This window comes from Astatotilapia calliptera, chromosome 7, assembly GCF_900246225.1.
Source record: "Astatotilapia calliptera chromosome 7, fAstCal1.2, whole genome shotgun sequence".
Classification (NCBI taxonomy): domain Eukaryota; kingdom Metazoa; phylum Chordata; class Actinopteri; order Cichliformes; family Cichlidae; genus Astatotilapia; species Astatotilapia calliptera.
Window position 1 is genome coordinate 26,582,337 of NC_039308.1, and position 123,130 is coordinate 26,705,466.

The 123,130-nt window shown below is 39.8% G+C and overlaps 2 protein-coding genes across 3 annotated transcripts; one reads left to right on the forward strand and one right to left on the reverse strand.

The window, feature by feature from the left end:
* Positions 1 to 12,695: 12,695 nt before the first annotated feature.
* Positions 12,696 to 18,680, reverse strand: LOC113027361 (uncharacterized). The gene is made up of 3 exons (XM_026176977.1): positions 18,587 to 18,680; positions 17,168 to 17,446; positions 12,696 to 13,141 (listed from the first exon to the last, which is right to left on the reverse strand). The coding sequence occupies exons 1-3, from the start codon at positions 18,678 to 18,680 to the stop codon at positions 12,696 to 12,698; spliced, it is 819 nt and encodes a 272-aa protein (XP_026032762.1).
* Positions 17,363 to 120,941, forward strand: strbp (spermatid perinuclear RNA binding protein). 2 transcript variants are annotated; one of them, XM_026174137.1, is made up of 19 exons: positions 17,363 to 17,438; positions 55,263 to 55,353; positions 75,338 to 75,517; positions 90,639 to 90,901; positions 92,173 to 92,341; positions 94,529 to 94,787; positions 98,328 to 98,443; positions 99,253 to 99,348; positions 100,748 to 100,859; positions 101,676 to 101,773; positions 104,001 to 104,106; positions 104,803 to 104,886; positions 105,411 to 105,619; positions 107,082 to 107,234; positions 107,490 to 107,624; positions 108,408 to 108,548; positions 109,031 to 109,160; positions 109,881 to 109,934; positions 115,171 to 120,941. In XM_026174137.1, the coding sequence occupies exons 3-19, from the start codon at positions 75,515 to 75,517 to the stop codon at positions 115,263 to 115,265; spliced, it is 2,223 nt and encodes a 740-aa protein (XP_026029922.1). In that variant the 5' UTR covers positions 17,363 to 17,438; positions 55,263 to 55,353; positions 75,338 to 75,514; the 3' UTR covers positions 115,266 to 120,941. The 2 variants fall into 2 exon arrangements, with proteins under 2 accessions (XP_026029922.1, XP_026029921.1); XM_026174136.1 differs by lacking the exon at positions 17,363 to 17,438 and adding an exon at positions 18,707 to 18,961.
* Positions 120,942 to 123,130: the final 2,189 nt, after the last annotated feature.

Here is a 123,130-nt window from a genome sequence, read left to right on the forward strand (position 1 = left end):
TGCTGCAGAAGATGGTTGCACAAGCCGCTGAAGCATGGGTGTGTACTTGGAATACTGCTTCTGTTCTTCGGCATAACTATTGGCAGATTATATTTTGTTAAACAAATAATGACACAGCATAATATTTCACGTTGTTGTTCATCTCAGGTTGTAATTAAATCGTTTTAGAGTCTGCTAAGGACCAGATTTTATTGTATTTTATACATACATAAAACCACAGAACTGGAAAAAAGATGTATGGTATTTTTTATCTGTCTTTGACTGTAAAGAAATGTTATTCTCCATCATTATTCTTACTTAATTTCCCAAAGTCTCTCTGTCTGTTGTTTCTCACACTTTTGAAATCTTCCAGTCTCACTCTTGAGGAATATTAGTATGTGTTATGTCACAGCTAAAACACCCCACAGCCTCTAATACCGAGCAATTTGGCTCCCTCTTCCCTCAAACCTTCTCCTTTATATCAATTGTTGTTTATTGCACTGCGACAACAGTCTTACAAGACAAACCAATGTGAGTACTCAGTGACTGATTGACTGGCCCTACACAGCAGAATGAATGGGAGAAAGAGAGGAGGGGAAATAATTGAGTCAGACTCCAAAACAAAATCAGGATGATTTGAAGGTTTGCACATTGAATTTTCTATGGATTCTGAGGCAACACAAATATAAATACTTCTGCTGTGCAGTTTAGTGCAAATTTTATTATGCTAGATGTGTATTTTTGCATATAAAGAAAAGAAAATATGCAAAGCTGTCAGGGTGAGTATCAATAACCATTACTAAAACATCACATTCAAAGGACACACATGAAAGCAAACAGCCATGCGCGCGCGCGCGCGCACACACACACACACACACACACACACACACACACACACACACACACACACACACACACACACACACACACACACAACCTCCATTTGAGCATAATGAGCAAGCACAAACAAGTTGTTGGCTGTCCTGTTAGTCTCTCGCTTCACACTCCATCAGTGCTTCACTTCACTGTGCCAAAAATAACCAGACATGATCTTTAGGCTGTAAGCTGAGTGACAAATATACCGTTGAGGATGGGAGAAAGGTTTTTAGCAAATTTTATTCTCCTTCCTTGTAGGACAGAGGGAGTGAACATGATAAAGGAGAACAAATGGGACCACAAATATCCAAAATTAAAAGAAACCATTTTCACAACAGATATTTGACTTGTCAAATGACATCAATAAGTGCAGCTTCGCTTCAGTAATTGAATGGAGCAATAGCAAATGCTATTTGGTTTTCCTGCAATAACAAGTCACTGTTTCTGAAGTTAAAAAAACAGAAAAGCTGCATACAGTTTGCTTATTTGGAAATAATACAGAAACAAAAGAGTACTGGTGGTAGTGGCTCTATCCCGATTTAAGATGCAAAGATATTTTTCAAATAAAAGAAAAGACCTCTCGGGAGAAAAACCATGGAGAATTTGATCTTGCTCTTGGGTTCACTGTGAGTTCAGCATGAGAGCTTTGTGTTTAGGCAGTTTAATTTGCACATGTGCCATACCTTTTTTGTGTTTGATATAAAAGCTCCAATTTACAGTAAGAAGGACTCACTGCTCTACACAAATCCAGCTATTAAAAAAAGATTTCTGGAATCAGAACGTGACTTTTTCTTTTAATATTCTACTATGTTACATTGTAGCTACTTGGGCTCCATGTGTGGACAAAAAGCAAGTCCCCATGAGATAAGTCTTCACATTTTAGGGTAAAGTCCTGGTTTAAGGTTAGGCTTTAGGGTGAGACCAAAAGAAATACATATAGGAAAAACATCTGTCTGTGCTGTGGTTTGGTGAACGGTTGCAGGGTGTTGCAGAATTTCTCTGAAATTCACACAGGGAGAGGTTAGGATTCTGGGTATTTGTGTGCATACTTGTGTATTTTCCTTTGAGAGGTTTAAAAATTAGATTTGTGATAATGAGAATACTTCCACAGCCTTCAAAAGATTTGCACATTTCAGGCAAGAATTATGTTAAGAAGAGGAAAAAAGAGCGATTTATACTAAGAACGATACTTGCGATACTTGGCAGTACGGTGGCACGGTGGTTAGCACTGCTGCCGCACAGCAAGAAGGTCCTGAGTTCAATTCCAACATCAGGCCGGGGTCTTTCTGTGTGGAGTTTGCATGTTCTTCCCGTGTTTGCGTGGGTTCCCTCCGGGTACTCTGACTTCCTCCCACGGTCCAAAGACATGCAGCTTGTGGGGATAGGTTAATTGGATAATCCAAGTTGCCACTAGGTGTGCGATTGAATGTGAGTGCGAATGGTTTTCTGTCCCTGTGTGTTGGCCCTGCGACAGACTGGCGACCTGTCCAGGGTGTACCTCGCCTCTCGCCCTATGACAGCTGGGATAGGCTCCAGCACCCCCCGTGACCCTGAAAAGGATAAGCGGAAGCGAATGGATGGATGGATATGCTAAGATTATTTGAAAGAAATTCCCAAATGTATGTCTATTCTTCAAAACATGCGCAAATTTTCTTTATAGTTTCTCATCTTTTAGTCTGCATGCATTTAAACCATAAGTCCATGGGAATATGAAAATTATTAGTATATAGTATGGGCTCATAATAATACAGAATCTATTGTATATTTAGGACAGAAAACTAAGATGTGTAAAGAAAAATCGCTGAGACAAAACAGCATTAACACCTTTGAAAAGTGATCCCACTTGCAGTTTATTTCAGTGTCAAGGTGCCCTAACAGCAAGAGCTCCAAAGGCTTTAGGCTCCAAGAAAAAGCTGTAGGTAAAAGCTTAGTAGAGAGACAGTAATTCAGAAATATGATCTCAGGTTCAGCCATGAAATGATTTATTATAAAAGTAATGAGAAAAATCACAAATCCTAAAACCACCAGCCTATTTAAGTGGATTGCAAAGGCTGTAGTTTGCTACCTTCTGTACAATTTAGACTCTATGAATGTAACTTTGATTTATGATAGTAAGTAGACCATTAAAGTAACCCAACTGCAATGATATGAAAGCAGGTAAGATAGTTCAATACATGGTTATTTCATTGTATGAAATTATTACAAGTATGAAATTGTTCATTGTTGTACTGAAAACAAATTAAGTAATGACTTAAAAACTTTAACTGTTTATCTTATTTCAAGTACATAAAATGCCATAAATGCCTACATATTTTCACCAGGACTTACAGTGTTTCCAGTACAGATCCCTGTTCATAGGAGTGCAGTTTTATGATGTGGGTTTTAGGATATAAAGACATTTTGAGACTGGTATTGTTTAAATAGAGTGGCTCATCTCAAAATTTTAGGATAGTTGAAAATGAGCCTGTTATATAGTTACCAACATGTTTCCACATGGCTAGGCCACTCCATGACCTTAATGTGTTTCTTCTTTTTTTAGCCGCTTCTTTGATGCCATGTCGATATGTTTTGGGTTATTGTCAGCCACAACGCTGAGAACAACCCGGTGCTCTCAGCGTTATGGCTGAAGGAAGATTTTATCGTCCGAGATTTTATGGTATGTGGCACCATCCATTGGCTACAATGGATGGTGAGCACAGCACTTTCTCCCAAACCTCATGAAGATGTTCACTGGCAAAGTGAGTAAGTTAGGCCCGTCTCACCCCATGTGACAAGTTCTCACATGGTGCTCAAGACACTGGCACAGCCAACATGTGGGAGTGAGAAATCTGGTTAGATTGTAGGGGATCAAATACTTATTTCACTCAATGACATGAGTGAAATGTCACTGAAATGCCACTGAGTTACAAAGTTTTAAAGTTGTGAAATTAATTTACAACTTTTATGTAGTGTGTTTCTTTCTGGATTATTGGTTAATATTTTGCCTCTCTCCAATAAAATGAAACCACCATAAATAGTGGAGAGTGTTTATTTCTTTGTAAGAGATTACAAATTCAGCAGAGGATCAAGTAATTATTTCCAACCCTCTACGTGTAATCTACAGGGTGGGCCATTTATATGCATACACCGTAATAAAATGGGAATGGTTGGTGATATTAAAGTCCTGTTTGTGGCACATTAGTATATGTGAGGGGGCAAACTCCTCAAGATGGGTGGTGACCATGGTGGCCATTTAGAAGTCGGCCATCTTGGATACAACTTTTGTTTTTTCAATAGGAAGAGGGCCATGTGACACATCAAACTTATTGGTAATGTCACAAGCAAAACAACGGTGTGCTTGGTTTCAACGTAACTTTATTCTTCCGTGAGTTATTCACAAGTTTCTCTTTGTTCACAGCCATTGACATGTCGAAGAGGTTAACACGTGAGGAGCGGATCGAAATTGTGTTGATATCTGGTGAACGCAGTAACCGGGTCATTGCAGCAGATTTCAATGCAAGACACCCTACGAGACCACCCGTCTCCCATGCTACAGTTAGCAAACTGCTTGCTACGTTTCGTGAAACTGGTTCAGTGTTGGATTTGCCAAAATGTGGACGCAAGAAAACTGTCACTGATGAAGAAACATCAGTGGCTGTCCTAGCTTCATTCAGCAAGAGCCCAAAGCGTAGCAAGAACCTACAGCGTAGCACTCGCCGCATGTCACTGGAGAGTGCCATTAGTCGAACATCCCTTCGGCGGATATTAGCTCCTCGCAAATGGCACCCTTACAAACTCCAGCTACTGCAGCATCTCAGCGAGGATGACCCAGATCGGCGCACAGAATTTGCAGAATGGGCAAAACAAAAATTGGAACAGGACCCTCAGTTCACGCAGAAGATTTTGTTCAGTGATGAGGCAAACTTTTATGTGAAGTTAACTAACAAAACCACCACTATTGGTCTGACACTTACCCACATTGGATGGATCCCTCCAAGACTGCTGGACCAACAAAAGTGATGGTTTGGTGTGGTATATGGGGTACAATGATAGTGGGTCCATTCTTCATCAATGGAAACCTCAAGACCACTGGATATTTGAAATTGCTACATGATGATGTGTTTCCCTCTTTATGCACTGAAGCTGGCTCATTCCCTGAGTTTTTCCAGCAAGATGGCACACCACCACATTATGGGTGCCAGGTCCGATCAGTGTGTGAAGAGTAGGAGAAGCGGGTTGCATTGACAATCCAACACAATGGATTGTCAATGCAATCCATAACACAACATAATCATATAAGCGCTGTAGTTTTGAGACCAAAGACACTGCTAAATTTGTACACACCACCATCTAGGTCTGTCAAACAATCTTGACAAACAACCCCCCCACCCCACATCCTGAGCACAAGCATGATTGAATCTAGTTATTAGGAATAGGCTGGTGTGGACTAAGCTTTCTTTGTTTTTCATTTATATTCCATTAAATGAAATGTTATTTATACATTTTTTCCTAACTCGCAACAACAGCCATCTTATAATGTAAGGTAAAGACTCTTCAGTACTACAGTGAAAACCTCACCAATCACCAATCAGCCTGACTACCAATCCATGTACTCCTTGTCTTGTGACTGAGAGCCTGTTAGCCAATGAGTGTGTAGTGTTACACTATATTTGTAAAGTTGGTATAACCAAAATGTACATAATAGTCACTCATTTATGGTCATATTGAAGGTTTTGTTCAATACGAGCATAAATGAACGATTGACCTCATAATCTCTGCAGAAAATTGTTTGCAGAGGTCAAGACAGAAAGCTGTTCTCCCACAGACTTCAACACAAACGCAACTATGGCCATTTATTGGCCTTCAGATAGAAAGCAGGTTTAAGGCACATCCACACAAGCTCAATCTTTCTGACCAGGAAGCAACAGTTGTGGTCAAAAGCTTATACGCGCTCATTATGGGCTTTCAATGATTTCTTTTAATCTTTTTCTTTGAAAATGCCGGAACACCAGTGTCACTGTCCATAGTGGAGGGAGTTTCATATTCCCATGGACTGAAAGAGTGCTGACCCAAACGGAAGCCCCTGCTCCCCAAATCAACACCTTCAAGCTTTACTGAAATTTCCAGCTGCACACATGGACAAGCCAAATACCTTGTAGACAAAGGTTTTACAGTCAGTTGAGAAAAAGATTGTCATGGTCCTGGGCCATGTGGGCCCAGTATTCTTAGTTTTCGTGTATTTTTGTATTTTGTTCTTTATTTAGGCCATGCTTCCTGGGTTGATCTGTTACGTTGTTCCTTATGTGTTTTCCCTTCGTGACTCTTACCCCCTGTGTGCCCCTCTGTGTATTTATGAGCCCTCGTCTCTCTTTGTGCTTTATTCTATGTTTTCCCCAGCCCGTTATGTCTGCGTTCTCCCCGTGCTCTCTCTCCTCCTGTTTGAACCTCTGTGTACTTCCTGCTTTACTTTGCCCATCTCCCATCAGTGTTACGTTCACTCCTGCCGTGTCTTGTTATGATTATCAGTGTCACCTGTGTTCCCCGTGTGTTCCCACTTTCCTCGTTAACCCTCTGTGTATTTCTGTCTGCGTCTCCCTCTGTTCGGCGTCGCGTTCTCCCTCATGCTGTGTGTGATTCCCCTGTGTTCCTTGGTGAGCTTTATGTTAGTTTTTCCCAGTTTAGTTTTGTATTGTTTCTCGTGGCCAGCAATAAAGCTGTGTTTTTTGAGTTCATCCCCGTGTGTGTGAGTTTTGCGATTGGGTCCTCATCCTGCCTGCCACACAGCAAATCATGACAAAGATTGGGTTATTTGGCCACAAAGACATAAGGGATGTTTGGAAGAGTAAAGATTGGGCTTTCAAATCTAAATGTATCAGCTATCAAGTGTGGGGGTGGTAGCATCCTGAAGTTGTTTTGGTGCTAGTGGTACTGTTAGATATTACGATGTGAATGCAGAAAAAAAAAGAGGACTATCAACAGCTAAATGCTTGAAACTGAGATGCAATTGGATGTTCCAAACTGACATCAAAATTGGTTTAGGAATGGATAAAGCAGACTAGCATTAAGCCTCTGCAATAGGCTTCCCAAAATCCCAACATATTTTATTGATTGATCTAAATTAATAAATAAGTTACCGATCACGGTGAGTTTTTGCGCTGGGTTAAAAAATAAAGGAAATATTTTAGATGAAGGGGGAAACAAATACTTATAAATATTTACATTGAGCTTCTTTTAATGTGTTAATATTTTTTTTCATGGTGTTTCTCTCTAGCACCATGAAGGATTTCAACAACAACTCCAATTATTCTGTAATTGTAATGGGATGTATAAAAGCAGTAGGACAGCAGACAGAGTCACAAGAGAGGCGAGTGTGAGACCGAGGAAGGAAATAATAATGAGAAAGGAACAGCGTGAGAAGAGAGAAAGATCAAAAAGTGTAAGAGGTTATAAAAAGAGAAAGATCACATCTCTGTGGGAAAAGAATCTGCCTTAAAACCCAGTGCAGAAGTGAGAAATAAATTAACATAAAAGTTGGAGAAAGGAAGCAAACCGAGCATAAGGGTGGAAATAGGATCCCTGAAAATCTGACAGCGAGAGAGAGACCAAAATGTGGTGGTGACAGATTTCTGAGTGTCTGGGATGAGAATCTTCAGCAGGTGTGAATCTCGTCTCAGCCTGCAGATCAGAGGTAGACGTCAAAACCCAAGACGCACACGTACATTTGCGCATAATACAGACAAGATTTTTTTTTTCCTGGCAAGCTGTCTTGATTTTCCCCTTCCTCTGTCATCTTTCTATTTTCTATCTCCCACTCTCTGGTGAGCACACTCACGTGGTCATGCACCTTAAAAGAAACTTTACAAACTGACTACATACACCCACGTTACATTTTTATCCTTTTTGCTTTATTACTTTTTTCTTTAGTGTTTCCCTAATGATAACCCACATACATCGACTGATTCTAATGTGACTAATGTGACAGCTACTGCAGTTTAAACGTTAAATTTCAACCTACTGATAATCTATGTTACGGTTATATTAATATAGAGGATATATTGGGCTTTGTTTACTCGGCTAATGAATCAGTTTTTCTGGAGGGGGGGGGGGGGGGGGGGGGTGTAATATGTGATTTGGAGCTTCTGCCTATTTATCTTTTTCCTCTTTGTTTTTTTCTCTGTGGTTATGTCTGACAAAAATCACAAAATAGTTACATTAAAAAGAAGCTGTATCTCTGTAGTTCATAGGAACAATACCTTGATCATACATCTGAAACCTGCTGTGTGTGCTGGTATGTCTGCAGTGTATCACTGAAATCAGAACCACAAAGTAATTTGTTTTAAAACTACCTGCACTTTTTGATCTTTTCTCAGGTCACTGCAGCAATAATGAAAAGTACAGAATTTGGGGGGACCCCCCAAAAGATGGCTTTGACTAAAAAGATAGATATTAAAGGTGGAAGGAATAATTCAGGAAGTGACTATCATAATCCAGCTTAAGAGGAAGCCTGTTCATGCATTGTATGAAAACCACTATGGAGGTTCTTTGTTTTTATAAAGAGCCTCCATATTGGCCATATATTAATCTATACATCTTATCAATCTTTCTTTCCTTCTTCTATTTTTCATGGACCACTACAGATTAAATGTTGCAGTTTCTCTGTCAATCCATGCTAATGAAGGGAACACTTGGATATTTGTACAAAGCTGTGACTAAAACTCATATAAACATGATTTAGATTCAGAACTTCTATTCAAGGCATAATCCCAAAGGTCTGCATTGTGTTTAATCAAAAGACTAAAGTGACAAAAAGTCCATAAGGAAAGGCTTAATTGTAATAAACTGCTCCACAACGGAAATTAAATTCTTTTATCAGTGGCAGGATGATGAAAAGCAGCATGAAAATGTCACTGTGAATGTGTTTGTGTACACACTCTCCTGCATGAATCTAGTTCGTCCCAGTGGCAGATCTGTGCAAAAAAATAATAATATTTGGCACATGATTCTAATTGCACATTTGCAAACACGCACACACATGTCTCTCTGTGCTGTGGGCTCTCTAAGGAGGAGTGGACAGCTGCCTCTCTAAAACTGAACTGTAATTAACACCTTTAAACCCAACATGCCAGATTCGTAAACAAAAGAAGGCTGGGACACATTAAAAGTGGATTAGTCCCAAAGATGCAAATATCCTAGTGTCATTTTCATCATACTACCCAGAATCCATAGGGTGACCCACGAATAGGCAAGTGGGAGGACTGAAATGGATGCTAATGTTTTGAATGAGAGGGCTGGAGACTGACAGAGTGATGTAATGAGTGGAAAATAGAGGGAGATAGCAGAAGTACAATAGATGGTATTACAAACAGAGCAGTGTCAGTCATACATAATTCCTTTGGACCTAAGTCCCAGGGATTTGCTTCACTCTTAATATTCTGCTCTAAACACACCAATACCCACACCATCTATCAGGCATCAGCACTTACACAATTACTGTAACACTTAGCTAGAGGATAATGAGGTTAGGAATAATAATTAATCATAATAATGGGATATTTCAGTGACTTAACATATTGTGTATAGAGGTCTAGTGTTTGGTAGTTCTTACATGACCTCTTAAGGTACAAGGGTATGTACTGTGACATGGCTAGGTGGTTATAAAATACCACAGAATGATGGACTGAGTACTTAGAGCACCCATTCAGTAAAAATACTTTTAAAAAAAAGCTCCCTTACAGTTTTAGGTGTTGTATGAAAACTGTATGTAAACAAGATTTCTAGTATTTAGCCACAGAATGTAACAATATAATAATTACAAAGGTGAGGAGGGTGACAGTAATTGACAACATATGAAACTAATCAGGGAATCTGGAAGGACAGAAAGGAAGTACAAGACACAAAAGAAAGCTAAGTAAGTAAAATGTAAAACAGGAACTAGCCAACAAAGACATTAATAAAAAACAGTTAAGAAGTCAGAGGGAAACACAAACAGGAACACTAGGGAGATTACTACTACGAGTTGCAGCTTTCTCAAACTACTCAAGGGTGACTGGAATCATCTGACACAGGAAATCCAAGAGAAAATATTTTTAAAAGTTAGAATTTCTCGATGGCTCTCTTTTTAACATGCCATCAAACTCCTATTTCACGTATGGTTAAGACTTAATCGTACGTAGGTTAAGGTTTGGAACTCCTTTGGGATTTGTAGGCATAATGGAAACATGCTTTGGAATTCATCATTGCCAGTGCATAAAAGAATACATAATTTTGCTGTCCCCAGCAATAGATCCACCAAATTTCAAGAGGATTGCCCAGGTTGTGGAATAATAACAGGACAGACAGATGGGGCGATGGACAGAGATTTCTCAAATTAGAAAGGTTTCTTTTTAAATGATCAGTTTGTTAGTATTTGTGCCTATATCAAAATAAAAGTACTCAAAATCTAGAACAGTCTGTTTTCAAAGTTTACAGGTATAAATATTGATACTTTAAGATAAGCATCATCTTCGGTTAGACACTTTTTCTGTTCAACTCTTTGTTAATGATTTTAGACATGGTCAAGTTAACTTGCTGAAGTTTAAATTGAGCATCAGAATATGGAAGAAAGCTTGGTTAAGTGGCTTTTAATGGGGCATGGTTATTATTACTGGACAGGCTGGTCTGAGTATTTCAGAAAATGCTAATCTACTGATTTCCCCAGATAAACATCTCTACTCATAGAGTGCAGTTTCATAAAAAATGTTTCACCCTCTCATTCAAGAGAGATCCAAGAATGGGAAGTCCAGCTGGGTCCAAACACTTAGGACTATCTAGACACAAGACTAGGAAAACATGGCCTGATTTTATGAGTTTTGTTCTGCTGTGACATTTGGTTGTTGTAGTGTACATCTGATTGTGGTGTACACAACATGAAAGCATGGGTAAAGATCTCTTAAAAAATTTTCCAGCACCGTGTCCATGCAACAAAGAATTAAGGCAATTCTAGATGCAAAGAAAAGCATCCAACTCAGCACTAGGAAACTGTATCTAATAAAGTGTCCATTGGTCATATAGACTACTAAAACTTTACTTTAAATAGACCACTATCCACAACTGATTTAGACATGATCAAATTAACATACTGTATTCAATTATAGTGCATTATTTCCATATAGTTAGAGACAGATATTAAACTGATTTCAGAGTGTTTCCTCACCTGGATTGGAAGCATCACTAGTATCACCACTATAATTAACTCATGCATTTTTACGTGGCACTGTTTTAAAGAATGCATTATGCTGAGTCCATATGGCACCAACATGTGAATATTTTGCTGAACTATTATCTGATGCAGCTGGCATTACATGTGGCTTGAATTTATAGTAAACATTCATCACTTCTAAGGAAAAACGAATATTCTTACGTCTGAATTAAAACATAAAATACAGTTTATGCTCACTGGGATAAAACAGTGTGTTTGAGATGGCTCAACTTATGAAGCAGACATTGAAAAAACCGTGATGATGCCCCTCACTGACCTTACAATCTTTGACAAGATCAAGATCAAAGCTGCAACCAGAAGTACCAGTAGTCGTTCAGTTTCCTCTCTCGCTGATGGCGGTGGCTTCCTGGCTTTCTTTCGCTGTTGCCGTACTCATTAATGTGTCTACTTCACAGTTTGAATGGAAGTGCAAAGTCATTGAACATTTGATGGGGTGTCTTATAAGCAGCACTTTGCACAGTCAAGCTAAGACACCTTGAGGCTTGTTAATATGAGCCTGATACAACAGTGACTTCTTGGTTTCACTGCTTTGCATCATCTACCCATCAATGTGAAGTCTGTTCATTCAGATTTTGTGTGTTTCCAGCTTTGAAATTTCACCAGCCCCTGTATTTGGGCAGATGTGCATGAGCAGGTGTGTATATTCACGCACCTGTGCATATGTTTGTGTCCTTTCCTAATTTCTGCTAATTGGTCTTAATAACTTTAAAAAGGCAAGTGGACTTCTTTAACTTTGTGATGATGTTTCCCCTCTTATCCAAGAGACTTCTTCAGTTCTAAAAACCAACAACAAATTTAAAAAAGCTTGTCTTTTTTGAAGCTCTTAAGACTAGCATGCCATAAATGAATGAGAATCTGCACAAACATTTCTTCTTTCTAGTTAAAAGCCTAAAGAATTCCTATAGTTTGATAACATGCAAGTATACTTTTCTCAATCTATTTCAAGTTATTTTCCATTCATTTGTGCTCTCTTATTGAAAATGAGATGCCCTAAAATTAAAGTGCTCGACAAATCATCTGTTGTATCAAAAAAAAAATCAAATATCAGTAACATAATATTACAAATTAAAAATTTAATTAGAAGTGTTATCTGGAAACCACTAGCCAGCACACAGCTAAACAATATTGCCAAAATTATTCTTTTACATGAATACTCAAAAAATTCACATGACTTTGAGTGCTATCCCATTCTTAATCCATTGTGTTTGATATGATGTCGACCCACCCTTCTCAGGTAAAACAGCTTCCCAAAGGTGTTGAGGACAGGACTCTGTGCAGGCCAGTCAAGTTCTTCCATACCAAACTTGCTCATCCAGGTCTTTATGGACCTTGCTTTGTGCACTGGTGTGCAGTCATTTTGGAACACGAAGAGGCCATCCCCAAATTATTCCCTGCAATCTTGGGAGCATGATATTGAAGAGCCCAACTCCTGTTCTGTGATTTTACATAGCCTTCCACTTTGTGGCTGATTGCTATCATTCCCAATCACTTCTACTTTGTTATAACACCACATACAGTTGACTGTGTAATATTCAATATCAAGGAAATTTCACAACTGGACTTGTTACCCAAGTGGCATCCTGTCACAGTACTGGGCTGGAATTCACTGAGCTCCTGGGAGCTCAAGGGAACCCAGGGAACTGCACGTGAGATGGACCCAAATGCGAACAGCGACAAGATAACAAACTTTATTGCGTGCACAGAGATACAAGATAACAAGACATGAGAAGGTAGTGGGAGTCTCTAATGTGGATGCACTGAAACAGAGGGACAGCATGATTAGATGCTGAGTGATGAAAGGTGAATACTGGATTTGCGGGTTTGGGCTCTGGGGAAGGTAGCGTCCAAGAAGTTTGTGATCAAGTGAGGTTCCAATCTTGTGTTTCCAGGAATCCAGGAGTGACGGCAGGCAGGAGGACAGGCTGGTGAGTGCAATGAGATGCTTAGTTTCTAACAGGCAGTTTGAATCGATGCAGAGAATCTTGCAAAAGTGACCAGCATCCAGGGAACTAAGCTGCAGGTGAATTAAGCGGTGCAGTGGCGGGGAAACTGAAGGCACAAGGAAATCAATTTAGGTACAGTGTATAGACAAAAAAGCTACAATGCAATTAGACCAAGACTTTGCTGGCTGTACGTATTGCCTCAATGATTGCCGTTAATGGATGACAGGTGAGAAGCCTGGGCTCCGCCCACAATGTGGACACAGGAAGACACAGGCTGATAGCAAGAAAACACCAGATGCTCACCTGGATCATAACACTGAGAGTGACCCATTTGTTAACAAGTGTTTGTAGAAACAGTCTGCATGCCAAAGTGTTTGATTTTATACACCTGTGGCCGTGGAAGTGCTTGAAGCACCTGAATTCAATGATTTGGATGGCTGAGTGAATACTTTTGGCAATATACTGTATGTAGGATAACTTGACAAAGGAAAAGAGGTGACAGGGTCAATACATACAGGCGGAGGAAAGAGGTAACAGGTAGGGAACACAGGTGAAGCTAATCACAGAAGACAAGACAAGGGAAATAAAACTGAATGTAAGAAACAAGAGATAAAGACCCTAACATACAAACATAGGTGGACACATGGGCCAAGAAAATAATGTGACTATACCCTACTCATGTTTTATTTCTTAGTAAACTTGTGAAAAGACTATTCCATTCCAGTTACAGCATGGAAAACAAAGTTTTGCACAGGTTGTTGTTTAGGTGAGCAGGTCCTGCAGTATTAAGGCAAACAAAGGAGAGTATCAACCCTTTTGATGAGCGTGTATGTCATTCTGTCACCACCAGCACAGAGAGACTGAGATCAAATCTGACAGCCAAAGGCTTGAGCTGCACACAGGATAACAGGCTTTACTGTATGTGTGTGTGAGACGGGGTGAGTGTGTGTGTCTTTATTGGTTGTATGTGTGAGGTTTCGGGTGGGGGCAAGAGCACGATCTCACCTTACCATTGCCTGTCACTGGCAACAGATGTTCACACGTTATTTTACCCACAAGCCACACTGTGTGTTTGTGTCTGTGGGTGAATTTGCATGGCCTCTTTTGTGAGCACTGAGTTGTAGACATTTTGGAAAAGTAAAGTCATTTTAGCTGACACTATTTCAAAGAGCTTTGAGAGTTTGAGGTTAAGACTTGGGGTTTAATTTCAGATCTAAGTTTAGGATTGGGATTATGGTTGAGGATAAGTGCGTTGTTTGCAATTATTACAACATTGTAAGTGGAGAGGGAAGGTCAAACATGTTTGCCTCACAAAGCTAGCCAGACATGTTTTCATGCATATAGGAAACAACTGCACCGAAGCACATGAACTCAAAATAAATCCATCTCCCTCACACAACACCAGTGTTGTCGAAGTGTCATGTCATCATCTGCTCATTCTGTGTGACCCTAATTTAACAGCCTTTGTGCTCACCTTAGGAGAGATGGAAAAAGGAAAAACATCTTTTTCCATTGACTGCAGTAATGAAGGTACACGTTATAGGCAGAGGAAATTTGCCTCTCGGTCTATAGTCTTCAGCTCTGCATTCAAATCTCCCATCTCATCCATCACACTCCAACAATAGAGATGTCCCGCACTCCCCAGACAGCTGCTCAGCCTTAGTCCCATGAAGATGTTTTTATATGTGTGCGCCCGGGGAGCTGTATGTTTGTGCTTTGAATAAGTTTGTCTGTGTGTATAATGTGCATCAGTTTTGACAAAAGGGTTTTGTTTTAATTGTGAAACTCATCCTATATTTAAACAAATTAGGGTTTCACAGACATCTTACTGGCTGCCTGACTATTGTGCTGCATTAAACAGCCTTCTTTTATCAACGCTGATTATTTCTTTGTTAACGGTGACATGTCATCTCTTCGGTAATACGCTGAGGTAACTTTTTTAATTAGAAAGCAAAAATTAGAAGTGTGGTCTGCATAATGATCAGAAGTAATTAGGACACAGGAATGATAAAACTCTACATGTTTGTTAACAATCACAAAGGGTGGTGGAGTATGATAGTCAGATTAGCATTTATTGAAACGCTTCCTGGCAACACTGGCTGTCTAACCACAGGCAGGGCCGCCTGTGTTCATCCATGTGTGTGAGTCCACCTTGCTCTCATGTCCATCCCACGCTGGCACCACCATCTGCTACCCGTCGAAGTTCTGTCCGGCCCCAGCAAGGCTCCTCGCGCACACACACAGCTCCCTGTGTCCAGCTTGTGGTCAGACAGCCATGTGGCATTGAACCAAATGACCAACGGTTTGTGCACACATGCTGTGACCTTCACTATATGGTCCACAAACACCAAGTCCCTCTCAATCTTTCCCCTCTTTTTTGAGGTGCACATAGGCTCGATTAAAGCACTGAAAGAGAGTGTCTCTCTGTCTGTCCTTCCGTCTGTTTCTCTCTGTGCCATTTGGCCCAGTTTGCTGCCTTGGATTGAGAACATAGGAGCTCATCTTCACTACCAGCAATTCATATGTGTGTCTGTGTGTGCCTGTGTGTTTAGAAGACAACTAAAGAACTCCTTAGAGGGGTGTCAGATGGCAGGCGTTTGTGGTGATGTGTTGGGGGGCGGGGGGGGTGGGGGGGGGTGGAGAGATGATGGGGGCGGATGAAGGAAAGGATAGACGGAAACACAAGGAGGCGAAGACTGCTGCGTTCTCTGCTCTTCAGCTTTTGTTCTCCCAGATAATAACTCTCCACCCCCTGACTCCAAAAACCAAGGGAACCCCTCCAGTCTGGAAACATGAGTAGTGTTCAAGGATGCCGTGACAACTAGTTATTCCAACCTACATCAAGGTGTGTTATAAAACCGACTTCAGCGGCTTGAGTTTTGAAATGTCTTGAAGATTTACACAAGCTTGTAAGATGATTCACTGTGAATTATCTGCAGTTGGAACTGCAACATAGCCAGATTTATCACAGTCAATTATAAATGCCCTATGTTGCCCTAAAAAACCCAACATGCTTTTAATTCAGGCCAAAACTGAGTGGGGGGGGGGGGGAGAACACAGAGGTACATTATTGCCAACAGCCTGGAGGCCAATCTGCCAGTAGCTGTGAAGAAAACTGAAAATTACAGATTTTTTTTTAACAGATTACGACTTATGACCACATTCAGACAGGTGTGCTCAGGTGAAAGTGGTAATACAGATCTTTGCACATGAAGAAGATGGAAGGCAAAGCACATGTTGACAGGATGGGGAAATCTGACAGGAAATCAAAAGGCACTGAATGTTACAGTGAAAACAGATTTCTGTTTGCTATGACCCGGTTGAGTACAGCAGCATCTGCAACCCACATAAGATCTAAAAATACTCCCGCACCATTGACTGCTACTATGCTTTGGCCTAGGTAGGTAGATGAATAACAGCGTGTGTATGGTGCGCGTGTATTGTGTGTGCATGGGTTAAAGGAATAAAGGTTTGGCTGTACATACTGAGGTTTGCTGCAGCCTTGTTTAGAAGTCTCAAGCAGAAATACAGTATTTAATGCATAGCATATTGCAAATATGTTGTGCGTTGTTATGCATGTGGCAGAAGCACCTGTGGGCTACACTAGGCACCAATTACTGTAAATCAAATGCACTCATGCATTGCTGTAAATACACTACTGTTAGCTATATGTGGCCCTGTTAGGATTTCATGTGCTCATGGATGTGGATAAGGCCAAGTTGCTCAAACGACAGCCACGGAAATTCTTCTGCTGTGCAGATGTGTAACAGATGTATCTCATATCTCATATTGAGCCAACACTGCAAAAGAAAGCTAAAAAAACCTAAAATATTTGTCTGTAGTATGCTTCAGCTGTTAGTTATGTGACCGACTTATTCAGGGAGTTTAATTAAACTTAGTGTCTCTTTATCCTTTCTTCCACCCAACACCCCAACCCTTACCATTGTTGCCTTATGCTTGCTCAGTGGGGGTCGTCTGGCTGTTGGGGTTTTCTCTGCATGTTTGTTGGTGTACTTTCTTTACAATATAAAGCTGTTGTTGTGATTTGGCGCTACATAAATAAAATTGAATCTATTTAAATTAAACAAAACAAGGAGGAAGAGTTGCATTAGACTGTTACGAGAGGTTGTACCTTTTGCCAGACTGCTTCCCTTCTCTCTCTCCTCTCCTGCACCTGCCTCTCTTCCGTGAACCGCTGTCGGCTGCACCGTTTGCTGCACAGGTGCGAATGGAGCAGCAGCTCCAGGAGCTCCGCCAATTAGGAGCACCGAACGGGGCCACGTGAACAAATCCCGTCGTCTAAATTCCCGTTCAGCGGCGGGCAGCTCTGAGTGAGCGGCAGCCCTGAAAGCCACACTGAGTGGGGAAGTAATAACGGCAGGCTGAACGGGAGCAGTGTGCAGGTAAATTGCTTTTTGTCCTGGCTTTACACTCCCCCTTCACTCCCTTCATCTCCCCTCACCAGCTCCGCATGAAGCAATTCAGATGCGCAGCTTTGGGACGGGATGTCTTGGATTCATTTGTTGTCGCTTGCGGGTTGACTCTCTGCTCTCCTCCGATCAGATCCGCGGACAGGACAAACAGCATCCTCGGTTGCCCTGCACCGTCTACGCATTGAAACTCAGCCCCCCCCCTCCTCCAGCTCCTCTTTTTCCCCTCTCCCCCTTGTCTCTTCCAGGCACATGAGGCTATTGATAGTTGACAGCAGCCTCGTAATCCCCGGCTGATCTGGCTGATCTTCCACAGCCATTTGCGAAACGAGAATGTTGATTGAACTTTATTTTGCTTCTAGATTTATTTTAGCTTAATTGGTAACGCCAGCATAGACTGACGCTGTGGCACCGGGGAGCGTGAGAGGCTTTTTGGTGCTGCATGCAGCCAGGCAGAGGCATAAGCTTTTTTTGCTGAATTATTTATAAGACTGTCTGGGGGGAGAGAGAGAGAGAGTAGCTAATGCCTCTCGTGGATGGAGAGGGAGCCCTGGAGAAGATAGGCTATAGCTCCTCATATGCTTTTTAAATCAGTTTCTTTGCTCAGTTTTTTTTTTTTTTGACTCTGTTGTTTTGGCAGTAAAGTCGTATTTAATGCTTTCAACTACAAAAAGAAATCACTAAACAAGCACTCGTACTTTTTCTTTCATGCTGACTTGTTTACTCAGCATCTTACATCTGATTTTCTGTTTTATTTAAAATTGATTGTGTTAATGGACACAATCGACTTTTCTTTTTTACAAGCCTCAGATTAGATATCACATATATTAGATTTAGTAAATATAAATGAATCTGCGGTGAATTCTTGCCTAACCTCTCAAAGTAATGTCATTAGCTGCACAGGCTATACATTAATGAAAAAGCTCAGTTAGAAGCTCGTATCTTGTCTTTTTCTCTTTGTGTGTGTAAATGTATATATAGGCTATGTGTGTCTGCATATGGGTTGAGGAATAGCTTTATCGCCATATATCAGCGGCTGTTTACGCTGTCACGTATTTTTTTCCCCCCTCTAAAATCCCTTCCTGGTACGGAGAGCTAGTAGTAGGCTATAGATTACATACATGCGGCACTTCTGCACTTGCCTTCTTCACAGCCCGACTCCAGCGGAATGAGTCGACCCCCCCTCGTCCGCGCCTGCGCACTCCCGCCATTCATCTCCGGAGATTTCTCCCTCTCTTTGGCTCCGCTCTCGTGTCTTGCGAGGCGGGATAGACCAGCAGGCGGCTCCGGGCTCGCGCTCGCTCGCTGCCCAGGTTGTCAAGGCGCTCGTGATTTTTTTTTATTCTCTTCGTCGCGAGTGGACGGTGACAGCTCGTCTCGCTCACGTGTTGGACTGAGCTTTGTTTATCGGGTTTGTTTTGTCTTTGCTCGGATATATATTTTTGTGGGGTTTTTTGAGTCATTGACGGACTCCCAGCAGCCCATTTGCCAACCTCGTAAGTATTTTCTTGATGTTTTCTGACGCCTTTCTACGGCGCGCCGTCCAGGCAGAGTTGAGAATCTAGTAGCAAGAGTTTGAACAATTTATCTCTCCCTGTCGGTTGGTTGTGGTTAAGTTAACTGGCATTAAATAATTTTTTTATTTTTATTTTTATTTTGCTTTCGCTTTTCCTTGTCAAAAAAGCAAAAAGAGGAACTACGTACACTATAAACTTTATTAATGTTACTGTTACTGAGCGTGTTACGTTTTCAGTCAGACATGTTTGAGTCTCAAAAATTAACCGTTCTTTGAAGAATAAGACAATGAAGCCAGATGGTGTCGGTCGACTGTAGTTCATCTTTTATAGCAGGTGTCTGATAGCCCACTTCCGCACTTGACTGTAAGATATGTAGGCTATACCGTTGGCACAAAGGTCTCAATTGTTTAGCTGTAATATTTTATCAAACCCTTCTTCTGCGGTTTTTGGGGTAAGTCTTCCTGAAGTGTTAAATGCATTTTTTTTAAATTGCTATGTTACTTAACTACTTCCTTTTTTAAAAATGCACCTTTAGCCTTCACGGGGGCATAGATTTAGGGAACCAAAAGTAAGTGATCAAAGTTTCATCACTGAGGTTAACTGGCTACTTCCTTACATACATATACCTCCTGTTTTGTGTGTGTATATGTGTCCTATTACGCGAGTGTGTCTATACGTGTGCGTGCATGCCCGTCATCGAGCGAGTGACAGAGAGGAAGAAAATGCTGAACTGCTCTCCCGTCTTGCTCAACCAGTTTGTTGGCATACCAAAAAAACAACAACAAAAAACCCCACGCATTAAACCGTAAACGTGCGCCTCATTTCCCGGTGTTGGAACAACTCGAAAGACCACAGCAGGCGTGTCAGCTTGTCAGCGTTCAAAGGTCTTCACACCTACCAGCATGCAGTACCACGCAGAACTTTCTAACTTGTTTCGTCTGATGCTGCAATATTTCTCCTCTTGTTAATTTTTTTTTCGTTATGTGCAGATAGTTTGTTTCTCTTTTTATTGACTGGTGAATTGAGCTGCTTTTGCTCTCTGCTATTCTCCAGTGCTTCTCATTTGTCTTATCGTTTCTTTGTGTCTGGTGGTCCTCATGCTTGACTAATGGCCTGTTGCCTTGAGGTTATTTTTATTTGCTCCACCCTTCTCCAACCTGCTTTCGTGTGCAGGAGGTGCCCCTTGCTGACACACTCAGCCACACCTGTCCTGGTTATGTGGAAATGTGGGGTGCCTTTGTTGCCTCTCTCGCCTAAATGGAGTTGATTTATTGAGAGGCAACACAGGCTTCTTTAGTCCTTACTTGTTACAGCCGTATAATGCTCGTCTTGTACTGCACACAGTAGACTTTGTGAACGTGTTGGAGAGAGGGGGAGACAGGATTATTACATCCTTACTTCTTTATTTGTGTGGTCGTACACGGCTATTTACTGCAGTGGACAAATATCTGCCTGCAGCCCTACAAAGTGAGCATTACATAGGTTAGGCTGAAAAAGTGTGCGTATGCTTGTGTCTGTGTGTGTGCATGCGTGCGCTCCAGGCCCCTCCAGCACTTTCGTGGACTCCTTCGCCCAAGCATTGACTTTGCAGTGAACTCTGAGTATTGACAAGATAAAAGGATGAGAAGGAGGGAAAGAGTGAGCTGTTATTGTATGATCACCCTGCACAGTCTGTCTTTGTTTCCTCCTCCTTCTTTTAAGCATTGTTTTCCCTTGCTGTTCCTTTTTTGATAATCCAGATTTCCCTGATTCCCCTTTTCTTCATAATTCCCCCTTGACATCTCAGACTTTTTTTAAAGCATTTTTTGTGGGGGTGGGGGGTTTCAAAGATGAAACAGGCATAGATGTTTCAACTTTGAATCTAGACATATATATATATATATTAGGGGTGCAACGATACACAAAATTCACGGTTCGGTTCGATACTTTGGTGTCACGGTTCGATATTTTTTCGATACAAAAAAAACGTTCATGCCTTTTTAATTTGTCATTTATTAAAATTATAAATATATATTTTAACTTAAAAGTACAGTTTTTAAATTTAACCCTAACCCTTGTGCGTGTTTTTTATTTTGACAGCGAATGCGCACCTGCGGACCACTTATGTGCACCCCTGGTTATTTAGCTCGTCATATTGCAGCCACAGAAATTCTTTTGTCCATGAAACCATAAAGCTGCACTTTCTTTTTGCCTTATAGTCTGATTTGTCATAACTTCTCCGTTTTGTGGTAAGCTTTTCTTTGGCTGTCACTTCTTCACCCTGACCTGTCTTATTTGGCTCAGCAGAACTAAAATATATATCCTGCTGCTTTTACACACTCACTCACATAAGCTCAGCGATTCTCTGCGCGATCAACCTCTCACATGTTTAAGCTTGCTGCGGGAGATTTCACTTATCATGTTTGCGTAGTAAGCTAACGATTAATAAGACAATGTCAGAGGAATTGGTGCACAAATTATCATCACTCACAGATCAGTGCTGTCGCTCTCTATACACAGTTCGCACGATTGCAAAGTGAAAGCAAAAAAACAAGCGCAAATTCAAACGCGATTTCAATATGTCACATATTGACAGTGGCTCACCGATGCCAATGACATAATTACCCAGCTACATTTCTGAAAGAATGCAAAAGCATTGCCATATATTTTTCCTTCCTACAATAGCCCGACGGGCAGGGAAGAGATAGATTTTGGTAGCCCGACTGAAAAAATCGCTAGCTCCAGGACGTCGGGCTAGCGATATTGCAAGCCCTGTATCTGATTGAGGAATCACTCATCTTTGGAAAAGAGAGTTTATTACAGAGAAATGTCTCTTTCCAAAATAAAAGCTATACTATCCGCTTCTTCTGGGCTATATTCTCAGCAGCATAAGGAGAATCATGTGCTAACAGCTGTCCAAATGACTCGGCTAAAGTTAGTTAGTTGTTTTTGTCTTTGCACTAGGATGATGTCGGCGTAAATGTGCTGTCATATTCGTTGTGTTCCCACTAGTGCTTTCAGGTTAATCTCGTTGAAATGACCTTAACGCCACAACACGGCAAATCTCCGTTAACGAGCTACCGCCGATCGCCCCGTGCATGGGGCTAGACGGCCAACACGTTAACGAGCTAACTGCGCTAACACACTAGTTCCCACCCATGTAATTGAGCATTGCATGGCACATCCAACATACTGTTTTACTTTAGTCCATGACTCGCTTACCTTCAGGGTCATACGTCACATGAAAACCAAAATAATTCCAAACGCCAGATCTGAATGAGGGTGGGGGAGGTCCATGTTGCAAGCAGAGCTTAACTTCTGTCTTGCTAGCTTGCCCTGCGCTCTTCCTTCTGACTATGCTGTCTGTGTTGAGCGCTCAGTGGATCTGCGCTGGACAGTGCAGCCTAGGCAGAGTAGTCGAACGCAGATTCACTGAGCGCTCAACACAGACAGCATCGTCAGAAGGAAAGTTGATAAAATAAATTACAAATGTTGTATTGTTCGATACATATGCGTACCGAACCGAAAGCACTGTATCGAACGGTTCAATATCGATACGAATATCGTTGCACCCCTAATATATATATATATACATATATTCATATATATATGAATATATTTAGCTCAGGTGACATTATGGCCCTAAAATGGAAATTTCCACTATACTATCGCTATTGATATGCCTATATTTCACATTCCTGAGACATAAACCCCGTGTTTTTTTTTATTTAAAGTAGGGTGTTTTACCATTTAGCCCTTGGTGTTTGATTTCCCTAGAATCTGGAAGGCGATTGAAGCGCACCCAGTGGATTTGGATTGCTTCAGTGGATTTGAAAATGGATTTAATTTCCACTAATGGAACTTACTTGGGACCAGATACCCAGATTAAGGACACATAGAGAACTGGCAACACTAGTAGATAGACTGAGCACACATAGCAAAGACAAATAGAGACACAGCAGAGTGACAATTTAATATCAGCCATAAACCATAAAATAGTGGTTTTTGACAGGTTCTTTTTTCTAAATATATTCCACACTGTCAAAGACCATTTTGTTTTTTTTTCCAACATCCACACTAAGTTTTACTTTTGTAACGCATAATCATAAATTGACATCCCTATAGAGCTTCTGAGGTTGTCACAAGAGAAATTGTTATATTTACAGAGATAAAGAGAAATTCCAGGTTCAAGAGTATTTTAAAGATTGCAGTTTTAACATTTGTTTTTTAATTTTTATATGAACTGAAGCTAGATCCTCAGAGATCTCCACATAGTCAGCAATTGAGATGTCTGAGTGGACCAATCTGTGAATCATTTTCCATTGTCAGATACATTAAATGATGATGATTTCATCAAAAATCAATTCATTCATTCATTCATTCATTCATTCATTCATCCAAAAAGCAATCAAACCAAAATCAAAATTACTGAACAAAGTAAAAGTGCATTAAATTAAAATATGAATGATCATAGATGCAACTGATATCAGTTTCTACTGACCTGTGTGCCTCTCATTATCAAATAAACAACTGGAACCCTAAGGACTGGAGCCCTTAGATGATACCATTTGGTATGAGCGGTTATACTGTACATGTTGTTTATGTAGGATTTTTTAAGTTAATTATCATTTTGGACCTTGCTTTCGTGTGTTTATTCACAACATTTTGACTTTCTGAACTTGTTAAGGATTCATATTATATCGCCAACATAGCAAAACTAATTTTTGTGATTTTTCATTCAAATGTCAGAGGCAAAAGCTTATCTTTTATCTAATTCCTTCAGTTTGTGTTGTTGTTAGGTCAGCGTTGTATGAATGACAGTGTATGGCCTTCTCATTAAAAAGTCCATATGAACAGAATCAACCTTTTGGGATTTACTTACCTGGATGATTGAGCATGAATCAAGACACTTACTAAATAGTGTTGTCAGTATTACTGTCAATACTGACAAGCTTATATGACGACATATTTTAACCAGGTTGTTTGAGAGAGTTTTGAAGGCGAGAATAGCCATTTGCCTGAGATGTAGGTTTATTGGCTTTATCATATTGTAGCTTGTCTGTTCCTTGTGTATTCACTCCACTTGCCTGATTCCTGTCACCTCTAAATGTGTCCCTCGGTTCAGCTCTCTTTCTTCTGCATCTGTTTTATGTACGCCTGGGAATGGCGTCATGGTCCTTCAGCAGCTTGGGCTCTGGTGTGCTTTATGTTATGTGCTCAGTTTAAACAGTTTGGAATCTCAGTAACACTCACTCAGTAATAAGAGGAGACACAGCAATGTCACGGGACGTCTCTCTCTCCTGCTGCTACCTCTGCAGCATTTGAGTGTGTTTTGGTGCCCACTGCCTATCAGTGAAACAGGAGTCTTTCCACCAGTTCTCAGATTCTAGCATACAGCAGCACATTTAGAGTCTCATCTGGCAAGGAAATGTAGCTTTAATTCAATTGGCCAGAGCTTTAGTAAAAGCTTTCCTAATTGGCTGGTATGGAAGCTGGCTGCCAAGGTTCCAGTAAGCACAACAGGGAGTTGAGGACAGTCCCAGAGGTGCTGTAGTGCAGGTGAGACTGTGCAAAGGGCAGATAACATGAGAGTGTGCTACTGTTTTGAATATTCCTCCATACACAATAATAAAGAACCTGCTAACTCCGATCCATCCGCCTGACCATATCTCAGTTTCAGCTGTGTCGTGTGCCACACATATGCAAATGTACACATGCAAACACACCCATGTGCATTAACAAGAAAGGCTTTTGTCTCACAAACACAAGGAAACATCTTCCCCACTTGGTAAAGGAACAAAGTCATCAACGCAAGAATATTGTCTCTGCGTGTGTTTTATAAAAAGTGTGCAGACAGAAAAGAGACACAAAAAAATGCTACTGCCAACAGCCACATCAGCCATTCCTGCTTCCTTCACCTCAGGAATCCAGGAATAGTTCTGGGTGACAGAGACACCGGATACGAGATACGGAGACAAAGAGAGAAAACACACAGAGGCGGAGAGAGAACCAGGAAAGACAGAAACAGTGCAAGAGATGGCCATGTAAGGTTTACTGCACCATAGCGCTGTACCACCGCTGTACAGGGACACTGAAGCTGAAATTAGTGTTTCAGAGGATGGGATTTCAAGTTACTGTTAACGTGAACTGTGTTTTATTTCGGGGGGGGGGGGGGGGTTTCGTGGCTGCTTTATAACGACACAAAGGCAGCCTTCATTATATGATTCATTGTTGAGTCTGTAGAAATAACAGTGAGTCTATCTAAAAAATGGCCTGTTGTGGTTACATTATGATTTTAGTCAATTGTATATTAAATAATGAATGAATTATTTTCAGTGGCATTTCCAAGAAGAGCTAAATTGTTTGCATCCATATATTGTAAACCACTTAGTGTGGCATTTACACAACCCTTGTTCTACAAATTGAGATAAAGTCCAGATAAGTGTTGGGAAAGTATTAACTATTTCCTTCAGAAAATGATCATCCATATAATGTCTTAATTATTGTGATAACCTTTTATCAATTCAATTTATCAATTCCCACCAATATATAGCCATTCCTTTAATTTGTTCCCTCCTAGATTATCAAAGCATTGTGTCAAGCTTACTAGCATTTTCTTGTGTCTTTGTCTTTTTTTTGGTATGATCTCTTGCCAGATGTTTGATCACTATCTTTGGCTTATTCCTGTAAATTTTGTTTGTTGGATTTTTGGATCCTTGCCTGTCTCTTTGTGAATTGTTGGATATCTGGGCTGTCTTCCTGTGCTGGACCCAAGCGCTTGGGCGTTTGCTGTTCCATTTACAACGGGCAAACAGCACATTGGATATGAACAATAAATATAAACCTTCTCCTTTTACTAATGCGCTAGACTAACATTTGTCAAAATGGTGGGGAAAAAATATCAGAACAGTGTGTTGCTCCACTTTTAAAATATCACACTGTATTTGGTGTAAGATGGAAGCTTTCAGAAGTCCACTACATTTCTGCATATTCTGCATTACTTGCATAGGTGGTGCTGGATTTACCAGGAAAGGGGAGATAGTGGCAGAAGATGGTGCAGGTTTAAGAATGTACTTTTTCATTGAATGGTTGGGTTTGTTAGTAGGTGTTGCAACACCACATTTACTGAAGGAGTAAATGTATTATCCTTTGTTTAACAGTTTGGATGCCCGCCTGCTCTATCACTCGGATACTGCCAATCACTGGCAGCTCTCCCTCGTATGCAGTTGTTTATGCACAGGCGCACACAAGCATATGATGTTTACAGAGCACATGCTGATAACCAGTTTAGGTAAAGTAGAGGCAACTAAACTAATTCCTGCTCCTTCATCTCACCCTTTTACTGTTTTGTCCTCTAATACACTCATTTTCAAAACTGTGCACACATCCTTGCACCCACCCACACACACACACACACACACACACACACACACACACACACACACACACACACACACACACACACACAACCCTGCCTGTCCCCTTCTCATGTCCCAGCTCTGCTTACTGTGTCAAAAAGAGCTTAGATCAGGGAAACCATAGCTTGCCCTCGTTCTGACTTCCAGGAAGATGGAGCTATTTATTCAGACCAAACAGGACATGTTTGGACTGACGCTGGAAAGTTGCCAGGCAGAATCCGAGCTGGTTCAATAATTTGGTTAATTTGATCCAAGTGCCATAGAGAAAGGTGCTTTCCTCTGTTTGCTCCAAAAAAGGCCAGAATGGGTGCTAGGGTTGCAAACCTTCAATATATTTTGTAGCAGTAGATCCTCCCCAAAAGGTTATCATTCATTTACAGTTTTTTACAGACGCTAGGACACATTTCTCAATACTTAGATCACTTTTGCAAAACTCCTCACACAGTGAGCACAACAGAAGTCTATGTGGGCTAAACTGAGGACCAGTTATCATTGTTTTGGCACAAAATGCATTCAATGACTACATCTCTCAAATTTCATGAATTATTTTCTCACTCAGACACAACAACTGCCAAAAATCTTTGTACGTACAGGACATTTTGCATGTACTTACATACTGTTTTCAAAACTGTTAAACTTATGGCCAAAACAATAACACAATGCAAAACTTAAAAAGACAGCAAAATTCAACAGCAATATTTTATTGAAACATATTTTAAATCTAAAAATGCAGTTTAACCAGCCACAGCTGATTCTCATTGTAGATGAACATCTACACAGGTGTTACTCCTTCAATTTTTCAACTCTTTCAATTCTGGCATGCCAGAAGATTCTTTCCTAGGTGTATTGGCCTAGATGACATAAGATGTGATGTGGATGAGAACCTGCGGCCAAATGGAGAAGACCGAGTAGATTAGCATTACTATTGTATGTGTATCAGTGGATGGTGTGTATACAAATTCTTGTATTTTGGGATTACTTAGTGCAAAAAACTAAAAATACATAAACAAATATTAACGAATTCTGCATGATGTCTGATTCATTCCAGTAACATATATTGAAATTATAAAGAGAGATGTGTCCTTGTTTTACACAAGAAAACACTGTGTAATGCTACATGTTGTTAGTGTTTTTTAGGTCATTGTTTTGTGGGTGACAAAGTGTGTTTGTCGACTGTCAACCTTTGCTAGTGTTCTGGAAGAATGAGTTTATTTGAGACCTGAATAAAGTGTTTTGGTAGTTGTAGTGCATTTTGAATGTGAAATGAACTGCTTTGCCAAGCTGAAGGTCAGTTAGGAGAATTGTGTGAAGAGTTTTGCAAAAGTGACCTAAGTATTGTGAAATGTGTCCTAGCAGCTGTACAAAACTGTATTCACAAAAAAGTTGGCATAAAAAGAGCAAATTCCAGTAGGTTGATTGAGATGTGCTACTTCACAAATGCAGGTAAAAAAACAAAAATTGTGCTCTTTGGATCCATATAGGAAAAAGCTGGGAGGTTAGACTTGTACTTTGCTTTGTGATCAATAAGTTATAACCACAAAACCCAAGGCCCCATGGCATTCACATTTCCCCAGAGACCAAGGTGACATTCATTGCTTTTTTCTGCTCCAAAAACCCCCAGGTTTATTCAGTCAACTTTTATGACAAAGAGATTGTCAAAGAAATCTTTAATATTTTCTCATTATTCCGCTTTTTTTGCAAGATAAAAAACTGACCTGATTACCAGAATACTCTGTTTATTAAAAACTGTAGAGCTGTTTGCTCATCACAGTTGTGATATCCTGTCCTTGTGAGCTTTGTCTGTCACTTTTAAGGCTCTTGTCTTTTTAAAAAAAAAATTTTGTACCTCAGAAAGAGCAGATGAAAGATTGTTTTTGTAGCAAACATGAAAAATATTGTCAGTTCTTGAAGGTTTGTAGCTGCTTGTGTTGTGCTAGTTGTTAGTGATCCCACTCTGTCTGCACTGACACCTGTCTACAATCTCAAAAAAGTAAAATCTTGCTATTTCTGTCTAAAGAAGCACTTGTTTTCAGGGAAATGAGACACCCTTCCTATCTCCTTCTCCTTCCCGTTATAAAACGTAACAGAAAATAATAAGTAATAAAGCTCTGAGAAAAAGAAACTGTAGGCGAGTCTGTCTCCACTGGGGCTGTCTAAGGCTTTTATTTGTGCTACTGTGAGAAGAAAAAAGTCCTGGGATCATGAAACAGTCAAAACTACATTTGACGTTCATCTCACAAAAAATGAGTGAAGATTATAGCTCAGTTAAAAATAATTGACCGGAATACATTGGCTGTGTTGTGCATGCAGTTGCATCCCCATAAGCAATATTTTCTCTCAACAGCAGTGATCCACTGACCGGTGTTAGCAGATTAATTGCTGCTTTCATGTTAAGCTGTAGCATATCACCCTGTAATTGGTAATGGAGATTATCAGTGAGATACTGCGTGGGCCATGACAGATTTAGATTTTTATATATGCTTATCGTAAGAAAGTAGGATTTATGAGATTCTGTTCTCTTCTGTACGCACAAAGTAGCTCATGCTGACATGCACATTAAGATTATATTTATATTTTTAAAAAGAATATGTGTATGTCCACTTGTTACTGTCAAATTAATATTCCAGTGCAAGTTTAATTTCTGAACTGGTCCCCATGTAAGGCAGATACAACTGATACAATTATCTGAGTACCAGTTCAGCACGTATAGTGACTTTGTAAAGCCTTTCAATATATATATATTTAAATATATATAAAACACCCAGCACACCCCTGCGGGCGGTTTATCCTTCAAGCTCGGGTCCTCTACCAGAGGCCTGGGAGCTTGAGGGTCCTGCGCAGTATCTTAGCTGTTCCCAGGACTGCGCTCTTCTGGACAGAGATCTCCGATGTTATTCCCGGGATCTGCTGGAGCCACTCGCCTAGCTTGGGAGTCACCGCACCTAGTGCCCCAATTACCACGGGGACCACCGTTACCTTCACCCTCCACATCCTCTCGAGCTCTTCTCTGAGCCCTTGGTATTTCTCCAGCTTCTCGTGTTCCTTCTTTCTGATATTGCTGTCATTCGGAACCGCTACATCGATCACTACGGCCGTCTTCTTCTGTTTGTCTACCACCACTATGTCCGGTTGGTTAGCCACCACCATTTTGTCTGTCTGTATCTGGAAGTCCCACAGGATCTTAGCTCGGTCATTCTCCACCACCCTTGGGGGCATCTCCCATTTTGACCTCGGGACTTCCAGGTTATACTCGGCACAGATGTTCCTGTACACTATGCCGGCCACTTGGTTATGGCGTTCCATGTATGCCTTGCCTGCTAGCATCTTGCACCCTGCTGTTATGTGCTGGATTGTCTCTGGGGCATCTTTACACAGCCTGCACCTGGGGTCTTGCCTGGTGTGATAGACCCCAGCCTCTATGGATCTTGTGCTCAGAGCTTGTTCTTGTGCTGTCATGATTAGTGCCTCTGTGCTGTCTTTCAGTCCAGCTTTGTCCAGCCACTGGTAGGATTTCTGGATATCAGCCACCTCCTCTATCTGCCGGTGGTACATACTGTGCAGGGCCCTGTCCTTCCATGATGGTTCCTCGTTTCCCTCCTCTTTCTTGGGTTTCTGCTGCCTGAGGTATTCACTGAGCACTCAGTCAGTTGGGGCCATCTTCCCAATGTATTCTTGGATGTTCGTTGTCTCATCCTGGACTGTGGTGCTGACACTCACCAGTCCCCGGCCCCCTTCCTTCCGCTTAGCGTACAGCCTCAGGGTGCTGGACTTGGGGTGAAACCCTCCATGCATGGTAAGGAGCTTTCTTGTCTTTATGTCAGTGGCTTCTATCTCCTCCTTTGGCCAGCCTATTACCCCAGCAGGGTACCTGATCACGGGCAGGGCGTATGTGTTGATGGCCCGGATCTTGTTCTTACCATTCAGCTGACTCCTCAGGACTTGCCTGACCCTCTGCTGGTACTTGGTGGTTGCAGCTTTTCTAGCGGCCTCTTCATGGGTCCCATTCGCCTGCGGGATCCCCAGGTACTTGTAACTGTCCTCTATGTCTGCAATGTTGCCTTCTGGTAGTTCAATCCCCTCAGTTCTGACTACCTTCCCTCTCTTTGTTACCATCCGACTACACTTCTCCAGTCCGAACGACATTCCAATGTCATTGCTGTATAGCCTGGTAGTGTGGATCAGTGAATCGATGTCTCGTTCACTCTTGGCATACAGCTTGATGTCATCCATGTGCAGGAGGTGGCTGACAACTGCTCCGTTCCGTAGTCGGTATCCGTAGCCAGTCTTGTTAATGATCTCACTGAGGGGGTTCAGGCCTATGCAGAACAGCAGTGGGGACAGAGCATCTCTTTGGTAGATCCGGCACTTGATGGTGACTTGTGCGATGGGCTTGGAGTTGGCCTCTAGTGTTGTACGCCACATCCCCATTGAGTTCCTGATGAAGGCTCTTAGGGTCCCATTGATCTTGTACAATTCTAGGCATTCCAGTATCCAGCTGTGGGGCATTGAGTCATAGGCCTTCTTGTAATCAATCCAGGCAGTGCACAGGTTGGTCAGTCTGGTCTTGCAGTCTCGGCTGATTGTTCTGTCTACCAGTAGCTGGTGTTTTGCGCCTCTGGTATTCTTGCCAATTCCTTTCTGTGTCCCGCTCATGTATTGACCCATGTGCCTGTTCATCTTAGCCGATATGATGCCTGACAGGAGCTTCCATGTAGTACTGAGGCAGGTTATTGGTCGGTAGTTGGAGGGGACCGGTCCCTTCTTGGGGTCCTTGGGGATCAGGACCGTCCGACCTTCGGTTAGCCATTCCGGGTGTCTCTCGTTAACTAGCAGCTGGTTCATTTGTGCTGCCAGACGCTCGTGGAGTGCAGTCAGCTTCTTTAGCCAGTAGGCGTGAACCATGTCGGGCCCTGGTGCTGTCCAACTCTTCATACTGGAGACCCTTTCTTGGATATCTGCCACTGTGATGGTTACTGGACCCTGTTCAGGGAAGTCGCTGTGGTCTGCCCTCAGATCCACTAGCCACTGAGCATTGCCGTTATGGGTTGCGTCCTTCTCCCATATGCTCTTCCAGTATTGCTCCGTCTCCAGCCTTGGTGGTGCTGTTCTCTTATTATTATTGTTCCCTTGCCACTGAGAGTACACCTTTGCTGGTTCTGTGGAGAACAGCTGGTTTATTCTCCTGCCTTCTATCTCTCTGGTGTACCTCCTCAAGCGGCTGACCAAGGCTGTGAGTCTTTGCTTGGCAGTTTCCAAGGCCTCAGGTATGGACAGCTTGCTGTATTTCTTATGCACCTTCTTTGTCGCACCTTTCTGCAACTCCGATAGTTGGCCAACCTCCCTCCGTGCTACTTTGATCTTGCCCTCTAGCCTCCTTCTCCATGGAGGGTACTGCCCCTTGTGGCTGTTCAACTTGTAGCCAAGCACCTCACTGATCACTGCTGCCGTATTGTAGATCAGCTTGTTGGTGTCGGTAATCGTGGTTGTAGTTATTGTCCGTAGTGCTGCATATACTGTATGTATATATATATATATATATATATATATATATATATATATATATATATATATATATATGTATATGTGTGTGTGTGTGTGTGTGTGTATACACACACACACACACACACACACACACACACACACACACACACACACACACACACACACACACACACACACACATATAATATGTATATATATGTGTGTGTGTGTGTGTGTGTATTTATTTTATTTTATTTTTTTACTGAAATGTATAAGAGCCACTTGTATTATATGCCTCAGTGCTGAAAAGGATTCAACAGAAGCAGAAGATGCAACAGAACAGCACATCCTTCCTGACACACTCATACATGCTTGTGAGCAGGCGGACGTGAATTGTTGTGAAGCTTTACCATATTTTCTCCTGAGATCATTTCATCGTTTCACTCCAGCTCACACATCAGTGTCAGCCTGACTTTTATAAGCATGGCCACCATTCAGCCAGCGGCCAGTGTGTGTGTATGTGTGTGTTTGTAGCTGTGAAAGGAAGAGGAAGGTCAGGAGTGTACGAGATTTGTATGCGTTCAAAAGTCTATATGTTTTTGTTTGAGTCGATAAGCTATCTCATCGCCCATTTGTTGTATCTTTGTAAACTGCTTGGTGCCAGAAAGTAATTGTTCATCACCGCTGGTTTGCAGCATGCAGCTTGTTCTCATTCTGTGCGTAGTGATATTAAACACAAGCAAGCAGAGGATACAGTTAGAATCAAAGAGTCAAGTGCCAGTTGGATAGTTATAGTGCTGGGCAATATGACCTAAATCTTGTATCGCAGTATTTTTTTAAGGACTCTAGGAGTGTATCATGGTATCATTATAATAATCACTATTTTTTCCCCTATCAGTGGCCTTCATATAGGTTTACAGAGATTCATTTATCTAGCAGGAGTATGTAAAATGTAACATATTAATGTCATTGTAAAAAAGGAATAAAACGTAAATAAAACTGCACAACCAAAACAACAACTAATCTATTCTTTAACAGGCATCTTGTTAAAGGCTGTTCATGCAGTCTTTACCAGGCTGCCTGTTCTGTGTTTTGGTTGGATATAATTTCACTTTTCATTATTTAAACAAAGTCAACAGATGGCTCGTTAGCATTGATGTTTCCACAGCAGAGCTGTGAAGTGTAGCTTTGAAACCAACTCAGTTTGGAGTTATGCTTTCTTTTTTTTTGGTTGCACAAATGATTCCATCATCAGGAAAAAACACCTAACAGGCTTGAGTACCAGGTCATCTTTGCATGAGTTCGGCTGGCAGTAACAGAGCACAGAAGCAGCGTGACCAGAAATGACAGAAAAAACAGTCTTTCTCTCTCTCTCTCGCTCTCTCTCTTTTTTCTTCATCCTCCATCAGTCTTCACTGTTATTTAACACGCTGTTATTTTACCTGGCTAGCAGAACAGTGCAATGTTGTACAGTAACTGTGTTGCTATTAGTTCTACATTTTGTTTATATGTCACAGATTATTGTGTGCCCTGATTTCTATCTTGATGTGTTAGCTGTAAATTATTAATGTTTGTCCTATATTTGTTTTTTATAATTAGAATTGAAGGATACAAAGTAAAAACAGCCCCGCTCTCAGTACGCTGCTTTCCTTGTAGCTGCTAATAAGACACATTTAAATCCTGTGAAGATCCACAGTGGGGTTTTTGTTTTTTTACTAGTATGGCTGTATTTGAAGCATGTATAAAATTACAAAAGGTATACCGCCCACATTAGAAGTTTATTGCCTCCTGAACTACAGTTTTTAATTGCATGAATCTATCACACTGTTCTTTTGCTACATGGACATGTGTGTAATAAACAGATGGTATGTGTGTTGTTCGTAACAAGCTCTGAATGAAATTATAAAATACTGACAAACTGCACGAAGAAGTCTTACAAACTCCATTTTTTTGTGTCAGGGGTTTTACTTCAAAGTCAAATGTACTTGAGGAATTTCCCTTGACTATTTGTCATTAGCCTGTAATGTTTTTTTTCATCGTAGCCCAGTGAAGTTATTGGTTTCCCACATTTCAGTGTTAATGACTTTCATCAATACTCCCATGGATGTGTCTCAGATGTTTTACATTTAGCTGGAGGTTTTGCGTGTAGGTGTTTAGAGTAAGATCTATGTGCATATGAATAAAGAAATATGGGAGATAAAGATAAACCAGAGAAAAAAAGGACTCTGTACTTTGTAGCATTTTAATAAGTCTGAATAAATTGCTACACTCTGGGGCTGGTGTAGAACATCTTAGTCTATTCTTATCATGGGATGGGATTTGAGTAGTTAACCTCATTAAGCTATGGATCGACGTGAAGTTTTCAAAATATTAAAGTGAACAAACATTCCTGAATCTATAATTTCCTGCCATAAAGTGTTTGAATTGAGAAATTTCTATGTCTATGTAAATGTTCCATTTCCATATATATATATATATATATATTAGGGGTGCAACGATACACAAAATTCACGGTTCAGTTCGATTTGATACTTTGGTGTCACGGTTCGATATTTTTTCGATACAAAAAAATGTTCATGCCTTTTTAATTTGTCATTTATTAAATTTTCACGGCACATTCCGCACCACATCTCTGTGCGTTCATCATTTGTTTGAAGCCAGCTCACCTCCTGCAACCACTTTTCCGAGAATACGCACTTCTTTTGTGGTTCGGACTCCTTCTGACATTTCTTTGGAGGTGGAGGGACACCAAAGTAATTGCTTAAAGGAGCTTGCTTCTTCGACATCTTTAAGAGTTCTAAACAAATGTCTGTCCTCCTCCTGAAAATCTTATGTACGCAAACATGCGTTGCAACTTCTTATCTTGTGCGTGTTTTTTATTTTGACAGCGAATGCGCACCTGCGGACCACTTATGTGCAGCCCTGGTTATTTAGCTCGTCATATTGCAGCCACAGAAATTCTTTTGTCCATGAAACCATAAAGCTGCACTTTCTTTTTGCCTTATAGTCTGATTTGTCTGATTTTACCACAAAACTTTTCCATTTTGTGGTAAGCTTTTCTTTGGCTGTCACTTCTTCACCCTGACCTGTCTTATTTGGCTCAGCAGAACTAAAATATATATCCTGCTGCTTTTACACAGGCACTCACATAACGCTCAGCGATTCTCTGCGCGATCAACCTCTCATATGTTTAAGCTTGCTGCGGGAGATTTCACTTGTCATGTTTGCATAGTAAGCTAACGATTGATAAGACGATGTCAGAGGATTTTGCGAGCGTAAATGTGCAGTCATATTCGTTGTGTTCCCACTAGTGCTGTCAGCGTTAATCTCGTTGAAATGACCTTAACGCCACAACACGGCAAATCTCCATTAACGAGCTACCGCGGATCGCCCCGTGCGTGGGGCTAGACGGCCACCACGTTAACGAGCAAACTGCGCTAACACACTAGTTCCCACCAAGGTAGTTGAGCATTGCGTGGCACATCCAACATACTGTTTTACTTTAGTCCATGACACGCTTACCTTCAGGGTCATACGTCACATGAAAACCAAAATAGTTCCAAACGCCACATCTGAATAAGGGTGGGGGAGGTTCAATTTGCCATGTTGCAAGGAGAGCTTAACTTCTGTCTCGCTAGCTTGCCCTGTGCTCAGTGAATCTGCGTTCGACTACTCCGCCTAGGCTGCACTGTCGAGCGCAGATCCACTGAGCGCTCAACACAGACAGCATCGTCAGAAGGAAAGTTGATAAAATAAATTAAAACTTTTGTATTGTTCGATACATATGCGTACCGAACCGATCACTATGGTAACGTGTAAATATTTCTTTCAAAATAAGACACAGCTACAAAGACCCAGGGAAACTGAGTTAATGATAAAAACCCTGAAAACCATAAACTTCACACTCGAGCTTCAACTCTCGCGGCCCGATACCGAACGACTCACCGGTCCGTGGCCCGGGGGTTGGGGACCGCTGCATTAAGATATCATGGTTCTCTTTTTATGAGAGAAGCTTCATCTTGCTTTGTCTGGATGTAGATGCTGCTACTGGCAGCCTTTATTTTCACGGGTAGTTTGTTCCTGTCACTGCAAATAATAATTGATCATTCCTGGAAGTCTATTGATTTAGAGCTTTTCTCCTTGTGAAAGTAACATCAGCGCATGTTTGCTGATGAGAATTTAGCCAAATGAGAGCGTATTGACCAAACAATCGACCAGTCAACTCTGAGACTACAGCCCTGCTCAGAACCTAAGCTGCTGTAGGATGTAACTTGCACTGGAATAAAGAAAAATCTTTCTGGTTCAACTTGCTGACTTTTAAGCTCATTAGAGCGTTAGTCGGACAGCTTCCATACAGCTCACACCAGACAGTCTCTCCTGCCAGCCCAAAAGAGTGAAAAAAACAGCATAAACCACACACCATGCTGGGCTTGCACTGAATGCTGCCTGGATTGATGAAAGAAACTTATTTTTAGCTAAAACTGACAAGTTGTTATTACTAGGTCTAGTTCAGAAATAAGCTGAAATAGAGATGTTACCATGCAGATTGGTATTACAACAAACAAATATCAGAATGGCTGTCAGACCAACCACTTGAATAACCTATTTCAGTTTTCAGGCTGCGTGAGCGTGGGCATGACTTTGTGGTTATCGAGTAGGAATATTCCTTCACAAATGAATCACTGGGTTAGAGACACAACATCTCCAGAAGGCTGAACCAGCGTTTGCCAGCTTTCCTGCAACACCCCCTTCTGTTCCCAATCTCAGGAGACGAAGCCACACTGCATAGATATCGTGTCAAGATCTTGGTAAAATGAGCTTCTTCTGGCAGGAAGTTTGCAAAGCCTGGGAGCTCTGACACTAAAGGCTCACTCACCTTCTGTTACCAGCTCAGTCTGTGCAACAAGCACCCGAGCTCCACTAAGACAACCAAACTGTGCCCTGGTTCCCGAGTGTTAAGAAGAAGACTCGGGGGCTTTATAGTTATCTGTAAATTCAGAATTTAATCTAAAATGATGCCACTTTTATGGGTAATACAACACTTTGAATGAGTTGTAAGAGGATATGATAACAGTATAAAGAACTCGATAATGAGAAAAGAAAACAGTTCTGCTTGTTTATCACTTGTTTGTGCGGATGTTTGGGAAAAAAGATTGTGCCTTAATTATAGCGTAATTATGCCTTAACTGTACATAAATATTTGTGTCAGTTTCCATCATAAGGCTTGTGAAAAATGTCTTTGTAATCAATAAGAAGGATTTTTTTTCTGTGAGTGCTAATATAGTATTTTTATACTCATAAGTAAGCACCAAATATAAAGGTCATAAATCGGTGCGCTTTAAAGATTTGTTTATTGTGACTTGTAAGTTATCTCTGCACGTCTTCTGCATCAGTGTAGTGTAGGATATTCGCAGGTTAGTGATCATGATAACCTGCAATATTCATTATTCTGACTGAACATGATCCATGCAAACTGAGTCCCCTATATTAGAAATCTTGAGTATTAAACTCATGTTTTTATAAATTTATATTTATAAAAACAATTTTTTAAATAAAAGATGTGTCAATGTTGAAATTGTGTTTTTGATCTTGTACTGATGTTCAAGAGGTCTTTTCGATCAGATTGTGAAAATCTGAAGCCGGTGGTCAGTGTGACATTCAAGCAGCATTTGTTGTTATAACAAGGGGGGAAAAAAGGACTGATGCAGCTTACGAAACACAAGCAGGAAGCAACTTTAAGAGCACATATCAAGTGTGGAAATTTGCTATATATTTGAATACCAGCAGAGCTGTTGTAGCAATTAGACCACTGGAAGGCTGTTTGCCAAAAAGCAAAGCATGCTACTGGTAACTGTAACGAATCGACCCAAACAAACAGCACAAATCGAGAGACGAGGGCTTTTCCAAATGAAATTAAACGTGCATGAGAAAGAGATTAGCTCTGACACATTGACTTGAAAGGAGTAGTCTATATTCAGCCCGTCCAGACACTCGATAGGATTTGAGTTGGAGATCAGCGATAGCCCACAGTCTTACATTGTGTTAGCAAATAAATTTGACCTATTTCATGCAGAAATGTACTCTGTAGCACGTTTTGTTTTGTAATTAGTTTTTTAAAGAAACAAAAAACTACTGCATCTTTGGCTGCAGCAGTGGATCCTCCTCCTTATGGAGCAAGTGGATCATTAGGTACAACGTGTTGTATTTATGTGCGTCCTGTTTCCAGCCCTCTTTCAGAGGAGCAAAATGAGGGGCCTTGATCCTTAATAGTAAATATCATATTTGTGATTTTCATGCAAGAAAGACCCATAAAAACTTTTTTTTGGTTCATTTTGGGTTTGCACTTTAGGCTATTAATTATTGCAGACATGTTGCAGTGTCACGACTACATAATTCTAATTTGCTCTTTCCTGATAGGTTAACTTTTCATCAATACTTTCAGCAGTAAAGCATCGGTACTTTGGAAAACTGTACTGTATTGGGATCATGGGATGTCATTAACACATGGCAGATACTTTGTGTGGCATCGTTTCATTCTTTTAATTGCTCCATGGGGCTGTAACCATGCAGCACTAGACACAGTGTATTTTCTTTTAACATTGTTACTATATAATTATAGCATTAAGTTGCCCAGCATCTTAATGTTAGAAATGGGAGCGTCAGTCACTAGTTCAGTCACCTGTTTAAAGACAGGTGCCACAGAAAGACAACTGTTTGTGTTGTTAGTTTCTAAAACAACAGTGGAGATAGATGATCAAAAACATTTCCCTTTTTCTAAGGTTTCTATTTAGGTTTCCTGTTTAATTTACAACCTCACTGTAACTATGTTCTACTAAAAGAAGCAGAGGCGTTATATTGGGTTTAGAAATGCATTCTCTCCATCAGATTAGATTAGGGCTGCAGCTAAAGATTATTCTGGTAGTCGACTAATCTGCCAATTTTTCTTTGATTACTCGATTTGTCAGGGATTATTTCAGTAACTCTTATCTCCACTTCCTGTGGACACACCTCCTGTTCAAGGCTCCAGTACCTCACCTGTGAATACCACCCTGGTGTCTTGTCCCACAGAAAATTAAAATAGTGACCCAGGAAACATATGAATATGAAATGGGTTTTTTTAACATTACTCAATAGGACTGTCAGAATCAAAACAAAATAAATAAAAATATAAAGTAATATAAATGAAAGTGCTAGCAGTATTCTAAAAAAAAGTGCAAATAGGAAACTAAATTGCTTCTGCCCATATAAATAAAACTTCAAATTAAATCAAAAATATTTTATTTTCCAGTCCAAAATAACAAGTTAACAAAGTTTACAGATGATTCACTTCATGAATTCACAATTGCAGTGAACATCCTCCAGAGTGAGGCTTGCTCTTATCTTGGAGATGATGTTATCAGCTGCTGATAACCACGCTAAAGATGCTCTATGTCATGACCATTTGAGAGGTGCATGATCCTCTTTTCAGGACAAACACATCTATACTCATGTGCTTAGTATTAGTAAAACAGAACAAAACAGAGTTAAAAGTGCCTTGAGGCAATCTGTCGTTGAGATGTAGTGCTATGGAAATAAAACTGAATTGAAATGAATTAGAAAAGACTGTTACTAATCACAAATTTGGTTGTATATCATAGTTTCTCAGATGGTGTAGTGTTCAATGCTAATTAAACTGTTTAACTGATTATAAATATAATTAGATGGTTCAAACCACACATTACCTGACGTTAGGTAGAGGGGTTTACTATTCAGAATAAATGCTAATATTAATGTGAGAAAAAATAAACAAACTAGGAGACGGTGTAGCTACTTCTGTTTAATTTGTTAGCATTTCGCTCATTAGCTAACAAAATCGGTGTCGCTTAGCAATCATTATCCAGAGAGGTTTCCGACAGATTAGCGAACACATACGTTACTGTACAAACATTAACATGAACAAGGTATCAACGTGACACACTAACTTAACTCTTACAGCGTCCTGTTGTGTATTGCAGTTACAAAAACACATTTACGCGAAAGAAAATTCACTGTCGACTAATTTTTACAGTCGATGTCATTGATTACAGTGATGAGTGGTTGCAGTTCTAGATTAGATCTAGGCAGCCTTTAGAGATTTGGGGGAATAAGAGCTGTCTTAGGTAAATGTGTACACAGTATAAAATTTATGAGTGTCATGTGGGAGTTTGTGATTTTAGTAGGGGCTTTTGAATTTCTTTACCAAAATCAGTCATAAAGTGACTTTATTGTTTTAATGCGTATGGACTTTAAACTTGCCTAAGGTACAAGGTGAAAATAAAATAATGTCTGCAGTTATGAGATTGCAGTCGTTGCACAGTTACACAGCAGTATTTAAGAAAGATACCTTTAACACACAATTTACCGTCCACAATGGACCACTCCTTCTTTTCAGTTATGTGTGGCGTGACATGATTTCTCTCTTTGTGTGCAGACTGTTCAGCCATTTCTATAATCCCCACTTATATAACACATATACAGTGTAAATTAAGTACAACTAACATACATTAACTGCAAAGCCAAGAAAGGGTGTTTTTTTCTAAGCAGTCACCATTCACTATTATTTGAATTGATTAGACACTGTAGCCAAAACATACTCTAGTATGTTTTTGTATTATTTCAGTGGCTAAATAGCTCTTTCTCTTAGTGACCCTGAGTAGTTATTTGCCATCAAAGATCTGCTGTATTAACACTGTAGCGCAGTGTTCAGTGTACTTCAACTAAAAGACTCCTGCACGACAAGGGTGATATTATATTTTGTTTTCATTTGGGCAAACTACTACTCTTTAGGCCCACAGTTTAAAAGACTAGTGTGCCACTGCACCATTAAGAGCTTTTTATACATATGTGGTGCTGTTCTTTCCCATATTTATGTAAACTTGCCAAGACCCTGCACCACTCATGTCACGTATCACATACAAAGCCCAGTACACAGACACATAAAGCTGTTCTTTTAGATAGGAATATAGAGCAGGTGGTTTAAATGGAAAGACATAGAAACTTCAAGTACTGCTGCAGCGTATTACATATGCTGTAGTCAGCTCAAGCTATTTCTGTTGCCCCAGACAGCCAGCCAAGAATCAGCCCTACCCATTTTGGACCAACGCTGCAGGTTAATCCATTATGGCTTTGAGTTCTTAATGATTTTTAAGCTGTGGACTCATTTTAACAAACCTTAAATCTGTTAGGCAGGCGTAGAAATTAAAATATCATCGTATCACGTGTGTGTATTTTTACTGAAGATACAAGGTTTTTTTCATATTTGCCTGCCTTTGACAGAAAAAAACATATAGGACCATATTAGTTTGTCTTGCAGATATATGACTCCAGGATACACAGATTCATCTAGTACAGTGTGTACAGTAGTCTGATGAATAGTCTGCAGAATAGTTTGTATGCTTCTTCCATTTTTCATCTGTAAAGATTTAATTACTGCTCAGAACTGCTGACAAACACACATTGTATGGTTTATGGGTTACTCTTATAGCTGTGGTGCTTGCTGGGGGAAACAGTAAAATCCCAGAAACACAGCAGCCCATGAAATATTTGGTTCTTGGGATAACATTTCATACATGGAAGTAAAACTATAGAAAGTTTTATTGTCAAGTAGTTGAAATGCTGACTAAATTAACCAACATGTTTGGTTTTGTTCAGGTTTGTAATCTAATAATCCTTAGCCTTTAAGTGTTTACCCCAAAGTTATCTGATGAATATTGATGAGAAATCAGTAAACTGCAGGATGCTTGGCTGAGCAGATAATAATAAGAAACACTGTAGAACATTAGTTAAAATTATATAATAGTCATCTTTCTAGTTTCTGTCCTGTTATTGTATACTGGGCTATGTTATGTTATATGTTATAGCCCAAAATAAATGAGAAAAATAAAAAGAAGAGAAAATTAAAAGTAGTCCTGAGCTCTTGTATTAATCATTAAATAATCCTGAAATAATGTAGCTACAAATTGGTTTGTTTATTAACTAAACTAAAGTCAAATTAAATGCTGTTCTTTGATGCCCACTAAACCGCTACATAATGTTAGAAGAGCACGATATCACATTAACTAGAGACACACAGTGAGGCATCCAGTTTGGGTTTTTTTTTTCACTCATAATAATAAAAGCCCTAATATAATAACTCAACAATTTCTTATTCCCTCAGTGTTTAGTTTAGTTTCATCTTCATTATGGTTGTTTAAGATGTGTCACATTGCTTAACTTCTGGGTAATCAGATGGTGTATTGTTATTAATATCATTACATATTCCATCAGTATAGTGGAAGTGGAGTAAATGAAGAGTGAGACTATAAAGAGGAAGCAGAAAGTGAGAGTGGGGTTAGTTGCCAGAAAGGAATATGAGGGAAACTTGCAAGTTTATGCGATAAAGTTGCAACTATGTTTATTAGCGGTGGAAGGAGAGGTAAACAAAAGAACTAGAGAGAGAACTCAGGGGGAGATGAAAATATGAGGGAGGGAGGGTCACAGAGGACAGTTTGTTAGACAGACGGATAGACGGCTAGATGGATGTGCACAGAGATGCTCTTCATCCTTAACAGCCCAGGGTGAAGCGAGACTGACTCCTGCTTCACACTGACACTGCATCCTGAATCACTGTGATACCTCTCGCTCTCTCTCCTCTCTCTCTCTCTGTGGGAATTCTCTGACCCAGTTAGCTCCTCCACTAAGCAGCAGCAGAGTTATTTTTACATATTACCAGGAGACAATACTTCGTCCTCTGATCGTCCTCCCCTCATCCATACGCTTCCCTACGCTCTCCTCCTCTTCCTCCTCCATCTTAGCTATAGCCATCCTTTTGTCTCATATCATTCTGTCCTTCGTTCCCTTTCCTATATATCTAAATCTTTTCTATATGTCCACTGGCTTTGATCCCTCCTTGTCCTTTAGAAAAATAAAGCCCAGTCAACCCATTGATTGATTGAGGATATTGATTTTGATTGTTCAAAATCATAATAAATGAAAGCAAACTTATACTTATTATATCTATTATTTTTTTATTCATTTCAGGATTTACATTTTGGTTATGATTTAGTTACAGTGTATGGATTTGGCTCTGTGTGTGTGTGTGTGTGTGTGTGTGTGTGTGTGTGTGTGTGTGTGTGTGTGTGTGTGTGTGTGTGTGTGTGTGTGTGTGTGTGTGTATGTGCTACTAATCTTAACTAAACTTATGATTATACTGCCAGAACACTCTTGTAAAATGAATTTTTAATTTCAAGAGGGTTTTTTTTCTTGGTTAAATAAAGGATAAATAAATACATAGTAAATGCATAAATGTTATAAATAAACATGCAGGTTCCAAAGTTAATACTCATGAAGCACCAAATGCTGTTGGATTTTTCATTTGGTTATCCAGCTTACCTCCCAGTGACTGTTTGTACCAAAGTAGTCTGGTAACACAACCTGACGCCAGAACACACTGAAGCATCTACCTTATTTTGGTGTCATTTATAGCTGACTGCGTGCACACACACTCACACGCACACATACAGTGTAAATTTTACCCCATTTTATGTTATCTATCACACTTTTTTTATTTTGACCATTAAAAATATGTTTTAAATACCTTTGGTCAAAAGTTGATATTTGGTCTTCACCTGGATCCTACCTAATCTCTAAGCAACCTAACTAACATCACAAAATATGTTTCTAAATTCACTCTCATACTATAAGAGTGAATTGTAAGAGCTTTCCGTAAAAGTGATGAAATCAGTTAATCAGGTAAAGTGCAGGAGTTTCCTTAATGATCATCTCTAGGTCACATATGTAAAATGATCATTCTAAATATTACTGTGTACATTAGAGGAGCAAAATTCATTGACCACAGATTTTTATTCAACACTTTTCCTTATTTTATTTAATCAAGCCTTATTCTATGAATCACAAATCCCCCCTTCATCCTCCTCTCCTCTCCTCTCCTCTCCTCTCCTCTAGAGAATAAATGGACAGAGAGTGTGTAGACAGGTCATCTATTCGCCTCCTAATGATGACGGATGGCAGGACTGCAGAGAGCTAGAAGAGAGAGAAAAGTGGAGCGATACTGGAAGATAAAGAAATAGCAGAGTATGAGGAGACTGTGTTTATATTTGTCTGCTGGCGGGCAGATGGTGGGAGCTTTAGTGATATGTTGATCCTCAAGTGTTTATATCGTTCTTGTCATCTACCTGATATCAAACAAGCACACACACCTGCAAGGTGGCATCTGGTGTAATTCACACTTTTGAAGACATGCACGCTTCCATCTCTGTCAGTCCGTTGACTTTCATGACCTGAGCGCTCGCATGGATCTTCTACGCTAGCAGTAGAAGATGCGTGCAAACTCTGGAGTGTTCGTTGTGTCTCGCTCGCTGACATGCGTACTCACTTGCTCATTTTCTCTCTGCCTCCTCTGATAGCAGTTGCATGCTACTGTGATTAGTAATCTAACAAACTGAGTAAAATCTGTGTGTCGTCTACCTAAACAGCAGATTGTTGCATCTGAGCTCTGGTACTTAAAATAACATTTGGCACTACCTGTAGAAGTACATATCAAGTGGTCAAGTGTAACAAAAAAGTCGCTTAATCCACTATGTTTTTAAATACGAATTAGGATTATAAGATTTTTTTATTGTTTGAGAAACCACTCCTTTGCCTCAGCATCCAATTACCCAGCTGTATTTGCTGATACTGTACTATGTGTTTTTTAAAAAAAATGTATTTATGGATTACATAGTGCTTTGCCCCGAGAGTAGAAGTCAGGTTGTTGCTCATTCAATACTGAAATGGGATGACACAGGAGGAGTTACAAGACTGTAGTTATTTTCCCAACAATCCTCTTCTCTCAGCATAGCTCACCTCTCTGTTATCTCACACCTTCCCATCTAAGAGTGAATACAAGGCTGACAGAGAGGAAGTGTTAAGACCCCATCTGGTGAGGTTACAACAGAGTACACAAAAACACACACATTTCCTCTCTCTTTCTGTCTCTCTCACACACACACGCACATGCACTGACAGTGGTAAAGTCTCACCCTTCCCAAAGTACAGAAACAGAGACAGGCTGTAGCTATGGCAACCCGGAGAGAAGGGAAATGATTGGGTAAGGCTTGAATTTGTTAAGAGCTACTGCATGAAGCCCAGGGCGAGTGTTAGTCACTCTTTCTCATTTAGTGTTTGTGTGGTTATTGTGCGGTGTGTGTGTATTGATACAAGTGTGGGTGAAGGAATCACAAGGAGTCAAGGCTTCTCTTTTTTATTTCCCTTCCTTGTCTGTCTGCCTGCCTTTTTCTTGTTTCTGTTTCTTTCAGCAAAGTTATTCACCATGGTCCATAAAGTAGAAAAAGACTGAATCGCATCAGTTGGTTTCAAACACTAGCATGGCTAATTGGATGGGATGAAACACTTTTCATAGCTGTGGCATCAAATAGACCATTTTATAGCCCAGTGTTTTGCTGACGGGCAGGCATATGCTCATATTTTGCTTTTAAAGGAGAATTCCCAGTTTTGACTGCAGCTTGTCATTTCTAGTTTTGCTCATAAAATTGTTTTGTTACTTTTTGCAGTGTGTTGTCATAGATTTCATAAAGAAGTAAGGAAAACTAATACTAATCTGAGCTTTTTAAGCAGGCTGAGATTAATGTTTGTGAGTAAAGATGCATCAATCGACTGGCCAAGGGCCTGAATCGTCTCATTTCCAGTTACCAGCTGGTCAGAATCATGTATGGCTGATTAAAAGCTTATCCATTTCATGCTTGTACAGCAAGCGCAAAAAAGTGCAGGCAAATGGTCGCATGCACATTCATATCACACACTAACATGTCAGTAGCATGGAAGCTCGTCACTGTGAGTGAGGACAAAAAGTTTGCCAAAGTAAACCATGGGAGGACCACCATGAAAGCCTTTGTAACCAGAAACTTACATCCTCCTCACTCAGCGGAACATTTTAAAGATGCTAGCGAAGGCCAAGTGGCTAAAACTATCCAAAGCTCACAGCCAACAACAACCAGCCACCAGTAAGGCTTGTTGAGCCTCGGTATGAGCAATGGGTTAAAGCAGTTATCTGTGGAAGTTATAAACATACTGAAAAATAAAATAATGTTTTTTTTCTCTGTTTGTTTTATTGTAAGATAAGGTAGGTTTACAGAACCTGATTTTCAGTTAATTATCTTGTACCTCTTTCCAGTAGCAGAGCACTATTTTTCTTTTTATAGTTTTATTTTCAGTTGTTCAGTTGAGAGAATATCCTGTAACTTACTGCAGTTTAGGGAAAAACATTTGTAAAGTTTATTCATTTCTTTTATTGTGCATCGAAGAAAAGGTAATTTTTGTTTTTATGATCTTAGTTACTGAGAGAAAATAGAAATTGGCAAAAATCAGTGTCAGCAGGTTGCAGAAATTGTAATTGTTTTGGTCGATTCCAATCTGTATTCTGGAGGAAACCAAAATCAACACCCAGTGCAGTTGATTTTCAAAATAATAAATATAAAATTAAAATAAACTGCCAGTGATAGCTTTGTCAGTGTTCTTATCTCTGATACAAAATAACCTGTAGCAGTTTCTTTTCTTTGTGTGTCCACCTTTCTGGGTTGTCCATACATGTCTCGATTATGCTATCTACACTGCATTAATGTCGGGGATGTTTTCTGCTGCATAACAGGTTAATCTGTTAACACATCCTAATTTGTAAGTGGTAATTTCAGGGAGCATCTTTGAAGACTTCTCTCCCCTGCACTGCGTTTCCACCTAATAATGAGAAGAAATCCTAACATCAGGATCAGTGACTAAGCAGAAAGTCGTGCTGTGTAATAGAGGGGTCTCTAGTGATGTTTGAAACTAAGATGTGTAATCTCAGTTCCTAACAAGGAACTGAGTCTTTGCAGAGGTGTGTTGATCCTTCTGTGGATGTGTTTTTTTAACAGCAGGGTTTTTTTTTTATTAGTTATTTATTTATTTGTAATGTTTTTTAGAAAAGTGAAAAGTTGCTGCACGACAATTTTGCTTACTCCAGCTGTCATGATCTGTTTTTACTTTTTTTTTTGCAGAACAAAGGGGAGAGAAACCCTTTGTTCAATAGTAGAAAGATACAATGCTGAAATAGCATTACAACAGTTTCTTCTCTTCTAAATAGAAGTCATTCCTTTTCTAATTGGGCTTGAGGCCTTTAGAGAATTTGGAGGGTTTAGCTGAGCGTGTCCTTTTGATTGTGCAGTGGTAGCTCTCATTTAAATTCTCATGAATTTTTCTCACATCAGACCGGCACTGTAGTACAGAAATTTAAGCCTCTTTATTTTTTTTGTAGTTAAAGCAGAATAGGTGAGGGTTTTACTTTCAAATTGAATATTTCTGATTCAGTTGAACTGATTTCAGGATCATTTCTTTTACAAGGACAGGCTATTTAATTTCTTTTAGCTCTTACTTCTAAGGATAAAGAAAGGCAGACGGCAGTAAATGACTATGCAACGGCTTCATTTGTATGACCTTAGATTGCTTTTGTTGTTGAGTGGAAGGAGGAAAAGCGAAGCTTCCTCCACAGGAATGAAGAACAACAGGTTGAACGTAGAAACACCCTGGCACCTTTTAGTTTTTATTCCTGATGTATACTTGTTTCCCGACATCTTTGTTTCTTACCCTCAATCATTCTGCGGTATCACTGGATTTTCTATAGTGCCGAATCACATGCTATCTCCCTTTCTACCCAGTGCTCATATTCTGTTTGTTTCCCCGTCCCCTTCTAGTTGTTTCCTGAGTGGAATTTTTAAAGCCAAGGCTGAGTCAGTAGAGATCCATGGGTTGGCCCTTCTCTACAAAGAGGAAATATGAAAAGAGAAAAACATTTCCAGGGTTTCTTCCAGAGTGTATGTCTCACTGTGACTTTTTTAATTGTCTGGTTATATTCACCTTGGGCTAGGAAAAGCATAGGCTATAGCTCACGTACTCAACACACACACCGTCCTCAGGAGAGCTTAATTATTTCAGAGAATTGTCTATATTTTTTGAATGAATATAAAGTTGATGGGTGTGTGCAAGAGCATGGCTGTAATGAAAATGATTCACCATAATAAGTCAACAGCAGTGAAAAGAAATGGAGTAGAGTCCCAAATGTAGAGGGCCAACTTATGTCATGAGTTGAATTAATATCAAATAAACCCTAGATATTCAACATGCTGCACTCAGATAACCTAATAAATCATTGATAGCTGTAGCAGTTTAAAAAAAAACCCCACACACTAATACAACACAACAGAAGTACGTTATTGTCTGACTAATGGCAACATCCGCACACATTACACTATGAGGGCTCTATACTAATGAAAAAGTCTCTTTTATCTGGGATTCTGTGAGTAATCCACAGTAGACAAAAGCATGGTGAAGGTAGCTGTACTCAGCACATGAAACCCACAAAATATGAAGGATGAAAGGTTTTAAAATCTATCCAGTGAATTCAAAGGCCCCGGGTGACAATGTTCTTTAATAAGACGTGTGGAAAATGAGGGTAGCGGTGTATTCTGTTGCATAGTATCATGAAGCATGTGCATCAGAGAGCACAGCCCTGACCTTGATAGGAGTGTAAATGGAGACATGTCTGTTTGTTTATTTATTTGTATTCCCATTAGTTTCCTGCACAGCAGGAGCCACTTTGTTTGGTGTCCACAATTTTAATCTAAATGTTGTCATTTCGTACACAACAAGCCAAGAAGCAGCAGAAATCTTTGCAGCTTTACATTTATACTGTTAATAGGGGTGGGGGAAAAATCGATACTGTGTAGTATCGTGATATTTTGTTTGCTAATAATGTATCGATACAGGGACAGCAGAAATCGATATTTTGTTACAAAAAAAGTTTTTGTGGACTGGAACATGCTCTGACTTCATGTTCCTTTTTCTGAGCAAGAATCCTGACATTTCTTCACTGTCCAAATGTGTTTAACTTTTTTTTTGGCAGAAATAAACATGACAGTTTACTTATTTTAATTTAAGACATGTTTTATTTGAATTAAGTTTAAAACTTTTTTATTTAATGTAAAATTATATTTTGTTTTAATTTACTTTCAAATTCTTCAGTTGCTGAAGGGGCTGCATAGTTTTCATAAATTGCATAGTTCAGAATAGCTATAATTGTACCAGATGGTTGCATTCAGTTAAGTTGGACTAGACTGTAATACAAACAGTTCAGTTTGTCAACAATAAAACTGACTGAAATGAGAGAAAGACTGAGTGTAAGACTTTGATATTAGATAAAATGAATATTGATAAAGTTTACCTTTATGTACAGAATCTGAATATCGCAAAATATTTAAAAAAAATTGCAATAATATCGTATCGTGCGTTAAGTATTGTGATAATATCGTATCATGGGATGTATGGTGATTCCCAGAGGTGGGACCAAGTCATTGTTTTGTAAGTCTCAAGTAAGTCTCAAGTATTTATCCTCAAGTCTCAAGTCAAGTCTCAAGTAATGTCAGGCAAGTCAGAGTCGAGTCTCAAGTCACTGGTGTAAAAGTCCGAGTCAAGTCACAAGTCTGAAATTTTGAATTTCAAGTCCTTTCGAGTCTTAAAAAAAAAACGAAAAAAAGCATGTTGCAGTTATATGCTAAATGTAAATATTAGACCATGTAATTTTTATATCTGTGTTTTTCTCAACACATGACAAAATAGTGAACTTAGAAAATATACACAAATTGTGAAATTGCACCTCTTTAAAATGCAGCTCAATTAAACCTAGCTCCAAGAATAATTTTCACCGACAGTTCTGAGATAAGCTGCATGTTATTCTTGGATGCGGTTGTAGGACAAATCGCATGACAAAAATATCATACACATTAAAAAAAAACTGCATCACCAACGTAGCCTGGAAAACATTTGCTAGTTAGATGAAGTCAGCTATCTCATCGTAGCATATTTATATGCATATTTATAATCATACGGTTCTTGGAGTGAGTGCATACACTCGTGAAGTTTAGTAACTTCCGGTCACTGCAACAAGCCCAGGTACAGTTTACCGACGGATGGGTACAGGACCTTGAAATGCACCGTGTAGAACGAAAGACCATCGTACGTATCATAAGTTTACCAGTCTCACAAATTGTCTTCATAAATACACATTCGTTAACCGTTTATTAATAGGACCTTTGCGCTCAACGGTAATTAATTAGCAGTGGAAATAATTTCTGGTACCCATCACAGAAATGTAGCAGTGACAATAATATTGTATGCTGTAATCGTACTGGGCAATTGGTGATACAAAACAACTGTTTTACTCTGTGAATAAAAGTATATGTTTTTGTCAATGTACCATAATAACACAAGCGAAACGCAATATTGTGTCAGGACAATTCACTATTTATGCACAATAAACAAAGGAGCGACAATTTCTGTTCAGCGCCAGACTTGCTTGTAACCTATATCACCAATTATGTTAAGAAAAATGACGCATTAACTACAACAGCAGACTGACCTTTGTGGGAATGCTTGGAGCAGACTAACCTGTGAGCTGGTGTGTTCTGGGACGTTATATTTGGTCTTTGAATGGCTGCAATCCAGGCCATCCGTCGCCTCTTTGTTACTTCGGAAACATGGCTCGAACAATTTTTCTTCAACGACGTAATCCGATAACAACCGATCTCTTTACCCGTCGGCTTCCCGTGGCTGTCATGCGACCGGCTATTGCAGTTAATAATACAACAGCTTCTTGACATTTTTGTGTTTCTTTTTATCGCTGTGTGACTGATTTCAATTGAAAGCCTGCGTGCGCTAGTACCGCTTGCCACGAGTTCCCAGAATCCTTTGCGGTTCTACCCGTGAATGACGTCACATTTTCAATCTCTATATAATATGCATGTTAAATTTTATATTTGGGGTAAAATATCAAGTCTTTTCAAGTAAACCGGTTCAAGTCCAATTCAAGTCCCAGGTCATTGGTGTAAAAGTCCAAGTCAAGTCACAAGTCTTAGAACATTTTTTCAAGTCAAGTCTAAAGTCATAAAATTAATGACTCGAGTCTGACTCGAGTCCAAGTCATGTGACTCGAGTCCACACCTCTGGTGATTCCCACCTCTAACTGTTAACTAAGGCATGTTTGTAGGCATTTCTTAAAAAGTGGAGATTTTAGCTATAATTCCTTTATTATGTGAGGCAGTTGCTCTGAAAGCATGTGGATTTTACTTTTTGCTGTTTGGTTGAGGAATTATTAAATTGAGTAATTAATAGGGGGTTTCCTGCTGGTCAGAAAATAAGGGTTAGGGTTAGGTGTGTAATTTGCTTGGTCATCTTTGTCTCCAGCTTCCCTCGGCTGTGTTGAAAGTACCTTACTCTTCTGAAAGGCCTCTCAGTCCAAATCTGTGTTTTTTCTGGCCATATGTAAAAACAAAAATTTTTTTTAAGGGTTTTTGGTTTATGAATTGAGTAAAATTCCTATACCTCCTACTGTAGCGTAAAATCATGTCTTGGCCTACGCTTCATTGCACCGTTGCGTCTCAGTTTGACATCAAGATTCTTGTTTGTGCTATCAATAATGGTTTGCAAATTAAATGTGAAGGATTGGCAAATTAAATAGTGCTCGACACAATGTTTGTTTTCTCTTCCTTCGAGCTCTCTATTAAGAGCCGTGCCAGTCGATGGTGATTGTTATCTGACAATGCCGTATGTCTTAGTTAAGATAAGATAAGATAAGATAGAACTTTATTAATCCCTCGGGTGGGTTCCTCTGGGAAATTCGACAACTCCTGCAGTAGTGCTCTGCAACAAAGGAAACTAATACACATCTGTGTCACTTTTCCAGCGCTAAAGAGGTGTAAAAAGTGATTTTCTAAACATAATCTCGTTCCTTACTATACCTCTGCATAATATATCTGTCACATTTTCTGTGAAAAATAACAATATGAAGAGATTTTTTTAGGATATAATGTTCACATCTGTAATTACAGAGTGGCTTTAAATCTCTGTTTTGTGGGAGATCTAATTTATGTGTCAGTTGCTGCAGAATATTGCCACAGGATATGCCACACAAATTGTAATGCATTATTATCAAACTGAAAGACTGCTTACTTAATGATGGGCAATCTTTAGCATAAAATGCTCTATTTTTTGTTTTTTAAATTTCCCCATAATGGTGCATTTTTTTATTTTGCTGTGTCTGTTTTGAATAGTTGGTCTGCACTCAGTGTACTCATAGAAAGCATTAACAACATGTCCTAATTAACTTTTAGCTTAGCTATTCAAGGGTTCATATTTGCATACTCTACATGGCCCAAGTTGCTGAGTAGTGCTTTGTTCTTGTTAATTAAATGATATAAAACCTTCCAGATACCCCCCCCCCCCCACACACACACACACACAGAGAAACCAAAATTTCAAAAAGACAAGCAGATTATGCCTTACATTAAAGGGGGGAATGCCAAGGCCTTCCTTGGCCAGGCGAGAGATATAATCTCTCCGGCGTGTCCTGGGTCTGCCCTAGGGCTTCCTCCCGGTGGGACATGACCAGAACACCTCACCCAGGAGGCGCCCAGGAGGCATCTTTGTCAGATGCCCGTACCACCTCAACTGGCTCCTTTCGATGTGGAGGAGCAGAGCCTCTACTATGAGCCCCTCTTGTATAGCCGAACTCCTCACACTATCTCTAAGGGAGAGGCCAGCCACCCTTCGGAGGAAGCTCATTTCCACTGCTTGTATCTGTGATCTCATTCTTTCGGTCACTACACACAGCCTGTGATCATAGGTGAGGGTAGAGACGTAGCTCGACTGGTAAATTGAGAGCTTCGCTTTTACACTCAGCTCTCTCTTTACCACGATGGACTGATACAGCGTCCGAATCACAGCAGCCATAGCACCAATCCGTCGTCGATCTCCCGCTCCCTTCTCCTGTCACTCATAAACAAGACCCTGAGGTGCTTAACCCCCCCCCCCCCCCCCCCCACCCCAAAAGCATGCAAAATAACATCATTAAAGTGAAATATACACTCACCGGCCACTTTATTTGATGTACCTTGTTAGTACTTGGTTGGCCCCACTTTTACTTTCAGCATTTCTTTAATTCCATATGACATAGATTCAACAAGGTGCTGGAAACACCTTTATAACAGTGTGGTCATAAAGGTATGGACACGGTCAACAACGATACTCAGGTAGGCGGTGGGGTTTAAACAATGCACAGTTACTACTAAGGGGTCCAAAGTGTGCAAAGAAAACATCCCCTGCACCACACAAAGCAGGGTGCTTTAATTTGTTTGCACACAATTTTGACCCCACCATCTGAATGTCATAGCAGAAATCAAGACTCAGTGCTTATCCAGTCACTCATATTGTCTAATTTTTGGAATTTTAATCCTATTTAATCCTATTGTAGCCTCAGCCTCAGCTCTCTCTTCACCACGACAGAGCGATAGTTCTTAGCTGACCGGAGTGGCACCTGGTGTGATTTTCTGCTGCTGTAGCCCATCTTTGTCAAGGTTTGATAGCCTGTCTGGCACCAACAACAATGCCACCTTCAAAGTGAAAGAAATTACCTTTCTTTCTTATTCTAATGCTCAGTTTGAACTTAGGTAAGCTGTCTTGATAATGTGCACATGCCCAAATGCATTGAGTTGCTGCCATGTGATTGGATAATTAGACTGTTAATTTGCATTAATGAGCAGCTGAACAGGTGTACCAAATAAAGTGGCCAGTGAGTGTACACAATTTAGTGAACACAATTAGTAAAAAGCATTAAAATGTGCCTGTGTTTGTATGTGTGTGTGTGTGTGTGTGTGTGCAGTCTTTGCAGCGTCCTGTGTTTGCATGCACGTGTAAACATAATGAATAGACTGACAAACAAAATCTCTGGAAACCAGTTTGTCTTGCAGAACCATGAGATCCATTACACCTGCCAGTGCCGCACCTTATTTATGCTCTATTATCCAAGGTGTGACTGCTTCTCGAAAGAACACACAGCAAATACTCACTATTTGTTTTGCTTTGATTTTCTTGGCTGTATGATAGTGTCTTGTTACTTTTTTTTGAGGGTGCGCCACTGTCAGTCTGTTATATCTGGTTTTTCAGGAACATCAATTTCTTTTCTTTTTTTCACAAAGTGTCTCATAGGTTAGTGATTTGACTGTAATATACAACAGTATATAGCTTCTCAGACCTATACTCAGAAATCTCTTCAGTGCACACATAAAGAAGGTGTGCAACCAAAATCTTTACCACCATGATCCACCATTCAAAGGTGGTTGGTCTTTACTGTGTTATGAAAAACCCATCATTTACTGTCTCCAGTTGTTTCATCTGTTATTCTTTAATGTGTTTTAGCAGTGAATTTGAAATGTGATAAAACTGTGCTTAACAGGGCAGACTGTAGGCTCTAGAAATTATTAATGGCAACTACCCAATTTTAATATTGCACAATTTTCCACAATCTGTTGCTATCAGCACAGCTGCACTTCTTACCATCTGCCACCTTAACACGTTTTTGTTTATTTAATTCTAAAGTAGGGGTGTGTGATATGATTTTGGAATGATTGGGACTGAATTCAGGACATCGTGACAACTTTCCTGGTAAAGCAGATCAATCATACCTTTTACTGCATCGCAGAAACACAGAACATAAACCAGCAATGTGTTATCAGAGTATTAATACAAAACTATTTCATAATTTTCTTTCTAGACTAAAGCTTGTTAAAAGAAAAGAGCAAGGTTGTATTGTGAAATAGGACCAGGAAGCGTTCAGCAACTATGAAAAGGTAGTTGTGTAAGAGAAGTAGAAGAGCGAGGTGAAAAGTAGTAAGTGCTTATCATAACAAAAATAAGCAACCTTTTGTGCTGTGATGGCTCTATGGAAGAAAAATGCGTCAGGTAGTAAATTATGTCATCATTGGGAAGTGGCTAATGTTGCATGAATTGTGCAGCTAAATTAATAGATAGTCTTAGAGGAATGAACAACAGCATTTCATAGATAGTTCTGTGATAGAGTGCAATGTGATCGAACTGTTTGCATGCAAGTTCTCGTTTCAAACACTTTGCTGTGTTAAGTGACACATGCAAATAATAGTCTACTTCCTCTTTAGGGTCAGTTTTCTGGTTAGCGAAGATTATGCCAGTTGGTGCACTTCTTCATTTTCTACGAGAGGAAAAAAAGAGAGAGAGATGCAATAATTTCTCTGTAGTTTCTTTTTAGAAATGTTTGCTACAATTCTAATAATTTTTTTAAATTTTTTAGCTAAGGTTTTGTTTTCCCTATCCCCTTTCTTTTTGATGTTTCTGATGAAGGCAAAGGAAAAAGTAAAGTAAAGCAAGTTTTGCAGTGAAAAATATCTGTCTTATGATACGTTCTCCCCCTGTGATCGCTTTAAGTCAAGCAGAACATTGCCCTTAAGTGCCGTTGTAGTGACTGACCAGACTTTAAACTTGTGTCTTCTCAGGTGCTGAACCCTGCCTGCTCAAACACCGTGACTCCAAACTGACAGACAGGGGGAAAAGTGGACAGATAAACCAATAGGAGGCCAAAGGAGGGTGAGTGAGTAGTCTGTATACTGTACCTCTGTAGGCTGTCTTGAACTCTGTTTCACACTGTAGTTTAAAGTGTTGCTACTGCTATAGTTGGGTGGCTCAGTGTTGACAGTTTAGACCAGTAATTCTGAAAGCAAGACAAGCCCTGTAGCAAAGAGACTGATGCACTGAGCCCACTGAGGCCAAAACTAAGTCTGTTCGTGTTTTCTGTTACCCTTCTCAAGATTAGTGCTTTCATCAGAGGCTGTTCAAAAGAAATGACGGTTTCATACTTAAGTAATATAGACACGGCTTTATTTTGTGCTGAATTTTACCTAGAAAACGATCAAAGAAGGGATTTTTTTTGGCCAAAAGAGGAAAAGAGACAGATGTTCAGCAACGCTTTGGGAACTATTCGGCAAAAAGAATTCCATCATAAATCTGCTAAATAGAAACAGTTCCCCCATCAGCATACAAAAGGTTTTAAAGAGGGGCCGAATTTGCTTGTGAGTGAACAGATGGAATCCGGTCAAATTCAAGATTTACATCTTAATTGGAATTTTTGTACCGTGTGTGTGTGTGTGTGTGTGTGTGTGTGTGTGTGTGTGTGTGTGTGTGTGTGTGTGTGTGTGTGCGCGCACACGCAAGTCTGATTTTGATTTATGGGTACACATAAACGGGTATCACACATTTATGTGTTTTTCCACTTCCCTATAATACATGTATTTTTGCTAGCTTGTACAATATGTTCCCCCAGTTAACAGTCTGTGTACCTACTATGTTGTTAAAACATCTGCTTACTCATCAATGCAATTTATTGATGGGTTGACAGATGTATTTGTTGGCCAACTGTTTACATAGTTGACTGACAAAATAAAATTACTAGCAATATGAATTTGCTGCTTTCCTTTCCTTTTCTTTGTTTGTTTGCTTTTTAACCTTCAAACCTGTTGGAAAAGTATACATATACCTGAAGATCTGCTCCTCTGTCTCTGTGTATATCTCATACACTCCCAACCGTCTGTAGAAGTTTTTGTACATTACAACTTATCCTGATATTATCTGAGAAAAATGAGTGCCTCATCTTCATTTGTGGTTTCATTTTCATTGTGGTCTCACACTGACAATGAATTTAAGTTAAACATATTTACTGATCACAGTGGATCAGGGGCTGTGGTCCTAGTGGTTGCCGGGTTCACTCTGCTTTGGTAAACTGCCTACTTATGTATGTAAAGTAGCTTTTATGCAGTTCACCCAGCGGTCTTCCCCACTATCATCTCAGTGGGACTGTTTTGGGGTCTGCGTGTGTGTGTTTATGTGTAAATAATTGATTGCTATAGAGGTTTTAGTGGACTGCTGGTGAGACTGAACCAGGCAAAAGAAAAACACGCTTGACTGCTTTCCTTCACAGTGTGAGTAACATAACTTTACCATGTGTGCTTGCTCGCTGGGATGTTGAGTTGGGGAGCTTGTCAGTGTTCCGTGAGTAGATTTAGTTTGTGTTAATGGTGCTGCAGACATTAGTCCTTAAATCACAAATTAACATAATTTTTGAGCCACACTAAGATGCCACACATACTGTTAGAACCCAACCAATATATTTGATATATTGACTAATATTTTCTATTTGCCAATATCTTCTTATCAACATTTAAATGAAAATATAAAAAGTAAAGACAAGATAGGAGAAAGACCCTTTGACCAAGTGTAGATGTTGCATAGTTTGTCCACACTCTGCAACTTCCCTGTCGAAAAAGACACCACGACCAGCTGATGTAAGCAGGCGTGGAGTATAAACAATTAATTCACGACTTGTTATGACAAAAAAACAAGATTATTTTTAAACTGAATTGTAATATTATCTTGGTAAAGATTCTTAAAAAACTAAACGTAACACATGTTTATCTGTCGGGTTTTCATGAGAATGAAAATATCGGTCATTATATTGGACTTCGCTATCTTTGGGATTTGTTTTCGTTTTAGGTTTTTGAGTTTAAAGCTATAAGGTGATTTAGAATAAATTATGAATAAACCTAAACATGAACTGTAATAACCAATAAATTAATTGGTTATACATACACAAAGACAATCAAGCATGCTGCCATGTTCATCCCAAATAATCAGACCTTCTTTCTTTAGACTTTTTTTTAGCCTGCTGCTTACAACATTCAGTCTTTTTTTCCATTTTATATCTCAGCATCAGGGATAGCTGTGGATAGTCATGTTGTCCACAGCTGTCACAAGTCAGACTCAAGGTCAATATAGCATATTGAGGATTTTCAAAAATTTGTTTGTTTTTTTGACTAAAGGGGTAAAAAAATAATTTGTTTGTTATTTTCTTTGTTTGTTTTTGCTTTTTAATGTAAACATCAATGTCACTATGACCTTGTAACATTTTGCTGAAAGCAATATCTCAGGAACATGTAGATGAAATTTTATTCTGTTTGCCCACAAACAGTAAACCTAATTTGCTGGTCAAAGGTGAAGACCACGGTTATCTGAATACATATATTATATGAGTAAACATAAACTGCAGTTTCACTGGTTGGCAGAGGTATACCACAAGGCAGAGAGTTTAGTCTCTGCTTCTTTCTTTATCTTTCTCAGTCTTTTACCAAGGGTCTTTCTCCTATGCTGGCTTGTTCTTCTTTGCCATCCCTTCTTTCTTTCTTTCTTGCCCCTTAGCCGCAGTGTCCTTGAGAAAGCAGTGACTTTGCCGGTGAGTGTAGCAGAGCGCATCACTCTCTCTCTTTCTCTCTCTCTTAGACTCTCTCTCTCTGACTCTAACTCAACACCCTTGCACACAAACGCACCGACACACACACACAAACATTTGGTGGGTCCATAACACAACTGTCAAGCAGGACCACACTGTAAAAGTCTCTTCCCTTTATACCCCATGAATAATTCATCATCACTAACATTGGCTATATGGCTTTATGCAAATGTCGACAAACCTATTGCAGAGGAAAAACGGAGACAGTTGTGTTTTGTATCGAGCCAACCTTTTGCCAATTTACTTCTCTTTCAGGAAAAGATAGTAAATGATCAGCAAACTGCTGATACAACCAAAAGTTGTCATTTGTAGTCAACAGTAATATAAAATGTTGTGATGATGATCAGTAACTGAGCTACTGTTGAATTCGCTTGGTTTCATAATATGACGCTTTACAAAATTGGATTTATTGCTGAAGTTCAATTACTCTTTCTGATGGTTTGTTACCGAATTCTGACAAATTGCCCTCAGTAGATACTGGAGTTTGGCTGCCAGCGTGGAAACACGATGCCTCTGTGCCCTCCCCCTCATTAAAACTGCCCTCCACTAATCTTGGATCATGACAGCCCATTGTTACAGTTTTCCGTAGCTCTTAAAATATGGATGGGGTCTGATTGTCTGCTTGTAAGATGAGATGTGATAGACTCTTGTTGCTGTTTGTTCTCGCTCTCTGTTTTCCATTTGTATTGGGTCACCGCTTTTTCCTGCCGCCTTGCGTGTTTTCTGTAGGGGATCGTGTATCTTGTGGATAAGTAGCTGCAGTCCTGTATATGGAACATGAGATTTGCAACTTTATCTGCAATGTTTATTTATCCAATATTTGAGAGTCTGATTTAAATAATATTTACTGCAGTGTAATTTGCATATAGTCTGATTCTTCCTAGCAACATTACATATAGGTTCATTTGAGTAGCTCATGATAGTATCTCATTGCCGCCATGTTATCATTCATTCACTCCTTGTCTACATGTGTCTTGTTCACACTTCCTTATGTCACACATACGGCTGAAAATGCTTCCGTAGCCATGGTGAGCAATCCCAATGGGAAAAGTTGAGCCTGAATCGCTTTCTCACTCTCTTTCCTTCCTTTGTCTAATGCCTTGGTGCAGTTTAATGCTTTCCCCACATGCGCACACTTGCACACAGATGAGCAGGTCTGAATCTAAAAGCAGAGAAGATGCAGATTTTTGGTCACATGTTGTTTTAATTCATTTGACCAAGAAGTTGTTAAAAAAAAACCAACAGACAGAGCGTGAGGATGGTTTTCTCTGCTGCCTGCTTTCCTTCTTGTTAGCGACTATGACCGTGGTGGCTGGACATTTGGCTGTGAAATACTTGCACAAGAGTCTGCTTGAGAAAAAGGCTCTTTTCTCCAACAAAGCACATTGGACAGATAAACACCTTCACCTGTTGGACCAGCAGGATGTCAGTCTTCTAACTTTATAAATTGTAAAACAGCAGCAGTGCAGCAAAACGACACATTTAAGTTCAAGTGACAAAGCCCTCTAGCAGCAAAAGTAGCCATGACAGAAGGAAAGAAGGAAGTCAGAGTTGTCACAATACTACAGTTTCAAACTCGATACCGACACCCAGGAAAATACTCGGATCTTGATACCATTTTTGCGACAAAATCAAGAGGCATGTAAATGTATTCACATATAGCCCTGTTTATTTCCAGTGCTTCTGGTGATTTAGAACCGTATTTGTGGTGTTGATAAACTAGAGTTGTTAAGTTCAGCTGCCACTCTTTCAGTATAGTGCTGTTAGACTTTTCTCACCTTCAAGGGGATTTTTTTAGGCGCACATGCAAAAAAAACATGTTATCTTGTAAAATTAGCACCGTCTGTTAATGTTACAGACAGCCAGGACTGGCAATGTTTGCTGCCTAGCTCCGACACTAACATTATTCATTATTGTTTTATTGTTAGTCACAGCTGCTAGATCAGGGATGTCAAATATTACGTCCAGGGGCCAGAATCGACCCGGCAAAGACTCCAATCTGGCTTGCTGGAAGGCTTTGGAAAATGTGGGAAGAAGAACTCTATTTTTGGACTTTTAACTTCATTTTCACAAGTTTTGGAGCTTTTCCTTCACCAAAGTAATTAAATTATAGATAAATCTGTAATTCTCCACATTACTTCTTGCAATTTAAGCCCAAAGTCATCCTGACAGACTTCTTTAATTTACTACAGCAGCATTTCTTTATCAGCATTTCTTTATCTCTGCGTTATATTAAGATATCTCATTGATTAAATGCACAGTTAAACTTTTTACACTGACAGAATGGGAAGTATCATCAGTCTGGCCCACATAAAGTCAAAGTGGGGTCTATGTGGCCTGTGATATAAGTTTGACATTCCCGTGCTAGATACTGCTTTAATAATAACTTAATGGACAGCTATAATTGCTAATAGTTAAATGGTTAACGTTGGTGTGTGCCGAGTTAATATTTATAATAACTGTTTAATACAGTATGCCAATGCTGTTGAAACAGGAACTTTATTGACCTCTCATGATTCCTCATAAAGCTGAGCTGTCAGTCTTCAAGATGCACGCCAAGTTTGTTGTGCTACTGCTCACGCGTTCAGCTGCTAGTGGGGAAGGGGCTGTGTGCCTGCCTGTCCTGCTGCAGTGCTTTGTGAAGTTGTGTGAAGTTGGAGGAGGAGAAGACTGAAACTGTTCTTATGAATACTGTTGCAATCATTTTTAATATCTATTAGTATCTGAGTATTAATGTTGTTTTGCACTTCTCAGTAAATATGGGGCCTACGGTACCTTTGCAATTAAAAAATGATCATGTGCTGTCACATTTTCAGAGTGTTGGTATTGAAAGGTACAGTTAGTGTCCGTCCTGTTGACATCCCTAGTTTTTATTGTGAACTTTTGAGTACAGATGTGTCAGGATACCGACTTCAGTCCAAGGGGGCACTGTTCCTTTCCTGTTCTTTTTTTTCTGCTTAACTGTGACCATGATAATACTGTAACCTTAGTCAACTGCTTCTTTATTTTAATCAGTACAGTGAAGATAATTTCCCCCCGATGACTTGGTGGTAATTGACTTCCATTTTGCAGGCATCCAAAATATAATTGGTGCTTTTTGATGATTTTGTGTTTCCTTTTAGGAACTATTGAAATTATTATCAGGCCCAAATTAGGAACACATGCAGTTATGCATGAGCAACGATAAATGTCAAGTCAGTAGAGGTTTGTCATTTTATTTACTCTGTGACATATGTTAATCAAGAAAGCCAGTGATCAGACACACATACACAAGGCTAGAGAGTCGATTTCTTGCTTTATGAGAGAGACCCAACTTGGGTTTAAAAATAACTAGAATATTCCTTTCATTTTAAAGTGTTAATCTTATATGGATATATCATCAGATTAGATATAAGATAATCAGATAATTTAAAAGATGGGTCAATCATAATTCATGCTAAATTGTTTTTAATTATTCATCAATAGTCCCTGTGGCTTGCATGCACACACACACACACACACACACACACACACACACACACACACACACACACACACACACACACACACACACACACTGTAAACCTTTTCTGTTTCCCTCATTCTGTATATTTCTATCTTTTCCCCGTCTTATCTTCTCATTTCTAACCTCCCTTCTGGTCACACTCTGCCCCCATCAAGTCCCACCCTTCCTTTCCTTTCTCTCTCTTCCTGTTCCTTCCTCTCGCCTCTGAGTCCCACCGTCTTCTCCCCTGAGTCGGAGAGACAGACAGGAAGGAAGTGTGTAATGAGACAGCCATATCGAGCACACAGCCCAAATTGACCTGCAATGAATGGAGGCACTGATCAGATGCTGCTAAAGCAGTGCAGATTAACAAGCAAGGGGGATGGGAGAGAAAATGAAGCTCCCTAATGTGGCACACGTTTTAGGAATACTATCAGACATGCATAAACCGTTTTTTTTAGGTAACAGGAATATATGTGTTCACACAGGGCCTCCGGTATCTGTTATTATTTAAGAATGAATGTGCTTTTTTCTTGTTTGTAGTTTTACTGAAATCAATAGTTGGTCACTTTATCTGAAAGGTAAAGCAATCTGCATTCAAGACACTGTTTTCTCTGCAGTATGAACACAAGACAGAGAGGAAATAGCTTCAGAGTGAAAATGAGAAAAACAATGACAAGCAAGAGAACGAATGGCAGGACACACTCCTATTACTCTTATTATTGTCAGAAGTGTTACTTTATATCCTTGCTGGATATGAAAATACTGGATGTGATTTAGCTTTTGTAGTAAATCTTGCTAATCTGCTCATCTGTCTCCACTCGCCACACTACTGATTTTATTAATGAAAATGGAACGATAGAGGGAGAGTGGACATATTACCACTAACAGTTCTTTGTGGTTGTGTGTGTGTGTGTGTCTGTGTGTGTGTGTGTGTGTGTGTGTGTGTGTGTGTGTGTGCCTTCTAGTTTGTCCAGTGTATCACAGTAGAAGACCATTAGGGGATTACTTCACATCTGGATAACCCTAGCTGTTCTAATGAGTTCACGACTGCAGTATGCATTTCATAATTTGGATGGTTTTAACAACATTACATATTAAATCATTTCTGGCCTCAATTCTGCCCAGATCATTTTTAATATTTAAGCCCAGTGAAAAACCCAGTTTTGGTGTAAAAAAGTTATTGTGAGGATTTACTAAATATGTGCACTGGCAGTTTTTTGACTGAAAGGTGTGGACACGGACATTTTTGTGCCTGGCCGTATTGCCAACGTGTTTGAGTTTCCGAGCACAACATTTGGAGTAAATCACAAACATCATTTACGAAGGTTTTCAGCAAGTAGTTTACTAAAACCATAGCTTATGTTTGTGTCTGATGTGGGGATGATAGTTGCTGGCAGAAGTGCTGATATATTTGGAATTCCAGATGAAATTGTTGTCAGAATGTCCACCTAATAGCACCGGTGGATTGCCCAAAACTGTGTGTTCAATACCAAGTCTATGCCTCTGCTCTGTCACACTTCACTGACTCATCACCCCAAATGTTTAGGGCTTTGCAAGTCATATTTATGGTGTTCAAACATACTGGTATTTTGATGAAGTAGAGCAGAACTCAGAGAACTGAGCTTAACGTAGGGTGCCAGAGGGAAATGAAGAATCGCAGTACAAGGCACATGGAAGGATTTGTCTTTTAGTGGTTATTACAGTCAGCCAAGCTACTTCTTTAGCTTACAGAGTATCAGGTTTTTTGACACATTTCTAAACATAAATCGATCCATAATGACAATGCCAAGCACACAAGAGCATCAGCATCTCACCAAAACTCTTTCAAGGATTTTCCTTCTTTATTATGAATGTATGGAAGTTTTTTTCTGATCGGGTTATCTCAAAGTGTAATTTTTATCTCCAAATTTCATCTCAATAGTTCAACATTTTAAGATAATCTGAAATTTTAATACCTACAGCCTCATATCACATAAAGGAAAGAAAAAAACAAGTGCATAGCATGCATTTTTCCACACTTGGCACAGTAACTTTAACTTGAGTACCTTAAGGATGGTTTAGAATTCTGAAGTTAACAATATTTGATGTTTTTCTGCACATCATACAACTCAACTAACACAGATTTTAAGAGGAATAGTCTATAATGAAGTAGTCTTTCTTGGGATAAATCCCCCTCCTGAGGTGTCAGATTTATCCAGAGAACGTTTCTCTCACCCTACAAGACCTCGTGCAGTATAGAGTCTGGCCTTATGTCAAACATCTGTTCATTCTCCTTCAGCTGCCTCACATTGACATGAAATGCCCAACTGGGTTCATAAGGAAACAGGAAACATGAAACCTACTCTTACATTGTAAGATACCATCTAAAATGTGTTTTTTACATGGTATTTTGCAGTGTTGCTTGGTGCATTGTGTTATTACTGAAATGAAGTGGCTGCATGTGATTTTGTGAATTAGCACATTGCTAGTAGATTAGCTAGAGAACTTTCCACTCCCACCGGCGTATGTTTCCGATTGCGACATCTTGCTAATTTGCCCTGGTTAGTTGATCTGGCACTTTGATCTGTGACCCATTTTTTTGGCTTTGGCCTTACCTGGATCTTTGCCAGCCTAGTTCCAGGTAAACATGAATAAAGTGCAGTTGTAGAATGTATGATAAAGTCCTTTAGGATTAAAAGATATTGGATTTGAAGTTGTTAATGGAATGTCAAAGTGGTAATAGCAGCAATAATACATTTTCATCCCCCAACTCCTTTGTAACAGTGGTTTATTTTATGTAATTTTTGTGCTCTATATCAAGGAATTTAACTGACTTAATCACCAAAGCATTAGTTGTTGGGCGTGGGTTCTAGTTTCATGTAACCTTGATTCAAAAATCTTTTATATTTTGCTAATTAGCTGTTTGTTGGCGATACCCAGCATTTTTATTGGTTTCTGGTGCATTTATATATTTTACTGGGCACATCAGTGCTTCACGTTATTTTTTTAACCCTTTAGCAGCAGTAATGTGTGTTTATAACCAGTCGCACATGCACGGACCTGCTCAGGCACACACAAGCAAAGTGGTGGGTGGCACGACAGCTTTGTGTGTTGGCAAACATGAGCTTAGCAGTGAAGATCCTTTCAAGCAGGATTAAGCTGCTAAGTGTCAATGGAATAGACAAGTAGGCCAAAGACCACGAAGATATCACTTACACTGCAACAATCAGTGTCAGTGGGTCTGTGTATGTGTGTAGTCATATGTAAAATAGACAGGAAGTGTAAGTGTGGCAGATTATTTGTGGAAAAACACAGGAGAACATCAACAGGACACACACACAGTATGCACATTCACAAGTCCTCTCACACTAGAGGCCTGGCAGGACCATCTGTTCCTGCTGAAATCAGCACAGCAGGAGCCTACCAGTGTGCACACACACACACAGAACACACTATATCACACACACACGGTTGCAGCATGCTTCAGTTCTGGCATAGTGATAGTCTATTTATTCCCCACACTGACGCAGGACAGTACTCATACAGTTGAGTTGAGTAAGTTGATGTGGATATACAAATACATACTATACGTATCAGATATACAGTAAATATATCTGTCTGTAGTTTTACACATATATGGAGAGATTGAGAGATAAACGGCTAGACAGACAGGTAGATGGTCTGACCTACCGTCAGCAGGAACTGCATACGCGTTCAGCTTTCTCCATTTTAATAATCGACCGAGGGGACTAACACTCCCCTGTCAATGTTATCTATTTCCCTTGCAAAGGCAACATCAGCATTTTTTATGCTTTCTCCCATCTCATCAGCACTTTGCTCTGACCTATCCTGCCCTGCACCTGGACACAGTCAAGGAAGAACTACAGTGTAGTCATTTATAGTTCCCTGTAGGGTAACTGAACACTATCATTCTTCAAGAGAAGCAGTAAATGCATATTTTTGCAGCCTACAATTTCAGATCGCAAGAAAGTCATCAACCAATAATAAGGGGTGAAGGAATCAAAATGGTAACTAAAGGGTCATATGTGTCCTTAGAAATCAATTAATGGGTTCAAAAAGTTTGACCTTGCCTTGTCTTATTTATTCTACAAATTGAAAGATCGATTTTAGTCAATAAAGTGATGTATCATAAATTATCTGTCTCTTTCAATTCTTTTTTGCAAGGTTCTTGCAAAAGAGAATACTTTAGGTATGGTTTGTTTTGGTCTTTAATAACTTCTCAGGTGGAATTAGTTACAAATGATTAATAACTGAACTGTTAAACGGTGGTATTAGCATCTGCGCATTTTACTCGTCATATCAGCAGGATGAATAATTAACAATGAAAACACCAATTTATATTGCGCAATTAAAAAAAGATCACATGCATCACATTTTAAAATTGTTTCTGGTACTAAATTGATTTTCTGGATATAATATTAATTTTATATTGTGCAAATATTAATAATGATCTTGAAAGACATAATAAATAAACATGAACCAGTAAAGGCTGCATGTGAGGATACTAAATATACCAAGAATACTGAGACTGAGACTGAAAAAGAACTGAGGAAAAACAGCAGCCAACATAGAAGAGGAGAAGAAAAGCTCGGGTAAAATGAACAGATCAGGTGAAATCAGCAGGGAATTCAGAAAATCAGGCGAGTTAGTAGGTGAAGTAATTGTTTGTGTATCCATGACTATTTGTATGTGTGCTTTGTGTGTCTAGTAAACGTGTCATTTAGATGACTTACAACAGGGGTCCCTAATCCCAGTCCACGAGGGCTGGTGTCCCTGCAAGTTTTAGGTCTCACCCTGCCCTGGGTCAACATACCTGAATCAAATGATTAGTTCATAACCAGGCCTCTGGAGAACTTCAAGACATGTTGAGAAGGTATTTTCTCCATTTAAATCAGCTGTGATGGATCAAGGGCACATCTAAAACCTGCAGGCCCTCATGGACTGGGATTGGGGACCCCTGACTTACAACATGGGTTGTTGGCATGACTTACAACATGGGTTGTAAGTCAATACATGTCAATAAACATTTACCTCAATATGTTTGCTAGTCTGTCATTTCTGAAAATACAAATATTAAAACTCTTTTCATTAAAATCAAATAAAACAATTAAAGGTTTAGTCTACAAATTAATTTCCGTGGAAAATAATATCACAACAATTCGATGGAAGTATAAAACCAACACCCACCAAACATTTGATTAGAGTCTAGTTGAAAGTAGCTGTGGCACAATGATTCTCAGGTGTAAAACTAATCTTAATAAAATACTGTGCACTGTACAGTGCTCTCCATTTTGGTGACTGGATTGAGGGTCATAGTATTAATGGGTTCCTCCTTGGCACTGTTTCCATGCTGCAATTTGCAGTTGGCATGACTCTTAATTACACTCAATGTGAAGTTCCCAAAGTTAGCAGTGTGATTTGAATGGAATTGACAAGAAAAAAAAAAAAGACTGTGTCCAATCACAGACACAACACCTGCCAAAAGTACATATAAAAGTATTATATGTTATTTCCTAGTACAGCAAGTGTCCCCAGCAGTTCCAATTTAATGGATTACTATAATCATGTTACAGTTTCTGCAAAACAGCAATATAACACAGTGCTAAATTCACTAATTGCATAAACAGTTGTGTCATTACTGAGATTACATAATTTATTGAATTATCTGTACAATTAACAGATAGAAAAAGAATCAAAACATGCCCTTTTCCTCCAACACTTCAATAATAGCAGAGCTATAATAATTAAGGAGTGGATGTATACATTAATTGTTATTACACGAAAGGTCAAGAACACAGCTGCCAGAAACGACAATCCACTCCTCCTAACAAAACATCGACTCAAAGATAAAACAAAGCTAGTAGCGACAAACCCCAGACCCACTGGGATATGTGTGACTGTAGCCGAGCAGCTGCTAATAAAAGCAGTGATGAGCAGTGAGTCTCATAGCATAACTGTTTCTACAATAAAATCTAGCTTTCATAAGCTTTGCTGTCGGCTAAATAAGTAAAGGGAAGTATGTGTATGTGTCAACTGTGCCAGTTTGTGGACAGTTTCTTTCCTGTGACAGTGCATCTCAGTCCAAGTGGATCCTAATGAAAAAGTCTGTAACTAGTAGTGCAATTAACTCATTTCTTTAGGGGAGTAAATTAGTAAGAACACCATTGCTGTTTGTTTTTTTTCAAAATAATATCTAATAGATTAGCATTTGGAGTAATAACCCCAACATTCACCAGAACCACAGTTTGCTATGATGACAAAGTCACACACATACTCACACACAAGGTGAAAACAACAGCAGCAAAAATGACCTGTCAGTGAAGAAAGTCTTGATTATCTGTCTAGTGGACAGACTGTGCAATGTTAATGAGTGGTTGAAGGTTGTTTCTCCCACCGATAGATGGTAAAAAAGAAAATGCAAAAGCAACCAGTTGACATGTCTGCAGAGCACGATGATCGCACCCTCCACAGTAGCACCAATAAACCTTCTCTAGTCATAATGAAGACAATGGGCCTAAATAAAGAGGGTTTCCTTTGAAGTGTCTTTCATCCCATGTATGTGTTTTTTTGGTATATCAAAGGAACATTAATTTTCCTGAAGTGTGACAGTTTTTGCATCCTGGTTTCTGTCGCTGTCCTTTTCTTCATCTCTTCTTTTTAAATGCACACAGCACAAAATGCAACGTCATGTCTGAGAAGGAAATCATCGAGTGTTTATAGAAGGAAACTCATAGTTCATTATGGGAAGGAGAATCTCCTATAGCCTGAGGCTGAATGCTGTTTACTTGAGCTATTTAGTCTTTGTCTAAGCATCATTCTTTGTTGACATATTCATAATGCTTCCAGTGGTTGTTTGCCTTGATGACTTTAATAAAACCATACACCTGGCAGGTTGTCCTTACCATTCTGTACTTTAAAAGTCAACAATCACAGCAATCAACAAATCTTTGTTCACAGAGTTTTTATTGTAGCAGTAAAATAAGGCCCTCAGCTCTGACTTACACAGGCCTGATTATACTTGAGTTAATACTTCGATTTTGGTCAGCATATTTGAAGAATCAACTTATAGTCATTCTATAGTCTAATCTGCTGTGTGAGATATGAAGGTATTAAAGATGCTTTCTCGAGAGAATAAAGATAAGAAGTAATCCAATGAACTTGGGAAATCAAAATAATTTATTCAAGAAATTAGATGCTAAGGTTGGAGGTGGAACATAAATGGAAAAAAAGGACATCAAAATTCAGATGTGCATTTTTATGTTTTTAGAAAGACAACACACTCATTAGTGTCTCCTTTGAGCATGCCACCGCTTCTCTATGTTATCTCCTTTGCTGTCAAAAACCCCCTTCCCTCTTCTCTACCACAGCTCTCCATGTGCATCTCACTGTCACGCTTTCTGTGTTTCTGTCTGTCCATTTGTGTCTGGATCTATCTGCCCTGCTGTCTCACTGCAGTCGAGAAATAGACCGAGTAAACAGACGTCTCAGTGAGCTAGCACCTATTTACACTGTGCATGCTTCATCTCAACAAAGGTGCTTAGAGACATGGCTTTGGTGCGTGATTCTGAATTTATTCTGAATATTATACACCGCCTGGACCCACGTCTTGCGCTATTTTTGTGTGCTGGTTTCTGTGTGGCATGTTTGTCTAACTAATTAACACACGCATTTGCAGATGTTTTCCCAGATGCAAACATTATGGCATCAGTCACCCTCGAGATATCCACACATCAATAATGATATAACACACTGGCTATTCAGGTACCCGAGCAGCCTTTCAGGTGTTTGAGTGCCTGTGTACCTGTTTTATTTAAAGGAGATATGTGGGAAACCGTGTTGGTGAGGAAAGTATTCATGAGACCTAAAATACTACGCCTTGCAAATAGTTATGGGAGAGAAAAATCAACAGTTTAACTTAAAATAACGTAGTCTTAGCTTCCAGAAACACCATTCTTATTTATACCTGCTCATTTTCCCGAAGAGATTAGCCTGATTGCAGGTCTGCCTTACTGGAGTTTATGTGTTTGTTTAGAAAAAAAGGGTATGACAAGCAACAGCAATCTTCCTACATTAAGTTGTAGCTTTTTCTCATACCGTGCAGCATCTTTTATCTCACAAATGCATAGATTAATCTCAAAACCGTCAATTCAAGTTAGCAATCTGATAATCAGATGCACTTGATTAATTGATCATCAGCAAGTGTGAGCACCTCTTTAAAAGCAGATTTTTTTGTCAGTTTGCTGGTCTGAAGCATTCAGGTGTGTGTCAAGGGCAAAGGTCATCAGGAGTGATTTTTAAAAAGTTGCTGCCCATCAATCTGGGAAGTGTTGTGAGATCATTTCCAAACAGTTTGATGTCCACCGTTCTACAGTGACAAAGATTATTTACAAAAACAAAAAATTCAAGACAACCCAAGGTCAGATCATGCGATGCTCAGAGAAATTGAAAAAAAAACCTAAGAGCTACATCTCAGACTCTACAGTTCTCAGTTAACATGGTAAATGTTAAAGTCATGCACTTAAAACAATGTGAGAGACTGATATATAGGGATGGGAAGTGATAAGAATTCAGCGATTCCAGTCCAATTATTGATATCATTTAATGATTCAATTCCTTATTCGTTCTGTTATGGATTCTCATTGGGTTCTCACTGGCTCGTCTTTGAGTGTCACCAACATCGCTAAGCAGTATATCTTAGATATTCCTATTATTTGTTCATGTTAGAGGTATTTCTGAACTTTTTGTTGTGATTAGTGTTGGGGTTGTTACTCAAAAAATAATGTATTACACATATTACACAAAACATTAAATAGACTACGCGTTACATTCCCATCCCTAATCATATAGTCATACAAAATATGATTACTTTATTTTAATTCACATCTAATGCTGCTAGATGTAGTTCTACAAGCTATTGGATCATGGGATATAGTTAGCTACAGTATATACTGCTTCTGCAGCTTTTCTATTTCTGATAAATAAATATTGACATGGTTTAATATTTCATCTGTTGTACATTTGAGATTCTATTTAACTGATTTCAAGAAATAGGTGATTTTTTGTTCATGCCTTGATATGTGAAATCTTGGAATTGAAAGTCGGCATACTTTCTTTTTACTAATAGCTCTCATCGTTTGAGGACGTCCCCAGCTGGCACTGGCACCGGCAGCGTTCAATCAGAACTCTAAATTTATTTAATGAAAGCGGAGAGACGAGCCAGGGCTTTACTTGAAGAATGCAACGCTCCCTAATGCTGATATTATATTTAAAAACTATATTTTTAAAGGTAAAAAGTGGACAAGAAAGACAGCAGAGGAAGACATGCAGCAAAGGCACCGCAACTTCTTTACTTATAGTCGCATGTTTTTCATGTCGAATCAGTAATCTAGGAGTTCTCTGCAACTTTCTCAACATAAGCAAAATGCACTTTTCTCATTTCAAAATATTTGTTGACAACAAAACATTTGTTTGTTTTGTAATATATGCTAATATCTACTCAGATATCAGACAGAATTGTCAGCTGGTTCCACTCAGTTTCCATCATCAGTGTCACATTAGCTCCACTTTAACTGATTTCCATGGGGGAGATCATTCAAATTCCCCTAAATAATCACTAGAGACCCACTTATCTGCCTGATGTTAACATCATTTTAGGTCGACATTGATGGCTAACAACCCCCACTAACTGGTTTGGCTGGGTTCTAAGAATTAGAGCAGAGTGAAGTAAAAATAGTGGTGTGGGTTTCTCTATATGTTGAATAGTTACCACGACATGCGTGTCCCCAAAACACTGGCTGTTTAAAATATCTGTCTTTGGTCACAGAGCTAGATGACGCTTTAGAACAGCTTGAAAATTGCATTGATCCTGTCCCTATCGCAGATTAGCTGATCGTTGTCCTCCCGTAGAGCTCGTTGGACCAATATTGTTAAAAATGCCAGAAATATCAAATATCAAAGTTGGATATAATTGGACACAATATTGACATATTTTATATTAGAAGAGAATGCCCTAAAGGTCTTCTCATCTGATTGCAAATACTAAACAAAAACTAAACTCTGAAAGGGAATACATTGTGAAAATTAGCTCTGCCAACGCTAATTAGCACACTCTGTCTTTTGTCAATCGTCTCCCTCCCTTCAGTCTGACTATTCCACCGTTCATCACATTTGATGGTTATCAGATGAGAAAGGTGTAAATTGCTACTCAGAGCCATCTCAGCTAATTCCGAATCTCCCTGCTATTTTGCCTTCATTTTTCTGTCTGTCCTCGTCCATTGTTTCTTATCCTCTGCATTATTCCTTTCTTCTCTGTATGGATGTAGTCACAAACTCTTGGAGAAGGAAGGGCATATTACAGATGTGTTTTCCCCTATGCATAAACTTCTGGGATGAATATATTCAGTAACTGGAATGAAACTGAGATCATTTCTGCAAGTATGCCTGTGTATGTGTGTGTGTGTGCCATTTGCAGATATATCCATGTCTGTGTGTGCACATGCTAATGTCCATGAGCCACTGCTAGCCAGCATTAATGAGGTAAAGCCCCTGCCAGTCCCCAACCCCACCGCCCTTCTCAGGAGAGTAACACACAATCACGTGTTAATGACCCACCAGCATGGTGTGAATAAGAGGGAAGATGAAGCAAGTGGGGGCAGGGGTGTACAAAAAGAGATGGAGGGTGGATGCAGAGGAAAAATGTAATAATTGGTCAGTGTGAGTCCAGCACCACAGGAGACTTTATAAACAAACAGGCGGATATAGTTTGTCCAGGCAGCACACAGCCATTCATGTGAAAACCTGGTCTACTTAGACACCCTAGCTCCCAGTGGAAGACAGAGGAGGTTGTGCACACAGCAGACCACATGTTGTTAAAGGGAAGAATCAGTCCTTTTTCAAGCATTTTCAGTCTTCTTTAATATTAGGTTTAGATCATATTTTAGATTATTTATCCTACTGTGTTTTTCATCACTGTACACTTGATTTTAATTAAAGAAAAATGAGAAGGAAACTGCCATGAGAGAGAAGTAAAAGAGAGGGGACTGATGGGGTTGTTTATTACAGAATTGTTCTGGTAATGAGAATCAAATGGGGACTGGCACTTTGTTATTAAGCTTCTTGGCAGGGTGATTCTATTTTCCTGTGTTTGTGTGCTCTATTATCATGTGCATACAGTCCTAAGTGGCCAAGGCATGTTGGAAGAAGACTCATCTCCCTCGCTCCCTCCAGCGACTAGCACTGGCTGTAAGTTAACTGGCAAAACACAAGTGTGCAGACACAGGCGCTGCTGCTGCTGCAGCTGCTGCCAGGTGTATTGAGGAGGTAATAGTTAGGCCAGCGGCCAGTGGCTCAGAGAAGGAGAGCTGGAGAGAAAATGAGCTGCTGCTTCTGGTAGAGTCTGTTCGCCTGAGGGGCCAGCTCAATATCTGGAGTTGTTGTTTATCCGATTCCCCTGTCATCTTGCACCACTTTATACTTATCCCATAGTTTACCACTTTCCTCCTTTTAGCCATTCTCTCTGTTCTACATGCTCCTATACACGGCCAATTCCAATTCTGTCATTTTTCTCAAGCTGTTCACTGCATCTTGTACGCTTTTCTCTTTTTCTCCTCTCTTGTTCTCATTCTTCGTGGGTCTCACTCACTTTTCTCAGAGGCTACAACATCACCACAGTTTAATCCCCCAGCAGGTCTAAGCCAGGAGGGATTGAAAAATAACAAGTGTGTTTATGCTCTCTGCCCCCTGACTTCACCCAACTAGAACCCTTTGGTGCCTTTAGTGTCTGCGAGTCTGCTCCATGTGCTTCAGAGTAGTATTTTCAACAATGAAGACACTCTGCGCACTGTTTCCAAATTACGACAAGAATATTTTGTTTATTACACTATCTCAATGAAAAACAAAAAGGCTTTCATATTGCAATAGGAAGACCTTGATATCATTTCTCATATATACATAATAGGTCAGTATCGACTGATAATATCAGCTGATTTCATTTTGTCTTGGTTTGTATCTTACTGCATTGTTTTCCATATCCCTGCAAAATCTGATATCTCAGATTGAGTTTCTCAATCAAAACCAAATCTAGTGATGAGACCCGTTTAGTATTAATGTTGGCTGCCTTTTTAGATTTCCTGCACTTTTAGTCCTCAGATCAGAAGTCAGCTTTACTTTATTGCTTTTAATTTTAACATCTGTCAACATTTTGGGAAAAAAAATGTAAGCATTTTATTTGAAGATAAACTGCGAGGGTTGCAGCTGCAACCCGTTATTTTTTTTACTGTTTTATTTTTCTTATTTTCAAGTGCTGTTTGTTCTCTGTTGTGTAAGTCATAACAAAGATCTTGTTTGCAGCATTTTTGTTTTTGTATTCATATAAAAAATGTAGTGAAGGAATAGAGGTGGACTGTCCTGCACCGGCGTGAACTTGAGTCCCCTGAGTCTGGCAGGGCTTTGAGCAGCCAGTTTGTGTGAGCACATTCAGACATGCACAGCTCTGTAAATGTCATTGCTTTGGGTTGAGTGTGGCCAGATGCGCCTGTGTACTGTCACTAGTGATACTGTTGACATTTCATTTTGTGAATAGGAACGTTGTGTATCTGTTCACCTCAGCTTGCTCCATGCTGATAAAACTGGCCTGCGTTTTCATAGAAACACGGGATATTTAGCCATAAGATGAGCTAAGGTAGTAGTCGCTTTGATTTACTTTTTATAGTCATGAAGTGATTATAAAAGCTTTAGAAAACCATAAAGGACAGCTATTGAGCAGCTGTTGAATCATTTGTCATTTGTTTGTTCTTGTGTGTTCTGAGTTTCTGCAGATTCTCTACGTCTTTTCTTTTCAGTATTTCTTTACTGTCACTTCTGTTTTTATTTCTCTGAAAGTATTAAAAGCCAGGAAGAGATAAGGTTAGAAGAATCATTACTGTCACAGTTTTTGGAAGACATGCTCTGCAACATAACAACCTGCTTCACCAAGCCCTAAACACTGTATAAATTGAAATAGATTTTTACATTTTTAGGTCCACTTCTGAGCTTTGTCAACCTCTTCTTTTTTAAAAAGGTTTCTCCCTCTTTGTTGTTCAACCTGCAGTGAACTGAAACTCACTACTTTAGGATAAAGCAGAAGTCCCAAAGTCATTTTTCACACAGTTTTGGCATCGTATCCGCTTATAAAGTGGTTTCAAATATCGCACTACGCTGAATCTAGTGACACAATGCAGCCATGTCTTTTTATAGATAAAGACAATAAAGAGCATCTTATAGAAGAGTCGACTGGTTTGCATACATGTATGAATCAAGGAGAGCGTGTGATGCGTGTAACCAGCGTATGAAAACAAGCACATGTTTGTAATACATCTCCCACCCTCGGACTCCAGCCAGCTGATGAAAAATGAATGAAGGCCTGTGCGTGCGTGTCCCTGTGTTTGTGTCCACATGCCTAGCTCCGCCAATCAGCCAATCTGTCAGATCTTTTACACAAGGACAGACCTTGCACCCCTGCTGACAGGACTGTGTACATGTGAGTGAGAGACAGAGAGCGAGTGAGTGCAAGTGAGTTCAGCTGGCTTAGACAGATGTAGGTTGCAGATGCGAGTATGTGTGGTAAGCATGCAGTCATAATTAATCTGTTTTTTGATTGTTTTTATTTTGTGTCTGAGAAGAAATGGCGTTGCAATTCATCTGTCACACATCCTCTTGTGATCAAACTTTCATCCTTTTCTCCTTCTTCTTTTTTCTCCATCTATCAGAACTTCCCTATTGTAGAGTGGCAGCCAGAGTTAAAGAAGAAGAGCACATGAGGAGCGGAAGCAACGTGGCATCAACATCCTGACCGGTAACCTTGCTTCTGCACCCCACCACGTGCCCGGCAACTCCAGAAGTGACCGTCAGCAGGAAGGAAACAAGTGACCACTCCTCCTGCAGGCATGGTAATAGACTCTGTGTCTGTAAGTGCTGGAGGCTTGTGTGTGTGTGGCTGTGCTAGTGCATTATCGGCAGTAGAGAAAGGACTTCTTCAGATTGTATGATGTAAGATAAGTTGTACTAGACATGACAACAGAGAGTGTGTGTCAGAGATAGAGAGATACTTGATAATAGATTGTGCTGACAGGAGTTTTTGAGTGTGTAGTAGAAAATTTGAACTTAATCATTATTGTTGGGAAAAGAGGAGAAGGGATTGGAAGAGGAAAATGAAGTTATAAAAATGAAGAAGAGTCAAGGAAAAGATGGGTGGTGATTAACAGAAAGAGAGAAAAATGAAGGTTTAATCATCGTTTGGCATTTTCTAGATGACATTCTTGTAACTTTGCAGATTTGTTCTTTTTTATATTTTCATAATACTTGTTCTACACTATTACACCAGTGCGCAGTCACTTGCTGACATGCTGAATGAGGCGTAGATTTGAGGTTCGTTCCTTACATAAGCAAAGGCACAAGTGAGAGAGATGTTACACAAGGAAAAAGATGCCATAAGAAGAACTACCATGTTGTTTAGGAGGAGGAGAGGTTGGCTGAACAGATCAAAGAGAATAGAAGAGGGAGAGGATGACAAGTGGAAGCAGATAAGACCATAAAAACATAAATCAGGGACAGGGGCATGAGACATGAAAAGTATAAAGGATGTTGCAAGCAAAAAAGTGGGGTAGAAAAGGAAGGTTAAGAGCCTGAGAGAGGTAGAGGTAGAGCACAAGTGAGAGAAGGGATTGATTAATGGTCTTGGCCTGTGACAGTGGGAGCTGTACCCCTGAGGGGGGAGGGGAGTAGAGCATAAGATGAATTATTAAAAACTAGAACAAGAGGAGAATGGAGGAAAAATGAGGACAAAAACAAAGTAAGTGGAAGAGTGGTTTGTAGAGCAGGGAGAAGGGAAATAAAGAAGGAAGAAAGGGAAAAGGTGCTAGGGAGGATAATCATGAATGATTGATAGAAATGGAAAGAAAACAAGATGTTACTGAAGGTGCTGAGGTTGGACGTTACAGAAGAGGTCACATGACTGAGCTCATAAATAACCAAGCTTAATACGACCAGTGCATGCTTGTGTTGCAAAAACAGTACTGTGATTAATCCCGAGTTTTGGTGATGCAGCAAATACTGACCTTGGCAAGGGTGTCACTGTATTAAAACAGAAAGTACACAAACAGCTTCTTCAACCTCTGAGTTTTCTGGATTTGATAAATACACCTGCCCAAAACTTTGTTTGTGGTTCCTTATTCTGTATTTGTCTAACTTAATGTTTAGGTCCCACTCATACAGGGCTAGAGACTGGTTGTGTATTCCCTTGGCAACAGGTTGAAAGAGGCTGCTGGCTATTGCTAGTTGAAAAAAGCATGAAATGGAAAGTATGTGGTCTGGTTTATGGTGGTGGCTTTCATTCATCTAGGATTTGACAATAAAAAATTTGCATTTTTTCCTTGCAGCCGATAGTTGCCAGTGGATCAGTGATCTGTCTCTAGCTCTAAATGAATGGAGCTATCACCTTATCGTTTGGCATTACCAGCAACCTCCAGCAATCCCTAGTTGTTATGAAATGGCTGTGTGCAGGCAGGAAAAGGACGCAAAGTGCACACTCCGGAGACAACGTAAACTCAAAAAAACAGCTTTAATGCCGAACTCAAAGTAACAAACTTCAAAATACAAAGAATAAACGCAGCCATGCAGCCAGAACACGCAGCATGAATGAGGGTAGATAAGGGTAGAGCACAACACGGACACAGAGAAACAAAAGGCTTAAATACACAGAGGGAGCAATCAGGAAATGGGAAACAGGAGGGAAACACAGCTGGGGCAACTCAGGCCAAACGAGGCAAAGGAAGCAATACCAGACACATTAGCATAAGACATGGACCTTCAAAGTAAAACAGGAAACATAGCACAGACACGCAGACCTGACACGGGGATACAGCAGACAGGGGAGGCAGCAACTATGGATCACAGACAGAAAACCAGAACACTAAAACTCTAACAAAACCCACATAGAAAACCTAAACTAAGAATAAACCTATAACCCATAATATAATGAAATGAACAAAATCAAAGAACCAAAACCGCAAAACACTGGGTCGATGACCCAGGCACCCTAACACTAGTAACCAGTCGATAAATACTCATTTTTCCCTAGCAACCGGTGGTTACCAGTCACCAACCAGTCTCTAGGTGTGTGGGATTGAGGCCCTAGTTGTGTCCTTGTACGTTATTTGTTAATTCCTTCATTTCTGGGGAGTGCACTTTCGAATCTGAAATGTGAAGCACTATTTGTTCATTTGTTTTTTTTACATTTAATAGTAAGCATATGAAACTAAATTAAAGTTTGTATGATTTTTATGTTTTTCAAAGTGACATAATCTCATGTTATTTGTTTTTTATACACAATATTCTGGTATATTTTCATGTGCAGATATGCCATTATTTAATACTATGTAAGTGTGCCCCCAAAACAGTGCAGTGTCAGTTCGTTTGCTTTAAGCACCCAGGTCATTATATTTTACAGGCAAGCAATAAACCTATAAGCCATGCTGACACATTACCAGGAGCAAAGGACAGAGATTAAAAAAAAAGAATCCAATCCTTTATCACAAAGTAGGGTGGGTACTGTAGTTTCGGATTGGGGGGATAAATAAACTTGACTGATTACACCAGGCTTTAGATAAATTAGATGAATGTCATCCTGGCTGAAGCACATTTGATAATATTAATGGCATGCTTAACACGCCATAAGGTTTTATAGTAGTCTCCATTTCCCATTTCATCCCATGTTTATCAGAACTCTTGAGATGCTTGCTATGAAGTACCTATTTGATATTTTGCTGCAGCATGGAGTGTGATTTTTGTTTATATATTTTGATGTATGTGTACCCTGCTATTGTGACCATGTGTGCGTAATTTGAAAAACTGCGAGGAAAAGGGAGTGAACAATAAAACAGAATAGAGGAGTGTGGCAGGCCAGCGTGCCAAGCAGAGTGCAGATAAATCACAGGCTGAATTTTTAATGCAATCTCCCCTAGGCTGTAGTTGTTGCAGAGGAGGCACCGAGATGTTTGTTTTTTTAGTATTTGTTGTCCCTTCACTCAAGGCCTCTATTGTGACAGCTCTTTATCTCCTTTGACTCTTCATGGTTTCATGTGGTGTTAAAGACATGTGACATTTTCACAAGCACCACTTCTGATTTGTTTTTTCCCAGATATTTATAGGTGGTGATTTGTTTTTCTGGGTTTTAGAGTAGCTTCACCGTGGCCTGTGTTGTCAGCTACAGTACATACAAACCTTTGTTTCCTCTGTAGCCTGGTGAAAATATTAAAATCCTTATTTTCTGACCTCCCTCCATCTCCTGCAGATGTGTCACTTTTGTTTTCTTTGTTTGGTCCTCTTTTCTCCCTTATCTCATAGTCTCTCCTCACGTTACCTAGTTCTGTGTGCTGAGCACTCACATATCATGTCAGGCACATGCCTTATTAAAAGGAAAAGCACACATCTCATCAAACCCCCCCCACCCACCCCCCCCACCCCCCCCCCCCCCACCCCACCCCACCCGTGTGAGCAAACACACACATGAAGTACACTGAAAAAAAAATTGGCTATAAATGTATCCCCATCTCCTTCCCAATGCAACTAATATTGCTCCACCAAGTCTTGTCCTTGGCATTGGGTCACATAATTTATAGCATATGGCTACAGAGAGACAGGATAAGTCAGGGGGAGCCTAAAAGAGACTGGCAGTAATGGAGAGGAAAGACATCAGAATCTGATGCCTCTTGTGTGAATTAGCTGCTACTGGCAGGGTGCGTGCCTGGCTGCAACACCTTGAACTCAAATGGTTTTATTGCAGACCATTAGGGACTGAATGAGTGGTGATGGATGGAAGTAATGAAAGTAATGTGTGTGTGTGTGTGTGTGTGTGTGTGTGTGTGTGTGTGTGTGTGTGTGTGTGTGTGTGTGTGTGTGTGTCAAACACACTGCATTCGATGTGATTGTGTGGGTTTCATGTGCGTACTTCATCCAAATTTAAAGTGTGATGCGAGTATTAAATATTTGTTGGATTTTTGCTGTGACATATACTAAATTGTCTTGCATCGGTGTATCTGCATGCTAACAGAGTAAACATTAAGCTGTAAATGCTGTGTAATGCAGTTATGTAACATCGGGCTGCCAGCTGGTTAGCTTCACCAGAGCTTGAAATGGAGTGTAATTGGTAAGTGTGTGGTCTAAAAGCTTCATGCTACAATGGCATATGAAGGTATATGTGTACACACATACACAGCATGGTGTGTGCTGGTGGTTTGCAGACAGTTAGGATTTAACTATTAAAAATCTGCATGTTTCTAATTCAGTTTTCAGGAAAGAATGCCAGGTAAAAGTTTACTTCACAATCTTAGTTATTTTGGATGCTTGATAGGCTTGGGTAGTTACAGTGGGGCAAAAAAGTATTTAGTCAGCCACCGATTGTGCAAGTTCCCCCACTTAAAATGATGACAGAGGTCAGTAATTTGCACCAGAGGTACACTTCAACTGTGAGAGACAGAATGTGAAAAAAAAATCCATGAATCCACATGGTAGGATTTGTAAAGAATTTATTCGTAAATCAGGGTGGAAAATAAGTATTTGGTCACCTCAAACAAGGAAAATCTCTGGCTCTCACAGACCTGTAACGTCTTCTGTACGAAGCTTTTCTGTCCCCCACTCGTTACCTGTATGAATGGCACCTGTTTGAACTCATCATCTGTATAAAAGACACCTGTCCACAGCCTCAAACAGTCAGACTCCAAACTCCGCCATGGCCAAGACCAAAGAGCTTTCGAAGGACACCAGGAAAAGTATTGTAGACCTGCACCAGACTGGGAAGAGTGAATCTACAATAGGCAAGCAGCTTGGTGTGAAAAAATCAACTGTGGGAGCAATCATCAGAAAATGGAAGACATACAAGACCACTGATAATCTCCCTCCATCTGGGGCTCCACGCAAGATCTCATCCCGTGGGGTCAAAATGATCATGAGAACGGTGAGCAAAGATCCCAGAACCACACGGGGGGACCTGGTGAATGACCTGCAGAGAGCTGGGACCAAAGTAACAAAGGTCACCATCAGTAACACACTACAACGGCAGGGAATCAAATCCCGCAGTGCCAGACGTGTTCCGCTGCTGAAGCCAGTGCATGTCCAGGCCCGTCTGAAGTTTGCCAGAGAGCACATGGATGATACAGCAGAGGATTGGGAGAATGTCATGTGGTCAGATGAAACCAAAGTAGAACTTTTTGGTATAAACTCAACTCGTCGTGTTTGGAGAAAGAAGAATACTGAGTTGCATCCCAAGAACACCATACCTACTGTGAAGCATGGGGGTGGAAACATCATGCTATGGGGCTGTTTTTCTGCCAAGGGGACAGGACGACTGATCCGTGTTAAGGACAGAATGAATGGGGCCATGTATCGTGAGATTTTGAGCCAAAACCTCCTTCCATCAGTGAGAACTTTGAAGATGAAACGAGGCTGGGTCTTCCAACATGACAAAGATCCAAAACACACCGCCCGGGCAACAAAGGAGTGGCTCCGTAAGAAGCATTTGAAAGTCCTGGAGTGGCCTAGCCAGTCTCCAGACCTCAACCCCATAGAAAATCTGTGGCGGGAGTTGAAAGTCCGTGTTGCTCGGCGACAGCCCCAAAACATCACTGCTCTCGAGAAGATCTGCATGGAGGAATGGGCCAAAATACCAGCTACTGTGTGTGCAAACCTGGTAAAGACCTATAGTAAACATTTGACCTCTGTTATTGCCAACAAAGGTTATGTTACAAAGTATTGAGTTGTATTTTTGTTATTGACCAAATACTTATTTTCCACCCTGATTTACGAATAAATTCTTTACAAATCCTACCATGTGGACTCATGGATTTTTTTTTCACATTCTGTCTCTCACAGTTGAAGTGTACCTCTGGTGCAAATTACTGACCTCTGTCATCATTTTAGGTGGGGGAACTTGCACAATTGGTGGCTGACTAAATACTTTTTTGCCCCACTGTATACCAGTGCCACCCAGTGAATTTGATGTTCCTCCTTTGGATTGTGCCACAAAAATATGCCATCATAAGCTTGGAGGCATGCTTTGATGGGACAGACTGTCAGGAATCAGCTCCCAATTCTCATCCATAATGTGAGAGCTCTGGTGGTATGGTCTTTGTAGTTAAACGGTAAAGTTATGTTTAAACTGTGTTAATATAGTACATGATTCAATTTTCATCACACCCTTACTATATCATGTCTGGCATTAACCTCCTAAGACACGGACCCTTCCACAGCATGCATTTGTAATTTTTCTTTGATATTTGGGCTGATTGGGACCTGATGAATGTAAAAACAAAGAATTACCAGATTTTTTTTTTTTACCTGATTCTTGTTTCTAAGAAAAATGAGAGCCATATATGAGGATATTTTTTAAAATTTTCAATAGAACAGTAGCAGTATAATGTCCTCGTAAGTGGATATCAGGCCCTTGTAGAGCAAAATTAAGTATTTTGGTCTAAATAACCCAAAATGCGGTGTCCACATGTGTGGATGCCAGGTCCTAGGAGGTTAACGACCCCTAAACAAAAACAGTCACCAGAGATCATTAGTAGCAGACACGGCTTAGTAACAGCTGCATTACACGTTCCAATTAACAATAACAGTGAGAGAGACCTGAACGTCTCTAAACCTGAACGTCTGCGAGAACAGTCCTGAGATTCATAATAATAACCAATACGTTCTAATACCCAGTAAGCTTTTGTTTATATACTGACTTTATTTTCCAACTGCCATTAAAATGCATACCAAAACATTATGTGCTGATATTGGACACAAACTGATTTTGACACTGGGGGCTGTTGCAGATATCGAGATCATGATCCTCGTGTTTTAATTATCATGTGTGATACGCACACATGCTCGCAGGACTGGGAAGCATACTATCCAATTGACCTCTAATTTATATAGCAGTCAGGTTTATCTCGGTTATCCCTAACAGACTGATGGTACATCATCAACCTGCCAATGCAAAAGAATATTGATCAAAACGTTCCAAAATCACCTGTGAAACTGAGAAATCTCTAAACTCATTCAGCATACTGATCATCTCACTAAATGTCTACAACATCATGTCAGTACACACTGACTCAGGGGGTTGATTCTTTACAGTGAGCCCTATTTAACTACTCTGATTTACTTGGTGATCAGAGCAGCTGGGTAACAACTCCCCCGCCCTTGCAGGTCGAGTAGTTCTTGCTCACATACATAGATACAGACACTCTCCTCGCAATTTGGTTTATGGCTGCAGAAGCTTCCATTAGCAACAGCTCATAAAGTTTGCAACCGTCGGTCTGTTAAACACTGTTCTGAGAAGACACAATATGTGGTAGTCACTGCACTTTAGGTACACAAAAATACTCTCACAGCAGGTACAATCATTCTCTCTTAAGTAACAAAACTGTTTTGGTTTTATTTTTTTTATAAAGACAATCAATACTTTTTATTTTTTTGCAACCTGCAGTTCTTACATTTTTTTTCATTTGGTCACAAATTAATTCAGAGAAATAAGAGAAATTTTAATTGATAAAAATTGTTCATGTGTTCTGTTTGTTAAACAGCTGTTTCTACATTATAGTACTGTGTTGACTAAGCCTGCTTCTCAGACCTTTTTTTGGTATGTCTTGCTACGTCACCTGGCTGTCTGTGTCCCACCAATGGGGCCATCTCACAGATAACTTAGATAACTTATACCCATAACCTGAGAAGACAGCAGTTGAAACCACACCAAAATGACTGAATTCAAAAATTCAGCCTGGCCGTTTAAGCCTCGGTACTCCAAATTAAGATATGATATCATGGTTTTTATTGGTGGTATATTCTTTAAAGCTGTCTTAATTTACTCCACCAGTTTGTCTTTCCAGACTGTTAGCAATTCACTGTGACTGGAGTGTGTAACCCTGCTAAATGTTCTTGTGACATTCGTTATACTGAGCTGCAGAGGCTGTAAGGCTGCAGTGTTGGTTCGGCATTTTGTTAATGGCTTTAGCTCACTCGCTCTATTGAAAGAGTGTCAGCAGTTGAAATACAAATTGGACTATTTAGTATTAAAGCACCTTAGCAAAGTTGGGATGTTTTGTTAAATATAAGCAGTGCTTTTCAAATTGTTTAAAGTTTATATACAATTTCCTACTGAGCAATCTTGATTGTTTGAGGAAAAGGTATGCTGATTTTGAAGTTGACCAGCACATTATAAATAAGTTGAAACATTAGTGGGGTTTATCAGGCTTCTTTTAATCAGAAAGCAGACAAAAAAGCAGGGAGCATGGCATGCAGTCTGGGGTGGACTCAGACACGGGCCTCTTTAGTGGCACCTGCTCAACCACGTGAGCCAGACAACACCCTAAGTACTGGTGTTTTTACCATTATTTTGCATCATTTTTACAGCACCCATGATATAAGTCCATGACATTTTTGACAGATATTCCAAAGAATATGATATCATAATTCTGAATATTAAACTCTTCTTTCTGTGACAGGTCAGCACACCTGTCAGACATAAGCTTCCACACACATACTCTTGTAATATACCTTCTTGCAGCTGCTTCCTATATTTAGAGTGTATATATTATTTGTTTAATATCCGTCTGCCTGTTTGTGGCATTTTTGACAATATCAGTAATATATTCTAAAGAATATTATAGCAATTTTTTGAATATTAGTTTTAAAATGTATGAGAGAAGTATACAGAAAGGATGATATCCATTTAAGAACCATACTTCCAATGTAATTTGTCAACAGACTACAGTGAATAAAGAACACCTTCAAATTGAGGGAAAAGCTCACAAATCCAAATGCAAACATCAGGCAGGACATAGAGAAAACTTCTGAACAGTATGGTACATCACTCTGTTTTTGTTTATTTAAAATAATCTTTAGTTATGAATCCCCATAGCTTCCCTAATATGTTCCATATTTTAGTCTTTTGATGGTAATTTGTTTGTGTGCCAGGATATTGCCCCCACATCAGTTTGATACATTCACTGGCTTTCATGTTAGATTAAATTATTATTGATATTCAGCCATCTGTAGTTGGTAACAACCATACACAGAAATCTGTGTTAAGGTAAATTGCACTAAATGGAATGTTATTAAAAATTTGTGGGCAACTTTCAACTTTCAAGGGTTTTTTTGTTTTGAGGAGAAAATGTTTTCCAATTGTTGCTTGCTGTGTCAAAAGCCTAAAGGAAAATGTGGGTCTTGGAGATAAGCAGGTCAGCTTTACAGCTTACTAACAGCACACTGTTAGACTTTTCATCGCCACTTTACGGTAACATACTGGCGTCACTGTTGCCAGCGTCATACCGTGACGCCGTGTTACGGTAGCTTACCGTTCTGCAGGATGATACCGTTTTTTGCTGGTGTGGTATAATACTCTTGGACAAATTATGGTAACGCACCGTAGCCTTTTTTACGGTATCTCACTGGCGACAGTGACGAGGGTTAATGTGAACAACCTTTCGCTTCACACAGTGGTCCCAGTCTTTCTGCTTGTCCCAACCTTGGAGGTACATTTTGTTCCCTCTTCAGGGTTTATCCTTACAAAAAACCTCGCACACGCTGACTTCTGGTATTCCAGGTTCAATACATAGAATTACCAAAGAAGACTGACATTGCATCAGCAAAGGTGTTCTCTTTGTCCAGCTCAACAATTACATGCCCCTCTGCACTCACCATCCAGCAGGTGGCCGTCATTGAACTTTGTCCTTAAATGTATAGGGGCAACATGTTGTCATTATGCAACATAAAATAATTTCAATACTTCACTTCTGCACACTGTCTAGATAGTCATAAAGCAAATAGCTATGTACAGTTAATTATTAATGGTCTTATGTACATAAGTCCATAAGTACATATTATAATTGTACATAATTGGGAATTATTCTGCCCATTAACCCTTTAGAGCCGGTCAGAGCGGGCACGCTCTGTTTTGCGTAACTATTTTTAAATCCCGGTAGCTCTGCAACCACGTAAGCTAGCGCAATAATTTTTTTTGCATATGAAATCGGAGGAGTTGTACTTACATCTTATGCCATCAGCTTTCCTTCCACATAAAGCTTTGCAAAAACTGCATAAAAAGCACTTGCAGCAACAAAAACATAATATTCCAGAAACACGCATTGCCGATCCGATCAGCTGTTCAGAACACTTCCTACGTTGGAATAGACGTCAGCGCGAACTTTTGCATGTCCGCCATTACCTGCCCGAAACCGGAAGTGACGTCATTTTTGCGGAAATGTAGTTTTTTTTTACCATCAGGGCCTCATGGGCCTATACTGGTGTTTTTAAAAGTTATATTTGACTTTATGACTTTCTGTGTCTTTTCTGGGATGCTTAGGACTCATATTGCACTGCTGGAAATAGTGTATTTTGATGCATGTGCTGCTTTTTTGCAAATTTGCAGTATAATATTTATTTTCGTTTTTCCTGCAGTATATAAAAATTGGTGTATTTCAAAAATAAAACTATGAAGACACTCAAAATAAATTTCCTGTGGTAGGAAACTATTTTATGCAACTTTTTTGTATTTACAGTTTTGAGTCTTAAATTTCTCTAACTAGAAATATATGTTAAAAAAGCAAAAACGATTTTCTCTTTTTTTGTAGTTTATTGCACTTTTTTGCAATTTATGTAATTACTATGTACTTAATGAATACATTTTATTAAAATCTGGGCTATAATTGTTGTATTGATGTATAGTAACTTGAAATGCTCCCAAAAATGGCACCACACCATGTAAAAATATAATATAAGCTCTGGCGGACTTGGTTCTATGGTAGGTCTTAAAGGGTTATTAAACACACCTAACAAAGAGTCAGCTCAGTTAAATCACCGGAGATGAATCAACTGTATGGTTATTTTGGAGTTTATAGTTTGTGCTGCTGTTAAACTTTACAGTATTGACTTCAGTATTTTTGCTGTTGGTGTAGCTAGACTACTATGTTGATCAGTAATATGTAATGTGAAATTTGATATTGTTACTTTGCTGGAGTCACTGAGACACATGTCCAACAACCTTGGTTTATAAAGGAAATTACAGAAATTTGAGCTAACAAAACAGAGACTGGATACCTGTGTCCACGAAAAGCTCCTGTGCCAAACAGAAATTTTAATATGGTCTAATTAGCTCGATTTCATAAATGACTTCTTACCAAGCACAATCAGCCTTGGGGTGCTTGGCAGGCTTTTAACATGCAAACTGAACAATATAAATTTGCGTGCAATGAAGCCACAAAATTTAGAAATACACATAGTTGCAAAGACTTCAGTGACCAATTAGCTTTCCTGAATGACATATGCAAAAAATAAGAGTATTGTGAATAGGTACCAATTCCCAGTTTTTACATGATCAAAATTATTCACAAAAGGCTTCAATAAACAGAAAACGTGTGCCGACAAGAGAACAGTGCACACCTGAAAACACTGACCAGCTAACAGCTTTAAGCATTTGGGTGCAACCTCGGTAGTTCACCAATTCACCTGTTGCAAACGTCCAAGTTTCTTTTAAGTCTCATAAATCCTAAATAAATAAATAAACTATTACCTAACTAGTCTTTTAAGTCTCCACATTCATAGATATTGACATTTTGTCTTAGCATTTGAATGAAAATATCATGGTAGGGTAGCTTAAAAGTCAAAACAAACAGTAATAAGAACGCATTTCGGACTTCTCTCGAATAAGTGAAAAAAACACTTACCTTCAGACTGATTAGCTGGTTCCGATCCAACTTTAATGTGTCCCATGTCAGTCCGTTTTAGGGAAGAAGTGTTAAGTGGTTTCATTTAATTTTGAGATACTCCCGCATGGACGAGCAATTTGGAGTCTAGCAGAGTTATCACGAATAGCATATGATCTTCAGATATAATCCAATCAACCTTGCATTTAACCCGATTGAACATCCAGTTACCTCTGACTACTTTTGCACATGTTAACTATCTCATCATCACTCTGTGCTGCAGCGAACTGGATCTGTGGCACAGAATAGTTGATGGCCATGTTGTTCTCCTGCTTTGCAGCTTTGTTTGAGTCTGAATTGCGGCTTAAACGTGCAAAACTAAGAGAAGCAGATCAATATTTTCTTCTTGTTGTTATTTAATGGTGGTTGGCAACCAGCGAAAGGAGCATTAACCACCTCGAGCAATATTTTCTATCCCCATTGTTGTTTAGAAAGTGAATACCTGATGTGTGCGCCATACGTCACGTTGTACGTCAGGTGAAGGTGTGGTGTCGGCTATCGCACCTGTCGCATTAAAAAGCTTTAAAAACGTAACAATCGCTTTAAAAACACAACCCAACGCGCTAAACTGTGATAATGTGTTACATTATCACATATATCAGGACATCTCTTCTGAACCAAGACCAAGTGGTGCTACAAAGGAATTATTTCTTTAGGAGAGTGCATTTCATAGCAGTCTGGCCTGCAACAAAATGCATCGCTAAAAATACAGTTTCTGCTTGTCCCAGGATTTATTAATTTTGAGAGTGAAGTTGTAGAACTGATGCTGGTTAGTGGTGTAGGTTTCATGGATGTGACACCTTAACTTGTGTAAAATGACGACCAGAGCATATTATTAGGTTAGTTCACTGTAGTTAGGCAGAGGTGTCTTAAAAAGTACCACCTTATACAAAACAAATGAAGGTCCAGAAAGAATAAGAAGAGAAAAAAAGGAACACCCTGCTAAATTAAGTCATTTTTAAACATTACTCTAAATGTAGCCATTAGTACTTGTTGCTGGCCATACAAAAAATAAGTATACTTCAATTATATTTTCCAAGTATACCTTACCTAGTACGTATACTAATAATGCTTCTTGGGACTATATTGGCCCCCGTTTTAGTACATAACAGTATTCTTGAAATTAACTTTTAGATGTACTTTTTGTTCACCATAATTGTACTAGCACAATGTCATAATGTCTACAAGAGTATAATTAAAATATACTCGACTCTATCACAATACTAACCTTACAAGTATACTATTAATTAATAGTATTACTAATGTTTCACATTGTTTGACTAAACAAATACATTTATTAATATATGAGGTTCCATTCAGCTCAAGGAATTAAATTTTAGTGTGGCTGCAACTTACTCCTTAAGTTAAAAATGATGCTGTATATTGTAGTTTATATGTTATACTACTTTCACAGTGAATCACATTTTATAGTAATAAACTCTGAATGAGGATTTAAGTAATTACTCTTAGATCTACAGTAGAAAACAACAGAAATCCGGATGGTGTAATAGTATAATCTCAGTAACATCACCAATTGTTACATTTGCTGTTTTTACAGCTGTTTCCATGAGTACGGTGAGTTACCGTAAAAATAATGTAATCTCATGGAATTTTCCCACAAATACATGCAAATTACAGTACTAAACTGCAAACATCCTTTAGAGTTTTTTACTGTTGATTTTGCAGTACTAAGCTATGGAAATGACTTCAAAGGCTAACAGTGCACCCTCGTTTTGAACTGTATGTGTCGTATGCACCTCGGGCTCCCCAGAACAATATGATAACCCCGGCTGTTTAAAAATGAACCCCATCCTTAAGATCCAAGCAATCATGAAACAATATCTTGACTTCTTTTTTAAAACTTTTACATTTTTTTTTTTTAAAACAGGAGAAAGCAAAGCGAGGGAAGTAAAAATAGACAAACCGAAAATAATTCCAATGATCATAGCAGTAAAAGAGAAAAGTTGAGAAAATAAGCAAGATGAAAGCCACAGTGATGACTCTAGTTGATGTTCTATTTTCATGTACGGTCACAAAATAATCCAGACAGTGAAAGAGAGCTGAAATTGAGATTATAACAGAAGTGATGTTGCTACTAACCATCCAAGCACTCAAGAACAGAACTGAAATAATGTCTTACAACAGATATTAATTATCTCTTGTATGAGTATTCCTGTTATTAATTAAACAGCTGCCGCAGAGATTTTACATTATGTGTATTGCAGCAAATTTTATGCATTGATAATAGATTGTAATACATTTTCAATACAATTATGCTGAGCAAAATTAGAATAGCTAATGCATAACACTCAGATGTTTAAATACTTTAGCACTGCTGTTTTTCCCCGCTGAACAGTTAGCCTTGTAAACCTCTATCTACTCTGTGAAAGGATGAGGAGTGTTTTCATATGAATCCACATAACCACCGCGGACCCATCTGGGTGGTATTAACTGCAGGACACAAATCACAAAGGCACCGTTCCACCTGCTCCTCTCCTTCTTCTCTTTACGTCGCCAATTTGTCTCTGAATTCAGCCTCTGGTCGCACAAGCATTTCTGTCATTTATCCTTGTTAAAGATTCTGCACTGCTCCCTTCGCACTCCTCTGTTGTTATCTATTCTCTTCCTTCTTGGCTTCGGTGGTAGGTGCCTTCTATATTCTGTCATTTACCCTCCCTCTGTGCTACCCTTTTCTGAAGCCTTGCACCTGATATCTTTCTGCTGTGGTGTTCCCCCTTAAACCTCTTACCAAGTAGAATCGAGCATGTGAAGAGCTGACATGAATTCCCAAGGCCAGAATATCTGAGTGACATGTGGAATGGACTCAGTGAGATGAATTTCTGATAGCCATGTGTGCATGTGCATATGTGCTAGGGTTAGTGGCAGTAAATAGGAGCTGTCACGGAAGTTAGAATTGATTTCTTTCCTATAAAAGAGATAACATGTTCTGTGAGCACAAAAGCAACTTGGGCAGACAAAAAAGCCAGTTGCACGCACACTTTGTGGGATAGCTGTGTTGCATTTTAATTTTGTGTGAAAGGCTTTTTTGGGTTTTGTTGTTTGTTGTTATTATGAATAAAGTGAGTCCTTAGCAGGGAGTCCAAAGTGTTTGTTTGATGGATTAAAGCTCAATCTGCTGTTAAAGAATGTCCTTGCTGCAGGGAAAGGAAGGTGTTTTTATGCGTGTTCGTTTACAGGTATGCAAGCCCGTGTGTTAGTGGTTCCTGTGCGTTTTAACCTCTCTGTTATTTGTCATCCTCCCTTTCAGAGGTCCTTTCGTTCCTTCAGTAACGATGACCGCCACGTCATGGCGAAACACTCCACCATCTACCCCTCCTCTCAAGAGCTGGAAGCAGTTCAGACACTGGTATCCACTGTCGAGTGTGCCCTCAAACATGTCTCTGATTGGCTGGATCAGAGCAGCTGCGAAGTCCACAACCAGTTTGACAGCCAACCAGCAGACAGCACAGAGGAGGACGACCCTGGTGTTGAGCCCAGCGAAGAAACTGAGGATTCAAGTGATTGCTACAGGTAGGCAGAAGAAACGCACAGTGGGCTTTAATTCATAATTTTTGTTGATGTTTTTTTCAGTTAATGGATTATTTTGTCACTCAAACACAAAATAATTATTTTGTCAAACCTACAAACCATAACCAAAGACGTTTAATGTATTACATCAGCAGTTCGGTAAATATACCTATGCCTTTAAAGCTCACTAAAAACATTTTGACACATGAGCTTCGGACAACATCAGCATAATAATAATCAATCAAGTGTCTCACTACTAAAAATAAAGTTAACATGGGTCTATGCCTGGATGGAGCATGCAGGAGGCATGGACACATGACATCCACGCCAATGCTACTACGGACAGTTATCTGCTCTATCCTCTGAAATTTGCATTCTCACATTTGGTGCCTCCTAAATGAGAGTTCACTCCTCTTTTAAACACTAAAGTGTCAAGTGTACAAGTTGTGGATTTAGTTTAGGTTTTGTACAGAGGAAATGACTTCCTAGAGAGATGTCATCACTTACTTTGAGCCACCAGGGACTTTAGAAAAGATAAGATTGTTCTATCTCTCCACATGTTGAGGAAATTCTGTGGCAAATAGCTGCATTTTTAAAAAGAAAGGCACAGTTGAGAAGCCTGAATTTCTTCATTCTTACGTCACATAAACAACTTTAGATTTGTTGTTTATTCTTCTTTTGCAACCTAGAGTACTGAGTCACTGACAAAAAAATGTTGGCACTTATTAGTGTTGTTTACTTCTCACAGAGACTGTTCATGCTAAATACTTTTTTATGCAGAAGGAAGAAATAAGTTAAACGCACTTCTCTGAGGTAGAAGGAGCATATGTTGCTCAACAGGAAATGAAACGGCCTCCACTGGGGGCTCCTTCTTCTTGAATCTTTTTATTAATGGTTCAGTAGTTTTCATTGATATCTTGAATTGCCTTGTCTGATCTTATTTTGCTGTGTGAATTGGAATTTTAGTATTTTAATCTTTCAAACACTTTTGTGTTTGTTAGAGATTCAGATATTACGCTGATAAAAAGAGGTTTGGATCTCCCGTTGAGTCGACTTCATGCCTGCAGTGCAGTTCTGTTTGTCAGGTCTCGCACAAAATTGTAGGTTAATTTTATAACAAGGTTATTTTTCTCTTTCATCGTATTTAACTCCCTGAGAACTAAGCATGGATTCTGTCTTTGATATTTACTAGTTATGAATTAAAATGTTCATATGCACATAGCTTAAAATCTCATACAAGAGAAGACTTTATATATTTATTTATGTGTTTACAGGGAGTCCAGCGGTGGCGGCTTGTTGTGTGGAGTGATGAGGATCGGCCTAGTGGCCAAAGGACTCCTGATCAAAGGCGACATGGACCTGGAGCTGGTGCTGATGTGCAGAGACAAACCCACACAGACATTGCTGGACACTGTCTGTCACAATTTACCCACACAGATTGAGGTTAGAGACACACACACAAATGCACCGAGGCATGCATGCTTCTCTTGTTTTTTCACGTTCACCTTTAATCTTTGCATTAAACCCACAATCACATCGGTCTGACAAATGTAATCCAGGAATGCACTATATTTACATCACACTCTTCTTCAATGTCAGAAATTAAGCCGTTTAAATAAGCTTCTACATTTTCTTCCTGAATTCACCAGCTCTCACTGTGTTGTGCTTGTGAGTGTTGAGGAGAGTGTCATGAGTGGTAGCGTGAGCATAAGTAGACAAGTGACAGCAATATTGTCAAGTGAGAAGGTGAGAGGTGTTTGAGTATGTATGAGTCATGTGTGATTAATACTCTCGTCATTATGTCAGTGTCACATTTCCTCATTAATAAGTCATGGCAAAGAAGTAAGGTCCTGACTTTCACACATACAAGATACACACACATACACTTACAAACACACACACACAATACAGCTCTCTGAAGGACAAGTATCTCTTTTTTACAACCTGTGACTTTGACCCCTGTTTGTTTTATAATCTAGGACTTATACCATCTGTTGTTTCAGTTGGGTTACACACCATTTAAATTATTTCATTTGTAGGATATACATCACTGCAGCCTGGTGAGGGGCTCTGACTGGAAGGGAAGGATTTAGCAATATAACAACAAATGTAGGGAAACACTTTCCAACGTGGCTGGCAAGTGCAGAAATTACCCAATAAATAAATAGTGCCAGAGCACAACCTCTCTGCTCACTATTACATTTTGAGGTGGAGATGGAGAAAAAGAGCGTGTGTGTGTGTGTGTGTGTGTGTGTGTGTGTGTGTGTGTGTGTGTGTGTGTGTGTGTGTGTGTGTGTGTGTTTCCTGTGAGAAATAGTCTCATGTTACGGCCCAGTGACCAGCGATTTTGAATTTCCCATCAGAGCCAAATGGGATGTAGATGGGCCCTCTGTGACTCACTGCTCATTTAAAGGGCAGCTGGAATGTAGACATAAACCCAGATATACTTGTTTTTGTCACTTATAAAAACTAGGTAGCTTATTTTCCTTTAATGTTGTTTTCTAGACTTAATCTGGCTTAATCTTGTCAGCTACTCATGGCCAACTCAAGCTTAAATTTAGCTGAAGAGGGTAAGGTCTGTTTTGGGCTATTACAAAGACTTGAATTCACTGTAATTTCAACCGTTACAGTACACTGAGACTTAAAGTGCACATAACTGTGGCTGACTGGTTCACAGAAGGCAGGCAAGAAAATGATTGGACTCAATTAATGATGCCAGAATTGTGTTTGACAGCGTGAGAGTTCGACTTGTTGTAAAGAACAGACTAGCAGCCCGAACACTCAGGAACGCAGGCAAACAAGCGAATACAGATCTTCCTTATTTAACTTACACATAAGCTTTATTTGACATCCCTTTATTCAATATTTTTAATCACCCATGACTGTATATGCTTCATCTGGGCCTCTGTGTGTACTGATCTTTGCATGTCTTGTAGGTAATATTAAGCGTGTTAATTTGTTTAAGTTTGTTCTATACAGTACAGGTGTGTTAAGTAACGGTTGTGGCTGCTGCGTATGCTGACATGAACATATTAGCATAAGTCATCATGTCATAGTGCTGACCAGCGAGGTCAACTGTAATTAATTTCTTCAGAACGAAGGTTGAATGAGGCACAGTGTGCACATAGAGAAACAAATGGGTGTTGAGAAAAATACATAAACAGTGTCTGCAAAACTTATACAAAAGATTCGCCAGATTTCATCAGATATTACTTGATATCTGTGTCTTCAGGAGATTTTACAGCTCTTCCAGAGTTTTATATAAAGGCTATTTGATAATTAGACGCAGAAATTGGGAGTCTATATTCTAACCTGCCAGTGATTTGAAAAAAAAAAAAAGGAAATATCTTTTGAAGGGTCCATGCGATCTTTCTGTCTTCTTACACAGTCAGTTCTGTGGTCAGAAGTATCCCTGGGTGTTTTTATGATGTCCACAAGACTAACTACCATCACTCATTTATTTTCACATAAAAACTTCCCCTTATTAAATCTCCTGTCGTACCTAGTGATGTTGTTGTGGTGTGCTTAAGCCGCACAATGCTGAAATATATTTTGCTTCTTCATCTGTGCTGTGTCATATTGTGGCCTTGGCCTCTTGACTATCGAGTTATGTCTGTTGACACACAACAGAAGCTGACAGAAGAGAAATATGAGGTCACAAGCTCGTTGCCTGAGGCGGCCATCTTGGTAAAAACGACAACAGAGCCTAAACTCACTTTGAAGATTACCCTCACCTCACCGGCCATGAGGGAAGATGACGGGGAAGAAGAGGAGGAGGAGGAATTGGAGGAGGAAGAGCAGGAGCTGGAGAATGGGGAAGAAGGAGAAGAGGTGGTGGAGGGGGAAGTGGAGGAAGAAGAGGAAGACCCAGAAAGCAAAAATGGACAAGGTAGGAGCATAGGAATAGGAAAGTTGTTCTCTGTTTGGCCACACCCAGCACATGCACAATCAATTGGTCTTTGTGTTAACTATGTATATGTTATTAGAAAACTCCACATTTTTTGTCAGACAAGAGGTTTGACCTCATGAACTGATGCTGACACAGGACAAGACAGGTACAGGCAGAGGTGGGTAGAGTAGCCAATCATATTTCAGAAAAACAAATACTCAAGATGAATTTTTTAAAAATGTCGACATTATTTTACTGATTTGACAGCCTGCTACACGGTGATCCAGGTTAGTTGCTTTCAAGTGTGTAAGTAGAACTTTCTTCATATGATAGAAAACTAGTATTACACAGTGCTTAGAGTCGTCAAAGATGACAAAAAAAATCTCCACAAACAAGATGCTGCAGACAAAAATATATAAATGTCAAAGCAAGGAAGCATTAATAATGATCTAAACCCCTGAGGATAGCTGGTCCCTAATCTAGGAGCCAAGAAAAATGCTCATTCACCACAAATCTCAAACTTTAAGTGGGCCAAAGCCAGGAGCTGTGAACCTATCAGTGGCCAACAGGCTGCTAATAGGTAGGAGATCAAAACAGCATTGTTCTTAAGAAGTAGTGAGTGGATTAACAGTTTTTAATGTCACTCCTGATTTTCACAGAAAACCTGTGTAACAAAATCGAGGTGATAAGAGATTAAGCAGCTGAACTTTGGAACAAGTGCAGCGACATCTTGGCTGGAACAAGTATTAAGTGTATTACGATAGCCATTAGTTGATTCGATAGAACAGCGTTTGTTTGTTAAACCTTTTGGAAAAGGGAGACACAGTTTGTCAATAATTCTTAAAGGAGAATTTATTTTAACCTGGATCGTTTGTCATTAAGGTTGTAGAGATTTAGGGTAGCAAGGAGCCACACAAATCTGGCAACTCATCAGCTGACCAAATCATTGTTTGTGTGTAAGGGCATGGAATTTTATTAACATTACTCTACATTATATACACCAGTAAGTAAAGATGTTTTTAAATTGCATATAATTTTCCTTTCCACTGTCGCTAAGTACTTGCTTAAATGGGGTCGTTTGATTTTTGTTTTTTTTCTCTGTATTATTGTAGGATCTTTACTTTACAGTAAGAAGCACCTTGAGGCAACTGCTGTTGTGATTTGGTGCTATATAAATGAAATTTAGTGAATTTTAAGTAGAGAGCTTTTCTACTCTATGCCCCATTCACAATAGTACTTTTTTTTGGCAACCAGGAATTGAACCACCACCTTTCCATTTAGCAGATGACCTGTGCTACCTCCTGAGCTACAGACCCAGTAGTGCAGCCCACACATTGACTGTTCGTCAGTCTGTCTGGTTAATTTGAATTGGAAAGCCAAATTCCAAGAATAAAGGAGAATAAAGTTTGGCTAGTGATGTTTTGTCTCTTGAATCTGCCACTGTAGCAGCAGCAGTTTGTCATGGCTTGGTTTTAATAAGATATCAGACCTTGTTGCATTAATGCCTGAATTAGTCCCATTATCCAAACCAATTATTACAGAAATATACTGCTCCAAAATGTTTCAGTTACTCTAGTTACTTTATGACATTTTACAAAGTAATTAAGTAAAATCGAGCTGAAAGGCTCTGGTGTTGAGTCTGTAAACAACCCATCCCCATTCCCCTGTTTTCATGTGTAGCAGTTACTGGTTATAATTGGTTGTGGGATGTAAGATTGGGAACCAAGGCCAGCAGGCCAGCGAAATCAATAAGCAGCCAGTAGCAAGCTGCCCATCTATCCTGTGGCTCTCATCCAACTAGACACTCAGGTCTCAGAGAGAGATGAGCGATAGCACAAAGGTTTGCCGTACATCATTCCAGATGCCTCGGCATGATAGAGAGGACCCCTCGTATTGTTTTGCATGCATGTGTGTGCTTTACTCACTGATGCAGCTCACCTGCTTTGTGTGGTAAAGGGGGGAGGGTTCACTCCTTTTTTTTTTTTTATAAATCTCCCTCTGTACTCAGTTATAAAGGGTAATACAGAGAGAGATAATGATAAAAGAAGAGCGCTGATTGAGAGAAGAGGGGGAGGACAAGCGAGAAGAGAAAGACTAATGATCTGCTAGTAGCTGAGCTGTCCAACACACAGCTGGGCCCAGTCTGACAGACCTTAGGATTTACCAGGACACGTCACACTGAAACATAGATCTCACACTAAGGCATGCCATTGTCAGGAAATGCTACACTGCATTTTATAACGCAAGATAAATGCTTTCACTCCGGCACGCATCGGACGCATTTGACATTTAAAATTAATGCCTCTCGAGGCTAGGATTTTCTTTTTATGGGAGACTGATGAGAAAAATATTTACCTAGTTGTGTTTTCATAGAGCCCCAAAGGACTCTTTAATGTGTTTTATTTTATCTCCAGTTGGTCCCACACACAATAAAACCTTCTTTGGAAACCCCATGTAACGGCATTCATTCATACACAGCTGCGTTTGATTCAGCTTGCCGTGCATATCACAGACTTTGTGCTGTTTCTCGCGTAGCAGGCCAGTTGAAGCTGTACTAACCCAGCCAGCCCTGTGTGTAGGGCAGCATGAATCAAATGCTTACATATAAAAGTATAATGCTCTACTTTTACCAACCATGATGCTCTGACTAAACCCTGCCTTGATCCCTCTTGTGTTGTGTTTGTCTCAGACTGGGTCAAACTATCTTAGATTTTTTTTCTTTTCCTTTTCAGTTCTACTTTAGGAGCGCTTGATTCTGTGTTTGCCCAGACAGGTTGTTGAATTGCTTTCTCTGCACCATCATTTTCTCTATGAGCCTGTGAAAATCAAGTGCACCTTAAGTAATGCAGAAGACAAACAAAACTGCTATTTTGACTCCTGCCTGGTGCAGACTGGATCAAAATAAATAAAATCCTTGTCAAATACATAAAGGAGAGATTGATTTACATTGCTGGGCACAATAAAAATGACTCGATATGCTCTAACTGTGCTCACACACAGTAAATCAAACACTCCTTAGGTATTTGTTTTGTGTATGTCTGTGGGGGGGGCTCTCCATCCCACAAAGTTGTCTCTTCTTTTGTAACATTGGTTGCTCTGATGTTTTTTTTTAGCCACTGAGTGGATTTAAAATACTAAACCGCTATTCAGTAGTTTGTGCAATTTTCAACACATCTCTTTCTAGGATGGACAGTAAATTTATGATAATATGTGGTGCAGTCAACACACATTTGACTCATCCTAGTGTTGAAAATGGCACTCTATTTAAAGAGTGAGGAGCCCTTGATGGGCATCCATTGCGGATCTGTAATCCGTGCAGCGAGTGAGCACTTTGTACAAGGAGAGAGCAACTTTATGGCATGAAAAGCACCTTGTATGTACCAAAAATATCCATGCATGTGTGTGTGTGTGTATGCTCGCACACACGACTTCGGGTGTGTCTGCGTACATTCACGCGCGCAACACTCAAACACACACACTCAAAGCTGACGTGTGTGTGTTTTACGTTCTCTATATTGGGTTGTTATTGTTTCGTGGCAGTGTTGGGTGCTGCTGCGCAGAGAGTGGAGGCTGAGGAGGAGGAGGAGGGGGAGGTGCTGGATAGACACAGATGTCTGTTGGCCCTGGCAGCGCTGCGACACGCCAAGTGGTTCCAGGTCGGCACCCACTCACTTCCTGTCTTCGTGCCCGATGCTTATTGTAGCCTGACGACTCACCCAGAGAGAATAGTCAGATAGAACTATACTGCCTGTTATGCACACCCAGGGAGTGTAAATGTACTGATTTTACTAAAATAGTAAAATTGAATGTGTATGTTAGAACAAATGCAAATGCACTAATGTTTTCTTTTGTCCTCTAATTTGCATTTTCAGTTTGCAGGATGTTGTTTTGCAACATCATGGCAAAAAAAGCCACTTTATACATACCTGCTCCAAAAGTTTAGTGTAGAGCTGGAAAAGGGTGAGATTAAAAGTTTTTTGTAAAAAAGTATCGTAGGGCTACAAAAGCAATGGTTGATACTTGTTTTTCTTTTTGGCAATTATGTGAACCTGCCTGCTCCGTACAACATGTCAGTGCTTCCCTTCAATTCTCCTTCCATACCCCTTCCCATCTATCTCCCGACTCATTTACCTTATTGGCAAAAAGAAAGAAGAGGAAACAAAAGAAAATAGTGGTAGCCTGTGTATATTCTAGAGACAAACACAAAACACAAAGAAAAAATAATAATAATGAGAAATAATAATTAACATATATGTTCAGTAAACTAATTCAACATCTTTCGCGACACAGAGTTTTAGAAAGATCCAGTCACTTCCTTTTGACTGTGGCTTTGTGATTTTCTGCAGGCGGTAGTCTGTATGTGTTTGAACAAATACCACTGCTCCTATACTCAGTTTGTTCCCTTTTCTCCTCTCCTTTAATCTTCCTCTTTGCCTCCCTCTGTCTTTCCCTTCCACCATCTCAGGCTCGAGTGAATGGACTCAAGTCCTGCGTTATCGTTCTCAGGATATTAAGGGATATGTGCAATAGACATCCCATCTGGGAACCTCTGAAGGGATGGGTGAGTGTTGTGCTCGCCTTGTTGCTCCTGTGTTCAATTACTTATCATCTGTAAATCACGTGTTTTATGCTAAAAACTAGGCAATGTATATAAATGAAACAGGTTACAAATGGAGCTACTTGTGTAGATGGTTTAAATACACTCACTGGATACTTTAATAAGTACACCTTGCTAATGCCGGGTTGGACCCCCTTTTTCATTCAGAACTGATTTAAGTCTTCATGGCAAGGTGCTGGAAACATTTCTCAGAGATATCAGTGCATACTGTATGACAGCGTATTGGGGTCACATAAAGAAAAAAATGTTAGTGTTCATTTTGAGAATAAAGTTGAAATAATATTTTGAGAAAAAAGTCAAAATGCAGCGATTAAAGCTGTTGTTTGAAGTCAAAGAACTGCCACAGCTGCTACACCCTCTACAATGATGCCTTTTGTAGATACGCTATTGACATTGCACTTCACACTCAGTCTTAGTGACATGAAAACTGTTTCTCTTTTAGCACATAAGCACAATGTGGTGATAAATGTTGAAACGATGGTGCAGAAAGCTACATCTAGTCAGAAGGAAAAACTGGGGGATAAAGTTGTTTCACAAATTCATCTACGTGAGGCATTTTGTAACGCTTATATCAGCCCTAGCAGTTGTTTCACTTAAATCTCTACATTTTGACAATAACAATATTTTGAGTTTAATCTGGAAATTTTGACTTTATTCTCCACATTAACAATAATATTTTTGTTTCTTAATGTGACCTTCATGCTCCTTCATAATACATCACACAATAGCAGCAGATTTGTCGGCCACACTTTTTTCTTATGTTCTGTGGTCTAATTTTTGGAGATCCCGTACAAACTATAGCCTCAGTTTTCTGTTCTTACCTAACAAGGGTGGCATCGGGTTCCTGCGGCTGGAGCCCATCTGCTCCAAAATTCAGAGTGTTGTGCATTCAGAGACACTTTTGTGCATATCTCAGTTGTAAAAATTGGTTATTTTGCATTCCCTTTCTATCAGCTTAAAGCAGTCCGACCATTCTCCTCTGACATCAACAAGCCCAGCCAAGCCCATTTCTTTAAAGTTTACAGATGGTTGTGTGGAGAAACCCCAGTAGATCATCATTTTCTGAAATACTTAGACCAGTCCGTCTAGCATCACCAACCATGCCACATTCACAATCACCTAAATCAACCTTCTTCCCCATGCTCAGTTTGAACTCGATCAGGTCTTCCTGACCACGTCTACATGCCGAATGCACTGAGTTGCCATGTAACTAATTCGAAATTTCTGTTGAACGGGTGTACGTAGCAGCAAAGTGGTCAGTGAATGTACCTTTTAATGACATATCACCCACATTTCTCTATTATTGCATGCTTATCTGTTTTTATGTCAACTTTTTTCACAGCCCTTGGAGCTTATCTGTGAGAAAGCCATTGCCACCTGCAACAGACCCCTTGGGGCAGGAGAAGCGCTGCGCAGAGTCATGGAGTGTCTGGCCTCAGGCATACTGCTCCCAGGTACTTGGTGTGGTGTATTCATGAAGGAATTTGGCTACATTCACACTGCAGGCGAAAGCGCATCAAATCACTTTGAGCGTTCACACTAGAGCGCGTTTGCTGTCGCATTTTATTTGTAGTGTGAACGAGCATACAAAAAAATCGGATTTGATCAAAAAATTGGAGTTGAACGTAGCCTTAGTGACTGCAAAGATTTGAGTAGATGAGGATGTATTTTCATACAGTTTTCTGGCATTTCTTACCAGGAGAGCTAAATAAAGTTCTTAATGTGGGTAGATGAGGAGATATATCACAGCTCTGCTTGACACATTTTTGAGCAGTTTTTAAGAGAGGTCGAGACATTATAAATGACCCAGCAGAGCACAGCTGTCTGAGGCAGGTCATCATTATTATTATGGAAGCATCTTAATTAGAGCTAGCTTAATGGCTTCTTTGCAAAGTGTTCTGCATCACTGGGTAAAATTGTCTTTGAATAAAGCTAATTTACTTTGGATCAAAAACCAGTGTTCTCCTCTCGGACTGGTGCTTTTCAAGTGCCTACTTTGAAGGACTGAAAGGAGCTATTTAAAAGTGGAAGAGTGGAAGTTTAACAAACTGCAAATAAAAAATAACCCATTTTAATTCAAAGGGAAATGTATGCCACACTAGTAGGAGAATGTTTATTTACCTACAAGATGTTTTTCTCCATTCATTTTAATTCTCAAGATTTTCACAGTCTCTTTTAAAGTCAAGCCCAATTAAATGCTGCTGAGCTGCACCGTCGGCACAGAAAGTGACAATGACTGACTTAGCATGTCTGTGTGTCACTTCCCCCAGGAGGCCCAGGTTTACACGACCCGTGTGAGAAAGAGCCAACAAACACACTCGCCAGCATGACTGACCAGCAGGCTGAGGACATTACCTTCAGTGCACAGGTACACACGTACAATGTAGTTTAACTATGGCATTGCTATCACCCAGTGCTTCTTGCCCTGAGCTGGCAGTGTGTGGGAATCACTCAGCAATATGCCCATTAGCAAGACAGGAAGACCTCATTGCTGCCCCAACCACTCATTCTGCGAGCACGCACACACACACACACACACACACACTTACATTCAGTCACCAGAAAGAGCTGTGTGGTGCCGCATTTTAATGATTGGTGTGGGAAGCTATTGCCATTGCAAGCCATAAATCCATCTCTGACACCTCGAGGACAGTATTTATGCGCGTGTGGTATTTGTGTGTGTGTGTGTGCGTGTGCCGTCATGTCCTTTGACACACACACTTGAGCGAGCAGGGCAGCCTCTGAGCCTCGTGGCTTAGTGAATCTTGCCGTCCATTTCCTTTTGAAGGCAGCCTGGACGAGGCTGGAATGTCAATGGGGATAATTGCATTGGAGCAGATACAAGAGCAGATAGGAGAGAGGGAGCTGTTCTGTCAATGAGCTGCACTAGGTGTCATTAATATCTGAGACACTCTACCCCCCTAATAGATTTATATTAGCAGAGTCTCTATGTGCCATTTGGTTATCTGTTTGTGTAGAATAGGGATGCATGTAAGACACTGAGCATGATAAGTTAACATAAAGACAAATGAGTCATTATGGTTGAATTTGGGTACAGTTTTGGTGCTTTGTGGTGCAAGATAAGAAAGTGTTTTGAGGTTTTTTTTTTAAATTGTATATTTAGAAGTTTGCCCATGCATTATCCAGCTTTATACTCCTATGTATTGCAGATTCACTTAAGTACAAAATGTCCATTGTTGTTTAAGTTAATTTGTGTTGTGACAAATTAACTTAAAGAACTGTTGTTACTCCTCATCGGAACAGTTCTTCTGTCTCAGATATTCAGGATATAGCAAACAGCACAGACAGTGAGTTATCACAGAGTAAAGAATGAAGGAGCTTCTTACATGTGTTTATCGACTCTAGGCTATACATAAGTTAAACATTGTAGGATATTTTGACTCTCTTTACTTAGACTTAAAGAGTACCGTATTTCCCGGACTACAAAGCGCACCTAAATATTAGCCGCACAAGCTAAAATCAGGGGAAAATCCTGTTTTGTACATACATTAGCCGCACCTGACTAAAAGCCGCAGGTGTTTCAATGTTGACTCATCATATGTAAGAGAATATGCACAAAGGGAATTGTCAGGAAAGAGATGGCTGTTTGGAGACATCACTTTTATTAATATTTTGAAAAACAAGTTATGGGTACATATTTGCACATGTAGTACATAACAGTAACCTACAGCACACCAGAACAATAGATTCGGACTACCTTTTAGGCTGAGGTGCAGTGACACAGCTTTAACAAGAAGAAAAGTCAGTCATTCACCACCATCTTTCTCTTCTTCCTACGCACTAAAACCACCAAAGTCCTCTTCTCCAGTGTCAGATACAAACAGGCTCAGGGTGGCTTCGTCATCCACTCTTCTTCTCTCCTTCGTTTTCACTTTCAAAACCAAAGAAATCCTCATTGTCAGTGTCAGAGTCGAACACCCTCAGAAGGGCCGTGGCGGTGTCCTCCTCTCCATCATGCAGCAGTCCAGCCCTTCAAAATCCGTTGGTGATCGTGGATGTTTTCACACTTTTCCACGCTGTCAGAATCCACCGGTGGAGTTGGGCATAACTTGCTTTTTGGGCATAACTTGCAAGTTTATCGCCGCTCATCATCCATGACTCCCGCTGAACGCGTAGCGCTACTTTGAAGTTTGTTTTTCGCGCTACTTCGTACGGCACTACGTTGCCTGGCGGACGGACATGTGACTAACATACCACTCTTGAACCCCGATCCTTCCGCCAGGCAACGTAGTGCCGTACAACAGCGGAACACACAAAACAAATCGTCTTACGATATGACAAAAATCACGGACAATCCATAGAAAAGCCGCACCTGACTAAAAGCCGCAGGGTTCAAAGCTTGTGCAAAAAGTAGCGGCTTATAGCCCGACAATTACGGTAACTCCACCAGTTGCATCCTTTTTAATGTTTTATACTGTTTTTAAAATAATTTAATAATGTTTTATAATGCTAGTAAACATCTTGAATACTGCACGCTGTGCCTCTGTTGACATCAAATCTGTCTTGGTTCAAATGCGTTTCTCAGCTTTCATCATCTTTCTTTTTGTGTATGGTGCGTGATTTGTGTTCAACAGCATGCTCTCAGGCTCATGGCGTTCGGACAGATCTACAAGGTGTTAGAGATGGAGCCTCTTCCCTCAAATAAACCATCGCAGAAATATCCGTGGTCTGATAAAGAAGGTGTGTACCTTTTTTTATTCCCCATTGCTGCTCTGCCTGCCCGTCCAGTTCTAGATCAGACAAGGCCTTGGCTGTCTTCTCACACTTGTCATGACCTTTCTGGGTGGATTATGTGTTTTCTATGCACTTCTGTAGCACTGCCAGCATCATCAGAAAGGCTGACATATTAATCATAATAAAACTAGCTTCAGTGATGTAGGTATGTTATATACATTTTTTTCTCAGTTTTTTTATTGACCCTGTCTCCAGTGCCACACTAAGGATTTTAGCTTTAGTGAAATTGCTTTAGGTTGTGCATGCTTTCTGCAGGAAAAAGAGAGACTCACAGAAATCTCATAAGATCTTGAGCTGGCACATAGCCAAAGTGACTTTCGTGGAAAATCGAAAATCGGCCTTTTGAAATTTTGATGCTGACATGGAAAAAGCATTTATGGATTAAGGTGCACGTAGGGCACGATCTGGTATGTCTTCCTCATTGTTTGACTGTTTGCTGGTCTGCCTGTCGGCTCTGTTTATCTTCTCTGTGTGTTCATCCGTCCTGTGCTTGTTCTCTTGTATCGTTTGTTCTCTGTGACATTGCCTTTGTGTGTTTTTGTCATACACAATTGCCACATGTGTAAGTCGACATAAACATCTCTTGTATTTAGTGATTGATTAGTAATTCTCTCTGTGTTTATCTGTGTCTCTTGATTTTAGGGTTAGGTTTGAAGAGGCCATATGATGATGGAGCAATGGATGACAAGGACCTCATCAAGAAGATGAAGAGGAATCTAAGAAAAGGTACAAGGAGGAAGACAAATCTAATATTGTAGTCTGCTTGTTATATTTTAAAGCCTAACAGTGTATATGATTCAAAGTATGTTATATTAGAAAATGTTCTTTCATCATTCGATTTTCATGATTTTATCTACTGAGAAGCTTCGCTTATCTTCACCTTGTCTCTCTTTTATTGCTCCCTTCCTCTCTTTTTCATTCCTCTGAGACACATCGATGCTATTGATTGTTAACATTTTAGTAGGCCACCCAACCATTCCTAGTATTTTCTTTGTACAAGGAGAAGAGGAACCATAGCTAATCGAGGCAAAGAGGGATTTCTATATATTGGCAAAAAGGAGGAAAGTGATTAAAGGCACCTTTATTCCTCATAAAAAAAACTTGGCAGAATACTAAAAAACATTACAAATTACCCTGATTTTTCTCTACTCTGTCCAATTTCAGCTTTTATAACTTTTGCATTACAGTTTTTAAATGTACCCTGGCTTTATGTCTTACTATTATTCTCTCTTACCTGTTTTTGGCCTTAGTCCTGGACAGTAAAGCCATAGACTCCAACCAACCAATGAACGCCCTGATGCGGCTGAACCAGATCCGGCCAGGGCTGCAGTACCGCCTGCTGTCCCAGTCAGGGCCGGTTCATGCTCCAGTCTTCACCATGTCTGTGGACCTAGATGGAACAGTTTACGAAGCCTCTGGATCCTCTAAGAAGACTGCAAAGCTTCACGTTGCAGTCAAGGTAAGCTTGATTTCTGTGTTTGATTACATTTGTGTCTTTATGTTTTTTAAACATGGTTGGTTAGAAATGTAGCCTCACAGCAAGAAGGTTCTGAGTTCAACTTGCTGGCTGCTGTCTTTCTCTTTAGCAGTTGCATGGCCACAGGTGTGAATGTGAGTGCGGGGGATGTCTATATCTCTATATGTTAACCCTGTGGCAGACTGGCATTGTGTCTAAGGTGCAGCCCTCCTCCCACCACATGACAGCTGGAATAGGCTCCACTAGGAAGAAAATGGATGGATAAAATAACATATAGAGAACAGTAAAAATAGTCTTAATAATTTCTAATGCCTCTCGCGGTTGCTGTGACTTAATGTCTGACATAAGCATTCACTTGGACTCAAGGATGAACTGGCTAAAGGTCACTGTGACCTCAAAATTGCCACTCAACAACACCTTTGCCATTATTCAGTGCCATAACTGAGGAGCAGAAGATTTAGATGGTGAACACATTTTACATTTGATCAAATGCTGAAATAGTGACACTAATTTTTGGGGACCACCTATTCAAGTCTTCAGGCCACATGCCATATGAGTCTGGACGAGCACGGATTTAAACTCCAACTTGACAGGTTGGCAGTAGCCTGAGGCCTCAAGGTGGTAATTTCAGTTGGCTCCCTGAAAAATTTCATAAGTTCCAGCTGACGCCAAACCTGTATGGCTACAAATATGTTTTTGCCTACCTATACCTGATGATGTGTTTGTGTGTGCGAGGAAAGTTGGAGGTGGGCAAATCCATGTAATCCCAAAGTGGTTGTGAACAAAGAGGCTCTCCAGAGCACCGAGCTGGGATAATCCGCTGTCCGCTCCATTCCCATAAAAGGCTCTTTCTCCCCACCTCTCCTTCTTTTCTGTTCTCCTTCTTGCTCACTTCCTTTCTCTCATGTGCTCATCTTTTGATCTCTCTTTCTCGCCTTCAGTTTCTTTACCTCCTGCTCTCTCACATATACTCTTACTATAGGGGCTGGTTGAGCAGCTGTGACACAATCAACGTCCTTCCCTCCCTTCTTCTCTCCCTGTCTGTGTGCTGCTGTCTTGTCAAGGACTTACATTAAAGTGATATGATACTCAAATCAGCTAACCATTGTACAGCTGAGCCATTAATACTGCAGTATTCCTGCCTCAAGAAGAGATATTGGTTGAAATAGATTCTCAGCATGCTTCTTTAATTCAATCTTTTTTGCCTGATTACACTAATGCAGTCTTCTCAGAATGAAGTGATCTGACGTAAAGGAACATAAGTGAGTTCATCAGAAATCATGTTCATATTGCAAAAGCAATGTAAGATTGTTTGATTAGTCACTTTAAAGGTTTTATTTTTTATTTCGTTGCTTTAATGCATATTAGCCCTTTTAGGTGTCTTTGCCTGCCTTTTTCCTTCCTTTCCTACCTTTATTTTTACTTCCTTGCCTTCGATCTCAAGGTTCTCCAGGCAATGGGCTACCCGACTGGATTTGACTCAGACCTGGACCCCATGAGTTCAGACGAGAAGTCGGACAGTGAGGGGAAGAGCGAGACCTCCTCGCACACTAGCAATAACCCAACACACTCCTCGGACAGTTCCAACACGCTTGAGGTAGGGAATGAGAAGTGTGTGTCAACAAATGAAAGCACACGCTTAGTTCAAATGCTTTTTTTTTAATCTGGTAAAATTTGATTTGAGCTACTGAAGCATAATAGGAGGTCAGTGTGGTTTAACATGAAACGCACCTAAATCACTGACATTTTCATACCATGCGTCATCTCCCATGTTAACTGTCATATTTGTTATTTTATAAATAAATGAACCCACTTTTAAATTAAGTTACTTTAATACCTTTTCACTCTACAGGTGCGAACTCAGGGTCCCATACTGACAGCGAGTGGAAAGAATCCTGTCATGGAGCTAAACGAGAAGAGAAGAGGCCTCAAATATGAGCTCATCTCTGAGAGTGGAGGCAGCCACGACAAACGCTTTGTTATGGAGGTGAGAGAAAAATGTTTTTGTTACGGATCTTGTCAAAAGCAAAAGTTTAAAAAAAGAAGTTGCCTTTGAACATTGCCTGCTTTTTCAGTCCTTTTCAGTCAGTCCAGTTTTATAAATCCATATATAGTTATATCTATATATATGCACTAGCCTTATGGCATATGGGTTGTCTGCTCAACCCAGTAAGGAATGCCGGTGTCCCAGGTCAGGCTGTGTTAAAAAAATGTGCTCATACCAAATATTGGCATTCATCTTGTTAGATTTGTAAAAATTCAGTTTTTACCATATATATTATATTTCTATTTGTGTTTGCACATTTCAATAAATCAGTGCACTTATTTCCTATCAAAATACATGTATAAAGAAATGAGGTCTCAAGCCTTGTGCACAGTATTGTACACAACCAGAAACAGGCTCATCACCCGGCAGAGTCAGTGGGGTGGTTTGTTTTCCGACATGCCTGGTTGCTCCATCGCTCTGCTGATTGATTAGCAGGCCTGCTTGACAGCAGGGCATCCTTAAACAAGCCGTCCTGTTCAGCAAGACTCGCTGACTGACTCACTGAGGACTTCAAAAAACGTTGCCTTTGGCCCACATTGTGTGATTTTTAGCTCTAACAGATTTGTACTATAAAAAGTGTGAATACCCATAGAAAGACCTACATCAATAAAATAAGAGAGAATTAATTGTTTATAAATCACTACAGGTCTAAAATGTAGTATGTTTCTTTTGTTTTTCCCTAAGCATAAAACACATTTCTGTGAATATTTGTGTGCATGTTAGGTGGAGGTCGACGGGCAGAAATTTCGTGGGGCAGGCCCCAACAAAAAGGTAGCAAAGGCCAGCGCTGCCCTAGCAGCTCTGGAAAAACTCTTCTCTGGTCCCAACGCAGCTGCAAACAAGAAGAAGAAGATATTGCCTCAAGTAAGGAGAGACACACTTATGCAGCACAACCCTGACACAGAAGTCCCCAATTAACTCTGTAGCATGTGCATTTACACTGAAACAACAATAAACTATTAAACCAGTCTTTCTGTCCTATTTTGCATTACTGTTATACTCTTTCTGATCAAAAAGCAGTTGGAGAGTTTGCCCAATGTGTCCCTCTATCAGTAATCAATAACACTTTGTTTAGACTGATTTAACAAGTTTAACAGATCAGTACTTTTATGAGATCACCCCTCTTCCGCTTATGTTGTCAATAACGCTATTTCCCATATAGATCTGTAAAAAATGAGACCCAAGTGCATTAGAACATTGTCAGTGTTACATGCATGCTTGATTTGATATGTTCTTGCAGTGCTGCTGCATTCATGCGGTTCAAACACACATTTTTCTAGCTTTATGGCCAGCTTCTGATCTTGGCATTGTGATTGTTAATATGTGTACTCTGTGCCTGTGTTCAGACCAAAGGAGCCCTGGCAGCAGCAGCAGCAGCCTCAGCAGTAGCAGCTCAGGTTGCCAGAGGAAGAGGAAGAGCGGCCCTAGCAAGAGGAGCCTTCGTCAGTGCAGCTGCACCTGGATATGTCACTCCAGGTAGTGAAGGGATTTTGTGTCTTGTTATGTGACAAAAGAAAAAGTCACCAGTTTGCAACGCTGTAAATGTTGCATTTGTTGTTTTTAGATATAAATCAATAATACACAGCTAGCACAGTTAACCACTTAACATTTTGCATCATAATCTTCATTTTTCTTCTTCGAAAAATGCACATCAAATTATACTGGACATGGTTTTTAACTCAAATCTCTGTTCCCAAGCTTGCCGATATCCCATTTTACCACTGTACAGAATTTCTTGGCTAAACTGTATTTTATATTATATTTTTTATTTGACATGACAGTTTCTGCAGATCTGGCATTTTCTTTTTTTCTTGGCCTTAAAATTCTGACATTTTCCTCTGCTTTAGGCCGCTTACTTATTTTCCTGTGGTTAAAAAAACCCATGCATTTCCCTGTAGCTGTATTGCAAAATATCACAAATACCCTACAGTCACCTATAGAAAAGGGGATAGCAGTAATTTGTTGAGAGCAGATAAACTGTGTAGCATAAAAACCACTGCAAGATTTATCTTCATTATGCTTGAGGAGTACAGCATCTACTTAGGTCTCATACTTTAAACCCATAGCTGTCTGCTAGAATCTGCTAGAAAGTGGCCAAAATTGTCATCTGAAGTTACACAAAAGCTGAAACGTGTGTTAGTTTTGGATTTAACAAGTGCAGAATTGAATTAGACCTTGTAACCTCTTTCCCAACAGGCTTTGGGACACCGTATGGCTACAGCCCTGCTGCAGCAGCTGCTCCTGCGTACGGTACGTGCCTCTTCGCGTCCACTCCTCATCAGCTCAAGCCTCCTTTTTCCACCTGTAACCTCCCTCCATCTCTCGCTCTCTCACTCTCTCTTTTTCTCTCTCTCGCTCTCTCTCTCTCTCTCTCTCTCTCTCTAGCCATTTGTGGGTAAATTAATGAATCTTCAGTAGGTTTACACTTACAGCCCTTGTCCTCGACTGCTTTTTATATCCATTGCTTCTCTTTTCGCAAAATGATTTTAAAATCTTGACCCCCTTTAAGATCCAAGTTTTAGCGTTAAACATTTAATCTCTTTGTTGTCTTTCTACAATCAGATCTGTGCTTTGGCTAATTGTCCACTCAGTCCGTATGTGTTAATCTGCCTGTTGCCTCTTACACTCTCATCTCTTATTGTTGGACTGCTGCTCTATCAGCACAGAGTGCTGTCGTCTGTTTCCGGCTTTCATCTAAAATCATCCAAAAAACAATCCTGATTGTGTTTATATCAACACATCTTCCGGCATTGCCTTCAAATAGTTTAAATGCAAAAGAGTAGAAAACTATAAAAAATATTTGAATAGTTACCTTGTTTCTTGACTTTTATTAACCTTTTATTAACCTGAGCCCTGTTCGTAGAGCCATCATCCGCATTTCTGCTTAGATTAGCAGAAGGAATAGAACGAGTTCCAATTTTTTTTTCCCAGTACTTTTAAGATACACACCAGCTTTCCATCAGTAGGACTGCTGCTACACTGTTTTCTTGTTCTCAGGACATAATATATACTTGACCTTCAATAGCATAGGTATTGGCGAAAAACCCACTCCATACACATATTTACCTTAACAGAGCGAGTCCTGTGCAGTGGGACTTTACATGTAGTACTAGGAGGCCTCGTCGTCCATCTTACAGCCTAGTTTGAAAGGGTCTTATGTGCTAGAAGAAACTACCTTGAGGGCCCCAGGCAGATTTGTAACAACCCCCTGAGAACCCAACATCCCTGAAAATGAAATCCACCTCAGTTATACAGTATGTTTATGAAAGCTGGAACCCAGTGTTAGTTCCCAGGCAGTTTCAACTGGGTTTTTTACATGTTAGTGCAACACCTTTCCTTGCTAAAATAGTCTGCCTTCGCTGGCGTTTTCAAATAGTTATTGTTTACCAAAACAATACATCAGTAGCTGGCCTCATACTAAGCAACTGAAAAACAGTAGTGCATAACTAGGCTATTAAATGCCCTGCATGTTCTGTGGAAGCATATAAATTGCTTCGTACTGTGTGCACCTTTGACCCGTTACTCATCCGAACATGTCACGTATCTGGCTTGTATAACTAGTCCTGACCTTGAACTTACTCTGCACCTTCCCACAAGTAAGTAGGAAGTTCAGTGGAGATTAAAAATATGCATTGAACTAGATAAAAAATATAGACACGAAATGTTTCATCCACACAATTTGCAACAGCACAACGTTTGATATCTCTCTTTAGTGTTTTGGTCTCTATCTCTGCACGTGTATTCTTGGACCCTGAAAAAAAATAGCTCTGCAAGAATAACAGGTAAAAAAATAAAAAGCAACTTTTGGCTGCTCACTTATTCGCAGGGGGTCGCCACAGCAGGTAGCTCTGCGTGTTTGATTTGGCAGATTTTTACGCCGGATGACCTTCCTGACGCAACCCCAAAGTCACTTGTGTCTCCTCGCTGTTCAAAAATATTTCCCTTCTAACAGGCCTTGATGCAGCCTGATAGTGTAGCTCCACTCAATCTAAGGCCACACTTACTTTAGGCTATCTATCTTCTGATTATTCCATAAGCTGTTAGATTTATTACTACAGTGTCAGTTACGGAACAATGCGAGCACCAGCTTCTGTTTCATTACCTATTTTTCAGGTGATTCTTTCTCTTTATTTTACCCCTTCATTCCTAATTTTAAAGCCTTGATCATCATTATTAACATTACCAGTGTACACACTAGTGTTATTGTTGCGATCAAGAGCAATTATCGGATTAGTCACACTGATTAAACCTTTTTTTTTTTTTATTCTAGTGCAACCTGGTGTAATTATTACTGCCTTTACGATCTAGAAAAAAATCTAGGAAAATCCCGTCTGATTGTCTAAAGGCCCTGCTGGTCACCATATTCCAAATCATAATAAATAACGGGATTGTGAAATCAACGCTTTTAAATTGACTCAAATAGACTGAAATTAACAGAATTGTACAAAATTAAACTTTAGCTTTTCTTTTTAACTCCCGCTTTGTCTTCTGTGGTAAACCACTAATAAAGGCTGTCACCTCGTGTGCATACATTCCTGCTTTTTCTCACGCAGTTACACTTCTACCTCTGGGAACCTGCTTGTCTAGTGTGACGGGTGTTTGATGGACATGCTCTTAGCATAGTGAGCATTGGTTATTTGTTCCCCAGAACTCATGCAGAGCTATGCTCTTCTCATGTCTCCCCTCTAGGTTTGCCCAAGAGAATGCTTCTGTTGCCTGTCATGAAAGTGCCCGCCTACCCCGTCCCCCACTACCACTTCTTTTAGCATAAGAGACACGCCATACCAAAATGCACCTAGGTTTTCTGTAGAAGGGAGACAGTTTTTTTTCTTGTTCTTTTTTACAGTATGACGAAGGGGAAAGGATTAAGGACTTGAGCTGAAGATTTGTAAAAGTGCTTTTTTGCTTATTTTATATTGTTTTTGGTTCCAAAAACTTTTATGAATATTAGAAACCCTGCAGGTTTTAAGTTCTTAAGATATAAAAACATTTAAAAACTTGAAGGATTTGTACTGTGAATTGTTACCTCATTCTTTGAGTCTAAATAGTAATATATCTATCGATCCATATTTCTATCGATATATATATATATTTAGCCTTTTGTTATTTTGTTCTTTCCTTGCTAAAGACGATGATATCCTTTGCAATATGACACACACATCACACATATTCTGTGTACAAAGAAAATAATGTGAGTGGTGTGAAAGATGTATAGGAACAAATCATCAATGCTGCAAAATAAAGTTTATCTTCAATAAAAGCTGAACAGCTCCTGTTGTATATCTCATTTAAAGGCTTTCAGCTACGAAGGAACTTAATAGAGTAGCGCCTTCCTCTTTGGTTCTGTTTGGACTGGATTTGTACTTATGTCACCTAACGTAGACAGATTTACCTATCCTTTTTCAAACCTGCAAATAGTACTATAAAACCTACACTATTAAACCTATAAATAGTACTAGTACTGTTAATATTCCAAGCTCATGCATTTGCAAATATTGAATTTCAGTACCTCGTCACCTCTCAATTCATCTCTTTGACCTTCAGCTTAAAGATTACTCAGAGAAAAAGACAAAGACGACATGATGAATTTAGAACGCCCTAGTTAGATCCTCCATCTTGCATTCAGCTGCACGATCTCATTACTGCATGTGGAATTAATATTCGGCAGGTTTCCCGCAGCTCTCAGAGTTAGCGCCTACAGTATTGCATTTGTTGTAATGTGAGCTAACGGCAGTCTTTTGCAACAGAAGAATACTGACATTGCTTAAAAGGACCTCACTAGCATAAATCATCCTACAAATAATAAACTTAATATGTTCTGCACAGACATTTAAATCAGTGTTTTTCATCTTTGCCTGACATTCGAGTTGTAGCTCCGTGAATCATACTTCACCGTCAGCATTTTCATGTTGTTGTTTCATAATTTTCAGTGTCATTGTCAGTATGGTTTGTTGTGTTTGCTCATTTTTTTCCCTCGATGCTAAGCACCAGCACCAATAATACCACTAAAACCTGGGCTTAAAACTATCCTCTATAAGATGATTGTAAAGAAAAAAACAGTCTTTATAAATAATAACTAAGAGGAAAATGGCTCAATGTAAATAGAGTGCAGTGAAGGTGAAACTCAAGCTTATTCCATCAACACACCAGTCAAAGAGTGCCAATCGAGACAGAGTTCTGCCCGTGGCCCTTCAACCACGTCTTGGTCATCCAACCAGCAAGTGATAACCACACCCCCCTTCGAGGACGTCTCCATGGTTACGGCTATGAGGCGCAGCCATTGGATGAGAGGACCCAATGTCTTGTCCAATGGTTGGTTGAGCTCCTCTGAGTTGTTATAAAGCCCTTAAATAATCTCTGTCCTTCTGAGACGTTAACTTCAATCTTACACGATTGAACACTATTACCACTTCTTCCATTTTGTGTTTGTTTTTTTCTCTTATTCTTTTTGTTCAGGTTGATATTATTTCAATGCATAAAGACCCAAAGATCCATAGAGAATATTTACTCGTTTTGATATTTAGGGAAATATGTTTTATGGCTTTGTTGCACTTTAAGTTAGTTAGTTTAACATAAAGATTGTAAGCAGGGGGAACAGCTAGCCAAACTAAGCTCAGGAGCTCGCATTGTAGAAATGTGGCTGAAATTAAAGCAGCAGAAACTAAATTATCATGATTTTTAGTGTCTTACTCTGCACCTTTACAGGACATGGGCATAGAATCCCCAGGGGTGTCCAATTATATCTGCCACCTGGACACCAGCAGACAACCCTTTGAGTCTGGTTGCAGGGTGGTGCCACCAAGGATCAGACTTGTTCTTGGACTGTGCAGCCTGAATTAAAAGCTTGGGTTCTTTGTTGTGTTCCCCCAGCCTTTCCTCACCAGTTTTTGCAGTGTAATAAGGCACATTGTCTTTCTGTCCTATCACGATGGTCCGACCCAGTGAGACAGACCTTTAACTAGACACTTCTTTTAATGTTCTGACTGGAAAATGTACATTTCTTCTAAAGCAACCAGTTTTCTTCTGAAAAATCAGCTCCACAGCCACGAGAGGTATTACAGATCCTAATAACACAATTTAGCACAGTGTGTTAAATAAACTAAAAGTGTAACTATTAGTCTTCCTGGCGCCCCTAGATCCTATTTTTGTCCTATTTTTGGACAGAGAGAGGCTCGCTGTTTCCCCCTGTTACTAGTATTTTTGCTAAACTAAGTGTCCTTTGGATGCATCTTCATATTCATTAGACAAGCGGCATTGATCTTCTCATCTTCTTATCTTCCAAAAAAGCCATTAAGAATATTTCCCAAAGTGTTTTGACTATTGCTTTAATTTAATATACAGGACATTTCTACACACATTTCTACATTCTGCGCTATTTTAAATACACTCATATAGTTAATATACTTATATACCACTTTAAAAAAGTGTTTTAAAAACGTGTACTAATTAATCAATCTTCCTTTTTCTCTGATCTTCGTCACTGCAGGTGGTCTATTTATTGACAATCCTTTCTACCAGCCGCGCACCATCGCTCCTTTTATCATTCATCTGGGTCCACAGGATCTCTTCTCTGACTTCTAGAGGCAGCACATTGTTGGAGGCGCTCTTCACACTTACCTGGCTGCACACATGCCCATCTGTTTCTCCGTCTAATGCGGGCTGCCTTTGAATCCCAGCTGATGGATTCACACATTCAGAACGGTTTCAGTTTGATCAGTCTACTGACGAAACTTTCCTCCTGAGAAAAAAAGAAAAGGCAGAAACTATCTGAACCATCGACCGAGAGGCACAAAGCACCTCTTTCTGTTTCCTCGTCTCTTCACCCAGATCATCTCCTCAGAGGAGAGCGACTTTACAACAAGCAATACTCGGATTTTACGAGAAACGTTCAGCTGTGACTGTGCAGGGCTGGGCTGGACTTTCTTATAGCAATACACCTGAACTCCTCTCTTTGAGCTTACTTACTTACTTGAGAAGATGTGAATGTCCAACAAAGTTTTACCCAACACAGCATTGCAATAGCTTATTTTGATTGTATATTCAATGTATGTGTGCGTGTGGCTATAATATAACACATATATACACACACACATATATGTATGGTGTATTTCTATAACAGTGTGTTGACAATATTAGTATATGATGATGTATTTATGTAAATACTCTATAAAATATAACTATTGTTGTTATAAATTATTTTAGAATTATAAAGTGTAATGTAACTGTAATATCACAGTATAGCTTTCTTCCAATTTTATATACACTGAGCAATTGAAGCTAGTTCTAGGAGAGGCAATATTATCTTTGGTATTCCTATAACCTGTGCTGTTAGAATAATAATGCTTCCTTCTTTCCTTCCTTCCTACTTTTCCTCTATCTTTGATGTCTTTCTGAGCCTTTCTGAGCACGCTCTCTGCTGCCCGAGGTTTGTTTACACTGCCCGGACCAGAGGTGCTCGCTACTGAACACACTTATAACCACACACTGACACACAGACAAACGCACACTATTCCTGTCAGAAAGCACATTTTCTATAGTCTCATTGCTGGCAGGGAATACTGTTGTTACAGTATGTGTATGCTTGGATGTACACGCTCCTCCCTCTTCCATTAATGGACACACCACCACCTCGGCACAGATCACACATCAGCTCCGTCCCGCAAGCCTTATAGGGACCAAAAGCACAGCTCACTGGCACTTCACTGTTTCTTCTTTCTGCAGACACACACATTCACACACATTGTTTCCTCCAGCTCTCTGTGGCTGTTCTCTGCTGAATGGAAGTGATGCTGCTGGTAGCGAAAACACATGAGCATCTTACAGGTTGGGAAAGATACAATACAAATTAATATTTGGGACAGTTTTTTCACAGAAATGTGATTTGGGTCATCAGGAGTTTGGACTGAGAATGCAGTTTAATCATCGTTGTACATGAACGTAGTTATCAGTGTCAAAGCTGTCTTTGGCCTCATGTTACCTTACCTGAAAATAATTTAAGTATCAGATTCGCATTTGGTGTTCAGCTCAGTTGTATAAGGGAAGAAAAAGTTCAATCTGTGGATATGGTCATAGCCATGTGTCTCTAAATATTGAGGCTAAGATGACCAGGTCAATGACCACAAACTTTTGACATAATTGTACAGTAAAGGAAGGCAAATTAGCTTTTCATGTCATCCTAAAATTTTGAGTAGTTGATTGTGTAGTACTACTGTTATAGCACAATTTATGTCATAAAATTACTGGCAGTTTAGGTAACTGTAAATTCTAAAGCAGTCCATTCAGATTCTGTTTGGATTTGATTTTGCGGCATCAAATGAAGCACAATCCCTCCAGATCAGCTGATATCAGTGCCAGCCCACGTCTGCTGGTTATACACAGCCAAGTGGTTAATCTCATGTAAACTTCACTGTTTGAGGCTGTAGTCACTCAGACCTAGAGACTGGTAAATGACCCCGTGGCTTATGGTTGCTTTGGTTGCAGATGAACCTATCCCCTTTTTCAGTTTGCGTGACACTTACTTCATGTTCACTACCGCTTGGACAGCAGTCGGTTGAGTGCTTGCGGACAAATCTGCTTCTGCACGCAAATTATAGGCAACCTGTCAGTGACGAATTACAAGGAGGTTTTCAGTACGTCACTCTGTCTGTGATCGATTTCACCGGGCGGTGGCCGTCAACCATTCACTCAATACACACGTTTCCCTGTCTATGGAAGGTTGCCTGTCTCTAGGCTTGTGTGGCTTGTGCACCTCTGCAGGCCACTTTGCAAACCACTTTCACCCCCAAACCACATTTCATCCCGTATCTGACTTAATTAGTGTGTATGTGATCAATATGTTCGATAGTTTAAGACTTGTCATTGATGGCTGATCTGTACAAGGGATCTTGCCCACAACACAAAATGTAAATCGCCGTTGCTGTGCATGATGTTTGGGGGGGGTTGTTTTGTTTCTCACATGGTTTTGAAGATTTTTTATCGCTGTTCTTTCTTATTTTTAACCTTTAGTAGAGAGAAGATGTCAGTCAGCAGAAGCTACAAAATGTGCATCAAAAACCTTTGATTCTCCTCACATTCGCCTTGATCTGGGCGCAAGTTTGATCTCCTGTGTTTCTGCTGGCTTTGATTCAACAAAAAAAAGACATCTGAGAAAAAGCCGATAGACACAGCATGACTCTAAAGTCAGCGTTTCTAAACAATAAGCCGAATTAGAGTGAGATTTTGCGACATTACTACGCTGAAAATGAAAAGAACTTGACAATTTTTGCAAGGATGGTGATAATTGTCGTGCGACTGAGAGGTCGAGTAGCAAAATGGAGGCTGTTGTGTACTTCCTGTTCCCATAATGTGTCTATAATCTCTAATATACGGTTATTAAATCTTCAATCTTTCATTTACAGTTGTTTGAAATCCTAATGACAGCCTGGCTTTACAAGAGTAAATATTACTGCTCTGACATGGAGCACAATTAAGTTAAGATGTCTCACACAAACTAGATCTCGATTTATTAATTGGCTGTGGGTCTTTGCTGTGAATGACTGTTTCTTTCTTTTCAATCTTTTTATAGTGGTTTTCCATTAAAGAAGAGAGCCGCTCTTGTTTGATCTCTAAAAGTGTAGAATAAAGTTTAGAGCAGGCTTTGCTCTTACTTTTCATTTACATGGGGAATTCACGTGGAGGTGAATAACTTTGAGGTTAGCTGTGTGGAAACAGACCTCTATCAGCTGAGAATTTCTTCTAAAATGCCCTCCTCCCTGCCCTGCCTTCAGCTCCCCCTCTCTGCCCCTTTCTCACTCTCCAGATGGTCCACATTAATAAGGCAGACAGTCATACCTCAGTGAGCAACCTTTTCATTTCCCCTCAGACTGTACAGACACATTGGAGGAGTCACCCTGACTACTGACCCAGTCCTTTTAGTCTGTTGGCCGGACAACCGTATTCAGACGAAGGGTGGCGAGGTTGAGAGCACAGAGAAAGCGGGTCAGTCTAAACCTGGCACAGGCAGCTTAGCGGGAATGTGCAGGCAGTGGCTCCTCCAGTCAGCAGTATTTTTTATTTATTGGGGAGCTGCTGTCTCCTAAATGATACCACCATATCTAAAAGCATATTTTTTTCTTAGTAATCTAGTAAGGAGATGAGAAATCTGCTTGATGTTTCAGCTGAGAAAATATACTCCAAGTATCCAAGTTGTTTGGGGATTTAAAAGAAATTACCAAGAGAGAAAAATAAGAAGAAAGAGGAAAGAATTCAAAATATAGTTAAATATAGTATATTGAGAGACTGAAGGGAGGCTGACTGATGAACTGACTAGATATCTTCCGCTTTTATTAGGTCAGTGACAAAACCAGCCGTACTCCACCAAAGTGTCTCAGAATAGAAAATATTGCAGTGATGTGTTTTTTCTGGAAACACTTATGAGCGGCTTGAAAAGAAATGCCAGTGTGAATAATGTTTTAGAACATACTGGTTGTCTTTTCTGGATTCCAGTCCCACTGATGGATGTCATTCCTACTCTAGTAGTCCCCAAGATCACTATAAACGAGTAAACAGCGGCACACAGATACATCCCTGTTATTCTGCATCTACACTGCCTCTGGTGGGCGTTCAACAAAAACTACACCTGTAAATCTAAAAAGCACAAAAGACGCACGAGCAATACACTCACGCATTGTACTCAGGGCTACCTGACACGCACGTGTATGCAACAAGACAAACACACACAGAAGCACACATGTACTCAAATGTGTAAATATTTCAGCTTTTACCGACAATAACAGCCAAGCGCACTGAGTCGACATGACACTCTTTGCTCCATGGATTGAGTATTTGTGAACTATGTGAGTCACACAAGTGGTTGGACCTTGTTTGTACATTAGGATATGAGCCATGTATAGCTGAGAAAACACACCCACACCTGCTCTATTTATTAGTGCTTTATACTAGGCTGTCTGTAGCACTGTACATACATTGCTTTTTTGTTGAAATGGCAGTTACCTGTGTGATAAATTAAGCTATCAGAAGAAAAGAAGAAAGAGTGTTGTCTCCAAAAAGTGGCAACACATGCAGGAGATTTGAGTGTTTAAATTCTGCGATAGGTTCAATGGTTTAAGAGATCGGAGAGATTTTGCTCCCCGTTTATATCTGGAGATATAGCCATGTTTCCCAAAGGCCCCTCTTCTCCTCCTGCCAGATCAAAAAGGAAAATGCATGAATGCCTTTGGAAAACAAGGAGGGGTTTTTTTCCCTACACGATGGGATTCATCTACACACCAAAGACTACGAAGCCTTTGCTTCACAAATCTGATCATCCTGCAGTCTCAGAAGTGAGAGATGTGATCTGTCTAGACAGTTATGAAATGTCAGGAAAGAAGGGGGGAAAAGAATGCTCTCCTGTGTGTAAATCTGAAAGAAAACCTGTCTTGCTCACTCTTGCATTAGCACAGAAAGTTGGGGTTTAAATCTGGGGATCATGCTAAATTTGTCTGGAAGCAACGAGAGAAGTGCCGTAGGAAGACCCGGAAAGTCCATCCGCAAGTGATTCTGAAACTCTGCAGCGCTGCAGAAATAGATCCTGGATTATGTTTCCACTGCTTAGGCACAGACTAACTGCAGAACAGATCATTTTCTCTGGGTGTGTGCGTTTATGTCAGAGGGTGGGGCGATGGGGTATGTATTAACACACCCACATGCAGACGCATGCATACACACATACATATACAGCACTGCAGTCACATCAAGCATGTTGTTGCATACTTCCTGGTCATAATTCATGGATTGTTCACGTCCATCGTCCTCCTGATAAATGATCGAAGTCTTTTGGTTGGGAATGTACACAGTCGTTATGGTGATTGTAGAGTAGAATGTATTTACTCGTATAAAGAGTAAACTTGTTTTTTGTAGAGAAGCATATATACAGAATATATATGGATAAATACATATATATACATCTATATATCTTTTGAACTACTTGTGTGTAAGGGTTGTTTTGGGTGCATCTACCCTGTTAGGATTCATATTTCTTTTTCCCCTTTTTTTAATTTTTAATAATGATGTTTTGGCAAAAATAGCATCTCATGAGTGATGATTGTTTTCTTTTTCCTGTAAATATCTTCCTTTTTTTTGTCTTTGACCAAAAGGGGAATAAAATACACCGTTTTATGATGCTGCCTATGAATTGATGAAGTGATATCTGCTCACAGAATCTATTTGTTCCATTAAATGATCAAAGTCAAAGGAGCTTGCAAAGAAAAGCGTCTGGACTTCTTTAAGTTGCTTGAAGACGTTTCACCTCTCATCCGAGAAGCTTCTTCAGTTCTAAGGTCAAATGGTGGAGAGTCCCAGATATAAATATGATATGTATTTCAGACCCAGCAACACGCTCAGACAAAAACTGGTTCACCCGAAAGACAAAACGCCAAAACACAAACTTAACAATGTGGTGTATGCTGTACAGTGCAGCGAGGAATGCTCAGACCTCTACATTGGAGAGACCAAACAGCCACTTCACAAGCGCATGGCACAACACAGAAGAGCCACCTCCACAGGACAAGACTCAGCAGTCCATCTGCATCTTAAGGATAAAGGACACTCTTTGGAGGATGCCAATGTTCACATTTTGGACAGAGAGGACAGATGGTTTGAAAGAGGAGTGAAAGAAGCCATCTATGTCCACTGTGAGCGACCATCTTTGAACAGAGGCGGGGGTTTACGACACCAACTCTCTGCCATCTATAATCCAGTTTTGAGATCCCTTCCCAGACGCCTTAACGCCCACTCACATCCTGGGCCATCTGACCTCAGGAATTCGCATGATAAGGTGGGGCCAGGTTTCACAATGAACTCACCCGAAACTCTGGCTGATTGGGACCCACGCCCAGTTTCACACCTTGGCTCAGGCGATTAGAGGATTATCAGGGGGTCCTTTTGTCCCTCTGTGGGGGGTCACTCCCACTAGGTTTATATCTGGGACTCTCCACCATTTGACCTTAGAACTGAAGAAGCTTCTCGGATGAGAGGTGAAACGTCTTCAAGCAACTTAAAGAAGTCCAGACGCTTTTCTCTGCAAGCTCCTTTGACTACGATGACCTGGATGACTGAGAACCTTCACAGACATTAAATGATCAAAGTTACATTTTGTGAAACTCTACAAGGTTCTGCTTAACAGAGGCCACTGATAAAGAATGACGAGCGTGATTTGAATTCGCTGTATAGTTTGTTTAATTAGTAGCAGCATTAACATCAGTGATGATCTGTGGTTGTCACTGTTCTTGACATACAGTAACCAATGCTTGATGAACTGAAAATAAAACTGAGAAAGTGCTAAAATCAATATCTGAGTATCTTTTTTTTTAATTGTCTCACACTGATGCCTATCAAAAGGGTCTGACCATAAAATAGATCTAGATTTTTATCTAAAATACATTACTGTGCAATAGTCTTGAAACAACATCATTTATTTGTATTTTGTTATGAACATGGGAAATGTGTACATCAGGGATGTCATACAGATTTTACATGGTGGGCCACGTACAGCTCACTTTGTTTCTACGTGGGACGGACCAGTGAACATTTCTGTCAGTGTTTAATCCCTGAGATGTCTGAATATAAGGTAAAGAAGTTCAACTGTATTTTTTAGTTTTCCTACATAATAATTGTAAGAAATGTCTAAAATTACAGAAAAAAACATTTTACTGAAATTCCTATAGAAGATCATTAAACAAACTGGGACTTTACTATCATTTAATTGCTTATCTGTTATTTAATTACTAGGTCTTTATCAATAGAAGCTGCAAACCAATTTAAAATTTGATATTGGACGTTGGCTGCCTTATGTTTCATTCTCTGTCAAGATGATCCCACACTGCTTCAATATTGTTGAGGTCCAGGCTCTGGAGAGGCCAATCTATTACTGATAGTTTCTATCCAGGTATGCTTTTTATTGTCTGTGTGTTTAGGATCATTGTCATGCTGAAAAATGAAAGCAGTTTCAAGTCAGATGCTTTAAAGATGGAGGATCTTTATGTTTTTTTATGTCACGCCATAATGTCAGACTCAAGGTTATGGACAATAATTGGTAAGTTTCTCTAAGAGTTTCAGCACATAGTGGTTTAGAAACATAAGCTGTCAGTCCTCTCTAAAGCAGTACTGCTTATGGCTGAGTCTGAGTATCCAGTGACATCTCCAGTAGTCAACACCATCAACGCACAGCCATAGCCGCCAATCATCCAACACAGCAATAAGTGTCTGTGCGTGCTGTTTCCTAAAAAAAACAACAGAGAAAAACGACATGCCTTTTTCATCTGACAGAAAGCAAAGAGGACAGCAAGGATGACGTCTAAACTCGCCAGACTATGACAGCCATCCTGACAAATTAAACCCTGCTCAGTATTAGTACATTGTGTCAATTGTGGTAGAATTAATGCATTAATTCAGGCTTAAAGTACTGTTTT

What these genes read in the sequence shown, in the direction of transcription:
- LOC113027361 (XM_026176977.1), bottom strand. Translation starts at nt 18,680, where the DNA reads ATGAATGGCGGGAGTGCGCAGGCGCGGACGAGGGGGGGTCGACTCATT. An exon ending in CAAGTGCAGAAGTGCCGCAT is followed by an intron (nt 17,447 to 18,586) that starts GTATGTAATCTA and finishes CAGGACAAAAAG; the next exon opens with CAATTTACCTGCACACTGCT. An exon ending in GGGAAGCAGTCTGGCAAAAG is followed by an intron (nt 13,142 to 17,167) that starts GTACAACCTCTC and finishes TTGTGCCTTCAG; the next exon opens with TTTCCCCGCCACTGCACCGC.
- strbp (XM_026174137.1), top strand. An exon ending in TCCGTGGTCTGATAAAGAAG is followed by an intron (nt 104,107 to 104,802) that starts GTGTGTACCTTT and finishes TCTTGATTTTAG; the next exon opens with GGTTAGGTTTGAAGAGGCCA. An exon ending in GAAGAGGAATCTAAGAAAAG is followed by an intron (nt 104,887 to 105,410) that starts GTACAAGGAGGA and finishes TTTTGGCCTTAG; the next exon opens with TCCTGGACAGTAAAGCCATA.